The 118,552-nt window shown below is 44.2% G+C and overlaps 5 protein-coding genes across 7 annotated transcripts; 4 read left to right on the plus strand and 1 right to left on the minus strand.

Moving 5' to 3' along the window:
• The first annotated feature begins 16,480 nt into the window (after window positions 1-16,480).
• LOC120049106 (transcription factor Spi-C-like) lies at window positions 16,481-19,562 on the plus strand. Its single transcript, XM_038995348.1, has 5 exons — window positions 16,481-16,591; window positions 18,186-18,273; window positions 18,480-18,583; window positions 18,744-18,843; window positions 19,063-19,562. Exons 1-5 carry the CDS (start codon window positions 16,481-16,483, stop codon window positions 19,560-19,562), a joined length of 903 nt encoding a protein of 300 aa, XP_038851276.1.
• Window positions 19,563-33,890: 14,328 nt separating this feature from the next.
• Window positions 33,891-64,711, plus strand: LOC120049107 (myosin-binding protein C, slow-type-like). The gene is made up of 28 exons (XM_038995350.1): window positions 33,891-33,954; window positions 34,265-34,288; window positions 36,678-36,878; window positions 41,785-41,826; window positions 42,792-42,902; window positions 43,199-43,347; window positions 43,455-43,572; window positions 43,678-43,726; window positions 44,515-44,571; window positions 46,751-46,914; window positions 47,072-47,204; window positions 51,502-51,626; window positions 51,792-51,897; window positions 52,203-52,369; window positions 52,499-52,664; window positions 52,932-53,038; window positions 53,131-53,267; window positions 54,929-55,193; window positions 55,490-55,678; window positions 56,323-56,457; window positions 56,609-56,776; window positions 58,447-58,535; window positions 58,637-58,832; window positions 59,134-59,273; window positions 59,433-59,592; window positions 60,024-60,160; window positions 61,751-61,937; window positions 63,822-64,711. Exons 1-28 carry the CDS (start codon window positions 33,891-33,893, stop codon window positions 63,920-63,922), a joined length of 3,687 nt encoding a protein of 1,228 aa, XP_038851278.1. The 3' UTR covers window positions 63,923-64,711.
• Window positions 64,712-64,964: 253 nt separating this feature from the next.
• LOC120049942 (cholinephosphotransferase 1-like) lies at window positions 64,965-83,179 on the plus strand. The gene is made up of 8 exons (XM_038996459.1): window positions 64,965-65,418; window positions 76,517-76,664; window positions 76,915-77,056; window positions 77,200-77,284; window positions 77,857-77,988; window positions 80,618-80,776; window positions 81,072-81,197; window positions 81,420-83,179. The coding sequence occupies exons 1-8, from the start codon at window positions 65,179-65,181 to the stop codon at window positions 81,534-81,536; spliced, it is 1,149 nt and encodes a 382-aa protein (XP_038852387.1). The 5' UTR covers window positions 64,965-65,178; the 3' UTR covers window positions 81,537-83,179.
• Window positions 67,473-110,641, minus strand: LOC120049940 (N-acetylglucosamine-1-phosphotransferase subunits alpha/beta-like). 3 transcript variants are annotated; one of them, XR_005477150.1, is made up of 22 exons: window positions 110,352-110,641; window positions 110,004-110,089; window positions 109,737-109,856; window positions 109,314-109,364; window positions 108,635-108,837; window positions 108,304-108,368; window positions 107,960-108,094; window positions 103,191-103,352; window positions 102,708-102,887; window positions 102,408-102,578; window positions 102,072-102,195; window positions 101,749-101,946; window positions 100,059-101,224; window positions 99,666-99,865; window positions 99,097-99,316; window positions 98,782-98,895; window positions 98,597-98,682; window positions 98,241-98,339; window positions 97,692-97,859; window positions 85,742-85,832; window positions 84,700-84,981; window positions 83,176-84,583 (listed from the first exon to the last, which is right to left on the minus strand). XR_005477150.1 is itself a non-coding variant. In XM_038996457.1 (21 exons), the coding sequence occupies exons 1-21, from the start codon at window positions 110,481-110,483 to the stop codon at window positions 68,075-68,077; spliced, it is 3,906 nt and encodes a 1,301-aa protein (XP_038852385.1). In that variant the 5' UTR covers window positions 110,484-110,641; the 3' UTR covers window positions 67,473-68,074. The 3 variants fall into 3 exon arrangements, 2 of the variants coding, with proteins under 2 accessions (XP_038852385.1, XP_038852386.1); XM_038996457.1 differs by lacking the exons at window positions 83,176-84,583; window positions 84,700-84,981 and adding an exon at window positions 67,473-68,209; XM_038996458.1 differs by having other exon boundaries at window positions 83,176-84,981.
• Window positions 110,642-112,910: 2,269 nt separating this feature from the next.
• LOC120049364 (DNA damage-regulated autophagy modulator protein 1-like) lies at window positions 112,911-116,705 on the plus strand. The gene is made up of 7 exons (XM_038995629.1): window positions 112,911-113,270; window positions 114,017-114,084; window positions 114,873-115,015; window positions 115,421-115,598; window positions 115,699-115,757; window positions 116,000-116,092; window positions 116,189-116,705. Exons 1-7 carry the CDS (start codon window positions 113,140-113,142, stop codon window positions 116,231-116,233), a joined length of 717 nt encoding a protein of 238 aa, XP_038851557.1. The 5' UTR covers window positions 112,911-113,139; the 3' UTR covers window positions 116,234-116,705.
• Window positions 116,706-118,552: the final 1,847 nt, after the last annotated feature.

Below are 118,552 nucleotides of genomic sequence, written 5' to 3' on the forward strand. Positions count from 1 at the left end.
ATGAAATATTCAATCACTTTGCATGCTGTAATTCTATAGCAGCCTCTTACAAATGGAATATATTTATTGGCCATCCATAAAACATGCATGGCCACATTGTAGCCAACTGTTACGTCATAGTCTGGGCACTGGACAGGGGATGAAGAAAGAGAGAGAGTGGAAGAGTGAGATAGATGGAGAGAGAGAGAGAGAGAGAGGGGGGGACTCCTGTGTTCTGTGGAGCAGCTGGTAGTCCATTGCTAACTACAGCGTGTATGTCCCCCTCTCTGTCGCTGTGTCCTCAGCCCTGACTTTCTGTCCGAGTGCACGTCTCTTACTCTATTTCAACATCTGTCTCTCGCCTACGACTTTCAACACTTTATAGAGAGGAGCCAGGTAAGAAAGACACTTATTTTACTCTGCTCTTAAATAAATGGAATGCAAGGCCGCATCACAGGATATCTTGTTGTTGTTTTAGGGCGCTGGGCTCTCCAACCCTGTTCTTGGAAAGCTAACATCCTGTAGGTTTTTATTCCAACCCTAATCGAGCACACCTCACTCTAATAATTCGCTGGTTGATACGATGAATCAAGTTAGTTACAACTTGGGTTGGAGCGAAAAATCTACAGGAGGGTACCTCTCTTGGAACAGGGTTGGAGAGCCCAGTTTTAAGGGAATTGTGGTGTGTGAGTGTATAGTACTGTAGTTGTATTGGTAGTACATAATGGTACACACACGTAGCAGTAATATATGTAGTTGAGGGGAGAGGACCTTGTAAAAGCTTGCTTTGTTAAACCAATATAGAAGGCGTCTATATCAGCCATCATAGAGCTCTTTGATGTTATGAAGGGCACAACTCCAAGAGGTTTTAACCTTGTGTACCACCTGTCAACATAAACAAGTCTGTTTCTCTGGGTGTTGTTTGGTGGTTGTCATTAGTTACTAATTAAATCAACAGGGACAGGCTTATGTCCGAAGTCTTGTGTTCAGCTAACTTGTCATTGACATCGGAAAATACTAGCCTTATGTGCGGCCTTTCCTCGAGTGTGTGTGTCTGTGTCCGTACGTCCCTGTGTGTATGTTTGTGTGTGCACATGCGTGTGTGTATCTGTTGTCATGTGTCTGTTTCTAGAAATCCAATCGGATAAGATCATCAGATGGTTCACGAGGGGCTGAGAATGTGTGGTTTCCTCTGTCTGACATTCAGACTGACCTTTTATCTCTGGGGCTCTGATATCATGACCACGAGTCTCTGACATCACTACCATGGGTATCTGATACTATTGGGAAGAGAACAAACCTGGGTTCAAAATCATTTCAAATACTTTATCTGGGTTTGATTGAACATGCCTGGCACAATGGAACCAATAGAATAGTCGCAAAAGAAGTGCAAACCCCATCTATCTGGCACTCCAGACAGACTAGACCAAACACTAAATGTATCTGAAATATTTCAAATAGTAATTGAACCCAGGTCTGGAAAGGAGTGGGACTCCACATTATAGGGATTCGTTTTAATTAAACTCTGTGGGGGTTAAAAGCCATTGTCAGGGGGTGGCTCATTGGGAAACCTATAACTAAAAGAGGGTAATAAGTGAATGAGTCTTGTTGGACAGACTAAGCAATTAATATGCTTTAGAACAGGTACTGTACAGTACCATTCCACATAAACAAGTTTGTGGATATCTGCCTATAGGCCTGCTCTGTGCCTTGCAGGGAGAGCGTGATCACCATGTCACTGCTTCCCCTTGTGCCAAAATGCCTAGTAACATACACCTGGCAGGCCTCGATGTTAGAGGGAGGGCAGCTTTCTGGCATGCTGCACTGGTCACATGACAGCTGGTTAGTCACTGCATTTGTCACATGCTGAAGGTTATGTGACTTCTATTCCATGGCTCACTCTTCCAAGCTAAACAGTGTGGGAATGATGGGAAACAGGGTAGGGTTGTAAGAAATTAGTGGCTACTTAGAAACGTGACTTTGGACTGATGAGAATTTGTTTTGCCTGTAATGACAGTGACATGAGTTCCAGATGTGTGGGGGCTGGTGCCATCAGTGATGATTTGCATAAAATGACTCAACTATTACATAAGTGTGCTTCTTGTTGGGTGCACTGCAAACACTAGGTCCAATGTATAGATATTCTAGGTATTTTAATTGATTCCCCCACCCAAACAGCTTGCACTCAGCTTTAGCCGACAGATATTTAATCCACGGTCTCTGCTGATGTGCCTCTCAGAGACAGTCGATCTCAGGACAAACACACAATGCGTTCTGTAACTGTGCAGAGGAACACAAGTAGTACGGCACAAGTGCATGAGCTGTTTGATCATTCAATGCTGATCAAATCAGGAAATATTTATCGTTAACATGGATAAAGGTGACCGATATATAAATGTCCTCTGTCACTGTGGTTCTATGCTTTTTCATTATGAAATAAACGGCTCTGACTTGATCTCAGTGTTTTGACTCTGTGCCTGGGATGAGATTACATGCATGCAATATGATTAATCAGGGTCACTCAATGATGGACAGATGTATTCCATATCAATATACAAGGAATGAACAAATACATACAGTGACATTTCAATAGAAAGGATGGACTGAAAGACAAGGGTACAATGAGAGGATGAAAAGTGCTGCCACACAGTACTTTGTAGGGGAAGGGTTGTACAAATGTCCACTCTGAAATGGGGAGGGGGTGGTTGATAAGTATTTTCTGCATGCTGGCCTGAGACATGGTGCAAGGGGTTAGGGGCTCCACGCCGCAGGAAGCTTTTACTGTGGGATTTCTGGCAGACGTGAGTGTTGGGTGAATACAGTGCCTTCGGAAAATATTCAGAACCCTTGACCTTTTCCACATTTTGTTACATTACAGCCTTATTCTAAAATGTATTTAAAAACATTCTACACACAATACCCCATAATGACAAATACCTTATTTACATAAGTATTCAGACCCTTCGCTACGAGACTTGAATTTTGAGTTCAGGTGCATCCTGTTTCCATTGATCATCCTTGAGATGTTTCTACAACTTGTTTGGAGTCCACCTGTGGTAAATACAATTGATTGGACATGATTTGGAAATGCATACATCTGTCTATATAATGTCCCACAGTTGAAAGTGCATGTCAGAGCAAAAAACAAGCCATGAGGTCGAAGGAATTGTCCGTAGAGCTCCGAGACAGGATTGTGTCGAGGCACAGATCTGGGGAAGGGTACCAAAAAAATTCTGCAGCATTGAAGGTCACCAATAACACAGTGGCCTCCATCATTCTTAAATGGAAGAAGTTTGGAATCACCAAGACTCTTCCTAGAGCTGGCTGCCCGGCCAAACTGAGCAATCGGGGGAGAAGGGCCTTGGTCAGGGAGGTGACCCAGAACCCAATGGTCACTCTGACAGAGCTCTAGAGTTCCTCTGTAGAGATGGGAGAACCTTCCAGAAGGATAACCATCTCTGCAGCACTCCACCAATCAGGCCTTTATTGTAGAGTGGCCAGACGGAAGCCACTCCTCAGTAAAAGGCACATGATAGCCTGCTTGGATTTTGCCAAAAGGCACCTAAAGACTCTCAGACCACAAGATTCTCTGGTCTGATGAAACCAAGATTGAACTCTTTGGCCTGAATGCCAAGAGTCACGTCTGGAGGAAACCTGGCACCGTCCCTACGGTGAAGCATATTGGTGGCAGCATCATGCTGTGAACGGAGCAAAGAAAAAAATAAGAAAATATGTTTGGTGTTTGCCAAAAGTCATGTGGGAGACTCTCCAAACATATAAAAGAAGAAGGTACTCTGGTCAGATGTTGAGCTTTTTGGTCATCAAGGAAAATGTCTGGCGCAAACCCAACACCTCTCATCACCCCGAGAATACCATCCCCGCAGTGAAGCATGGTGGTGGCAGCATCATGCTGTGGGGATGTTTTTCATCGGCAGGGACTGGGAAACTGGTCAGAATTGAAGGAATGATGGATGGCGCTAAATACAGGGAAATTCTTGAGGGAAACCTGTTTCAGTCTTCCAGAGATTTGAGACTGGGGCGGAGCTTCACCTTCCAGCAAGACAATGACCCTAAGCATACTGCTAAAGCAACACTCAAGTGGTTTAAGGGGAAACATTTAAATGTCTTGGAATGGCCTAGTCAAAGCCAAGTCCTCAATCCAATTGAGAATCTGTGGTATGACTTAAAGATTGCTCTACACCAGCGGAACCCATACAACTTGAAGGAGCTGGAGCAGTTTTGCCTTGAAGAATGGGCAAAAATCCCAGATGTGCCAAGCTTATAGAGACATACCCCAAGAGACTTGCAGCTGTAATTGCTGCAAAAGGTGGCTCAACAAAGTATTGACTTTGGGGGGAGTGAATAGTTATGCACGCTCAAGTTTTCAGTTCTTTTGTATTATTTCTTGTTTGTTTCACAATAAAACATATTTTGTATCTTCAAAGTGGTAGGCATGTTGTGTAAATCAAATGATACAAACCCCCAAAATTCCATTTTAATTCCAGGTTGTAAGTTATCAAAATAGGAAAAATGCCAAGGGGGGTGGATACTTTTCGCAAGCCACTGTATGGGGCCGAGCTAAAGCATGGACTTAAACCCCATCAAACATCTCTGGAGAGACCTGAAAATAGCTGTCCAGCGACGCTCCCCATCCAACCTGACAGACCTTGAGAGGTTCTGCAGAGAAGAATGGGAGAAACTCCCTAAATACATGTGTGCCAAGCTTGTAGCGTCATACCCAAGAAGACTTGAGGCTGTAATAGCTGCCAAAGGTGTTTCAACAAAGTACTGAGTAAAGGGTCTGAATACTTATGTAAATGTGATATTTCATTTTTTAAATATAAATTAGCAAACATTTCTAAAAAGCTGTTTTTGCTTATTATGGGGTATTGTGTGTAGATTGAGGGGGGGGAAACAATTTAATACATTTTAGAAATAGATTGTAACATTACAAAATGTTGAAAAAGTCAAGGGGTCTGAATTATTTTTGAATGTACTGTATTTTTCTAATTGTAACGTTTTGCGCAAGTGCGATGCGTTGTGTCCTCTGTTTTACTGTGTGTGTGAAGTCTCCTGGCTGAAATGGAAATACATATATAGGGCCTATACATAGTCATGTGAGGGACAGGCTATACATAGAAAAGAATGCTGCAACACAGAACAGAGGGTGCTACTTTTTCCACACAGAACTTGATCAGTCCACGTCACTGAAGGACATCTTCTAATATAATGGTTAACCTTTTCCAGGGACCACAGCTATGAGATAGCCTAGTCCCAGATCGGTTTGTGCTCTTGCCAACTCTATTGCTGCCATTTTCAATCTAAACAATTCCATAAGCAGTTGGCAAGAGAGCAGAAACAGACCCTATGAGATTCTGTGTCATAAAAACACAGTCATTCTAGCAACTATTAAGTAGTTATAAAGGTTTTATATTCAACTCACTATAGTTGATTAATTTATTGTTGATTTTAGGAATTTACTTCTTTTTTTTTTACAATATTATCCTATATGTTTTCATGTTAATGGTTGGTTGTCTGTTGTGTCTCTCTAGTGGCCAGGTTTCAGACTGGAGGGCAAGGTCCCAGCAGTGTCCAGAGGGGAGGACAGTGGTGAGGTCAGTTCCCTGTCTGGAGAGCAGAAGCCTGATTGGCTGGGCCCCGCCATGTTACAGCTGAGCCAGGGAGACAGTGGCGGGTCTGGCCCCTGGCAGACAGAGAGCAGCCTGGCTGAGTCCTGGTCCACCGTGGGAGACATGATGGACCCCAAGGACACCAAGAGCCTGGACAGCAGCGACGGAGTGGTCCACCTAGCTGAGGAGCGCAGCGAGAACCACTCCTCCATCTCCGACATGGTCCACCTAGAGAGGGAGGAGGAGATACTTGTGGAGGAGGAGGAGGAGGACGGGAACCTGGGGGAAGAGGAGGAGCTGCACGCCAGTGTGATGAGTGTGCTTGGGGGAGGAGGAGACATGTCTGAGTTCAGGGAAGAGGAGCTGGATACCCAGGAATTATTACCTTCATCTGAGGTATCAGCTGACCACCAAGAGACTATGGATTTAATGATGTCTGTGGCTGAGGAGCTATTTGTCCAGGAGGAGCCTGTTGAAGTATCCTACGCCACCACTGCCTCTATGCCCATGCCAGTTTGGAAGCTAGAGCCCCCCTCTGCCTCCTCTACTCCTGTACCCTCAATACCTACGTTAGCTGAGTTACATTCAGAGCTCCAATACTCTATGCAGGAGCAGCTCCACCCTCCCCCGGTCCTAGGACCAGGAGCACCACAGCCACCAGACCAGAGCCAAACTAACAGCCAACCAGAGTCCTCGGTCTCGCTCCACACTGCCCAGGAGACACAGGAAATCCCACCAGTGACACAGGAGGTTCCGCCAGAAAAGACAGAGGCTGAGCTTGCTACATCGCTCCATGCCACTGAGCTACCTGTGCTGCTGTGTGGGGGCGCTGCAATGGTGGCTATTGTGGGAGTATTAGCTTATGGGGCTGTGGCTTACTGCAGAAAGTAGCAAACCCCTATCCTGTGAGCCCCAGCAGCCATATAACCCAGGTCTTTTCAAATCTACTCTAAACTATTCCACCAAGTACATACTGGATTTTACACAATGCGTTTCTTTGCATCTAAGTAGTATTATGAAGGTTGGTTACATTTTTTATCTATTTCCTGTGCTACCTCAGTTCACGTAAGAGCTCAGGAGATTTGTAAGAGCAAGAATATTTGTTTCTCTGTAAATTCACAGGAAATTACACTTTTAAAATATCTTAAAAATCAGATCTTTGTTTGTTGTTTATTTTTTGTCCCTGTTAATGCACTATAAAATAACACGCACGCACGCACGCCCACGCACACACACACACTAATTATGACTATAGTTGAGCCACTTCAAAGGGTATTGTATAATGGCTTGTTCTGTGTCACTGTGGGCAAACTCAGTGACTATGTTAGTTTTTGATCAAATGTATTAGTGGATATTAATCTGTATAGTGACTCAGCTGCAAATCAGCAAAGGGCCAAAGCTTATGTAGCAGGTGTGGATATCTGGGCTTACAGTAACGACTCTGCACTGCCCCCTGTTGCTCAGTTTTCTGTAATACAGAACAACAGCTACTATTTGTCTACAAACCCTAGAGATGGATTTCCTGTTCAACATGGCAAATAAATAGAGGTCTTCTGCAAGCCTTAAAGAATTGAATGCACTCAGATTGTGCTTTGTGCTCCAATATTTTCCTACATTGGCCGGTGTGGGGGAAATAGATTTGATAAGCAAATGTCCCTTTGCCATTTTTATTCCTTGTGAAACACACATTGGTTACTCAGCAAACATTCCCAACCTTAATTCTCGCTCTGTTATAAAAAATTATAAATGTTAATGTTACTTTCTATGAAGTACATACATATACCGTTTTTTTCTTTGAACTGAAGGATTGACTAAATTAGATGTATTATTATAATTTTCTGACATGGTGTGATGTCAGTCTTTACTACTTCCTAGTGGCCATGTGTGGAACAGTTTTTTCCTGTTGTGGATATTTTATTTTTTATTTAACCTTTATTTAACTAGGCAGGATAAGTCAGGATATAATTATAAGTGACTCATATTCACAAGTCCATGCCCATGAATTCACTGGCTAAAACTTCAAATGGAAAAAGTATAAATTAAGTTATAATTTCAAATTAAATAATACAGAATTAATATCAAAAACAATCTCAGAGATATACATCATATTTGTTTGTAAATAGTACTTGTGGTTAAATTTTCTCTTTGCGTATTGAACCACAAGCCAAAGGCTATCTAAACTGTTAACATTAACATGTATTCATACTCCGTTAATAGGAACCAGTGGCATCTACAGTTACTTTGATATATTGAGAAAAAGATACATTCTTGCAGAACAAAAATTAAACAAAATAACAAAAACAAAAGAAACTCAACATCCAACATCCACATCCATAACTCTGACCATAACATGATCTCACTGATATAGTTTTACAATGCTGTGGCCTCACAAACTTTATTCCACTGATCTAATCTGTGTCAGTGCCTTTGGTACTTCTTGATTTTCATTGAGTGGCAGTAAATAAAGAAGTTGAATAGGCGTCGACCGTGTTGCGGTTACACTGCCCTTCCCTCATTGGTGTTGATATAAACAGACTTTTTCAATAGAGCCTGCAGAGAAGGGGAAGAAAAGTGCTTCTTTGTTTGAAGAGATAAAGCAGCCCGCACGGCTGCTTTATGGTTAAATGTGAACACCTTGGCACAGACACGCACTCATACACACCCACGCACGCACAGAACACTCTCAGGTAATTATGTCAACCTCAATCTTCCTGCTATGGGTTAATTGTTATAACTATAGCTGTGATGTTGTAATCAAAACATGTACTTGATCACAATCTATACAAATACATTTAGTAAATAGAGAGAGTCAAGAGAGCCTATATTGGGTTGCCCCCCCCCCCCCTTGGGTTGTGCTGTGGCGGAGATCTTTGTGGGCTATACTCGTCCTTGTCTCAGAATGGTAAGTTGGTGGTTGAAGATATCCCTCTAGTGGTGTGGGGGCTGTGCTTTGGCAAAGTGGGTGGGGTTATATCCTGCCTGTTTGGCCCTGTCCGGGGGTATCATCGGATGGGGCCACAGTGTCTCCTGACCCCTCCTGTCTCAGCCTCCAGTATTTATGCTGCAGTAGTTTATGTGTCGGGGGGCTAGGGTCAGTCTGTTATATCTGGAGTATTTCTCCTGTCTTATCCGGTGTCCTGTGTGAATTTAAGTATGCTCTCTCTAATTCTCTCTTTCTCTCTTTCTTTCTCTCTCTCGGAGGACCTGAGCCCTAGGACCATGCCTCAGGACTACCTGGCATGATGACTCCTTGCTGTCCCCAGTCCACCTGGCCGTGCTGCTGCTCCAGTTTCAACTGTTCTGCCTGCGGCTATAGAACCCTGACCTGTTCACCGGACGTGCTACCTGTCCCAGACCTGCTGTTTTCAACTCTCTAGAGACAGCAGGAGCGGTAGAGATACTCTCAATGATTGGCTATGAAAAGCCAACTGACATTTACTCCTGAGGTGCTGACTTGTTGCACCCTCAACAACTACTGTGATTATTATTATTTGACCATGCTGGTCATTTATGAACATTTGAACATCTTGGTCATGTTCTGTTATAATCTCTACCCGGCACAGCCAGAAGAGGACTGGCCACCCCTCATAGCCTGGTTCCTCTCTAGGTTTCTTCCTAGGTTTTGGCCTTTCTAGGGAGTTTTTCCTAGCCACCGTGCTTCTACACCTGCATTGCTTGCTGTTTGGGGTTTTAGGCTGGCTTTCTGTACAGCAATTTGATATATCAGCTGATGTAAGAAGGGCTATATAAATACATTTGATTTGATTATTGGTTGCATGGTTGTTGTTTTTGATGTATAGTTTACTTTTGACAGAAGTTTGACCATGTTAATGTGTACAAAGGAAAGAAAGCTAGAGGGGGAGAACGTTTAGGTACTGTGGTTTCTAGCGTTCGAGCAATACGAGTCACCTAGAGGAAACCCCACACGCACACACGCACACCTATACACACGCACACACATGCACCCATCACACACACAGTATGCAGTAAGTTAAAATGTATTTTCAATTCCAAAACTGTCTAGTTATATAAATGTATGGTCTAGTTCAGTGAGTGTAGACAGCGGTTTTACAGTATATGCCATTGGGTAGGCTAGGGATACGGATACATATAATCTGTGCATCTTTATTGCACTGTGTCCATAATCTTTTAATCTACCCATCCAGGCAAGATATCCGCTGTATTCACACTCAGCGAAGCTGAAAGGGGAACTTCAGGAGTCAGTCCGTTGATATTTAAAACGTATGTCGGCAGCATCTAATAAATTAACTTCTCAAAAATCCCTTGTTTATTTGGAGAGGGAGGAGTTGGGATTTGCGGACAAGACAAATACTTACACTTGAACTATTAATCATTAACGATAGCTTTTATGACTCAGGTCAGAAGTCTGACCCATAATGCATAAATCAATGCAGTTCCACAGTTCCAGTCAAGCAACACATATCTATTTATTAAAATGTGTGATATCTGTACAACATATGGTTGCAACAGTGACTAGACGGTGTTGCCCGCATTGATTTACTGAAATATTTAATAATTACGTTAATCATCTCAAAAAGGTTCAATTTATTTAATCGACTCACAGCAAGTTATAGTTACGGTACTTATGTATTTAATTTTTTAAATCATCACCTAGTTTGTTTAATGCTTTGAAGTATCGAGTATGAAAATGAAATCAACAAATGCTGTTAAAAATATAGAAACTGTGATATGTACATTAGCAATCCCTAGTGGTTCAGAGGGTGCAATCACGTTACACAAGGTTTTAACAGGTGCAGATGATTCCATCATTAGAATTAGGGAAGTATGGTTTTTAATCATATACTTTTCAGTCTCCTGCTGAAATCAACACTCATCATGCACACCTTATTGTGTTTGTTTTAGGCATACAGTAATATCCATTACAAGTCAGGATAAATCAGCAACATTGTATCAATTCTAAAACCAACAGATTGCTAATCTACTGAAATACAGATCAACTATTTACCAGACATGATGCAACACTTTTCACTACTTTTGATAGATCAGGAGCATCCTCCAGTGTGTCCATAATAACTTACTATGTAAAAACGCTAAATGGGCTAAAGGCTACATGGAGCTTATACTCAGGCTTTAGAATGGAAAACGAATAGTGTTTTTATCACTTGATGTCAACGACTGCAGTTTGGTTACAGATACAGTGCCTATAGAAAATCTTCACCCCCTTGGATTTTCTTCACATTTTAATATATTACAAAGTGGGACAAAAATTAATTTAATTGTACTTTTTTTGTCAACGATCTACACAACACGAAAAAATGTAAAAGACGAATGAAAAATAAAAACACTAATATACCTTGATTAGATAAGTATTCACCCCCCTGAGTCAATACATGAAACACCTCTGGCAGCGATTACAGCTGTGACTCTTTCTGGGTAAGTCCCATAAGAGCTTTGCACATCTGGATTGTGCAATATTCACCTATTATTCTTTTCAAAATTCTTCAAGCTCTGTCAAGGTATTGGGGATCATGGCTAGACAGCAATTTTAAAGTCTTGCCATAGGTTTTCAAGCAGATTTAAGTCAAAACATTCACTGTCTTCTTGGTAAGCAACTCCAGTGTAGATTTGACTTTGTTTTGTAGGTTATTGTCCAGCTGAAAGGTGAATTCCTCTCCCAGTGTCTGGTGGAAAGCAGATGAAGCAGGTTTTCCTCTAGGATTTTGCCTGTGCTTAGCTTCATCCTGTTTATTTTCATCCTGAAAAACATCCCAGTCTTTGCCGATGTCAAGCATACTCATACCATGATGCAGCCACCACCATGCTTGAAAATAAGGAGGCAGTTACTCAGTGATGTGTTGTGTTGGATTTCCACCAAACATAAGGCTTTGCATTTATGCCAAAAGTGTATTCCTTTGCTGTTTTTTTTTTGCAGTATTACTTTAGTGCCTTGTTGAATACAGCATATTCTGTATATTTTTATTCTTCTTTTAACTCTGTTGTTTAGGTAATTATTGTGGAGTCACTACAATGTTTGTAAGGGTTGCGGAACTGGTGGCAGTGAAGTCAGACGCAGGAGAGCAGAAATAGGTAATAGCCGGAGCAGTTTAATTTCAAAACCAACGGCAATAAAAAAAGAACCTACATGGGTACAAAACCCGATGCGCACCAGTAACTTAGTGCACAAGCACTTACAAACAAACAATTCCACACAAGGACATGGGGGGAACAGAGGGTTAAATACACAACACTTAATGAGGGAAATGGAAACCAGGTGTGTAGGAAAACAAGACAAAACAAATGGAAAATGAAAAGTGGATCGACGATGGCTAGAAGACCGGTGACGCCGACCACCGAACACCGCCCGAACAAGGAGAGGAAACGACTTCGGTGGAAGTCGTGACAGTACCCCCACTTGACGCGCGGCTCCAGCAGCACGCCGACACCGGCCTCGGGGACGACCCGGAGGGCGAGGTGCAGGGCGATCCGGACGGAGACGGTGGAACTTACGCAGCATTGAAGGGTCCAACACGTCCTCCACCGGAACCCAGCATCTCTCCTCCGGACCCTACCCCTCCCAGTCCACGAGGTACTGAAGGCCCCTCGCCCGATGTCTCGAATCCAGTATGGATCGAACGGAGTACGCCGGAGCCCCCTAAATGTCCAGAGGGGGCGGAGGAACCTCCCGCACTTCAGACTCCTGGAGCGGGCCAACCACCACCGGCCTGAGGAGAGACACATGGAACGAGGGGTTATCGGGGTAATCGGAGGGAAGTTGTAACCTGTAACTCACCTCGTTCAGTCTCCTCAGGACTTTAAATGGCCCCACAAACCGCAGACCCAGCTTCCGGCAGGGCAGGCGGAGGGGCAGGTTTCGGGTCGAGAGCCAGACCCGGTCCTCCGGTGCGAACACCGGGGCCTCACTGCGGTGATGGTCTGCGCCGGCTTTCTGGCTCAGCACGGCGCGCTGAAGGTGAACATAGGCGGCGTCCCATGTTTCCTCCGCGCGCCGGAACCGGTCATCCACCGACTCTGATGCCAAGGAGCCAGAACTGGCTGATACCCCAGTACCCACTCGAAGGGGGAGAGGTTAGTGGAGGAGTGGCGGAGCGAGTTCTGGGCCATCTCTGCCCAGGGCACGAATGCTGCCCACTTCCCCGGCCGGTCCTGGCAATAAGACCTCAGAAACCTACCCACATCCTGGTTTACTCTCTCCACCTGCCCGTTACTCTCGGGGTGAAAACCCGAGGTAAGGCTGATCGAGACCCCCAGACGTTCCATGACCCTCCAGACCCTCAAAGTGAACTGGGGACCCCGATCAGACACTATGTCCTCAGGCACACCATACCACCCTGCATACCACTGCTGGCTTGCTTCTGAAGCTAAGCAGGGTTGGTCCTGGTCAGTCCCTGGATGGGAGACCAGATGCTGCTGGAAGTGGTGTTGGAGGGCCAGTAGGAGGCACTCTTTCCTCTGGTCTAAAAAATATCCCACTGCCCTGTGTAGGGTGCTGTCTTTCGGATGGGACGTTAAACGGGTGTCCTGACTCTCTGAGGTCATAAAAGATCCCATGGCACTTATCGTAAGAGTAGGGGTGTTAACCCTGGTGTCCTGGTTAAAATTCCCAATCTGGCCCTCAAATCATCACGGTCACCTAATAATCCCCAGTTTACGATTGGCTCATTCATTCCCCTCCTCTCCCCTGTAACTATTCCCCAGGTCGTTGCTGTAAATGAGAACGTGTTCTAAGTCAACTTACCTGGTAAAATAACGGATAAATAAAAAATAAAGTAGTGCCGGAAGACGTGTGTAAACAAGGCCTCCGCAGTCTGTAGGGCCGTAGGGAGACCGGGCAGCGGGAGGAGACGGCAGGACTTAGAGAAACGATCCACAACGACCAGGCTCATGGTGTTTCCCTGTGATGGGGGGAGATCGGTCAGGAAATCGATCGACAGGTGTGACCATGGCCGCTGTGGAACGGGTAAGGGGTGTAGCTTACCTCTGGGCAGGTGCCTAGGAGCCTTACACTGGGCGCACACAAAGCAGGAGGAAACATAAACCCTCACGTCCTTAGCCAAAGTGGGACACCAGTGCTTCCCACTCAGACAGCGCACCGTCCTAGAGCGATGCCTGGATAACCAAAGGAGGGTAACGTGTGGGCCCAATAGATCAGCCGGTCACGGACAGCAGACGGAGCGTACAGACGCCCAGCAGGACACTGGAGGGGAGCGGGCTCTGCACGCAACGCCTGCTCAATGTCCGCGTCCAGCTCCCACACTACCGGCGCCACCAGGCAGGAGGCCGGGAGTATGGGGGTGGGATCCATGGGCCGCTCCTCTGTGTCATACAGCCGGGACAGTGCGTCTGCCTTCGCGTTCTGGGAACCTGGTCTGTAAGAAAGGGTGAAAACAAAACGGGTGAAAAACATGGTCCACCTTGCCTGGTGAGGGTTCAGTCTCCTCGCCGCCCGGATTTACTCCAGATTGCGGTGGTCAGTCCAGATGAGAAAAGGGTGTTTAGCCCCCTCAAGCCAATGTCTCCACGCCTTCAAAGCCTTGACGACAGCTAACAGCTCCCGGTTCCCCACGTCATAGTTTCGCTCCGCCAGGCTGAGCTTCCTCGAGAAGAAGGCACAGGGGCGGAGCTTCGGTGGCGTACCTGAGCGCTGAGAGAGCACGGCTCCTATCCCAGCCTCGGACACGTCCACCTCCACTATGAATGCCAAAGGGGGATCCGGATGGGCTAGCACGGGAGCCGAGGTAAACAGAGCCCTCAGGTGACTAAAGGCCCTTTTCGCCTCAGCCGACCACTGAAAACATACCGGTCCCCCTTTCAGCAGTGAGGTAATGGGAGCCGCTACCTGACCAAAACCCTGGATAAACCTCCGGTAGTAATTGGCAAACCCTAGAAACTGCTGCACCTCCTTTACCGTGGTGGGAGTCGGCCAATTACGCACGGCTGAGATGCGGTCATCCATCTCCACCCCTGAGGTGGAAATGCGGTACCCTAGGAAGGAGACGGACTGTTGGAAGAACAGACATTTCTCAGCCTTGGCGTACAGGTCATGCTCCAACAGTCGACCAAGCACCTTGCGCACCAGGGACACATGCTCGGCGCGTGTAGCGGAGTATATCCGAATGTCATCAATATACACCACTACACCCTGCCCTTGCAGGTCCCTGAAAGTCTCGTCTACAAAGGCTTGGAAGACTGATGGAGCATTCATCAACCCGTACGGCATGACGAGGTACTCATAATGCCCTGAGGTCGTACTGAACGCCGTCTTCCTCTCGTCTCCCTCCCGGATACGCACCAGGTTGTAAGCACTCCTGAGATCAAGTTTGGTGAAGAAGCGCGCCCCGTGCATTGACTCAATCGCTGTGGCGATAAGAGGTAGTGGGTAACTGTACCTCACAGTTATCTGATTAAGGCCTCAATAGTCAATACACGGGCGCAGACCTCCCTCCTTCTTCTTCACAAAAAAATAAACTCGAGGAGGCGGGGGAAGTGGAGGACCGAATGTACCCCTGATGCAGGGATTCGGAGACATATGTTTCCATAGCCACCGTCTCCGCCTGTGACAGAGGATACACGTGACTCCTGGGAAATGCAGCGTCTACCAGGAGATTTATCGCACAATCCCCCCGTTGATGGGGTGGTAATTGAGTCGTCTTCTTTTTGGAGAAGGCGAGAGCCAAATCGGCATATTCGGGGGGAATGCGCACGGTGGAGACCTGGTCTGGACTTTCCACCGTAGTAGCACCTACGGAAACCCCTAAACACCTTCCCGAGCACTCTCGCGACCACCCCGTGAGAGCCCTCCGTTGCCATGAAACAGTGGGGTCATGACAAGCTAACCAGGGTAGGCCTAGCACCACGGGAATCGCAGGAGAGTCAATGAGAAAGAGACTGATTCTCTCCGTGTGACCCCCCTGCGTCACCATGCCCAGAGGAGCGGTGGCCTCCCTAATCAACCCTGACCCTGACCCTAATTGTCGACTATCTAAGGCGTGAACTGGGAAGGGCATAGCCACAGGAACGATAGGGATCCCTAAACTATGGGCAAATGATCTGTCAATAAAATTCCCAGCCGCGCCTGAATCGACGAGCGCCTTATGCTGGGAATGCGGGGAAAACTCAGGAAAAGTAACAAACAAAAACATGTGTGCAACAGAGGGCTCTGGGTGAGAATGGTGCCTTCTCACCTGGGGTGATGCCAGAGTGCCCTGCCTGCTGCCTCGACCCCCAGAGGAACCAACCCGGCACTGAGCGGCAGTGTGACCTCTGCGGCCACAGATGGTGCACCCTGAGCGCAGCACCGCCCAACTCCATGGGCATCGGAGCGGTGGTGCTGGGGGATGGAACCAACAGACTCCGATCTGGACGTCCGCGGGTGGCCAGCAGGTTATCCAGCCGAATGTCGTTCCATCCCGCTCCGGAGGCCAGGGTCCAAAAGTCCAAAGCGAACTCCTGTGCGCTCCTCGTCCCCTGCCGTAGGCAGAAAAGACGTTCACCCGCCGCTGGTCGGGCAGGTGGTCGAAGACTGCCCGGAAACGACGGGTGAACTCCTCAAAGTGGTCCAGCACCGCATCTCCTTCCACCCAAACGGCGTTGGCCCACTCCAGGGCTTTCCCCGAGAGACAGGAGACGAGGGCGGACACCCTCTCACGTCCCGAAGGAGCCGGGTGGACGGTTGCCAGGTATAACTCCAACTGCAGCAGGAAACCCTGGCAGCGGGCAGCCGTCCCATCGTACTCCCGGGGAGGGTGAGGCGAATCCCACTGGAACCGGGTGCAGGGGGAGTGAGTAGTGGAGGCCCCTGTTGTGCTGGGGGAGGCGCTGGAGGAACTCCCTGTCTCTCCCAGAAGTCCATGGTTTGGACAACGCGGTACATGGCGGCGCCGAGATGGTGGATCATCGCCTCTTGCTCCAGGACGCGCTCCTCGACCCCTATACCAGGGGCACCTGCTCCTGCTGACTCCATATGGGTGGTGTGGAATTCTGTAAGGGTTGCGGAACTGGTGGCAGTGAAGTCAGACGCAGGAGAGCAGAAATAGGTAATAGCCGGAGCAGTTTAATTTAAAAAACCAACGGCAATAAAAAAATAACCTACATGGGTACAAAACCCGACGCGCACCAGTAACTTAGTACACAAGCACTTACAAACAAACAATTCCACACAAGGACATGGGGGGAACAGAGTGTTAAATACACAACACTTAATGAGGCAAATGGAAACCAGGTGTGTAGGAAAACAAGACAAAACAAATGGAAAATGAAAAGTGGATCAACGATGGCAAGAAGACCGGTGACGCCGACTGCCGAACACCGCCCGAACAAGGAGAAGAAACGACTTCGGTGGAAGTCGTGACAATGTTGTTCATCCTGTTTTCTCCCATCACAGCCATTGAAATCTGTAGCTGTTTTAAAAATCATCAATGGCCTCATGGTGACATCCCTAAGCAGTTTCCTTCCTGTCCTGCAGCTCAGTTCAGAAGGACGACTGCATCTTTGATGTGTCTGTGTGATTTAATACATCATCCACAACATAATTATTAACTTGACCATGCTTAAAGATATATTCAATGTTTGATTTGTTATTGTTACCCAAAAATCAACCCCTATTATTTCCCATAGAGTGAGCCCATGTAACTTATTTTGTGATTTGTTAAGCCAAATTTGACATCTGAATTAATTTAGGCTTGCCTAAACAAAGGAAGTGAAAACTTAAGTAATGACTATATTTTAGTTATTACATTTTATTAATTTGTAAAAATGTGTAGAATTTTCTTTTCACTTTGACATTGTGGAGTATTTTGCCTAGATCAATGACAAAAAAGTACAATTAAATCTATTTCAACCCCACTTTGTAACGCATCAAAATGTGAAAAAAAAGCTTAAGGGGGTGTAGACATTCTATAGGCTCTGTAAGTGTTAGCCATGTCAGACAATACACTTAAAACACTGAAGATACAATGGAAATTATATAGACATTTCCCTCAGCAGTTCAAGGGTCTCAGATTTCAATTTACAGTAAAGTCTATATTTACTGAAGAGCATTTATGGTAAGATAATATGCATGTTTATAAATATCTACCCAGAAATGCTAATTAGAATGCTATTGAAGGATATTCCTGGATAAATGAAGTCATAAGAGAGGTTATTGTTATTCATGTGATCTGATCTAGTAACAGTGTGAAAGAGTGATTGTGGGAGGTGTATCTGATCTGCTCTTCCAAAAAGAGAAGTATTGCCAACCACGAATTGACGTTGACACATTTAAATCGACCAATCTCTTTATCTGACACTTCGTTTTAGCCGAAAGGTGAATATTGGGGGCTTACACCACTATATATACACCTGCACAAGTACATCCATCTCACACAGACAGTGGTCAGACACTGCTTGCCTTGTCTGAAGTTCACGTTCAAACATACAAAATGGTGAGTCATGACAGATTGAAGATCAATTTAGTTTTATTTTAAATACATTTCATGTTGTTTTAGAATAAGGCATTTATTCCTATTCATTCTGTAGCTTAACTTTTCTCCTAATTACGACATTGTAGTTGATTGCACGTAATTGATGTTTTCCTAGATCTCCCTGGATAATGACATCAACCAGCACTTCCAGGATGCAATTGATGTGATTCAACGGCACTCTGACGATCCGTATTGTGATACAGGTAAACTTACACTTCAACACTCATGCCAGAAAACCAGATTTAAATCTGAACGCTAACAATCACCATCATTATATTACGCACATACATTATTGTTTATACTTTCTTTGTATTGAGCATGTCTGAAAAATTATTCAATACATTTTAGTCTCATTGGTTCTGGTAGTGAAGACTGTATTCAATGACTATATTTTTCTCCCTCTACTTAGAATATAAGTACTTTGAGCCTCCAACGCGATCGAGCATAATGTGCTGCTACCCCATCACCCCCCCTTCTGATGTGCCAGGTCCATATGACTGGAATGAGCAGACGGTGAGCGTATAGAACAAGTGGTTGTATTTTACCAGTATAGTACTATTGACTGACTTCTCCAAGTTTGCACAACTGTGATGTATGGTTACAGTACATGTATGTGTCATGTCTCATGTGGATGTGACTGACCTGACCAGTTTTTCTCTCCTCGTCCTGCCAGTCATGGCCTCATGTTGTTCCTTACGACTCACTGGGTCCATCTGTAACTGTGGAGTACCCTCAGTTCTACTCCATCGCACCGCCACCGAGGAACGGCAAAGGTGAGCAGTGTTTGGCCACCAGTGATGAGTGATGACAATGTCTGTAAGAGATGTGAGAGAGTATCACTACACACGCTAGAATTGAACATGTTTCTAATACTTTAGTATTCTATTGCTTCAGACTTTTGATTGCCAAGTATCAAATTGACATCATTACAACTGAATCTCTGCCTGTTTATGATTTTATTATAACTAAAGTCAACCTTTTAATCTCATCAGGTCGCAAGAAGCTGCGTCTTTATGAGTACCTGCATGAGGCTCTGGGCGATCCCAACATGGCTGATTCCATCCAGTGGACGGACCGTGGCAGCAGCACCTTCCACTTCATCTCCAAGAACAAAGAGAAGTTGGCCGAGTGCTGGGGCAAGCGCAAGGGCAACCGCAAGACCATGACCTATCAGAAGATGGCACGAGCGCTGCGCAACTACAGCCGAACGGGCGAGATCGTAAAGGTGCGCCGCAAACTCACCTACCAGTTCAACCCGTCGATCATCCAGAGGCTTGGGGGCATCAGTCACGTCATTCCCCCCGCCGGGCACCCCGAGGCTGGCCACCCTGGGCGGGAGGTGCTCCTCCACCAGCAGCATGCCCCAGTAGAACAGGCTTACTATGGCTCTGCCACTGCACCTGACTGGCACAGCTGGTATGGACATTACTCCCTCCAGGGAGACTGTGATCTTGCCACAAGCTTCACTTCATCCACAGTCACCAAGGTATGAACTCAGGTAATGTCACTGTGGAAAATAACAGAGGTTAAAAGCTGCTTTAGCTAGCCGTCAATTCATACTGCTACTCCTGCATACTTTTGCGGGGGCCTACAACTGGGGCTTGTTATGCAGCCATTGTGTTATGGGTGTCAGGAAACGTAACAGTCATGGTAAAGAAAATGTAAAAATGTTTACTCTCCGTTAGTCAGCACCTTATGCCGTTTAAAAGAAAATGTAATGACCATTGATCAGGTATTGTGGATCATTGAATATGTAAATAATGAAAATATATTCACTTTTTTACCTATGAGAACTGTGAACCAGTTATAAGCATTCGGTGTGGGTACTGTACATGTAAAGGGAAAGAATTACAATGTTGGTTTCAAATACGAACATGTATTACTAAATATCATTTTGTAAATAATGAATTGAAATCCTTTGTATCTCACACACATTGATGTATTTTAATAAATCACTTTTGTATAATTTGTATTTGTACTGTGTATACGGTTTTATTTTAGGCAATGAATTATTCAACACTGCGTCAACACTAACTTCAACACTGACTTCATAACTGACTTCATAACCGTGCCATTCTTGCTTACCTAACAATGGTGAAAATGTCACAAGTTCCAACAAGTGTCCCATCCTTGTTGTGTCCTAGGAAAAAAAGAGGCAAAAAAAAAGAGAAAACCATGAACTTTGTTGAATGAGCCAAATATGTCTGCTTGTGCAACGGCAATAACAACACTGTCTACCCCTCACTCACAATTCCCCATCAATCCACACTCTGTAAGACATGAACACAAGGTGTATCGCTATCCCAAAAGGCAAACCATTGTGATAAGTGCTGTTTTCCTGTCAAGAGAGCCCATGGCTGCTCTTATCTTGCCCAGCGGTGAGGATGTGGTCTGTCCTGGGAGACAGTGCTTCTCTGGTGGTGGGCTTTGTGGGGTGGTGGTCATTGTTCCTGTGGTGAAAGTTTATTATGGTAGCCTAGTTGTGGTGAGTAGTGCAGGCCAGGCGATAAGCAAGGCAGCCCCAACTGGCTGTCATGTTGCAGAGGCATAATAAAAGCCTGGGTGTCACACAGTTCCTTCATGCATTTCATCTAACACACAACTCTGTGAAAAACCTGAGATCAGGACCTGTGACTGCAGCAATCTACGTGCATCCGACAATGATGGTAAATATGAGACCATTATAAGCTTAAGGATAACTGCACAGTGATGTATATTGACATCACACTTTCAAACTGAACTGTATGTGTGAGTCTGCTGTACACTTTGAATCGGTTATCTTTGTCAGAATTCTTCCGAAGATAACCAGACAGATCTGGAGGTGATTTTGGACTTTCTGGAGGAACACTACAGACAGGGCACTGGAGATGGCGGAGAAAAAGGTTATTCTCTATTAGCGTTATGAATCACACAAATAAATGGATTATTGTATATTTTTAATGCCACCTCTTTTTCTACACTATTGCAGTGGGAGGTGTCTGTGCTTTACCTACACCAGTGACAATGGAAGGAAACTTTGGTGAAACTTGTTGTGATCACTGGTGCCATGAGGAAAAGGTACTCATTCAATGATATTTATTTATTTTAAATATGTTTTTTACCTTTATTTAACTAGGCAAGTCAGTTAAGGACAAATTCTTGTTTTCAATGACGGCCTAGGTACAGTGGGTTAACTGCCTTGTTCAGGACCAGAACGACAGATATAAGCCTCCCCATGATCCTTAGGTCAGCCTGTCATAGACAGCACTTTGATCTGTGAAAGATACACAGTATAGGGCTATAGTTTATTGGGTGATGTTCTGCTTGTCTCAGTCATACAACTCAGTTGGTTAAAAAAAAACGTGTTTTTCAGGCTATGCAATCACACGGTGGCTACACAACAACACTACTGGACCAAAACACCACTACATCGTCTGAGAAAGGGACAGACCACACATTGCCACATACTATGCCAGCAAGACCAGCACCCACACACCACACTGGACCTGGTGAAAGAGGCAAGTTCCCTTTTTGTGGTTAGTAGATACTGCCACTGGAACTCATGCTGCCCTGACGGACCAATGCCTAAAGAGACCTGCCTTTAACTGTAAAGGACAATGGTCCCATACACCGCTTATCTCTGTATGTTTTACATACATATCAAATGCTAAATGTTTACAACTTTTTACCACTGAACACCATCACAGCTGGTCATCTCACAAAGGGATTTTTATTATCAAATATGACGGGATATTGTTAACCGCTCCACTCTATCTTATCATTGTTACTGTGGTTACAGGTAGAAAGGTGCGTCTGTTTCACTTCTTGTTTGAGATGCTGGAGAACCTTGGCATGGTCCACTGCGTTTCCTGGGTGCCAGCGGCAGCAGACGGAGTGTTCCGCTTCTCTTCCCGGAACAAGGAACAGGTAGCAGCACTCTGGGGGCAGAGGAAAGGCAACAGGAGGCCCATGACCTACCAGAAGATGTCCAGGGCGCTGAGGAACTACGCCCGGTCTGGAGAGATCTTCAAGGTGAAGAAGAAACTGACCTATCAGTTCAGCAGAGCGACCTTGAGTGCCTTGAGGAAGTGCCATCAGGGAAAACTGTAAAGGACACATTTTCACATGAAAAACTGTAATCTATTGTAAATATCAATCATCAATTCGATCATCATCAATTCAATCATCAATCATTTGAAGACTGACTTGATTTAGTCTGTAGATTTTTATCAGTAGCTAGGCCTGCTGTGTGAGATTTTACACAGACAGAGGTATATGACTGACATGTAGTGTAGGCTTTTGCTATAGGATACTAAACTGACTGTACAAAGCATTAAGGACACCTGCTCTATCCATGACAGACTGACCAGTTGAATCCAGGTGAAAGCTATGATCCCTTATTGGTGTCACTTGTTAAATCCACTTCAACCAGTGTAGATGAAGGGGAGGAGACAGGTTAAATAATATTTTAAGCCTTGTGACAATTGAGACATGGATTGTGTGTGTGTGCCATTCAGATGGTGAATGGGTAAGACAAAAGATTTAAGTGCCTTTGAACAGGGTATGGTAGTAGGTGCCAGGCGCACTGGTTTGTGTTAAGAACTGCAACTCTGCTGGGTTTTTCACGCGCAACAGTTTCCTGTGTGTATCAAGAATGGTCCACCCCCCAAAGGACATCCAGCCAACTTGACACAACCGTGGGAAGCATTGGAGTCAACATGGCCAGCACCCCTGTAAAACGCCTTCGACACCTTGAAGGGTGCAACGCAATATTAGGAAGGTGTTCCTAATGTTTGGTATAGTCAGTGTATATGTGCATAATATATGTATAAGTATGTATAATGGCACACATACACAATCCATGTCTCAATTGTCTCAAGGCTGAAAAGTATTATTTAACCTGTCTCCTCCTCTTCATCTACACTGATTGAAGTGGATTTAACAAGTGACACCAATAAGGGATCATAGCTTTCACCTGGATTCAACTGGTCAGTCTGTCATGGATAGAGCAGGTGTCCTTAATGTTTTGTAAATTCAGTGTAGTATCCTATAGCAAAAGCCTACACTACATGCCAGTCATATACAGTTGAAGTCGGAAGTTTACATACACCTTAGCCAAATAGATTTAAACTTGGTTTTTCACAATTCCCGACATTCAATCCTAGTAAAAGTTCCCTGTCTTAGGTCAGATAGGATCACCACTTTATTTTAAAAATGTGAAATGTCAGAATAATAGTAGATAGAATGATTTATTTCAGCTTTTATTTCTTTCATCACATTCCCAGTGGGTCAGAAGTTTACATACACTCAATTAGTATTTGGTAGCATTGCCTTTAAATTGTTTAACTTGGGTCAAATGTTTCGGGTAGCCTTCCACAAGCTTCCCACAATAAGTGGGTGAATTTTGGCCCAGTCCTCCTGACAGAGCTGGTGTAACTGACTCAGGTTTGTAGGCCTCCTTGCTCGCACACGCTTTTTCAGTTCTGCCCACAAATGTTCTATAGGATTTAAGTCAGGGCTTTGTGATGGCCACTCCAATACCTTGACTTTGTTGTCCTTAAGCCATTTTGCCACAACTTTGGAAGTATGCTTGGGGTCATTGTCCATTTGGAAGACCCATTTGCAACCAAGCTTTAACTTCCTGACTGATGTCTTGAGATGTTGCTTCAATATATCCACATAATTTTCCTCCCTCATGATGCCATCTATTTTCTGCAGTGCACCAGTCTCTCCTGCAGCAAAGCACCCCCACAACATGATGCTGCCACCCCCGTGCTTCACGGTTGGGATGGTGTTCTTCGGCTTGCAAGCTTCCCCTTTTTTCCTCCAAACATAACGATGGTCATTATGGCCAAAAAGTTTTATTTTTGTTTCATCAGACCTGAGGACATTTCTCCAAAAAGTACGTTCTTTGTCCCCATGTGCAGTTGCAAACCGTAGTCTGGCTTTTTTATGGCGGTTTTGGAGCAGTGGCTTCTTCCTTGCTGAGCGGCCTACAGATTATGTCGATATAGGACTCGTTTTACTGTGGATACACATACTTTGGTTCCTGTTTCCTCCAGCATCTTCACAAGGTCCTTTGCTGTTGTTTTGGGATTGATTTGCACTTCTCGCACCAAAGTACGTTCATCTCTAGGAGACAGAACGCATCTCATTCCTGAGCAGTATGACGGCTGCGTGGTCCCATGGTGTTTATACTTGCGTACTATTGTTTGTACAGATGAACGTGGTACCTTCAGGCGTTTGGAAATTGCTCCCAAGGATGAACAAGTCTTGTGGAGGTCTACAATATTTTTTCTGAGGTCTTGGCTGATTTCTTTAGATTTTCCCATGATGTCAAGCAAAGAGGCACTGAGATTGAAGGTAGGCCTTGAAATGCATCCACAGGTACACCTCCAATTGACTCAAAAACTGTCCAATAGTCTATCAGAAGCGTATAAAGCCATGACATAATTTTCTGGAATTTTCCAAGCTGTTTAAAGGCACAGTGAACTTAGTTTACGTAAACTTCTGACCCACTGAAATTGTGATACAGTGAATTATAAGTGAAATAATCTGTCTGTAAACAATTGTTGGAAAAATGACTTGTGTCATGCACAAAGTAGTGTCCTAACCGACTTGCCAAAACTATAGTTTGTTAACAAGACATTTGTGGAGAGGTTGAAAAACGAGTTTTACTGACTCCAACCTAAGTGTGTTAACTTCCGACTGTATCTGTAAAATCTCAAACAGCAGGCCTAGCTACTGTTAAAAATACCACGGCTAAGGACTGTTCTTAGGCAAGACGCAACCCTGGATACAGCCCTTAGCCGTGGTATATTGGCCATATACCACAAATCCCCCGAGATGCCTTATTGCTATTATAAACTGGTTACCAATGTAATTAGAAGAGTACAAATAAATATTTTGTCATACCCTTGGTATAAGGTTTGTTATAAACTGGGTGGTTCGAGTCCTGAATGCTGACTGGCTGAAAGGCTTGGTATTTCAGACCGTATACCACGGGTATGACAAAACATTTATTTTTACTGCTCCAATTACGTTGGTAGCCAGTTTATAATAGCAATAAGGCACCTCGGGGGTTTGTGATATATGGCCAATATACCACGGCTAAGAGCAGTGTCCTAGCACTCCACGTTGCGTCGCCTAAGAACAGCCCTTAGCCTGGTTTATTGGCCATATACAGTACCACACCCACTAGGCATTATTGCATAAAAATATACCAGGGCTTTGAGCCAATCAGCATTAAGTGGCTCGAACCACCCCAGTTTATAATATATATTTTATCATATTTATGTTTCATAATGTTTACTTATGTTTCTTTCTTGTTAAATGTTAATAAAGTCTAATAAAAATAATGAAAAATAATGTAATTGAAACAAATACCCAGACCACGTGACCATGTCAGGGGACTAGTCTGGTATTGATGCATTTTCAATTCATGTAATTACATAATCCATTCAGTTTTTCAACTAAATGTATTTATGTCTCGACATTTGCATGATGGGAACTAAATACACCACAGGAAAAATCTGAGGCCGCTGTGGAGCGCGTGCATAATTATTAATCTCACTTGCCCAGCTGTTGACACTACTGAGGTGTAATAAGAACGGTTGACACAATCGAGAGATGCCATGTTTCCACCTTATAAACACCATGTAAACGTTTCTTTGAAAAAGTATGTAGGCCTATTTCTTATACATAAAAACCAGTTGCGACAACGCTGCAGAGTGCCGAGGTGAGTTCGGGCTACTGCATTTTCTTTCACAGACCTATATTTTGTTCAGGGGAATTTTCCGTTTTAGTTGATCGTGAAGAGTAGGCAAGGGTCGGTGTATTCATTCCGCCAGTTGCAAAACGAAACGAGTTTCTATTGGACAAATTCAGGTATGTCCCTCCCGGTTTCGTTCCGTTTGCTTCCGTTTAAGAAACGTTTTGAAAGAGAATCGCCGGAATTAATGTGCCCCTACAGGAAGCGTATAAAGTTATAGAGCCAACTGACTGTTAGCCTTATTGCTACAGATGTGTTCGATTAGGCCTACCACGGTTGGCTGTTCCTAGGTGTCATTTTACTATACTACCTATACAATAGCCCTAAACAGTGCCAAATACTTTTGGTTAGAGGGGCCCATATCGCAGGAAAATATTTCAAGGCTATACATAAATATTAGGATATAATTTAGGCAATAGACCTATTATGTTACTACAGTAGGCCTAGTAAAGCATTTTTTTGTCATTCAAGCTCCATATTTTTTGGCACATGGACTGGAGAGCTGGAGGGTTCTGGAAATTTTCGTCAACCAGTCCAGTGAGGTTCATATGCCTCTGCTCCCAGGAATGTCTCTTCGGCCCAGTTTTTCCAAAGTTATCCATCTGTATTTCGCCTATCGGATAGGATTAAATGCATAAAAATAGAATGGATGAATCATTGACTTGAATGGGGACCCCTGTTCTATTCATTCAATTTCTTTGCATTTAATCCTATCCGATAGCCAAAATCCAGAGAGATAACCTTTAAAAAACTGGACCCTGAAGTCAGAGAGACATTTGATCAGAGCATGGGGAGTTCAATCACCATAAGGAGGTAGGAGTTAGTCTATTTACAGTCTACTTTCCATGCTACCCTCAACGTTTAAAATGGGCCATTCTCCTCTGGGAACAGAATTATGCAGTAATGGGCATCACTATAATAGCAGTCTCTTGGCTGAGTGTGATACTTTGCCTGGTCTGTGGGATCTCTCCTTTTGTGTGAGGTTAACAATTTCATGTAATCATTGACTAGAGTATGTCTACATACTGCATGTGTACATGCCAGGAAGCATGTCATGTGTATGTGTTGGTGTTAGTTTCATCATGTGTTTAATGGGTAGAAAGGTAAGAGCTGTTATGTCCTTGTGTGACCAGCAGGGGTCAGTGTAGCTCCTCTGAGGGGCGCTGTTTACCCCTGGTTGTCCCTATCAGCACTCAAGGGTGACCTCATGGCTAAATCTCCCCCTGGATGCCAACTCCTGCCCAGACCAGGCAATTCCAAATGGTTTTGTGTGCTCTTTGTAGCAGACCCACATGATACTGCCCTAAGCCTTGCATTTACAACTGGAGCCCACTCTGAGTTATAAATGGGGTACAGAGCCTGTGTGTGTCTGTTACCAAGAAAGGCCACATACTTCAAAACTATCTGTGAAGGCAGTCACCTAACACTAGGCCTAAGTAAGGACATGTTTTTTCTTCATGAAATCTGTCTGGTGTGAATCATTAAAGTCTTCCACGTCATTAGGAGACAATGTGCATAGTAGGTGTGCAGTATCATATGTAGAGATTCAACAAATTAGTTGCAGGGTTTCTTTATGAAGGGCTTTACTGTCCCATTTCAATAGGATAGCCTGAAAGGCTGCAGGCAGAGATGTTGTTTCAGATACAGTAAACAGTCTTCAGTATTCTTTTGTGTTCAATGGACAGGGGCAGCACTGCGCTGATATTGGCCACATCTTGGTATGTTGTTGATACAGTGAATGATAGCACAAGATGCAGTGGAACAGTTTTCAGGAACAACTGAAGTGTTGGGGAAATGGGATCCTGGTGTTGAGTGGTTATGTTATGTTAAGTCTCAACAGGAGCATGGGACTGCTCACAATAAGAAGCCCTAATTGTGTGTTTTATAAAAGCACCAAGATGACCTCTCCTTTTAAGCCCCTACAGCTTTAAGCCTTGTTGACCGAATCGTCACAGCCTCACTAGAGACCACTGCCTGATTTATCACTCCCCCGACGTGCTAAAAGGTTAATTAGCCTCCTAGCAACCGCACCAATCTGAAAATTCTCTATCAAACCCCTTTTCCATGTCGGATATGTCAAATGTCAAGGTTCATGACAGCTTTCTAAGTATAGGCCATATAACCACCGCCCAGGCAGCTCTCCAGTATTTATTGGCCCCGCAGGCAGGCCTACTTACTTGGACAGCATCCCTCGAGGATTACACAGATCTCTGACACTTGGCATAAAGTCTATATAAGCTAGTCTTCTCAATCTTTTTATGTGCAGCGAACCCACAAAGTCACTCAAATAGCTCTTGGTATAGGCCTAACGAATGTGACTGAATCATCAGGAACTATCAGATTAATCTCACGCCCGAAATGTCTCATTGGCTTTTCTGCCCTATTTACCACTCTTTATAACTGACCAGTCTCCTCCCTCATTGCCTTATTTTGGGTTGCAAAATTCCTGGAACGTTCAATAAATTCCCAGTTTTTCCAGAAATCCTGGTTGGAGGGTTCCAGATGTCCTGCTTATTACCGCCTGACTATGGGAATCCTCCAACCCCGGGATTCCGGGAAAACCAGGGAATTTATAGAAATTTCCAGGAATTTTGCAACCCTACGATGTTTTTCACCCACCCAATGTCCATCTCATTCAGGGTTGATAGCCTCTGCAATGGTGGCATCCAGTTCACGGAACACTAAATAAATCCACAAAGTGTTGTACTCCCAAAGTGCTGTTTATTTTGATACTGTATAGGCAACGGATGGTCCAAGACCCTCTGTCTGCCTTCTATATATTACAATAATTAATTAAGCCACAGTTGAAATGTTCTGTCCCAATTCTGTTTTTTGAACGTGCATACATGTATTACTCCTAAAAGTGCATCTATTTCAAAAACAGTGTGTTATCTGTACTGGTTTTGATATGGTATTTTAGAGTTCCAGTATAGTAGTGTATGTACCCCTATCAGATTACATCACACCTGTACAGCAAGACATTTGATGCCACACAGCCCTGAGGGGCCAGTGTGAAATTCAAAGTATACTGGCGGCTGGCCAGTTATGTACGTCATAGTGCTAACCTCAGCATCCTTTCATCTGACAACCTTCAGGAAGTCATCAGAAACCAATCATTTGGATCCACCACTGTTTGGACGAGGAATCAGAACCTTTAGAATAAGAACCACACCTCTGCCAGAGTCTCCCCACCCAGCATCACACCGAATCCCTGGGAGACCAGCCTATAGAGCTGGCATAGAGGCCAGTGAGGACAGTGATGCTGGGGGCAGGATGGAGCTGTACTGTCAGCTAGAGAGAGGAGGGGCCTGCTGCCCTGCTATATAAAGACAGGAAGCCAGTCTCCTAGATGTGTCACAGTGCCGCTTCTCCCCCATTGAGATTCCCATACTGTCCCACACTGTGCCCTCCTCATCTCTTCCCATCACTCTGGTCTGTGGGTCCCAGAGAATTTCCCTGGTGGTCACCCATCTTTATCTCTCTCCCTCTGGACTGAGGGCTCCCACGCCCCACTTGGCCTCCCATACAATCACGCTGATCTGAAGGCACCTACCGACCTGCAGCTTTTCATTCGTTGACGCTTTTCTTGGGACCCGGCTCAAGATGCCAGAGCCCACAAAAAAAGGTAGGAGCGCCCCTGTTCTCCTCACTGAGTGTACAGAAAGGGTTTCAGAAAACTGTACTGTACAACCTGTCATGAAGCAACGCTTTGTTAGAATTTCAGACTGCATCTAGGATCCTGCTTGTTTAATGTATTAACAATAGCTGATAATTGTAATGCATATGTTCTTTTACTTTCATGTTGTAATTATTAGTTGATTTTCTCTACTGACATATAATATGAGGAAAAGTTCAATTAACCCTTAATTCCTTTTTCTTGTTGTGTAAATATTAGGCTAACAGCCTAATATTGTTTGTTGTGTTTGTTTTGTTCGTTTGTTGGAATTATTGAGTAGTCATTTAGCATTAGACAAAATAAGTTCTCTAAACTATACTTTGAGAGTTCCCAGGAATTGCTCACGGTAATTGAGAAAGTGACTTTGGCAACAACAGTATTGTATTTCTGCTTGGATGTTTCTACCTCATCTGTGGAGATGGAGATTCAGGAGGTTTATAAAAAAACTGTTGTTGTTGCTGCTGTTGGCATAATGGACAGTGGTCTCATGGTGATTAGGAGCCCACTGGAGGGAGACGTGATGAGCCCTGGTGGAGGAATGTTAATGATCCCTGGTGCTTTGCGCTGAGCTGGACACCAGCGAAGAAGACCCCTGAAGGGTGATGCAATCTGGATGGACTCTTGGGATCGTGTTGGAATGAAGATGCCTTCCGGATGATGGATACATTCTGTCCTCGGTCTTGCTGATGACTGATGAATCGATGGCAGGGTGGATGACATGTTATTGTGCAGCAGAAGCCAAACAAGATTCCTCAAACCCATCCCCCATTTTCAACTCCATATTAATCTCCCAGAGCCCTCAATAGCATATCGCTGCTAGTCTGCATAGACTTAATCACTCTGTGTCCGTCTTGTTTGTAATTCCACTATTCTAGTACTTCCTCCCTCTCCATTAGTTCAGGTTTTTGGGGACTTTGCTCAATAGTAAGACATTCCCATGTACAGGAACAAGGAACAGACCAGTATATTCATCACTTGGACACCACCACAACGGAATGAATAACAAGTTTTCTTCTAAACCGTTTATCTTCTGGTGGACCATAGCTTTATCTGCAGCAGTACTCGCACATCAGGAATGGCACACACTCTCTTCTCTCCACACATACATCCAGGCCACTCTGCCGGTGTATTCTCTCCCCTGCAGGACCATGGGGCTTATATGCTAGAGTGGGAGGGCTTTGCAAGATTGCTTTCATGGGAATGATTCAATAAATATGGTGGCAATACATTTTGGGACTAGACCAGGTATGCAGCAACCGGTCCAATCCACCTTTTGGCATCTTTAAAAAGTCAGCTGTGAGCACAAAAACATACCATTCACTTTACTGGCCTTATTCGGGTTTCAGTACCAATTTATTGTTTGCCCGTGTTGCTTTGATAGGGCTCTCAATAAATGTCAGCATCTCAATGTAGTGTAGCAGAGGCTGGGTGAGCTAGAAGTTTAATATCTACAACGTCGCTTTGGGGTGAGGCACCATTTCACTGTTGGACAGCTTAGCTTCCTCTTGTACACATATAACACACAGTACTACTATAAAGTGGGTTTTATTAGTACAGGAGAGATGCCTCCAGAAAGTTCATCCAGCATAATAAACAATCATCATCCCGTTGGAGACAAACACACAGGGGAAGGGGAGGCAGTTGCATGCCAGTCCACACACAACCCCCTTCCATAAATAGCTGCTCTGTTGCAGAAGACTAGATAAATGACTGTGAAAAAAGTATTGTTGTTATAAATGACTGAACAGCTGAAGAGGAGGAGGCTGCTGGATATGGTGTTGGTTTAGACTGCAGACCCAAGTCTTTAAAAAGCAGGATGAGAGATGACAGACTGACTGGCTGGCTGGCTGAGTGGCCCTTGGAGCTCTTGGGACCTGGATTCCTTGGTCCCTGAAATAGTTCATAATGAGCAGACTTTTAATCCTCTCTCGGTCACTGTCTCTCGCTCTCTCACTTTCTCCCTCACCACCCGCCATTGTCACACCATCATTTTAGATGATGATTCACTCAGGGCACTAAGGGGTCAGACGTACGGTCATTAAAACTCCCACCCAGAGTCAAAAGACCAGCATCATCCACTACACCCACTGTGCCTGCTCTCAGCAAAAGTATTGGGTTTCAATGGGAAGAAAGCCCACATCCTCACCTCGGTATATTTACAACCGCTCAGCCCCCATCACTCTCCCTGCTCCGTTACCTCAGACAGCATGGTCGTCGCTTTCCGAATTCCACTCCACATAAATCAAGCCCTTAGGTAAACAACACAGGAAGACCCTGTTGGCTGCTAATCACCAAACCACAGCCCCACATCCACACTGAGGTCGTCAGCAGTTCCTTTCTGTGGCCTTTTCAATTCTAGCAGCACTCATTCTCAGCGCTTCTAGGAATCAAGAGTTTGTCATTCTGCAACGAACGGACACTATCCCTTATGTGGACCGCCGGTCCGACTGACACACAATAGTCACAAAGAAGGGGTGTTGATAAAAGGTGTGCATTCAAAAGTTCTGGGGTCTATATTAAGAAGAGACGGCAGCTTGGCTCTCGTTGGGATCAACATGAGCCCATCTGTCTGCACAGCAGCAAGGGCGACAGCTGAACATACCTGCAGCGTGTTCAGCTGCACTGGGGAGTTCACTGAGGTGAAACAAAACCTTTCTCTGCGCTCATGATCTCCACAAGAAGACAAAGAATGCCTCCCTGTAGTACACATTGATGTGTGTGTTTGTGAGACCCTATAGGATTCTGATGTGATGAGCCAACATCAAGTTTTTGGTGAGGTGTGACAATGTCTAAATCTGAACTGGAGTGTCCGGTGGGAATCACAAAGGAGTAGCTGGACAACAGGGTTTTGGCTGTGTTGCAGACTGAAGTCATTATGGATCTAATAGTGTATGGACTTTGGATTACAGTATGTACAGTATTACTGTAATTAGGCACACAGGGATTTAGGAATGAGAGATGGATGGGAGTTACTGTATATTAAAAAGACAGAGGAAATTGGCAAAGGCAATAGATGTGAAGAGAGAGGGGAGATGACAGAGAAGTCACAATGGGGCATAGCAGACTGTCTTACAGAGAGAGAGAGAGAGAGAGACAGGAATGGCACACTATTTCTCCAGATCATTAACAAAGGACCCGTCGTGCCTGGCACAGTGCAGCGTGGCAATGCTGCAGAATTCACAGGCTGTTGTGCCAGGCCTAGTGCTCATCGCTGAGTGCCACTCTCTGTGGAAATGGACAGGCTAGCAACAGAGCTGTGGGAGTACACTGTCATCACCTTCCAAAAATTCCCCCTACACCCCCTCTCTTTTTCCTCTCCTTCCCTTACTCAGTCAGTCTGTGTCCGTGTCCGAAATCTGGCTTGCCTACTACTTACTTAAACTGCATACAGTGTACTAATCGTACTACATACTATTTAGCACGCACTGTTTAGTAAAAAGTATGCAGTATGCAACGGCCGAAATGTACTACTTTTGGTCCGTTCAAGACAATTGGGAATACGGAAACAAAACAAGCTCGGACTGGGAAAAATCAGAACGTCGGTGATCTTCAGATCAGAGAAGTCAAAAACTCTGGCATCAACTTTGAGCTTCATTGTTTTTTACTTTTGATGCACTTTGAGATTATGAAAGCGCTATTGAAATGTAAACAATTATTATACAAAAGATGGTTTATTTAGTTTAGTAGAGCAAAAAGCTCTGACGAAGGCCGAGAGGCCGACACGTAAGCTTCAATAAAAAAGTGCTACTAGCGAGAGCAGTGTGCAGGTTTCTTTTTTCATCATAAACAACAGTAATACTAGCGAGAGCAGTGTGCGGGTTTCCCTTTTCTTTCAACTTATCAAATTGTTACCGTGCACCTGGAACTTTTAACTCCTGAAAAAGGTTATCAGGCTCAACATATACATCTGTTATTATTGATGCCAAAGTCCCTGTGGGTTGATATCAGTCTTGGTGTAAGTGCTCTTCTTGTAGCCTCTATCTGTCACTGTCTGCTGGGGTCTCCATGTCTGTGTTTGCCTGTTACTGTGTAATCCATCCTCAGTCTACCAGGCTAATGTGACGATTGGGTGGAATCCCCTTTCCTCCAGTCTGCATATTGACACATGACATCAGAATGGAACTTTGTGAAACTTGTATTGACTTTCAATGGGAAGAGGAAAGAGGAAGATCCACTGTGTTGCGCAAAAGTGGAGATTTTCAATCTAATCTTCTGGTAAGGACCAGACGAGAACACACGTGACTCTGTTTCACTAGCCCATTAATAACACACAAGGTAAACGTTCAAACCCGATAGGCTAGGGCATACCAAGGGATGTATAGAGACATTGATCCACTGAGGCCTAGCTTTAGGTCCCTTTAATAGGTTTAGATTGTAGTGTCCAAATAGGTGCCATGACCCGCTGTGCGGGCTTGATCAGTCCAGACAGTGAAGAGTTCAAACAACATGTGTCAATTGGTACCTTTATAATCAGTTACTACTATATAGTGTCCAGACACAAGGTGCTGTGCACCACAGGGATAATGTGGCTCACTGGGTACAATAGACATAGGCTTATAGCAGTAGCATCCTAGTCATGATACTATACATTAAACTGTGTAACATGTATACATCTGACCTTCTCAATACTTTTAGAAAAACGGTCACATGCTGCTTTGATGTGTCCACTTACAGTATCAATATTTTGATAGTTGCTGTGGCGCACAACAAATTGACTAGATCAAAAATGCCCCCTTTTGAATTGTTCTCTTTTGTCTCTGTTTTGCAGATGAGATGCCCAATGGTGAAAAAGGTCAGTAAAGGGTGATGCCGAACAATGTTCTTTCACCTCACACAGCACTGGCTTTGAGCAGAGAAGTTGGTATGAGAGAATTATTATGGGAAACATTGGTTATGTCAAGCGGGAGAGAATGTATCCCATATTAGGTTGGCAGTTTTGGTCTATTGGATGGTGGAAACCATGTTTGTGCAAATGTGAAATCACATTAAGGTACTACTGAGGCTGTATGTGATGTGACTACTCCACTTCCGACTTCAGTGTGAATGTGGAAACACGGTCGCTGGTTTAAACACTGTAATAGTGTAAATGTGGAGGGTCTACATGTCCTTGGCAATATAACTGTTGTACTACTGTGGCTCAGTGGTGACGACTGAGTGGTCAGAATCTACACATTCCCCCGGCGGACCAGCTGATCCAGGCCTGTTGATTCAGCTGACGCTCCTGCCCCCCCATGTGACCAGGGCGCTGGCATGTTATTGGCCGCCTGCCGGCACCAGGCTTTGACCTTGGGGTAGCGGCAGCGTCTTGGGCCTGTGGCTTCGTACAGTGGGGGGAATAGCTCGGCTCACAGACAGGTTTAGGCTAAATGTATCCCTGGCCGGGCACTGATTTGATTTTACGTACTTCTCTGAAAGTATTAAATTGTAATTGTGCCATAAATATCGCAATTGTGCTTCAGAATGAGAATTGTCTCAGATTTGATAGTGTAGTTTAAAGTCAAAAGTAAGAATACTCCAGAAAAAGTTGGACAAAATGAATTCTGAATAAACCTGTCATACAGTAAGTGAAGGACACATTTGAACCCTGTGATGTATTTCATCCATCAACTTTGGGGCGGCAGGTAGCCTAGAGCGTTGGGCCAGTAACCGAAAGGTTTCTGAATCGAATCCCAGAGCTGACAAGGTAAAAATCTGTCGTTCTGCCCCTGAACAAGGCAGTTAACCCACTGTTCCTAGACTGTCATTGTAAATAAGAATTTGTTCTTAACTGACTTGCCTAGTTAAATAAAGGTTACATTTAAAATTAAATTAAAATACATTCCCTCAAGCACCAAAACAATGAATCTGGTTCAGCCAAATGGCTGTAAAAAAAAAAAAAAAAATCTTGAAGGGAAAATTTGTTAATCTACACTCTTTGTCTACAATCTACAATCTACACCCACTTGATTTTGTGCATGCATATGTACGAACGAATACAGTGGATTTACTGTATGTGTCCCAATCTTTGTGTGACTGAGTGGAAAATGGCGAGTGAGGTCGGGCATATAGTGAGTTAGTATGCTCATTGGTGTGAGAGTGAGTATGTTAAAGGCTAGATGTGGAGGCTTTGCGCTATTAAATGCAGCTCTTCCATCCCTGCTATATTTGTCACATACTCAGAGAGTGTTGCCACAGACAGTAGTGAGGCGCCAATGCCCACACCTGAAATATCCCTCGAGGTCTCACCTCCACCCGCAGGTGGGTAACCATGCACTGGTGTCATGCCCCTCTTTTCTCCCCTTCCCCACTCTTCCCAGGTGATTAATTTGCACACCACACTGACAACACGCGTGTTTGTTGTTGTGTGTCCACCGTTCTTGTTTTTCTTGTTTTGTAATGGGATTTCTCAACTGTTCCTCGACGACACACACGTTCACATGCAAACATAACGCATATGTCAAAATAGTCTACGTGCGATCCGAATAAATCAACTTCCTGATAAACAGCACATATGATGCACATAATTCCATAGTTGCACTGCTGCTACTGTAACACACTCCCGTGCTCGCGTTGCTGTGATGCTTTGTCCCCAATACTGACTTGTGCTTGTTCTACCAAGTATGTCAACGTTGTGTGTGTGTCTGTATGAGGTACTGAAGTATTGTATTGGAATATGAAATCATCCACAGGAAGTACATTCAGTGTGAATGAGGAAGTATAGGTTTAATTGTTACATTCAGCAGGTAGCCGTCATTAGACTTATAATAGATTCTGTTGACAATGTCACGTTCAAATTTCTGGGAACTGTTATGATTTGCCATGTGAAATAATGAAAATCGTTTTTTTAGAGCTTGTGGTACATTGCAATTAAGTCTTGTACAAGCTTGCTGAATAAGTAAAACTATACTTCCTTGAAGCCTCCAGGACTAGCTATAAATGTGCAATGACCAGATTGGTAACATCCCTTAATTTTTACTTGGTAGTTGGCAAAGATAACTTTTTATGATTTGTATAAATTTTGATCGCCTGTCATGCATTCAGACATGACTGTCAATGGAAAGACCCATTCTGGTTGCTGGCTATCTATGCTTATTCATGCCCAGCCAGCACCTCATATATATATACTGCAGTGTTTTGAGAGGCTGCCAGTGCTTTTGCTCAAGGCATGTTGCTCCAGCCTGGCACTGTTATCTGCTGTACAGAACAACCGGTAGAGACTGAGGGGAAGGATCCACAGCCCATAGAGTTGATTAAGCCTGTACAGCCAGAACCAGTAGAGAATGGGTCTAAAGAACCAGAACCAGAGGCGGTTGCGGTCGGGGCTAAAGAGCAAGTCGAGTCTGTGAACTCTGAAGTAAAGGAGGAGGCCCCGGCCCCGTCCCTTTGCTCACCCCCACCGCCTGGTAAGTCAAATTCACTCAGTCTCAAGCCATTCACCGTAAAAGCGCATGCTGTTTACTATAACTGAAGGCCCAGAGTTTTTCCTTATCAGATCATGTGGTTAGGAAAAACTCCAGGCCCTACTCATAAATAGTAACAAGCGTGTCCGTTCAATTGTCCCACTCTCAAACCATTGATTGAAGCAGTTTGACTCTAGTCTGTAATAGAGTCAGATCCATAGTGCTGGTCTTTGCTAAGGCCCTTTATCTTCTCCCAATATATCATATGGGCCAAAGTTCCATTCAAATCAGGCAATGGGCTGATAGAATCTGTATGAATCAGGGTTTTATTTGGATTGAAGCGCTGTTTGTAATGACAGACAGAGACACCTTTTGCCTCAATGGCTGCTATGACCCAATGTGATGAACTTCATTGGCATTTACACTACAACAGCTATAAATTGGTTCATGCTTTGCTTTCTGCAGATTGTCGACTAGTGCATTTTTATATACAGTAAGTTCTAATTCTTCTGAGGCGAAAGTGCCCCCAAAGTCGTGTCTGATAGCTTTGTCACGGTCAAACAGCACATATAGGCCACGTGTAAATGCAGCGTGTCTGCTGTGTGCACAGTTCAGTATGACAACTTTACGGCACATACAGTTCGAGTTAGCAGTTTATTTGTATTAGAAATTGATGACTGAAAAACTTAGTGCTGTGTGAGTGGAGGAGATGGACGGTAACTTTAATCTGTGAGAGCCTTGTCCCAATTCAGCAACCGTGAAGGAGGAAGCAGAGCCAGTTGTTACGGAGGTTAACCAACCGCCAGAGCCTGTTGTTACAGTGGTTACCCCACCACCACCACCACCCCCACCTCCAGAACCAGTTGTTACGGAGGTTACCCAACGTCCAGAGCCAGAGCCTGTTGTTACAGTGGTTACCCAACCACCACCCCCACCTCCAGAACCAGTTGTTACGGAGGTTACCCAACGTCCAGAGCCAGAGCCTGTTGTTACAGTGGTTACCCCACCACCACCACCCCCACCTCCAGAGCCTGTTGTTACAGTGGTTACCCCACCACCACCACCACCACCCCCACCTCCAGAACCAGTTGTTACGGTGCAGGTTACCCCACCCCCACCTCCAGCAGGTCTGGAAGAGTGTGTGTGTCTGTGAAAATGCACGAACATGTGTATGTGCATATGCAATAACGTGTGTGTGTATATAGGTAGGCTACGTTTATGTGCGTATGCACAAACATGTGTTGATGTGTGTATGTTTGTGTGTGTATTATTGTGTGCGTGGTGTGTGTGTTTTCTCTGTCTATTCCTCTCAGTACAGTTTACAGACTGTTTATAGCTGAGGGTCTAGGTTTCATAGTGAGGCTATACTGTAGCAACAAGCACAGTGCTGTTGACAGCCGCAGCAGTAGCAGCTGATCTAGATGTATGGAAGGTTATATATCTCCGCAGTTGTCACTCATCACTCAGCATTGCTCCAGTGCCTTTTTACCACAACAAAGGTCAGTTTCATATGTCGCTTCTGTTTTACTCAATCCTCACCCCCCCTTGAACGCTCTCTCTATAACACCCTTATTTTTAAGAAATAGCACCCCTTGTGTGGACTTCCGGTAATACCGTATACCCCGGTGTGGTACAGAAACGGGATGAAAATCTGGATACCGCCCAACACTACTCTCTATAACGTCTCTGGAGGTGGAGCTGAGCTCAGTTACTCTTTTGATCAATGACAAGTTTCTCAAGTAACAGGGCTTATCTTGGATAGTTAGGTCTTTAATCTTTCATATCCCTTGTGGACATTCGTGTGTTCTTCTGGCCACTGCTTGTCATCTTCAATCTCTCTCTTCCTCTCACAGTGCTTCTCACTTGTGCTTCCAGCTTTCCGAAACCAAGCCTGTGGTGTTACGCATAATTCCTTTATCTTATGTACACGTGTGATTTCTCACATCACCGTCCACTCCCATCTCATAGGCACTGGTGTGATCTCTCACAGGACACGCTTCGATCTCACGATCAACACGTTTGTGGTCTCGTACACTTCATCTATCCATTTCAAAGACATGCATATGTGGTGGTGTTGTGTCGTGTCGGTCCCATGTTCTCTCTTGTCTTGCATGCTTTGTCTTGTGGCTTGTCTTGTTGGCCTGCCTTGCCGGTGATGGACTTGGAGCTTTTTGATAGGTGGGTCTGTGTCAATCACACCTTTATTGCAGATAAAGATGATGACGCTACAACCAACACCCCATCACCACCGCCCCCACCAGGTTGGTAACCATGACAAACCATCCTCATTTCCCCCCCTTTCCCATCTTGTCAAGTCGGTTACCATGGAGACTCCACTATAGGACAGGGCTCCCATCAACACCCCAAAAGTACATTTTGCAGGAGACAGTTACTGTGGGGAAGAATTTAACTATAGAGAACACTATGGATAGATGGTGAATGGGTCTTTTACCTGTCTTTTAGACACCAGGTTTTTCTCAGACCTGATATATTTATATTCCTGATATACATTTAATACTGGCACATGGCATTTTGCTGGTTAGAATATTCAGGATCAGCTCCTGAACTATTGCAATATATGTTTGTGCATATCACATACATATGTTGTTTACATGCATGCTAATTCAAAAATGCCAAAGCATAATTCCTACAAGCACACAAACCTTTATTTATTATAATTCTCAAATAAAGGTATGGATGTGAAGATCACATCTGACATGTATACTGTATATATACACACACAATGCCTTCAGAAAGTATTCACACACCTTGACTTTTTCTACATTTTGTTGTCTTACCGCCTGAATTTAAAATGGATTAATTTGAGATTGTGTGTCACTGGCCTATACACAATGATGTCAAAGTTGAATTATGTTTTTTGAAATGTTTACAAATTACTTAAAAATGAAAAGCTGAAATATCTTGAGTCAATAAGTATTCAACCTCTTTGTTATGGCAAGCCCAAATAAGTTCAGGAGTAAAAATGTGCCTACAAGTCACATAAGAAGTTGTAGGGAGTCACTCTGTGTGTAATGATGATTTTTGAATGACTACCTCATCTCTGTACCCCACGCATACAATTATCTTTAAGGTCCCTCAGTCAAGCAGTGAATTTCAAACACAGATTCAACTACAAAGACCAGAAGGGCACCTATATTTAGATGGGTAAAAAAAAAAGACATTGAATATACTTTTGAGCATGGTGAAGTTACGAATTACACTTTGGATGGTGTATCAATAGTGCACTGTCGCTACAAAGATACAGGCGTCCTTCCTAACTCAGTTGCCCGGTGAGGAAGGAAACCACTCAGGGATTTCACCATGAGGCCAATGGTAACTTTAAAACAGTTACAGAGTTGAATGGCTGTGATAGGAAAAAACGGAGGATGATCAACAACATTGTAGTTACTCCACAATACTAACATAAATGACAGAATGAAAAGAAGGTAGCCTGTACATAATAAAAAATATTCCAAAACATGCATCCTGTTTGCAATAAGGGAATAAGTAAAACTGCTAAAAATGTGGCAAAGACTAGGGAGTTTTTTTTAGGATAAAAAGAAACAGAATAGAGCTAAACACAGGCAAAATCCTAGAGGAAATCCTGGTTCAGTCTGCTTTCCGACAGATACTGGGAGACAAATGCACCTTTCAGCAGGACAATAACGTAAAACACAAGGACAAACATACACTGGAGTTGCTTACCAAGATGACATTAAATGTTTTCACTCTGTCATTATGAGGTATTGTGTTAAGATGGGTGAGAGGGGAAAAAAACGATTTAATCCATTTTGAATTCAGGCTGTAACACAACAAAATGTGGAATAAGTCAAGGGGTGTGAATACTTTCTGAAGGCTTGGAATATACACACATAAGTACCATTCATGCCACGTATGCTCATCATGTATACTGTATGTATATTATATGTTATGTATATATATGATGATATTATACATGTTTTGGTTTGTCGTAGACATCAATTATGTTGATACCATACCGGTTCTCTTGTTTTGAATTGTGTTATATGTATTCATATTTAATTCATTGAAAATTGTTGGTAAAAGTAATTGGAGGTTTCATATCATATTTTTTCTGATTACAAGGCCATAAGGACAATTTGTCATACTTTTTTTGTCAATCATCACAAAGGGTCAATCGAAATATTCCTCACCAGAGTCAAATCAATTGACTAGTTAAAAACACAAATTAATACCAGTAATACTGTGCTTTCTTTCACAGAGGATGCCAATACAGCCAAGAAACTGTCTATTGAGCTGCCTAGTAAGATCTTTCTGTTAATCCTACAACTATAGCTCTGACCAAACTGGTCATTTTGATCAGAATGTTACAACTGCCTGGATGTAGGAAACATGTTCGGAGACATGTTTATTTCTAGAAGGTGTTTTGTGTGATTTTTGAAGTTAGTTCTTTTTCCAACCTTAAGAGATAAGATTGTCAACAGTGAAACATATTGCAAAAACACCATAATAGATTTTTATGAAAAAGAAATGATAAGAATTTAAGGATTTTAAGGGTCTCCTTTTCTGCAATTTTCTGTCTGGCACATGAATGTTAAACATATTTATGTCAACACATTTGGAATTCTGATCGTAATGCAACGATACAGTTTGTATAAAACTTTATTTTAAGAAATACAAAGGCATGAAAGAAGATTCAAAACTGATTCTCCTCACTGGTGAAACCTAACAATATACAACAATGTACATAGTTACAGCTTTTGATTGGCAGCTTGCATCATTATGTCAGAATTCGTCAGGGCTCAGCTTGCTTACTGTTAGATGTCTTGTATTGCTTGCTGGTCCTGAATGTTTGTGTGTGCTTGCTTCTGTGGACTTTACAGTACTATTTCTTATAATATGCTGTAAATTTCTCTCTGTCTTTGTTCAGATGATAGCGTCCATGTGTCAGCCATGGGGAGAAAAGACTCAGGTAATACTATGTAACAAAAGCCGTAATAACCATCCTATTAGAAGGGACGTTTTCAATAGCAGAGCAGCAGAATAGCAGTATCCTCTCTGGAGCAAGCCCACTCACAAACAGTGTTAGTCTCTTAGCTCTTTTTTTTCTCTGGCTCTTTTCATTTTTCCCGCTTAGCTGGTCCAATGGGACCTGGCTTGGCATTCTTTAAAAGCTCAGGTTCATTTGGACTATGTTCTGCTCCATGAAAAATACTGGTTTCCTAAAATGTCATAGTTCAACTCCCACGTTCCTCTCCAATGCTTGTAGGAAGCTATGGGGCTTTTCGACATCTTTATCTTTTTCAAACATCATGGTATAATGAATGACATTTCACATAAGTAAGAAGTAAATTAAATGATTAAGTGACCTAGTTGAATGTTAGTCTTTGAGTCAGAGATTAAGTAAACTGGGTGAGGGTAGCTGGGTCTTTGCAGTAGGTAGCGAGGGGTGGGGCTGAAGGGACTCCCTGTGTAGGTCTGTCTATAGCAGTTTCATCACGTTGGGCATGGCGACTGCTGACATCAGTCCTAGTCCACTGAGATCTCAAAGAAGACCGGAGCATCTAAAAACGGAGGAACGTATCAATCGATACACTTTTGCACACAGCAAAGGTGTCCCCTCCGATATGGTATTCATTCAAAACCCGTAACGCTTTTCCCAGTACAGGTATTTGTTCTATGTTCCATGTTCTTATGCTTTCCATGTTGCAAAATGTTTTGCTTTCCATGTTGCAGCTGCCATGAACAGCTGAGGAACCGTGTGAATGTATTTCTGTCTGTCTATCTACCTTGGGAAGTATATCACTTTCAGATGAATACAGAGAAGTGTGCTGACGGATTGTTGAATCCCTTGAGTACAGTATACGAGGAGTGTGTTGGTCTGTTGGTGTTGAGTCTTTGTGTGATGGTGTGTGTCCGTCTCTCCTGATTGACCAGTGTGGTCTCTGGGAGAGGGACAGGCTCCAGAGGACCTTGACAAGCCCGTAGACACCCCACCGCTGTCCAGCCTGCTCATAGAAAGACCCCAGGGCGGATCCATCACTGTGGGTGAGTGCCTGCTGAGTGAGCTCTCCTCTCACAGCTGCTGTAGACCAGAGATGATATACTCGTAGAGACATTTTAAAACCCTTACATGTATTATATTTGTACTGGTCAAGGTCTTTTAGATTTGACTCTCTCCCTTGTTATGATGAAAGATAGCCTCTCTCTCTCTTTCTCTGCCTCTCTCTCACTATTGTATTTATTCTCCAAGAGAAGGGACCTCTGGCAACCATGTGTAGGACATCTATCCACCTCAAAGGCTATTCCCACCATGGACATGCTGTGTTTTACATGTTCAAAAGGTGGAGACATCTCCTTTGTTGCCAAGGTGGAGGCCCAAGACCTGCTCCGTAAACCCACCATCAAGTGGTTCAAAGGGAAATGGATGGACCTGGCCAGCAAGACCGGAAAGCACTTACAACTGAAAGAAACCTTTGACCGACGCACCAAGGTAGACACCCTCCCATGTATAGCTCTATGTACTGTATGTTAACACACACACACGCACACACATTGGTCCCCTAGCTGTCCTTCCAATACCTATGTATCGTCCTGCAGATTCACACATTTGAGATGCATATCATCAAGGCCAAAGACAACTATGCTGGAAACTACAGGTGTGAGGTCACCTACAAGGACAAATTTGACAGCTGTTCCTTTGACCTGGAAGTGAAAGGTTTGTTGCGCTGTTCGAGTCTCAGTCATACAGCAAAGAACACACACTGAAACACGAGCAATAATACAATATACTGTGTTATTGTTTTGCATTATTGTCTTTCAGAACTGGAACAGTCACAGAGTGTTGATATTCGATCAGCTTTCAAAAGAAGGTAATGAGAGCAACACAATCTGACCACGTTATTTAGATCTTTTTTAAACAGACAGTTAGTAGACTAGTTTTCAGAGTCTACAACAGAGTGATATTTTTACAGTTAGTGGTTAGATTGAGCATTTGACTAATGAGTATCCTTTTTTCTCATAATGATAAATATGACAATAGTAACATTAAACACAAACTTCACTGGTTTCGAGCAAGACTCAATACACATGGCAAATAAACCTGAAAATACACATTTGAACATCAGATACGTGGGACATTGTGGCTCAGTAGGAAAACCATGGCTCTTATCTCAAACCAACATGAGAACATAGTGTCTGAAACATAATGACCATGAAATCGTTGTGATTAACCTTTATTAAGGTAATTACCAATCAACGTGTTGAACAGCACAAAGGCCAAGGCTTGCATTTGAAACTCCCGCCCAACAATGTGTCAGAAAGCAACGCAAAACATCCCAGCCCCATAGCATTATCCCAACGTAGCTGCTCAGTGATGCTCCTGCAACACAGCAGAAACATTGTGGAAATGTTGTTAAATGCTGGCTGGGATCGCTCTCGATAGTCCTTACACAAACCAGTTCGTTAGAAGCATTTAATTGGAAATGAACCGAAAGGGTTTTTGTGTAAGCCACCAATCATGTGTTAGTCTGGACCTAATGCATTTGATTGAAGTCAGTAGCCGCTGCTTTGCGTTGTTCTTTTAGCATTGTTTATCTAGTTGCCTGTCACTGTTTCTACTCTGATTAAATCTCCATTAATCTCTTCTTGTTAACAACAGCAGTGAAGGACACGAGGATGCAGGGGATCTTGACTTTAGTGGTCTTCTTAAACATAGGTGAGAGTCACTGTCCGTCCTCAAGGGGACAGTCTTATTTTTTTTTTATTTTTTTTACTATGCCCTTGTTTTGGGTGTTTACCTCTTTTCTCTTTATTTTTTCTTTTCTTTTGCCCCAGCGACCATCATTGAATCTTTTACTCTCTTTTTACTCTTATTTTATCACATGGTATATATGTGCATTACAATAGAGTATAATATATTAAAGAGTGCAGTATATTATTTAGAACATAGGTGAAGTACCATGTACTGTAAGAGTACATAATTTCATTAATATCAGGAGTTACAGTGAATCACATATAAAGTTACTATCTAGTACACTATCTACTCTCACATATTGATAACTGTATTTTTGAGTTTCTTTTTTCATTTGTAAATACAAATCTACATTTTTTTCTTGGTTCAGACAACAGCATGTTTTTTCAATGTACTGCAATGAGTACAATAGACCTAGACAGACCGTGACACTTCACTGAGGTAAAATTACACATTTATTTGGGCTTGTCTCTTCTTCTTCCCTACACATTCAGAAACCAAAGGTTAGTAGAGAGAATAACCTAGGTAATTAAACGATTAGACCTTACTGCGGGGTAAGTACTATAATCCTGTAGCGTCCCCAGCATGGAATGTAGCTCTAGGATCTGGAACAAGCAAGAGTGTTGGCCTACTGTAGTACGGTAACACTTCATTTACAGCCGACATTCTCAAATGCTCCATTAACAATCAGTAAGGATGGAAATTGACTTTGCATCATAAAGTCTCTCTACTGTTGGGGATGACCACTTTTTTGATCAACAGTAGAGTTCAGTAATACTGTGTTTATGAGGCCAAAGGACTCCCATTTCGGATTATTAGTGATCTGCTAGTGGATAATTTATGAATGATGCTGTGAAATAGTGTTATCGCTACAATGTCATTTTATTTCAACTTAGAAATACAAGGCACATATCACAATGTTTATTTCAGTATACACAGTAATTGCCTGAAAATAAACAAGAAGAGATGCATAAGAATGAAATAATAATTTCATGCTTTTTTACCTCCAAAGCTTTCCGACATTTGGGAAAATGTCCATGAAAGAACGGACTGATTGAATGATCTTTATTTAGCTGCCTAATGGATCTACTCATGCCCAGGGCAACATGCTTATTAACCTGGATCTCACAGATCTAACATCCCCTATGGACGCCTAGCCTTCCATCTCTAACACGGTCAGAGCGTCTCTGAAGTGGTGATGAGTGAACATACTGAGACACAAGGCAAAGGGATGGGCAATGTGAATAGAAAGAGAAGGAATGTAGACTTTATCAGCAGCACATCTTGGAGTAAGATCTCCCTATATTCCTGCATGCAGCACCTAGATCAGTAGTTTTTTCCCAAATTGTTTCATTCTGTTGAGGTGTCATGTTTATCCTGCCCCCCCCCCCCCCCCCCCCCCCTCCCCCAAGGAACAAAAGTAGCCTAATAGCATTTATCAGTTTATGACCTTTTTTTGTTATTCATTAATACAGCACTGGTTAAAATGTAGTTTCTCCTGCAAAATCTCACCCTAAAGGCAAGTAACAATGTCCAGACTAAAAGAACTCGACCCTGGTGAAAACCCCTACCTGAAACATATTCAACTCCCGGGTAATAATCTGATCCCTCTACTTGCCTCAGCAGTAAAGCCCTTCCTATAGGATATAATACATATAATAGACTAGCCACCCCCTCTCCTCCTGTAACGCCGCATCCTCTCCCCCTGTAACGCCTCATACAGAGATGATGTCAGAGGACAGGTACAGGGCTTCAGACCACGCCCATCCCTTTGTGTGACATGTCCTGAGGAACTCTGTAGGGAGAGAGAGAGAAGGGAGGGAGAGAACGTGTGCCTGATATAAGGAGAGAGAGAGGGAGAGAGAAGAAGAGAAATTACTATAGAAACACAGCAGATCAGTAGAACACCGGAGGGAAAACACTCTTGAAAACTAATTTAGTAGGTAGTCCCTATCTACAGTAGATACAACAGAGAGTAGTCTTCCTTCAGCGCAGTCACTGCCCCTTTTCTAGTACCCTCTCCCCTTTCCAGAACCTCCTTCACCACCCAATACCCCCCATAGGGATCAGTTCCTCAGGACACGTCGCGATAGCCCAGAGCGTGGCCCCAGCCCTCACACCCTCCCCTCGTGTCCTGCCCCAGGGAGCCCAAGCAGGATGAGACCCCCGAAGTGGACGTGTGGGAGATCCTGAAGTCGGCCAGGCCAGACCAGTACGAGAAGATTGCCTTTGAGTACGGCATAACAGACCTGCGGGGTCTGCTCAAGAGGCTGAAGAAGACCAAGAAAGAGGAGAAGAAGAGTGAAGGTGCTGAATCACTGTTGGGATTATGATGCACTATGGATTTAGATTGTTTAGCTCATAATCAGCTAATCTGTGATTATTCAGGAGAAAGGCACACATTTCACTGGTTTTCTATAGGATGCATAACCATTGTCATGGGATATTGTCTTTTTTGACAAAGCTTTTGCCAAGAAGTTGGATCCAGCGTACCAGGTGGACAAAGGAGGGAAGATCCGCTTAGTGGTGGATCTTGCAGACCCCACAGTAGAGCTGAAATGGTACAAGAACGGCCAGGAGATCCGTCCAACTCCAAAGTACGTCAAGCTTTTTCTTCTTTCTCCATGTGTTAGTCTTCTATATGTTTTTCTCTATTTCGTCTTCTCACGAATGAAAGGCATTTTTGGGAGTTCCTCATAAAATGTGTTTCATTCGTGGTTTGGTCCTCATTGCCAGTCCCCTGGCACTTGTAGTTTTTATCTGTTCCTTGTCACGTCTCTCAGCATTGAAAAGCAATGGTTCACATGCTAGTGTTTCTGATGGTCTCACGGTGTACACAAGCAAGCAAGGACGCATACACCCACACGTGCGCATCAAAACACACATTGTTTTACACCAATAATTGCTTTCACATAATGACACACACACATACAGCCCTGTGTGACCCTGTTATGAACAGGGGTTTTCCTCTACTGTCTCAGCCCTTGTAAACCAGGCACAAGTCTGACCCTACATGCCCTTCACACCCATACAGAGCTCCCATTGTGCCCAGACACACACAGCAACATGACCAGCCCAGATCTCTGCACTGTAAACCATTGCCAGCTGATGCCCAGTGAACAAATAACGTTCTATCAACACTAATGTGGTGTTGATAAGATGCCACATGCATCTCACCAAAGCATCAAGAACATTATTTGTTTGCTGGGCAGTGTGTGGCGCTGAGCTACATTTGAGTGGAAATGCACTGTTTGATGTTTTGAATAATGGTCCTTTGCTATTAACTACAGGTCCTTCTCTGTACAGGGATATGGCGGTACCTTTTCCACAGGTCTTTAACTGACTCTGGCTTTGTAACAATCAATGGATGATCTATTATTTTGATAGATGTGTACCCCACCAATGTTAGTGTACCATAAATATAATATGGCGTAGTTTAAGTGTACTGATCTTACCACATCGTTTTATCAACCTGTCAATAATGGGAATGTATAACGAAAAGTGACTATTTTCTTAGCTCTCTCTGGAAATCATTTGTATAATTAGGTGATAATGCCCAAGAAGCCAGTGTATCGAGGATATATTAGCACGGGTGTTGTGCAAACCATGCCAATATATCCTCCAAACACCGGCTTCGAGGGCATTATCACTTTTATACAATGGATTACCAACCTATTCAAATAATGATTGACATAATTTCATTTTAAACGTTATTTTGATGAATTTATTTATACTATTTCATCCTTCCACAATATATAATCCCAACACAAATCTAGGGTTGCTACCCAAGCCGGCTGGTCGTTCGCGTGACCCAGTCGTTCAGTCTTTTTGTTCTGTTTCTATGGACGTGACCCAGTTGTTCGTTCTAAATGTTCCATTGCCATACTGGCTGGCAACGTTCTTATCCCTTGCTTGCTAGCTAGCCAACTACGGCTAATTTACAGTCACGTCAAACAGTGCTGCCAGAATAACAACAAAGTAGCTGCATTTGCAATTGTTTAAGTTGTTTTCTAGTGACATTTATTTGGATACATCCATAACACTAAGCTAATGAGGCGCGATTTCGCCTGGTATTGAAAATGTGCTCTCTCGTCAGGACACTTGTTCAGAGGAGCTAGCCAACAACAGACTGCAAACTAGCTGCACTTCGTTGACATTTCTTTGTATATATCCATAAAAATTATGCCAGCTAATTCATGATTTCGACTGGCTAAGAAACACTGCCTGCCTGTCTGACTCGTCCCGACTTGTTCATTACTATGCGACAGCTGGAGATTGTTTCAATATTCAAATTCAATGTTGCAAATGTCGGAGAGACAGACAGGTTTATACAAATCTCTGCTGTTAAAAACTAAATGTTAGTCTAAAAGAAATGTGAGATAATGTCTAGATGTGTTTTATAGTGGAGATCAAGTTTATAAAGTGCCTGGCTGGGCTGATGAGACAGTGGATTGCCGCAGTCAGATGTAACAGAGTAAATAGGCATTTTAACATCATAGATTTAGCCGTTGGTAATTTGTGGAATAGACACCGGCTGGAATTAGACCCACCCGTGTGTATTAACAGTAGTTATACAATAGTTTTGAAAGTTAATCTCATCACTCAATCTAACATCTGTATTACTCGATGTTACAAGACCTCTATGTACCCTCAAAAAGTGTGTACTTAGATTCTAAAAAGTGAAGGGTCAATCTCAGGCTACTTTCAGTAGAGGTTGTTCAAAGCCAAGCCGAGTTAAAGCCATCTGGGAGGTTATTGCAGTTTTCTGTTCCCTGGTCTCCGGTGGTATATTTCCCAGGATTCCCTGTTATGAAGATCTCTCTCTCTCCCTCTCATTTTGGTGTAACACTATTGGCTGTTACAGCCCCCTCCTCTATCTATCTGTCCTGTCTGTCCTGTCTGTCCTGTCTGTCATGCCATGGTGCTCATCCCTTTTTCTCTGCTATAACCACTTCCTCCTCTGGCTCCATTCCGGCTCCACTGCTGACCTTAAGTCAAAGGAAGTAAGTCCACCCGTCCTACATCCCTGACCTCTGGTGTGACCCCAACCCTCTGTCTACTCTATTCCTCTGGGTGTGCACTGACAACCCACGCTGATGCATGTTGGGATGTGTTTGTTTGTGAATGGGGGCGGGTCTCTGTATATGAATTTGGCTGTATATCTTCACATTACTATGACTTCAATGACAAAGGTTTTTGATTAATAAACTAGCACAACTTTTTATTCTTAAAAAAATAATACATCTATTTCTGCTTTTGGAAGACACAAGTAAGCAAAGGCAACTGTCTGTAGCTCAGTGGATGATATGAAGTCTTGAAATATTTGCCATTCACAAGCATATATGGTATACTATAACTTTCTCTCCAAGCGCATATACAGTGGGGAGAACAAGTATTTGATACACTGCCGATTTTGCAGGTTTTCCTACTTACAAAGCATGTAGAGGTCTGTAATTTTTTATCATAGGTACACTTCAACTGTGAGAGAAGGAATCTAAAACAAAAATCCAGAAAATCACATTGTATGATTTTTAAGTAATTAATTTGCATTTTATTGCATGACAAGTATTTGATACATCAGAAAAGCAGAACTTAATATTTGGTACAGAAACCTTTGTTTGCAATTACAGAGATCATACGTTTCCTGTAGTTCTTGACCAGGTTTGCACACACTGCAGCAGGGATTTTGGCCCACTCCTCCATACAGACCTTCTCCAGATCCTTCAGGTTTCGGGGCTGTCGCTGGGCAATACGGACTTTCAGCTCCCTCCAAAGATTTTCTATTGGGTTCAGGTCTGGAGACTGGCTAGGCCACTCCAGGACCTTGAGATGTTTCTTACGGAGCCACTCCTTAGTTGCCCTAGCTGTGTGTTACGGGTCGTTGTCATGCTGGAAGACCCAGCCACGACCCATCTTCAATGCTCTTACTGAGGGAAGGAGGTTGTTGGCCAAGATCTCGCGATACATGGCCCCATTCATCCTCCCCTCAATACGGTGCAGTCGTCCTGTCCCCTTTGCAGAAAAGCATCCCCAAAGAATGATGTTTCCACCTCCATGCTTCACGGTTGGGATGGTGTTCTTGGGGTTGTACTCATCCTTCTTCTTCCTCCAAACACGGCGAGTGGAGTTTAGACCAAAAAGCTCTATTTTTGTCTCATCAGACCACATGACCTTCTCCCATTCCTCCTCTGGATCATCCAGATGGTCATTGGCAAACTTCAGACGGACCTGGACATGCGCTGGCTTGAGCAGGGGGACCTTGCGTGCGCTGCAGGATTTTAATCCATGACGGCGTAGTGTGTTACTAATGGTTTTCTTTGAGACTGTGGTCCCAGCTCTCTTCAGGTCATTGACCAGGTCCTGCCGTGTAGTTCTGGGCTGATCCCTCACCTTCCTCATGATCATTGATGCCCCACGAGGTGAGATCTTGCATGGAGCCCCAGACCGAGGGTGATTGACCGTCATCTTGAACTTCTTCCATTTTCTAATAATTGCGCCAACAGTTGTTGCCTTCTCACCAAGCTGCTTGCCTATTGTCCTGTAGCCCATCCCAGCCTTGTGCAGGTCTACAATTCTATCCCTGATGTCCTTACACAGCTCTCTGGTCTCTGGTCTTGGAATTCTTACTGGTTGGTAGGTGATCAAATACTTATGTCATGCAATAAAATGCAAATTAATTACTTAAAAATCATACAATGTGATTTTCTGAATTTTTGTTTTAGATTCCGTCTCTCACAGTTGAAGTGTACCTATGATAAAATTTACAGACCTCTACATGCTTTGTAAGTAGGAAAACCTGCAAAATCGGCAGTTTATCAAATACTTGTTCTCCCCACTGTAGTCACAGTATGTGGATATCCAGTGATTTGATTGATTGATGCACTTGCTGCATAGGTTTATCTTTGAGCAAAAGGGCACGCAGCGGATCCTGGTCATTAACAACTGCGGCCTAAATGATGATGCTGCTTATTCCGTAGCCGCGGGAGAAGAGAAGTGTACCACCGAGCTGTTTGTCAAAGGTACCCCTCTCCATTCCATCATCCTTCTCTCTTCATTTTAATGTCTCTTTGGGGAATTAGTGGGACCAGAATGTGGTCTCTCCACAATTTCACACTCCACTGTTTCTAATTATATTGATGCCTGCCCCTCTATGATTTTATGATTTGTATCTTACCTTTCTGCAGAGTTACCAGTGAAGATTACTAAAGAGATTGAGGCGGTGAAAACGACAGTGAACGAGAGGATTGAGTTGGAGTGTGAAGTGTCTGAAGAAGGAGCTCAAGTAAAATGGTAGGGCCATGTCCACTTAGTGTGTGTGTGTGTGTGTGTGTGTGTGTGTGTGTGTGTGTGTGTGTGTGTGTGTGTGTGTGTGTGTGTGTGTGTGTGTGTGTGTGTGTGTGTGTGTGTGTGTGTGTGTGTGTGTGTGTGTGTTTTTCCCCCCCTTGTGACACTGTGTGTGTGTTGTGACACTGTGTGTGTGTTCCCTTTGTGTGTGTGCGTGTGTATTTTTCCCGTGTGTGTGTGTGTGTTTTCCCTTGTGTCCTAGTGTGTGTGTGAGTGCCTCTGTGCCTCTAACCTTTTGTCTTCCCCCTCAGGTGTAAGAATGGCGTGGAGGTACCGACCGGGCCCCGGTCACGCTACCGTGTCAAGTCTGAGGGGCTGAAACACTGGCTAATCATTGACGATGCCTCAAAGGAGGACACTGGAACCTTCTCCCTTATGGCCTCTGGGGGCACCTCTGAAGCCAAAGTCCAGGTTGAATGTGTGTATTTTACTTCCCTCTCTTTTCCTCACACTTTCTCTCTTACTGAGAAACTGTAGATCAACTATATTGATGACTATTTTTACTTTTTTCTATCCTCTTATTTCTTTCCGTTCTTCCCTTCATCAGTGAAGCCACTGAAGATTATTCAGGATTTGCAGGACATGACAGTGCTTTTGGGCCAGCCACTGAAGATGCACTGTGAGATCTTCCCTGGGAATGTTCCAGGTCGCTGGTACAGGAACGGACAGTTGATCCAGTCCAACGACCGCATCAACATCCTGCAAAGAGCCAAGTACGTCACCTCCCTCCCACTCGCCCATCTCATCAGCCCCATAATCTGTGTTCATGGGTGTTTCATACCTGGTCAAGTCGCAGAGGCAAAAATTCTGGGCCCAAATCATGATTCATCATTAGGCCCATGTAACCTGAGCAAGAAAAACTCAGGGTCTTAGCCCTTCCCTCTGTCCTCCTGCTTGTCTCTAGTGTCTTTTTTCATATTGGTTAAGCTGTCTTCTCAGGAGCAAGCCTACAGTATTCACTTGTTTTCTTGTTTTGACAGGAACCACCGATTAGAAATTGTGAACAGCACCATTCACGATGCCGGGGATTATACCTTTGTGCCAGAGGGATACTCTCAGAGCCTCTGTGCCAAAGTTCATATCGTTGGTACAGTCATTTTAATGATACAAAACCATCCGTGGGTAGATAACGAATATTATAGAGCACTTACTTGTTTTCTTCCTTGTCCCTTTCCTCAGATCCTCCCAGGGTGTACCTGGAGAGCTTGAACTTCCCTGACAACACAGTGACCATTGTGGCAGGAAATAAACTCCGTGTGGAGATCCCCATCAGTGGAGAACCAGCACCCAGAGTGGTGTGGATGAAGGGAGAGAGGGTGAGTGACCTGGGTCAAAATAGGCTTCATTGTGCTTAATTGTTGTCGGAAGTATAGTATACAGTCGTGGCCAAAGGTTTTGAGAATGACACAAATATTCATTTTCACAAAGTCTGCTGCCTCAGTGTCTTTAGATCTTTTTGTCAGGTGTTACTATGGAATACTGAAGTATAATTACAAGCATTTCATAAGTGTCAAAGGCTTTTATTGACAATTACATGAAGTTGATGCAGTCCATATTTGCAGTGTTGACCCTTCTTTTTCAAGACCTCTGCAATCCGCCCTGGCATGCTGTCAATTAACTTCTGGGCCACATCCTGACTGATGGCAGCCCATTCTTGCATAATCAATGCTTGGATTTTGTTAGCATTTGTGGGGTTTTGTTTGTCCACCCGCCTCTTGAGGATTGACCACAAGTTCTCAATGGGATTAAGGTCTGGGGAGTTTCCTGGCCATGGACCCAAAATATCGATGTTTTGTTCACCGAGCCACTTAGTTATCACTTTTGTCTTATGGCAAGGTGCTCCATCATGCTGGAAAAGGCATTGTTCGTCACCAAACTGTTCCTGGATGGTTGGGAGAAGTTGCTCTCGGAGGATGTGTTGGTACCATTCTTTATTCATGGCTGTGTTCTTAGGCAAAATTGTGAGGGAGCCCACTCCCTTGGCTGAGAAGCAACCCCACACATGAATGGTCTCAGGATGCTTTACTGTTGGCATGACACAGGACTGATGGTAGCGCTCACCTTGTATTCTCTGGACAAGCTTTTTTCCGGATGCCCCAAACAATCGGAAAGGGGATTGATTCATCAGAGAAAATGACTTTACCCCAGTCCTCAGCAGTCCAATACCTGTACCTTTTGCAGAATATCAGTCTGTCCCTGATGTTTTTCCTGGAGAGAAGTGGCTTCTTTGCTGCCCTTCTTGACACCAGGCCATCCTCCAAAAGTCTTCGCCTCACTGTGCGTGCAGATGCACTCACACCTGCCTGCTGCCATTCCTGAGCAAGCTCTGTACTGGTGGTGCCCCGATCCCGCAGCTGAATCAACTTTAGGAGACGGTCCTGGACTTTCTTGGGCGCCCTGAAGCCGCCTTCACAACAATTGAACCGCTCTCCTTGAAGTTCTTGATGATCCGATAAATGGTTGATTTAGGTGCAATCTTACCGGCAGCAATATCCTTGCCTGTGAAGCCCTTTTTGAGCAAAGCAATGATGATGGCACGTGTTTCCTTGCAGGTAACCATGGTTGACAGAGGAAGAACAATGATTCCAAGCACCACCACAAGCTTCCAGTCTGTTATTCAAACTCAATCAGCATGACAGAGTGATCTCCAGCCTTGTCCTCGTCAACACTCACACCTGTATTAACGAGAGAATCACTGACATGATGTCGGCTGGTCCTTTTGTGGCAGGGCTGAAATGCAGTGGAAATGTTTTTGGGGGGATTCAGTTCATTTGCATGGCAAAGAGGGACTTTGCAATTAATTGCAATTCATCTGATTACTCTTCATAACATTTTGGAGTATATGCAAATTGCCATCATACAAACTGAGGCAGCAGACTTTGTGAAAATTAATATTTGTGTCATTCTCAAAACTTTTGGCCACGACTGTACATACTGAATGTATGGGTACAGTACAATCTACTATTTGCCATTGTAGGTAATCCTTGACTCGGGCCACCGTGTGCGAGCTGAAACCTTTCCGGACCACACCAGCCTCACCATTGACATCGCAGAGAAGGAAGACACAGGAAACTACAAGATAGTCCTGCAGAACGAGGCTGGTGAAGCAGGGGCTAGCATCAAAGTCAAGGTGGTGGATATCCCAGACCCTCCTGAAGTTCCCCTAGTCACGGAGGTGGGAGGAGACTGGTGCTCTATGACATGGGAACCCCCGATCTATGACGGAGGCTCACCCATCTTAGGTAGGTGTGTGTGGGTGGTTTTATGCTAACAAGTTGGATATTCTGGTGTGTGTATGTGATATAGAACTATGCTTTTCCCCAAAGGCTACTTCATCGTGGTGTGTGTATGTGATATAGAACTATGCTTTTCCCCAAAGGCTACTTCATCGTGGTGTGTGTATGTGATATAGAACTATGCTTTTCCCCAAAGGCTACTTCATCGTGGTGTGTGTATGTGATATAGAACTATGCTTTTCCCCAAAGGCTACTTCATCGTGGTGTGTGTATGTGATATAGAACTATGCTTACCCCCAAAGGCTACTTCATCGAAAGGAAGAAGAAGCAGAGTTCCAGATGGATGAGGCTGAACTTTGACCTGAACAAAGAGACCACATTTGAGCCAAAAAAGATGATTGAGGGTGTCCCGTACGAGGTGCGCGTCTTTGCTGTGAATGCCATCGGCGTGTCCAAACCCAGCGAGCCATCCAAAGCCTTTGTACCCCTGGGTGAGTTCTGAGTACGCGATGTTCGCTTGGCAATGTAAATCTTTGTGACAAAGCCAGTGAGGTGACACTTACAGTACAAAGGCGTTATCCTCTTATGTAAGCCAATACAGTTTATCCTGTGGTTATATCATATCACGATAGTGGGAGAAAAATTAAAGAGCCAGTGCTGTGATACTGTGTGATAGTGCAGGCCATTGCGTGGGCTGCCCTTCCCCTTTGCAGCTGTTCCTCTGATACCTCACCATTCCAAGCATTCCGCATTCTGACTGTGACCTCCACTGGACGTGGCCGGGGCTTTAGGAGATATTAAATATGTCTTTATAATGGCTGCCAAATCATCTAGGGCTTATAGGTTTAGGAGATCAGCCTCCCACAGGGTTCAATAGGAGTTAAACTTGATGCAGAATGTAAGAATAGACGTTAAGAGCCGCCCCTAATGAGATCTGATGAACAGATTGATGGCATACCAGCGCCAGCTACATGGGCATGGAGGTGTTTCTTAGGTATACTACATTGTATGCGTCATACTGTTCTTATGGCAATTGGAGATCCACTTTTGACAAGGCATGAAACATACTATACATGCAAGGAAATGTTTGTGTGAAGTTCAACCTTTGTAACACTCTCACACTGATTGCTCTCAGCGGTGACCAGCGAGCCCACCATGCTGGTGGTGGATGATGTCACAGACACCACGGTGACCATGAAGTGGCGTCCCCCAGACACCATCGGAGCTGCAGGCTTAGACGGCTACCTGGTGGAGTATTGCATCGAAGGAAGTAAGAAGCATTCGATTGACATGCCTCCGTCAACGAATAGACTTTGTCTTTTATAACTAGAACCCACTTGACTTTTCATGATCAGGAGAAACTCCTGGCCTGTTAATAAGTATTACCTGCTGTGTTAAGTCTATGGACATGTTCTCCACAGCTGATGACTGGAGAGTAACCAATAAGGAGCTGACAGAGAAGACTAAGTACACCATCACTGGCCTCCCTCCAGAGGCTAAGATCCTGGTAAGGGTAAGGGCCATCAATGCTGCCGGCGCCAGCACTCCCAGAACACTTCAGCACTCTATCCTGGTCAAAGAGGTCATCGGTGAGTCCTAGCCACTCTCCACTTCTCTTTTTGATGTCTGTATTTATTATTTATTAGCAAGGCTTAAGCAACAGGGCTAGGAACATGACATTTGAAACACAAGTCCAAAGGACAAGTGTTCATGAAAGATTTACAGTGCCTTCGGAAAGTATTCAGACCCCTTGACGTTTTCCACATTTTGTTACGTTACAGCCTTATTCTAAAATGGATAAAAAATATGAAAAATCAGCAATGTATACAGAATACCCCATAATGACAAAGCGAAAACAGGTTTTTAGAAAAATGTGCGAATGTATTAATATAAAAAATAGAAATACCTTATTTGCATAAGTATTCAGACACTGAATTGAGCTCAGGTGCATCCTGTTTCCATTGATCATCCTTGAGATGTTTCTACAACTAGATTGGAGTCCACCTGTGGTAAGTTCAATTGATTGGACATGATTTGGAAAGGCACACACCTGTCTATATAAGGTCCCACAGTGCATGTCAGAGCAAAAACCAAGCCATGAGGTCGAGGAATTGTCAGTAGAGCTCCGAGACAGGATTGTGTCGAGGCACAGATCTGGGAAGGGTACCAAAAAATGTCTGCAGCATTGAAGGTCCCCAAGAACACAGTAGCCTCCATCATTCTTAAATGGAAGAAGTTTGGAACCACCAAGAATTTTCCTAGAGCTGGCTGCCCGGCCAAACTGAGCAATTGGGGGAGAAGGGCCTTGGTCAGGGAGGTTACCAAGAACTCGATGGTCAGTCTGACAGAGCTTTAGAGTTCCTCTGTGGAGATGGGAGAACATTCCAGAAGGACAACCATCTCTGCAGCACTCCACAAATCAGGCCTTTATGGTAAAGTGGCCAGACAGAAGCCACTACTCAGTAGAAGGCACATAACAGCCTGCTCGGAGTTTGCCAAAAGGCACCTAAAGACTCTCAGACCACGAGAAACAAGATTCTCTGGTCTGATGAAACCAAGATGGAACTCTTTTGCCTGAATGCCAAGTGTCACGTCTGGAGGTAACCTGGCACCATCCCTACGGTGAAGCATGGTTGTGGCAGCATCATGCTGTGGGGATGTTTTTCAGCAGCAGGGACTGGGAGACTAGTCAGGATTGAGGGTAAGATGAACGGAGCAAAGTACAGAGAGATCCTTGATGAAAACCTGCTCCAGAGCGCAGAGGACCTCAGACTGTGGCGAAATTTCACCTTCCAACAGGACAACGACCTGAAAATAGCTGTACAGCAACGTTTCCCATCCAACCTGACAGAGCTTGAGAGGATTTGCAGAGAAGAATGGGCGAAACTCCCCAACTACAAATGTTCCAAGCTTGTAGTGTCATACCCAAAAGGACTCAATGCTGTAATCGCTGCAAACAAAGTACAGAGTAAAGGGTCTGAATACTTATGTAAATGTAATATTTCAGTTATTTATTTTTATAAATTAGCAACAAATTCTAAAAACCAGTTTTTGCTTTGTCATTATGGGGTATTGTGTGTACTGTAGATTGATGAGGATGTAATAAGGCTGTAACGTAACAAAATGTGGAAAGTCAATGGGTCTGGATAATTTCCAAAGGCACTGTAGATAAAAATAAAAATTCCCCCATAGATTAAGTATATATTTTTTTTAACGGAAATCACGTTCCATCCACTTATCTGAGCTGTCCTCTTCCCAGAACCACCTAAGATCCGCATCCCCCGTCACTTGAAGCAGACGTACACTCGTAAAGTCGGAGAAGCCGTCAATCTCGTTATTCCATTCATGGTAAGGCAATAACAGAAAATGGCTCAACTACCTTCTGTGAAAGCCCTTTAGTAAATCATATTTAGTTAGATTCATGCTCCTATGCGATATGTGACATGTAGGGCAAGCCCAGGCCAAAGGTGAGCTGGCTGAAGGAGGGTCAGACGGTGGACCCCACGCAGGTCACTATCCGCAACACAGACTGTGACAGCATCATCTTCATCCGCAAAGCAGAGAGGAAGCACTCTGGGAAGTACGATATGAAGGTGGAGGTGGAGAACCACGTGGACACGGCCATCGTAGACATCCAGATAGTAGGTGGGTCAAAGGACACTGACAGGAAGGATATCCTGATCTCACTTACAGTTAAAGTTGTGTAGGCATAGATCAATTAAGCACTTGTATCGGTCATTTTTACAGATTTAATCGAACAGGAAGTAGAAAAGAAATACTATAAGAAGGAAAGATCTCATAGTAAAGAGTTGATCAAGTTGAATGTTTTTAGTGTTGTTCTGCCCTTTATTCCCTACCAAATTTTTCACAGCAGCTAATGTCTAGAACATTCCAATAAGACCCATACTGATGTTAATGATGTTAACGGATTCATCTCTCCACTCAGACCTCCCAGGGCCTCCACAGTGTGTGAAGATAGATGAGGTCTGGGGGGGAAACGTGGCTCTGGACTGGACCCCTCCAAAGGACAATGGCAATGCCGCCATTACAGGCTACACCATCCAGAAAGCAGACAAGAAGACCATGGTATGAGTCTGCTGAATGCATCACTTAGTACTGTACTGTATGGAATCAGTATGAGGGAGAGATTTACGTCTGTATGTACTATGCATATGGAATCCAGGTGTTTGTGCTAATCAATGTGATCCCCTGCATGTTTAAACTAATCTGCTTTCTGTGTGACAGGAGTGGTACACGTGTATTGAGCACTACCACCGCACCTGCATCACCATCACCGAGCTGGTGGTGGGGAACGAGTACTACTTCAGAATCTACTCTGAGAACATGGTGGGTCTGAGCGAGGGTGCCACCCAGACCAAGGACAGCGCCCTAATCGTTAAAGAAGGTATGTGTGCGCTCCTCTGTGGGGGGAATACCGTATGGAGAGCAATGAAAAATATGACCAGTATGTCATCCCCCTCTACTTTCTAATATTATGGACCAACTCGTTCGAAAAGCAGATGGACATGAACCTCAGTCACTTCTTTTTTCATTTTCTTCTTTGTCTTTTGTCACAAAAGGTAACGATACATAGTGATAAAATATACATTTTTACAGAATTGGACCAGTTGCTTTCATTCAGAGATGGCATATACACTACATATCATGTTTCATTGTACTGTACTGTTAATGTGGATGTTGCTGTTTATGACCACAGATGATGAATTAAAATACTGTCTCTCCTTCAATCATGATCACAAGGGAAATTCCCCCATGATACAGCTCAGCGCCTGTATCATGTACAACCCCATTCTTCCTCCCTTCCTCCCTCTGCAGGCATGCAACTGAAGAACCCAGAGTACATCGACCACGACTTCAAAGAGCCTCCCAAGTTCACCCAGCCCCTCATCAACACCTTCGCCATCGCTGGCTACAATGCCACCCTCAACTGCAGCGTCCGCGCCAACCCACGGGTAGGTGTAGCCCGGGTCCCAGATCTGTTTGTGCTGTCTTGCCAACTACATTTCAGCAATTGGAGTTGGCAAGACGGCACAAACAGATCTGGGACTCAGGCTAGGGTAGGTGTGTAGGACTGTACTTAGACAGTGCCTACACCAACCCTCTGGGAATGTTCTGTCCAACTAAACTCCTAGACATGGTTGTGGTATCATTGCTGCTGACGTTCAGTCCTGCCTATTAATTAGTGATTGATTTAGACATGGGAAACCAAGTATGTCTTCTCTATTGACTCTGGCCAATCAATGACATGAATTGATGAATTAGGAGCCAAACCCAAAGACTGTGCAGCCTTGAAGCCCTGAGGCTGGGACTTCCAATGCCCTGGCCTAGTGGGTCATCTTAGGCCTTTAGTCAGCCTGTTCCCCATACCCCTCTGGCCTGTTCCCCATACCCCTCCGGCCTGTTCCCCATACCCCTCCGGCCTGTTCCCCATACCCCTCCGGCCTGTTCCCCATACCCCTCCGGCCTGTTCCCCATACCCTTCCAGCCTGTTCCCCATACCCCTCCAGCCTGTTCCCCATACCCTTCCAGCCTTTTCCCCATACCCTTCCAGCCTTTTCCCCATACCCCTCCAGCCTGTTCCCCATACCCTTCCGGCCTGTTCCCCATACCCTTCCGGCCTGTTCCCCATACCCCTCCGGCCTGTTCCCCATACCCCTCCGGCCTGTTCCCCATACCCTTCCGGCCTGTTCCCCATACCCCTCCAGCCTGTTCCCCATACCCTTCCGGCCTGTTCCCCATACCCCTCCAGCCTGTTCCCCATACCCTTCCGGCCTGTTCCCCATACCCCTCCAGCCTGTTCCCCATACCCCTCCAGCCTGTTCCCCATACCCCTCCGGCCTGTTCCCCATACCCCTCCGGCCTGTTCCCCATACCCCTCCGGCCTGTTCCCCATACCCTTCCGGCCTGTTCCCCATACCCTTCCAGCCTGTTCCCCATACCCCTCCAGGATGGACCAGGTCCAAATGGTCCAGCCCTCCAGCTGTATGCTGAAAGCTTTACACCTGCAGCCTGCTCTTTCTGACCGCCTCTCAATCACGGCAGCCTTTACACCTGACAGCTATCCTCTCTCTAACAACACATCTCTAGTCAGCTGCCGGAAGTTTTTTGTTCAGAGGTTAAAAAACGTATTAAATAAACAGACAGAGGACAACATTTGTTTAACACGTGTGCCTTAGTGCCCATGGTAATATGTAAATATAAGGGTTTATCTGATTAATGCACTCTTGGTTATAAGATATGACTGTTCATACACTGTTTTGATTAGGTTATCTCTAACTTGAACAGTGTATTGGCCCTCTCACTAAGAAAATAGTACAAATCCACAGACCAGTAAAACATTGCAATGTATTGAATGCTTTTGAAATAATGTACTACAACATATTGAGTTGGCAAATGTTTTAATGATACAGTAGCGATGCCTTTTATACTACTTGATAAACATTATGGGTAGTAACTTGCGAAACATCCCTGACTTAATTGAGTATTGATATTTTAGAGGCTTCTCTAGGAAACGGGCTAACCTTCTCTGTTTTTGACTTCAGCCCAAAGTGATTTGGATGAAGAATAAGATAGCCATCATTGACGATCCGCGCTACCGCATGTTTAGCAACCAAGGGGTCTGCACCCTGGAGATCCGGAAACCCAGCCCCTACGACGGGGGCATGTACTCCTGCAAGGCCATTAATGACCTGGGTGATGCACTAGTGGAGTGTAAGCTGGAGGTTAAAGGTCAGTTTTGGCTGTAGGGGTACCTGGTAACCTGCGGTGTATGTTATCCACCTGTGTACAGTATTAGGTGTCGAGACTCTATGGTGACGTAGATCAGTACATAGTTTGTTTCAGTGACTACACCACCAAGGTCCCGTCCATATCAGCTGTGGTCCTGTAAGTATCCGTCGTACATATATCGTAGAGGATATATGCTTATATTGTCATATACAATATCCAGGGGGTTGTCATTACATCAGCCCTGCTACTCCAATGAGGAACAACGTATTACATCATGTGGCTGAACTCAATCTATGCATTTCCTTCTCATTTTAGACAATTTTGAACATGTTCATCCAGTCACAGGTGTTCATACAAGACTTCAGTAATGTCACTTGTGTTCAGCCGAATCCTGTACATCCCACTACCATTGTTGAATTTCCTACCACAACTTCAAAGTCACAACGTCAAATGTAGCATGCTTCACCAATACAGCATGGTCCAGTTCTTCCTAAGGCGTCATCACACATCAACACCTCATAACTCAAACACACGCCAATACGTATTGTTCTAGATGTAGTTCCCTTGTTAGATGAATACTATCTTGTGGCTCCATGTTTTAATGTTTCCCCTCAACAGATGGTGATGTTCCTTCAATTATGTGTTTAACTCCTCATATAAAATGAGTTCAATAACTGACCAGTATTCCCTGGAGAACACATAACTCCCCCATGTAAACATTTGGATAACCCCTCTTCTCTTCTCTCCCCCCAGTCCCCACTCAGGAATAGTGAATGTATGTTCTCACCCAAGGTAAGCTTTCATATGGTTTTGGCATATGAAGCTTATGTCATTCATTCTGCATCTGTCAAATGCCAATAATCCAGCTTTTCTCAGCAGTACTAGGTAGTCTATTTAAGTTCACACCCACCCGTCTGAAAGAGTACCAAGGGAAGGAATGCAAGAGTTCAGGGCTTGCCTGCTTTAGTCAAAATGGATGTGTGATATGTACAGTAACATAATAGATTATTGTGTATTTGGCTCTAGACACTTTATGGGCAGTGTTCATTGGAGCCAGTTACTTTCCAGTAACACTCTAGGGTTGCTGTCTAGGGTGGCTGTCTAAAGTCAAGCGTACCCCTAACATTTCAGAAGTCTATTTTAACGGTTGGTGTGACTTGACTGCTTGTATGACCTGTGTTTCCCTGGTAACTGTGTCTGTTCCTCATCTAACATATGCCACACACAAAAGGTGAGTATCCTTTAAAGTAGTGCATTATTTTCCAGAAGTCGTTACTCCAGGGTGGTGTCCTGTACATACGTGTTATGATATTTACTGGGGTGATAAGATACAATTCATACATAGATCACTTTCTGCTGATTAAAACATCGATTATATATCTATAGTAGGCCTATATTTGACACGTTAGGGTTATTATCGTTTGTGTCAATGCACCATCTATTATGTACTAGAGAAGGCAAAATCCAGTAAATGTTCCTGAGCTTCTTGGGCGCATTTTGGGCCTACTTAGTGAATGGCCATGTCATGGCTCCTATAGCTCTGCCTCTGTAAGCCTAGGCAGATATAGATTTACTTACAGACGCAAAAGTGACGTCTTGCACCTTCCCTTTACTGACACTCTATTTTCTCTCCTCTCACTGCTATCCACTTTGGTATCTCTTCTTTTTTGTACTGTATGGTGTCTCTCTTCTGTTTCTTTGTTGCAGACTCACCCTCTTTTCGCTGTTTCAGTGTCTGTTTCGATGTTGCACACTGACCCTCCGCTATTGCCGTTGGACTCTTATGATCTTCTCTCTCTTAAAGATTGATAGTCTTCTCTCTCTCTTTCACTTTCTCTCTATAGCTCCTAACAACAAACTGAGTGTCTCTCCTTTCTCCCCTAGGGGGCTTTACCTTCTCTGAGCTCATGCAGCGTGGAGTGCCTTTACACCTGATCGATAAGTACATGAGCGAGACCAAGGCCATGGAGCAGCCAGAGAAGTAGTCGGACTGAGCAACCGCTGATACGCCTAGGATGCCCGGAAACCTGACATCACACCACTAGTGATCTGCCTCTAACCAGCAGTCGAGGGAGGAGCTGGAGGGGGAGGGAGGGATGTACTGGACTTTGGCATGGCATGCTGTGTATGGAGCTAGTTACCATAGAAGAAGCCAATTCATCACCAGCTTTGTGTCATCTCCTAGTATTCAAAAGGCTCTGTTTAAGCTCAGTTGCATGTTGGCAGTGTTTTGGCTGTAGCTTTTTATTTTAGATGAGTAGTGCGGGAAATGTATAGTAGGACGAACTGTAATTTCCACCTATGTGGACATGTTTTGTCTCTGTTGGGATTGGGAACTGTGTTTAGGGGAGGGGGCGAATGTTGAAATGTATAAACAATATGGCTTGGTGTCTGTAATGCAATGTCTTGTGATTAAAGATTTAACTTCAGAAGATACAAATATTAAAACATTTCTGATCAGGTGATTTGCAATGAGAATTTACAGTATTTCATCAGTCCCTTTAAAATGCTTCACATTAGGATTTTCTGATTTCATTTTCTGGTCTTGGAGTATGAAAAGTATAGTTGTCTGACTAATGTTGAGATTTGGGCTTTCAAACAGACAGTTATCCATCTTTTTGTTTAAGCCTTACACTGCATGACACATTGTGCTTTCTGTGCTCATACTGTACTTCAGGCTTGATTATATTCTTAGCCGTCAGGCCATCTGCGCATGTTTTAATCTTCAATTTGTAATGTATGACTCCTGGAATAAAATAAAAACATGTAACATATCATCCTTTTATTTATGTGTGAATACTTTCAAAAAAAGGTTAATACAGTACATAATAGGAAAAAAAGACTGTATTAAGATGCTTAAAGAACACGCTATATTCACTTCAGAGCGCACTCAGAAATGTTGCAACTACAGAATAAAATGTCACAATGTTACGTTCAATGAAGCTGTAGTAACCTACTGCAGTTGTAGTTCACTGCTCCTAGCAGCCAATGGACTACATTTAATTTGAAATTCCCGGCCTCAATTCCCTTCCGGAGACTTGCTTCCTGCTGAAACGCAATTGTCAATCGCAAACGGAAAAAATATCGACATTCATGGTTCGCTCTAGAAAAATGACTGTTCACACGTAACTGCCAAATGAGCAAGTATTTTCTGGTTGGTCGCGTGAAGATATCAGTGCCTGAAACCCACAAGAACGTCAAGAGTATCGCTGGGTGATAGGCTACGCCGAAGCTGAAAACAATGCCACATTTCTTGTGGCCGGAGCCGCTGTCAGCCGCACAACTCAAGCGGCTAGAGGAGCACAAATATAGCGCTTCGGGTCGATCCCTTTTCGAACCTCCTTGTCAGATATATTGGAATTGGCTGGTCCAACAAATTCCAACTTGGGTAGCGCCTAATACTCTGACTATAATTGGACTGGTAATAAATATAGTCACAACTGTAGTGTTGGTGTTTTACTGTCCAACGGCAACAGAGGAGGTAGGTGCTTTGCGACCTTGGGGTGGGGGGGAGAAACTTTCGAGTAGCCATGTAGCAACATCCCATGACAGCATTGTAACTCTGAGATCATGTGTAACTTTGTTGCAACTCGAATACATTTACAGCGCTATTGTTACTTTACAACCGAGAACTTGTTCTCAACTGGCCTACCTGGTTAAATAAAGGTAAAATAATAATTAAAACTGCTCAAAGCATCAGCATATTGGGTGGAAAATGTGCACAGTCCACTAATGTTTTGTTCCTCGATAGTTTGTCTAATAGTCTATTGTTGTTGACTTAATGCATTTGCTTGATTAAAATGCCAAATAAGAGTTCGTGTCAAATTTTGCCACCATGTTTGCTCAGCCACTCGTAAATCAAGCGAATAGTAATTTGAGGTAACTGGGAGTAAGTGTGGCTGAATGTTTATTCAAGAATGTTAAAGTTAATATTACTTTATCGCAAGTTTGATTGGATCATGTAAATTAAGCAAATACAGTTGAAGTCGGAAGTTTACATACACTTAGGTTGGAGTCATTAAAACTCGTTTTTCAACCACTCCACAAATTTCTTGTTAACCAGCTATAGTTTTGGCAAGTCGGTTAGGACATCTACTTTGTCATTTTTCCAACAATTGTTTACAGACAGATTATTTCACTTATAATTAACTGTATCACAATTCCAGTGGGTCAGAAGTTTACATACACTAAGTTGACTGTGGCTTGGAAAATGACGTCATGGCTTCTGATTGGCTAATTGACATAATTTGAGTTAATTGGAGGTGTACCTGTGGATGTATTTCAAGGCCTACAGTCAAACTCATTTCCTCTTTGCTTGACTTCATGGGAAAATCAAAAGAAATCAGCCAAGACCTCAGGAAAAAAAAGGTAGACCTCCACAAGTCTGGTTCATCCTTGGGAGCAATTTTCAAACGCCTGAAGGTACCACGTTCATCTGTACAAACAATAGTACGCAAGTATAAACACCATGGGACCAATCAGCCGTCATACTGCTCAGGAAGGAGACGCGTTCTGTCTCCTAGAGATGAACGTACTTTGGTGCGAGAAATGCACATCTATCCCAGAACAACAGCAAAGGACCTGGACCTTGTGAAGATGCTGGAGGAAACAGGTACAAAAGTATCTATATCCACAGTAAAACGAGTCCTATATCGACATAACCTGAAAGGCCGCTCGGCAAGGAAGAAGCCACTGCTCCAAAACTGCCATTAAAAAAAAGCCAGACTACGGTTTACAACTGCACATGGGGACAAAGATTGTACTTATTAGAGAAATTTAATCTGGTCTGATGAAACAAAAATAGAACTGTTTGGCCATAATGACCATTGTTATGTTTGGAGGAAAAAGGGGGAGGCTTGCAAGCCTAAGAACACCATCCCAACCGTGAAGCACGGGGGTGGCAGCATCATGTTGTGGGGGTGCTTTGCTGCAGGAGGGACTGGTGCGCTTCACAAAATAGGTGGCATCATGAGGAAGAAAAATGATGTGGATATATTGAAGCAACATCTCAAGACATCAGTCAGGAAGCTAAAGCTTGGTCGCAAATGGGTCTTCCAAATGGACAATGACCCCAAGCATACTTCCAAAGTTGTGGCAAAATGGCTTAAGGACAACAAAGTCAAGGTATTGGAGTGGCCATCACAAAGCCCTGACCTCAATCCCATAGAAAATTTGTGGGCAGAACTGAAAAAGTGTGAGCGAGCAAGGAGGTTTACAAACCTGAGTCAGTTACACCAGCTCTGTCAGGAGGAATGGGCCAAAATTCACCCAACTTATTGTGGGAAGCTTGTGAAAGGCTACCTGAAACATTTGACCCAAGTTAAACAATTTAAAGGCAATGCTACCAAATACTAATTGAGTGTATGTAAACTTCTGACCCACTGGGAATGTGATGAAATAAATAAAAGCTGAAATAGATAACTCTCTCTACTATTATTCTGACATTTCACATTCTTAAAATAAAGTGGTGATCCTAACTGACCTACGACAGGGCATTTTTACTAGGATTAAATGTTGAATTTTGAAAAACGGAGTTTAAATGTATTTGGCTAAGGTGTATGTAAACTTCCGACTTCAACTGTAGATAACAATAGGCATACAACTTCAACCATAGTCAGCAAATCATTAACAGGTCGAATACCTAGGTTTTAACCATGCCACGTGTTCATACTATGACATGTCATCTGCTTAGGTTGATTCTCTGAAGAGAGAGGGTGTGTGTGAACCTACCCCTTTGGCTGTTTGGCTTCTTTTCCTTCCTTTGTATAGTTTGCGTTCAGGCACGTGCCTGTCGGGTATTCAGAGATGTTACAGTATGTTTATTAGTTCTACACCTTTGTCCACCCATCCCACAGTACAGATTGGAATCTCACCACTGACACAAAGTCCAGATTCCATCAAGCTCCAGGCAGGTTTGTGCAGCAGACAATTCAACAAGGGCATTTTATATGCAGCACAAGCTGTTGTCAATGCAGCCATGGACTCACATGTAACCCGTCTCTATCTGCAATCTGTATATACAGTACAGCTTTGAATAACTAGATAAAAGGGCTACCTGGCCTTGACATAAGCTGCAGCATACACTACTGTCACTGACCAACTGAAAATATGTCAAGGGTGACCCTGTATGCCTATACTCAATACAGAACTTGCCTGAGAGCCATGTAACTAAGATGACTACCTGTATACAGAAAGGGCTTTTTTTTAGGGCAGGGGTTACTGAAGAGCAGTTTGTTGTTGGTAGAGGAAGGGACTGGAAAACAGCAGGATATCTAGAAAGAGAGAAAAAAAACTACTGTCAAAATAGTTGTGGTGGACAAACCAATGGGACACAAACACAGTTAGGCCAATACAGTAGTGTTGTGTTGAGAGAACACAGTTGGGCAAGTACAGTGCAGAGAGAACACAGTTGTGCAGAGAGAAGTTAGTATAGTACATTGCAACCGGTGGGCCCGGACCCACCTACTGGAAAGCCAGGCCCATCGAATCAGATTGGGGAACAACATTTTTTAATAATTATGCTCTCTACATGTCAGTGTTCCAAACGGGACATTATTTGTCTTTTTACCTAAACATGCAAACACCATCAGATAGAATTCATAGCAAGCAGTGCACTGGAATGGCATTTAGATTAAGTGGAATGACCTTCTCTCATGGGATGGGTGGTCAAAAATCACTAACTGAAAGCCACACCACCAATAAGCCATGAATATGACTGCATTGAGGCCTATGTCACTGTGCTTATATGGCTATACAGTGCATTCGTAAAGTATTCAGACCCCTTGACTTTTCCACATTTTCTAAAATGTATTAAATACATTTTTCCTCATCAATCTACACACAATACCCCATAATGACCAAGCAAAAACAGGTTTTTAGAAATGCTTGCACATTTCAAAAAAAACAACAAAAAAAAACAGATTGTCTTATTTACATAAGTATTCAGACCCTTTGTGTGTCGATTGAGCTCCGGTGCGTCCTGTTTCCATTGATCATCCTTGAGATATTTCTTCAACTTGTTGGACTTGATTCTTCAACTTGATTGGAGTCCACCTGTGGTAAATTCAATTGATTGGACATGATTTGGAAAGGCACACACCTGTCTATGTAAGTGCATGTCAGAGCAAAAACCAAGCCATGAGGTCGAAGGAATTGTCCGTAGAGCTCCGCGACAGGATTGTGTCTAGGCACAGATCTGGGGAAGAGTACCAAAACATTTCTGCAGCATTGAAGGTCCCCTAGAACACAGTGGCCTCCATCATTCTTAAATGGAAGAAGTTTGGAACCACCAAGACTCTTCCTAGAGCTCCAGAGTTCCTCTGTGGAGATGGGAGAACCTTCCAGAAGGACAACCATCTCTGCAGCACTCCACCAATCAGGCCTTTATGGTAGAGTGGCCAGACGGAAGCCACTTCCTCAGTAAAAGGCACATGACAGCACGCTTGGAGATTGTCAAAAGGCACCAATAGGACACTCAGTCCATGAGAAACAAGATTCTCTGGTCTGATGAAACCAAGATTGAACTCTGGCCTGAATGCCAAGCGTCACGTCTGGAGGAAACCCTGGCACCATCCCTACAGTGAAGCATGGTGGTGGCAGCATCATGCTGTGGGGATGTTTTTTATTGGCAGGGACTAGGAGACTAGTCAGGATCGAGGCAAAGATGAGCGGAGCAAAGTACAGATAAATCCTTGATGAAAACCTGCTCCAGAGTGCTCCGGACCGCAGACTGGGGCGAAGGTTCACCTTCCAACAGGACAACGACCCTAAGCACACAGTTAAGACGACACAGGAGTGGCTTCGGGACAAGTCTCAATGTCCTTGAGTGGCCCAGCCAGAGCCCGAACTTTACCCGATCTAACATCTCTGGAGAGACCTGAAAATAGCTGTGCAGCAACGCTCCCCATCCAACCTGAGCGCTTGAGAGGATCTTCAGAGAAGAATGGGAGAAACTCCCCAAATACACCATGCCACTGCCGCCTTTATTTGTTCATTTAACCGACCCGTGCTTCTACACCTGCATTGCTTGGTGTTTGGGGTTTTAGGCTGGGTTTCTGTACAGCACTTTGATATATCAGCTGATGTAAGAAGGGCTATATAAATACATTTGATTTTGATTTAGCAAACAAGACAGCTCACAGTCCAGTGCCTTTTATTACAGTCAACACACCTATATTTTGGCTTTAATTAACTTAACAAATACTAAATTCTCTGAGCCTCATGGCAAAATGTGTAGAATAACATGGAGCTTCAAAACAGCACATTTTCCTCTGCCCCATGGAAAAATGTGTAGAATTGCAGGAAATGTGCTTTAAAACAGCAGTTTTCTCTTTGCCCCATGGTAACATTTTGTAGAATTTCAGAAAGTTAACTTTATTTTTGATTTATTTAGGAAAACAGCTGTCTTTATTTAAAGAAAAACAATTGTCCCACCCAAATTTCTTGAGGCCCACTCACCAACAAATGTCTGGCTCCACTACTCGTACATTGTTGTATAGAGAGATAATTAACACTGATTGTTGGCTCACCCCTAATGTCCAGATGGCTGGGAATACTTCAAGTCCCAGTGGTAGAAACTCACCCAGTCAGGTCATCTACTTTCCTTTACCATACTTTCACATTTTTTTTCTTACACACTCACACGTGTGTGTGTGTGTGTGTGTGTGTGTGTGGTGGGGGTTGGGAGGAACATTCAAATGAATGTCATTGAAATATTTCTTTATTGCGGTATCAGTGAAAGCTGTGTGCAAAGAGAGCATCGCTGTCTTGAAAGACTGCAACCTGTCCTGATACTTCCAGACGAAGCATGCAGAGAAATATAGAAATGTGTTCTGAGCAGAGGGCAAGTGCATTGAAACAGTTGCTTTCTCAGTTGCAAAAGCAGCAAGGACTTTTCACAAAGCTGTATTCAGCAAATGACGGAATTGCGAGAGCTAGCTATGTACTGTCCCACAAAATTGCTAAACATAGCAAGCCATTCGATGAGGGCAAATTTATTAAAGAATGTTAATTGACTCTGCAGCAATACTTATCCCCGACAAGAAAGAGCTGTTTTGAAAATGTTTCCCTGTCAAGACGAACAGTGACACGGCTAGGGTTGCACATTTTGGGGAATATTCAGAGGTGGAAACTTTCCGTGGGAATATATGGGAAATAATATTAATACCATTTTAAATATAGCTGTTTTTTGCATTGGATATATTTACCATGTCACATGGAGACAGAAACATAAACCTTGTACCTTATCATAAGTAGACATAATTGCAAATGATTAAATCCTTCCCAGAAAAAAAATCTATTTGGTTACGAATTTAAATTTAATTGAGTTGACTCTTCACATGGGATGATTTCATTGAACAACAAAAGAAAGGGATATTGAATGATCCATCGCATCTCCCAAAAACATTTTCAACATCTGTAAAATGATAGTTTAGACACTAAAGCTTTGGTTGTCTTCCTCTCAGGCTTCCGTGTCTTCTCCCTGGACCTCCTCAATGTCCACCTCTTGAACATCAGACTCTGAGGCCTCATCTTCACTGTCACTTTCCAACCTTGTTGAGGATGGCTCATTGTCAGGCTCAAAAAGCCTCAAATTTGCCCGGAAGGCCACCAATTTTTCAACCCTTGTATTGGTCAGCTTGTTGCGTGCTTTAGTGTGTGTGTGTTCCCAAACAAGGACCAGTTGCGCTCTGAGACGACTGATGTTGGTGGGATTTGGAGGATGATGGAGGCAACAGGGGAAAGAGTCTCAGATCCACAAAGTCCCTTCCACCAGGTGGCTGATGAGATATGTTGTCACGACTGCCATATTGCATCTCCATCCCAAAGCCCTTGCTTGGAAGTGTACTTCGCCAGACTGCCAAGAACTTTGTCCTCATCCAGGCCAAGGTGGCAAGACATGGTAGTGATGACACTGTATGCCTTGTTGATCTCTGCACAGGACAGGATACTCTTGCCAGCATACTTGGGGTCCAACATGTATGCTGCGGCTTGTATGGGCTTCAGGCAGAAGTCTTCAAGCTTTTCGATGTATTTCAGAACTACAGTTTCCTCGGCTTGGAGCAACAGTGAAGTGGGCATTGCAGTACGGATTTAATCTCTTACATCTGCAAGCAGAGTCTGAACATCAGACAGGATGGCATTGTCTCCCTCAATCTGTGCAATGGCTACTGCTATAGGTTTCAGGCTCCTTACCACTCTCTCCCAAAATACATCCTTCAGGAGGATCCTCTTGATGGGGCTGGCCATATCTGCAGACTGTGATATGGCCATTTCTTGGAGAGACTCCTTCCCCTCCAGGAGACTGTCAAACATGATGACAACACCACCCCCAACGGGTGCTGCTGGGCAGCTCTTATTCTTCTCACTTTGCTTGGTGAAGTAGATTGCTGCTATAACATGACCTTTCACATACCTAACCATTTCCTCGGCTCTCTTGTAGAGTGTATCCATTGTTCTCAGTGCCATGATGTCCTTGAGGATTCAATGCATGAGCAGCACAGCCAATGGGTGTGATGTGAGGGTAGGACTCCTCCACTTTAGACCAAGTAGCCTTCATGTTCGCAGCATTGTCTGTCACCAGTGCAAATACCTTCTGTGGTCCAAGGTCATTGATGACTGTCTACAGCTCATCTGCAAGGTGGAGATCGGTGTGTCTGTTGTCCCTTGTGTCTGTGCACTTGTAGAATACTGGTTGAGGGGTGGAGATTATGCAGTTAATTATTCCTTGTCCACGAACATTCAACCACTGATTGCAATAGTCTGCTTTCTCTATGATTTGCTTGACCTTCACTTGAACTCTGTTGAACTCTGCATCCAGCAAATGAATAGATAAAGCATGTCTGGTTGGAGAAATCTCTTTCGATACACATTGCCTGTGAGCATCAGAGGTGAACCAGTTGCACACACAGCTCGAGCAAGACATTCATCAGCATTTCTCTGACTACGTTCCTCCATTGAGTCACAAATACTTCTGATTCCAGGAGGCCCATGAGCTGTTGCTATCGATAAGGTGTCTGATTAATTATTTTCACCTCGAAAAGAAGTAGAGGGACTTTTGTCAGAGGTTGTGAGCACTGAGGGAACTTTATGCACTTGGCCAGATGATTCTGCATCTTTGTTGCATTCTTCACATGTGATTTGGCACAGTATTTGCAAATGTACACAGCTTTTCCTTCTACATTAGCTGCAGTGAAATGTCTCCACACCAGATAGTGCCTGTGGCATTTTCCTGTAAAAATGAGGGGGAAAACACATACAATTCCATGTACAGATAATTAGTTAAGCTGTTAGATTAAACATCTCATTTTGTAAGATAAATGTTTTAAAATGGAACATGTATGGAAACAGGTGAATTAACACTCCTCAGTTAGCAGGCTCAAGCAAGCTAAAACCCACATGGTAGCAAAAACTAACTAGCAGAAATTGTTAACCAGTTAGAAATGATTTAAACACACTTTGCTGTAGGTTACTATTTAATAGTTAACAAAATATCATGTATGTCATATAAAATATATTCACCCCACCCAGTATTGTAATCAAAACTTACCAGAAAGCATGTAGTCCTTGGCTCAGACAGTGTAGTAGTGTGGGCTCAATAGCATCTCATTAGTGTGCAAGATCTTGAGAATCAGCTGTACATGTGATGGAAGAATGCACTCTGCATGTGGAGATTTGCAATTCCATTGAATTGGGGATAGTTTAACCAAAATATGCCACAATACCTAGAATTGCCTTGTGTATCTCTCAAAAAAGGTTCACTGTTTTAAGCTAACTTTTTTTTATTAATTTAAGCAAAATTCCCCAAATTCCAGGGCTTAACTTCCATGGAAAATTCCGGAAATTTACCAGAAAGTTTCCGACCCTTTGCAACCCTAGACACAGCGTGTTGAAGACATTGCAGAGAATATGGAACAGCAGTTGAAAAACAAGGTAAAGGATTTCACCTATTTCTCCTTGGACCTGGATCAGAGCAGTAATGCACGTGACACGGCGCAGTTGTTGATATTGTGATGAGGCATAACTCCAGACTTTGAAATTACAGTCAATGAAGGGCAAAACCACAGGGAAATATTTATTGGAGGTTAATAAATGTGTGGCAAAGCTGGGACTGAGTTTTGAAAAGTTATCCAGTGTGACCACTGATGGGTGCCCAAACTTGACAGGAAAACACATTGGCCCTTTGAAAAGGATACAAGATCAAGTAGCTGAGCTGAACCCAGATCAGAAAATAATTTTCCTGCATTGCATTATTCATCAGGAGGTGCTCTGTAAATGTGTTCTGAAAATGAGCCATGTTGTGGATACAGTCACTAAAGTGGTAAACTTCATAAGCACAAAATCTTTCAGCCACAGGCAGTTTGTCGGGTCATGCAGATCACCCTACCACGCAAATGTAAGATGGCTGAGTTTGGGGAAGGTGCTTAAAAGGGTGTGGGGACCTGAAGTCGGTGATTGCTGCGTTTTTGCAAATGAAAGGAAAATATGTGGATTTCCCTCAACTGCAAGATAAAGAATGGTTGGCTGATTTTGCCTTCACCGTGGACATCATGGCTGTCATGAATTAACTGAATTCCAAACTACAAGGGAAGGGCCTTTTTGCACATCAGATGTACAGCCTTGTCAAAGCCTTCAAGTGAAAATTACTCCTCCTGACCCTCCAAGTAGAAGCCAACAATCTCACCCACCTTCTGACCCAAGTATACGTCGCTGCTGTGTGCTTTGAACGGTGAGTTTTCTCGTCGTTTTGAGGATTTCAAAGTGTTGGAAAATGACATGCTGTTGGTTTTCTCTCCTTTCACCTTCAATGTGGATAACGCTCCCACTGACCTGCAACTTGAGCTTATCAATCTTCAGTCTGATGCAGTGATTGGAGAACTATTCAAAACAATGTCACTGACGAGGTTCTATGCATCTTTCGATGAACAACACTTTCCAAACATTAGGAGTCATGCTCAGAAGATGTTTGTACTTTTAGGTTGACCCAATGTATGTCAACAGACATTTTCAGTGATGAAAATATAACAAGTCAAGGCACAGATCATCTATGACCGACTCTTAGCAATCCTGCGCATAGCGACGTCAAACTATACCTGACTTCACTGCTCTAGTCAATGCCCATCAGAGACTTCACTCCTCACACTGAGTATTTTAAATGTAATTTTGAGCTCTCTGGTGTTTTTTGTGCATACCCGCTAACAAGAGTTCTGTCCGTGGTGCTGAATGCACAGTACTTTTCCCTCCGTGTAATTCATTGCAATTTTAATAATGAAAATACCTACCAAAAGGAGAACATGGATGTGGTTTATTTCTGTGCATGTTAAAAAAGTTAAGTAAGTAGCATATCTGGACGTGATTTACAGTAGATACATCTACTGTCAACATAGTCATTCCCATGATGTACAATCCTGTAATATGCTTCTGGCCGGCGATGGCAAAAATATATTCTAATGTGGCCCTCCGTGGCAAAAATATATTTTAATGTGGCCCTCCGTGGAAAATAATTGCCCAGGCCTGCATTACGCTGTTTTGCCTTTCAAATAATTTTTTACAAAACAGCTGTAGTAAGCATACATTTTAGGAAATGTTAGACAATGTATTATAAGATGTCTGTTAGAGAGAACAAACCCATGTTGAGGTAAATAGTCAAACATCTCAACTTGTCAAACACAAGCAACTCTCTGTTTTGCAAGAAGTGACTCAAAATAAGATACCGTAATTTCCGGACTATAAGCCGCTACTTTTTTCCCACGCTATGAACCTCGCGGTTTATACAATGACGCGGCTAATTTAAAAAAAAAAAAATTCCCACAAGATTCATGCCGCCAAAAAACTGAGCACCGTCACATAATGTGACGTAAATCGAGCGCGCTCAAACTTGCCATCATTCTGATTACGGTAGTCATTTTGTCACCCTCATCATGGCAAAGACACGGAGAAATGCATATGATGCAGCTTTCAAGTTGAAGGCGATCGATCTGGCTGTTGGAAAAGGAAATAGAGCTGCTGCACGGGAGCTTGGCCTTAATGAGTCGATGATAAGACGTTGGAACTGTGCAGATCCGACTGAAAGCCATAACAATCGCCACCGCAATGAAGTTTGACTTTCTTGGTAGGCTACTGTTTACTACTATTTATTTTTTATTTTTGTTACAAGCCGTGTTTCGTTTAAAGGCTGTGTAAAGTTCATTTGTTTCAATGTACCGGTAGGCACTTGCGGCTTATAGACATGTGCGGTTTATTTATGTACAAAATACATATTTGTAAAACATTCAGTGGGTACGGCTTATATTCAGGTGCGCTTAATAGTCCAGCAATTACGGTAAACAACTTTCCCCAATGTGTGTCATGGCTTTCTTCAATCTTCACTGATTTGGTAATACACCCTGCATCTCATGTAAACAAGTCTGTTTACGCAGAAGACAAAGACCTAGACCTTTCCCTTCAAGGGGGAGGGTGGAGGAAAAGTTTGTCCTAGTTGAAATAGAAACCAGGTCATTCCATCCCCTTGTTTAATCAAATTTCTCTCCCTCCCTTTCTCGCTCTCCCTCCTTTCTCCTCCCCTCCCTTCCTCTTTCCAGGCTCCAGCATGGGCCTTCATCCTGAGTGCGTTGGGCCTGTTCATCTATCAGTCGCTGGATGCCATTGATGGGAAGCAGGCACGAAGGACAAACAGCAGCTCTGCGCTGGGGGAGCTCTTTGACCACGGCTGTGATGCTGTCTCCACAGGTGCGGGCCCCAAAAATGTTTTTTGCCTGTTAATTTGTGGTGCTTTGCAGTACCTGACCAAGTGTGTATTTCAAGCAGTGAGGCTTCCCTGTACTTTTGTCTGGACTAGACTGCATTTAGTGTTTAGAGTCATAGCAACCAGTGTGTCATATTGACTGACAACATACATTGTTCTATGCCTCAGAAGTATAACACATTGTTACTCATTAGTTCTCATCTCGTCTCTCTCTGTTTGTCTCTCTGTCTGCAGTGTTTGTTTCTGTGGGAACATGTATATCCTGTGGGGTAGGAAGCTACCCTGATTGGATGTTCTTCTGTGGCTTTGTGGGGATGTTCATGTTCTTCTGTGCACACTGGCAAACCTATGTTTCCGGAACGCTACGCTTTGGCCTGTAAGTAGGAATGATGCCCAATTATATTATTTGTTTACCTGTTGCTGGGCAGATAACGACTGTTTGTTTTTGACGTAGTACTTAAGTCTAGTCCATCATGTTTCATAAAATATACAGTCTGGTTCTGATCTCTCTCCACCCAGGGTTGATGTGACAGAGGTCCAGATTGCCATCGTTGTCATGTATGTGATGTCAGCTTTTGGTGGAGTGGCCCTTTGGGACTACAGGGTATGGCTTCAATACATTTATCCATCCATGCACACAAACCTAACACACACTCCCATACCCACTCATACACTCTCTCTCTCTTTCCTTTTCTGTCAACTAAGCTGTAGGATTTGGAAACTTGAGACGTTTTACACCAACATTTGTCACTGTGACAACACAAATTTTACACCAACATTTGGCACCATAAGACATCACAACCAATCCTTAACATGTACTGTATAACCAACCAATCAACCAACCAACCCCACAACAACAATCTACTAGTTATTAAATAGTCCTTTTGTTTCACTTTCACTCTGTGCAGCCTGTGGAGGCTTAACGACTAAACGCCACAATCAGAAGTGAGAAGGTAATTATGGGTAGCTAATCCACCGTGGCGTAACCATGATCACATGATCTGGCTAGAGAAAAGCTGATGTCTCCACGCAATATTATTGGCTTCTCCTCCCATCATGGCCTCAGCAGCATGCCCCGCCCACCCACAGCTTATTGGTGTAAACAACGCTAGCTGTTGCGACAGAAGTTGATTAGTTCTGTTAACTGAAACTCTTGGTTGTTTTACCCTCCTGTAGTTGCCCGTCCTTGGGGTGAAGCTGTATGCCTTCCCCATCTTGGGCATCATTGGGGGAGCTGTGTTCTCCTGCTATAACTACTTCCGCGTCATCCTCAACGGGGGCGTCGGCAAGAACGGCTCCACTGTGGCTGTAAGTATTATGTAATTACGTGTTTAGTGAAATTTTTGGGTTGCTTAGTGTTTTTGATTACACTTAAGCCTAAACAGCTGATGTGGTAGTAAGATGTTGCATATACAGTGTCTTCAGAAAGTATTCATGCCCCTTGACTTATTTCACATTTTGTGGTAATGTATTGAAAATGAATTGCAGAAATATCTCATTTACATAAGTATTCACGCCCCTGAGTCATTACTTTGTAGAAGCACCTTTGGCAGCGATTACAACAAGTCTCTTAAGAGCTTTCCACACCTGGATTGGCAACATCTGCCCATTTTTTTATTTTATTTTTTATTCTTCAAGCTCTACCAAATTGGTTGTTTATCATTGCTAGACAACCATTTTCAGGTCTTGCTATAGATTTTCATGTAGATATAAGTCAAAACTGTAACTCAGCCACTCAGGAACATTCACAATCTTCTCAGTAAGCACCTCCAGTGTAGAGGTCGACCGATTATGATTTTTCAACGGCGATACCGATTATTGGAGGACCAAAAAAAGCCAATACCAATTAATCTGCCAATTTTTTATTATTATAATTTTTATTTATTTGTAATAATGAGAATTACAACAATACTGAATGAACACTTTTTTAATTTTTACTTAATATAATACAGAAATAAAATCTATGTAGTGTCAAATAAATAATGAAATGTGCTCAATTTGGTTTAAATAATGCAAAAACACAGTGTTGGAGAAGAAAGTAAAATTGCAATATGTGCCATGTAAAAAAGCTAACATTTAAGTTCCTTGCTCAGAACATATGAAAGCTGGTGGTTCAATATTCCCAGTTAAGAAGTTTTAGGTTGTAGTTATTATAGGAATTATGACGCATAGAATATTTCTCTCTATACCATTTGTATTTCATATACCTTTGACTATTGGATGTTCTAATAGGCACTTTAGTATTGCCAGCCTAATCTCAGGAGTTGATAGGCTTCAAGTCATAAACAGCGCTGTGATTCAAGCATTGCTAAGAGCTGCCGGCCAACGCAGTAAAGCTTGAATGAATGCTTACGAGCCTGCTGCTGCCTACCACCGCTCAGTCAGACTGCTCTATCAAATCATAGACTTAATTATAATATAATAAACACAGAAATACAAGCCTTTGGTCATTAATATGGTCAAATCTGGAAACTATCATTTCAAAAACAAAACGTTTATTCTTTCAGTGAAATAAGGAACCGTTCCGTATTTTATCAAACGGGTGGCAACCCTAAGTCTAAATATTGCTGTTACGTTGCACAACCTTCAATGTTATGTCATAATTATGGAAAATTTGTTCTCAACGAGCCAGGTGGCCCAAACTGTTGCATATACCCTAACTCTGCGTGCAATGAACGCAAGAGAAGTGACACAATTTCCCTAGTTAATATTGCCTGCTAACATGAATTTCTTTTAACTAAATATGCATGTTTTAAAAAATATTTACTTCTGTGTATTGATTTTAAGAAAGGCATTGATGTTTATGGTTAGGTACATTCGTGCAACGATTGTGCTTTTGTTAAATCATCACCTGTTTGGTGACGTAGGCTGTGATTCAATGATAAAACTAACAGGCACCGCATTGATTATATGCAACGCATGACAAGCTATTTAACCTAGTAATATCATCAACCATGTGTAGTTAACTAGTGATTATGTGAAGATTGATTGTTTTTTATAAGATAAGTTTAATGCTAGCTTGCAACTTACCTTGGCTCCTTGCTGCACTCGCGTAACAGGCGGTCAGCCTGCAACACAGTTTCCTCTTGGAATGCAATGTAATCGGCGTCCAAAAATTACCGATTTGTTATGAACTTGAAATCTGCCCTAATTAATCGTCCGACCTCTACTCCAGTTTATTATGTTATTCTGAAATGGACTCCATTTTCTTCATATCATGTTTCTTTAGACCTGTCTAAAATAAATAATGGATTTATTGTGAAGGTGTAGGCTATACTACATGGATTTATTAGACTATTTAAAATGTAGATGTTCCAAAGGTCTGTATCAGTGGCTTGTGTGGAAGCCAGGAGATACTAAATGTGTTTGTTAATTAGCAGTCAATTACCGTGAAACCTGCAGTTATTTGCTTGACAATCACCGGCTGATGAAATTTCGTAGTGACTAAATGTGGAAAAACTCAATGGGTGTCAATGTTTTCTGAGTGCTTTCAAGTTATGTATCCAGTAGGTCCCTCAGGTCCTCTGGCACTGGCCTTTTAACTATCCCAAAGCCTAGGACCAAGAGGCATGGAGAGGCAGCCTTTAGTTATATGCCCCCAGCCTCTGGAATAGCCTGTCTGAGGGGGCTGAAACAGTGGACATATTTAAGAGGTCTGAAAACACATCTTTTTAGCTTTGCTTTTTCTTATGGTGCTTTTTAGTTGTTCAGTTTGTTGTGTAGTAAATATTTCAGCTTTTATTTTCATTGTTTTTTATTCGTTTTTTTTTTACTGTAATTTACATTGCGTTGCATTCGATGTCTGAAATGTGCTGTATAAATAAAGTTTGATTTCATTTGAAGGCACTGTACATTTTAGGACAATCAACAGTTTTTGGGGCTTCTATTCTAGGTTAACAATTCAAAGTTATTTATTATTTTGCTGTGTGTCCCTTAGGACACGAGTGTGCTGGCACCAGGTATGCACATCGGCCTCATCTTCACACTGGCCTTCATCATCTTCAAGAAGTCATCCAACAAGCTTTTTGAACTGCACCCCTGTCTCTACATCCTAACTTTCGGCATGGTCGTCGCCAAGATCGCCAACAAGCTAGTTGTGAGCGCTCCATTTAATATAATAGTCTTCACTTTCTTACTTTGCTGTCATCTCTCAATCTATTAATATCTCTAGTCTACTGACTCTACTGCCTGAAGGGAAATTCATTAAAAAAATATTTGTCTGTCTGGAGTGTATTATCAAGCAAGCAATGAATACTTTTCCTCTCATAAATGGGACCTCCATATGTAACAGTGAAAGCCATACCAGTATTTACCTTAGCTCATTCATTAGCCCTGCTCCTCCTCCTCCAATATCTGTATGTTCCTTTTGTGTTCCTCTGTCCTTGTGTCAGGTGGCCCACATGACTAAGAGTGAGCTTTATCTCCCAGACACGGCTTTCATCGGGCCTGGCCTCCTCTTCCTCAACCAGTACTTCAACAGCTTCATCGACGAGCACATAGTCCTCTATATCGCAATGGTGAGTTCTCACCCCAGATTTGTCTTTACGATTCTCTAGTTCTGTCATCAAAACAATGTTTTAGTACAGGTCTGGTGTCATTTTCAACCCACTAACCCATTTCAGTTGTCTCCCATATAGGACCAGGAGTTTCCCCTAACCACATAAACTGACCGGGAACAACTCTAGGCCCTATGTGCATCAAGTACATTTCTCATGCCGGTCCTTCTATTTCCTCCCCAGGTCCTGTCGTTGATTGACTTGACGCGCTACTGCACAGGCGTGTGCATCCAGATTGCCTCTCACCTGCGCATTCACGTGTTCAGCATCACGGCGCAAGCTGCCCCCAAACACGACTGACGTTTTGCCCGGAGGAAGGAGGCGGGGGATGCCGCCCCGCTCTTGAAAGCAGACGATGATGAAGAGGTCCCCTCCACCCCAAACCTCAGCAGCCTTGACACTGTGACCACCTCTGACTAGAGGTTGTCTGTAATAACGCTAGAGTAATGACAGGAATGACATAACCACCCGATTAGAGCCATCGTCAAGGGTAACACACTGGTCTGTATCTCACTGGATGAGTGCAGAGTAGCTGGCATGGAAATAAGTTGGTTGGTTTTTCTTTGTCTCCATATAGGAAGTAATCACTACCTGAGGTAATCTGAGACTCAGATTTGATAAATATCATCAGACAGGTTTTAACATCCAAAGCGCACCATTTGCCATTTTTTCCAGCTCATTCAAATCATACACTATGGGTAAACTACAATACATTTTTTGGCAAAGATCAAATAATGTTGCTTTGTATTTTTCCTTGAATTTGGTTTCTCAATTGTTTTGACTGACAATTATACATATTCCTAACTAATTGACCTATATTCAATGCTGTAAAGTTAGAGGCTACAGAAAACTAGACTCATCTGTCTTCACAGCCTCTTGTTAAAAACAATGTGATAACTCAACCCAATGAACATGTTTGATCATTGCCCAAATTGATATTGTTGCTCTTGAAATCATTCATTAGTCATGTTTATTTAATGAATGAGACCCAATCTGACATGAAATTAACTCAATCAGGGCTAGGAAATACAAAATAAATCAACCTTTCAACCTCATAACTTGTGAAATGAAGTTTGTAAAGTAGAATGAGATATGGTAAGCTAATTGTCAAGGACTGCAGGGTAAGGGTCTGGGTTAATGCTGAAAACAGTGACATTTCTTCTACAAGGGCTTCCATCTGACTGAATCCCCCACCCTCTGTAACCTCAACTCTACTCCAGTTGAAGTCCTTGTAGTCATGTTGGTGATGCGTTAACACCAGAGTCCTGTCTACTTTCAACGTTCTTCTCCCTAAAGGGCTAATTCTTTGAATCCTTTTGTTTAATTAAAAAGTCTGAATATTTGAAGCATTTTAAGAAGTACTAAAATGTTTCTTTTCTGCATCAATGAAACCAGTATTTATGGTTGAAGTATCAGACAATATGTAACTGAGAATGTTTTACAGAAATTTATTTTACTATAATTCTGTACTGGAAGCCATCTTTTTTTATCACATGTATAGGTGAATGAATGCATTTGGTACATTAAACTCAATGATTTGTGATTGTTGAATGGTATGATTCTGAAATGTTTTGGGGCATAGCTGAATGGTCATTGCTCAACAACTTTAGGATAGACAAAGGGATGCAACTATTGGAACAAAGATAAGAAAATCAAGAACCCCTACTCTAGGAATATGACCACCATAAAGAAAATGGCCCTAAAAAGGACATTTTGACTTATTGGTGGGTAGAATTCCAATGAGAGCCTTCAGATTGTGACATTTCAATGACTGTCTGGAAATGTTAGCGACCTGTTTTTGTTCAATCAGGGTAAACTATGCATTGAAAAGGCCACATGCTCAATTTTAACATGGTATTGTACTGTTCAATACAAGTAAAACATCTTTATACTAACAAGTTAAATGATTGTAATAAAGAAATATTTTCCATTCAAGAAATTCAGTTGCATGACTAAGCGAGTCAGGTTTATTTTTGATTTTGGGATGAGCCAAAGTGATGACTAAACTAAGAATGTGAACTTGACACTTCAAATATGCATACCACCCATTGTTGTAATTCAACCTGGTCTCAGAGCATGTTGTATTCTGTACATAAATCCGTGGCACTCCATTTAGTATGGTATGTATTCATTTGTAGCTAACACTAGCTGGGGTTAGCAAATGAGTTAAAATGCTGAAGTTGTCGATGAGATCCAAACACGCAACCTTTGGGTTGCTAGATGTTCGCATTATACGCTCACCTTCCTAATATTTACCTTAAGTAATCTTGCTACGGTTGGTTACATATACTAATGAGTGTCCCAGATTTTCATTTTCTATGTTACATCGAGTCAGACCAGGCTGTGTAATCTGGCACACTGCGTACCACAGTACACCAACACTACAAATATTCAGCAATAGTAAGGCAGCAAAACATTATCATGGTTCTACTGCTGCTGGCAATCATTCACGTTTTATCATAATTAAGATCACAATGCACCGCTTGTAAACGGAGAGGAGAGCTACCAAATTCAGGCACGGAAGGCTCAACAGAGAGACCATAGAATCAGAAAAGAATTGAGGGTCAGTAGTAGAACACTTGTGGAGCTAAATTAACATTCCGTGGCATTCATAAGGAACGCATTCACTGAACAATACAATCAGATGTTACAGAGCATGCTGAAGAGATCTGAATTTCAGACACTAGCAGAGCTATACGTACAGTATCCCACAGGGACACATTCTGTGCGGATGGCTGATCGCTGTGTGGTCTACTGTGTGAAACATTCATGATTTTAAAAAACAACCAGTGTGGCATTTTTCACCCAGAACCCCATGCCCTTGAAAGAAATCACTTATGACATGTAAATACCAAATCCAACCAAGACATTTAAAAAGGCAAGCAAGGACAATGGGTAAACAAGGTCATACAGTCTAACTGAAATACTTCAGGCAGCACTCTTTTTAAAATAAGGCACTTGTGTTGAATGTAGACATTGATCAGGAGTGACATGGTGAAACAGGTCAAATGGCATAATTCCTATTATTCTGATTAACCCCTTCCCTCCCCAATCCCTTTTTCCTTCTGTGGAATAAAGGTTAAATTTAAAAAAAATTAAAATAGTGTCCAACCTAACCTCTGGAATGCGTCGCAAGGTTACAGCTCTCATGGTTAAGGTGCTGTAAACCCACACCACAGATGGTGTCTCCCGTCAATCGCTTCCAGATCATGGTTTTAACAGTACATCAATCACACTGCCCACACTGACTGGACTGGAGCAGTTTAGCACATAGTTGGCTCAGTCAGTGTCCTTCTCCACAGCCTGGTGTGTTGGTGGCGTGTGGGCGATAAGTCCCTCTGGCGCCCCTGGTGGAAGAGAAGAGAAGTGTCTGGCTTCACAGGCTTCTTCCACTGGCACCGCATCACATGACATCACTCCAGCATCTCCCAGCCAGGTGATGCCTGTCAATCATCTTACCCACCACACATGATTGACGTTGTTTACAAGAGTCCCTCTCTCCTTGAGCTATGCTGATGCAATCCCAGATGAGGACGTTCTGAGATATAGCCCTCCTCGCTCACCACCTACCCCTGCATGGCCCTCAATTTGAACTCAAGGAGAGAGGTTGAGGGAGGGGATAGGTAGGAGGGTGAATGCAAAGAGGAGGATTAGGACGTTTTTCCCTCGTTCTTCAAACGCGCTCTGGGTTGACATCGTTGCTGACCCTGCGTCTGGGAAACAACTTGCGCTTCAGTAGAATCAGCTGAGGGAAGAAGAAAATACCACAAAGGACTGCGTCACAAAACACGCAAATATTGAAAGACGAGTGAAAAAGAGGGAATTCGACATTACTCTGTCAGCATGTGGCTAGCTCTGAGCGGGAGCTTTTTGCTGTATTTTTCTTGACTTTGAACAGATCAGGGCAACAGCATTTCGGGAGAGTCAACTTAAATCCTGTAAAGTCACCAAAAGGTGGTTTATTGGTCCAAGCCTGAGCCAATAAACCACAGAGATGTAAACAGCTCTCCAACATCAAGAGGCAATTTACAAACAAAGCACCTGATGCCTATGAAAAGGAAGGAGGAGTGGAGTCTTAGGCCTGAGGAGAGGGATGATTCTTAGGACAAAAACAAGACGGCTCCCTCAGATTCCTCCATGTCCCAATGGCCCAGTGCACAGTGTGGATTGCCCATTCCTCCACGGTCGCTCTGGCGATTAACCTTTATTAGGAGAAACTTTACCCCGACCCCCTCAGATCTGACAGGTGCCATGATCAACAAAAAAAACCTTCAGCCACCATCCACTGCTCACGGTCCAACATGGACAGGTTTCAGTCTCATTTCAGTGACGCCATTTCAGTCATTCCAAAACTCAACCGATAGTGAGGGATACGTGCCCCTGTAGAGCTCCCTTTATGGAGCCCTGGGGCTAACTAAGTGCTAAATCGCAGATCATCAAGCTACAAGTGTGCTGTTTATATTAGCGAGGCGGAAATATACATGACAGTGTAAAGTCCTACTGACCTGCTCTGCAAAGAAGGAGACGACAGTAAAGATCACCAGAGTCACCAATACACAGTGGGTCCAGAACTTCAGCTTGTCCCGATATACTCGCCTGTAAGAGACACAGTAAGACAGCAAAAATAAACAAACAATTTTTGGGCCATCAATGAACGCATGACAAAGCAGATAACTCTCTGAAAGTCATCACTCTCATATTCTGATCCCAGTCTCCAACATGACATTTGATTGGGTGATTGACAGGGTGAAATGTTTTTGGGGAGTATCAATGAATACAAAACAGAAACTCGACGAAGGTCACGACTACCATATTCAGAGTCCAGTCTCAATTATGAAATATTTTAGGCTTGGGTGACAGGGTTAAAGGTCATGATGAAATGCCTGTGGTTCCAGGGGAGAGGACGAGAGGGCGACAATGTGACATCAACAGGCATCAGGGGACCTCTGCTACCACCCGCCTGTCACTTCACTAACACCCTTGTGACTCTTGGAGTGGCATGTGTGTGGCTCATACGGGTCTAATTTTAAAGTCTCGGTATCTGGATAGATTCCTCCAGCTCAGACCTGGCGCTATAAGAGCAGGATCCCACTATAACCCCCTTGGATTCCCAGCGATCATTTATGGCAATGCTGAGCACTCGGAGGGGCTGACAGCTAGGATCCTTCATTCTTCTCTTGGAGAATTGGGGAGAGACCTCTGTCTCACATGGCCCTGACACAGTAAGATAACGTATCTGTCCATCGATCAGTTAGGACAGATACTACGATTGACAAAGTATCTGTACAGGCATCTTGTATTGTGTGCACATTGTGCTTCAGCACTCCTACCAATTAATGGTATAATGAAAAAAGAATGTAACTAAATGCAGATCACATATTCAACTGATACACTCCAATATATCCTTTCAACTCTAGTATAAACCACCCCAGTCCTACCATTCCCCTCTCTCTCTAGTATAAACCACCCCAGTCCTACCATTCCCCTCTCTCTCTAGTATAAACCACCCCAGTCCTACCATTCCCCTCTCTCTCTAGTATAAACCACCCCAGTCCTACCATTCCCCTCTCTCTCTAGTATAAACCACCCCAGTCCTACCATTCCCCTCTCTCTCTAGTATAAACCACCCCAGTCCTACCATTCCCCTCTCTCGCTCTAGTATTAACCACCCTAGTCCTACAATTCCCCTCTCTCTCTCTCTCTCTCTAGTATAAACCACCCCAGTCCTACCATTCCCATCTCTCTCTCTCTAGTATTAACCACCCCAGTCCTACCATTCCCCTCTCTCTCTCTAGTATAAACCACCCCAGTCCTACCATTCCCCTCCCTCTCTCTAGTATAAACCACCCCAGTCCTACCATTCCCCTCTCTCTCTAGTATAAACCACCCCAGTCCTACCATTCCCCTCTCTCTCTAGTATAAACCACCCCAGTCCTACCATTCCCCTCTCTCTCTAGTATAAACCACCCCAGTCCAACCATTCCCCTCTCTCTCTCTAGTATTAACCACCCTAGTCCTACCATTCCCCTCTCTCTCTCTCTCTAGTATAAACCACCCCAGTCCTACCATTCCCCTCTCTCTCTCTCTCTAGTATTAACCACCCCAGTCCTACCATGCCCCTCTCTCTCTCTAGTATAAACCACCCCAGTCCTACCATTCCCCTCTCTCTCTCTCTCTCTAGTATAAACCACCCAGTCCTACCATTCCCCTCTCTCTCTAGTATAAACCACCCCAGTCCTACCATTCCCCTCTCTCTCTAGTATAAACCACCCCAGTCCTACCATTCCCCTCTCTCTCTAGTATAAACCACCCCAGTCCTACCATTCCTCTCTCTCTCTAGTATAAACCACCCCAGTCCTACCATCCCCCTCTCTAGTATAAACCACCCCGGTCCTACCATTCCCCTCTCTCTCTAGTATAAACCACCCCAGTCCTACCATTCCCCTCTCTCTCTAGTATAAATCACCCCAGTCCTACCATTCCCCTCTCTCTCTGGTATAAACCACCCCAGTCCTACCATTCCCCTTCTCTCTCTCTCTAGTATTAACCACCCCAGTCCTACCATTCCCCTCTCTCTCTCTCTAGTATTAACCACCCAGTCCTACCATTCCCCTCTCTCTCTCTCTAGTATTAACCACCCAGTCCTACCATTCCCCTCTCTCTCTAGTATAAACCACCCCAGTCCTACCATTCCCCTCTCTCTCTAGTATAAACCACCCCAGTCCTACCATTCCCCTCTCTCTCTAGTATAAACCACCCCAGTCCTACCATTCCCCTCTCTCTCTAGTATTAACCACCCCAGTCCTACCATTCCCCTCTCTCTCTAGTATGAACCACCCCAGTCCTACCATTCCCCTCTCTCTCTAGTATTAACCACCCCAGTCCTACCATTCCCCTCTCTCTCTCTAGTATAAACCACCCCAGTCCTACCATTCCCCTCTCTCTCTCTTAGTATAAACCACCCAGTCCTACCATTCCCCTCTCTCTCTAGTATAAACCACCCCAGTCCTACCATTCCCCTCTCTCTCTAGTATAAACCACCCCAGTCCTACCATTCCCATCTCTCTCTAGTATAAACCACCCCAGTCCTACCATTCCTCTCTCTCTCTAGTATAAACCACCCCAGTCCTACCATCCCCCTCTCTAGTATAAACCACCCCGGTCCTACCATTCCCCTCTCTCTCTAGTATAAACCACCCCAATCCTACCATTCCCCTCTCTCTAGTATAAACCACCCCAGTCCTACCATTCCCCTCTCTCTCTAGTATAAACCACCCCAGTCCTACCATTCCCCTTCTCTCTCTCTCTAGTATTAACCACCCCAGTCCTACCATTCCCCTCTCTCTCTCTCTAGTATTAACCACCCAGTCCTACCATTCCCCTCTCTCTCTCTCTAGTATAAACCACCCCAGTCCTACCATTCCCCCCTCTCTCTAGTATAAACCACCCCAGTCCTACCATTCCCCTCTCTCTCTAGTATAAACCACCCCAGTCCTACCATTCCCCTTCTCTCTCTCTCTAGTATTAACCACCCCAGTCCTACCATTCCCCTCTCTCTCTCTCTAGTATTAACCACCCAGTCCTACCATTCCCCTCTCTCTCTCTCTAGTATAAACCACCCCAGTCCTACCATTCCCCTCTCTCTCTAGTATAAACCACCCCAGTCCTACCATTCCCCTCTCTCTCTAGTATAAACCACCCCAGTCCTACCATTCCCCTCTCTCTCTAGTATTAACCACCCCAGTCCTACCATTCCCCTCTCTCTCTAGTATGAACCACCCCAGTCCTACCATTCCCCTCTCTCTCTAGTATGAACCACCCCAGTCCTACCATTCCCCTCTCTCTCTAGTATAAACCACCCCAGTCCTACCATTCCCCTCTCTCTCTAGTATAAACCACCCCAGTCCTACCATTCCCCTCTCTCTCTAGTATAAACCACCCCAGTCCTACCATTCCCCTCCCTCTCTCGTATAAACCACCCCAGTCCTACCATTCCCCTCTCTCTCTAGTATAAACCACCCCAGTCCTACAATTCCCCTCTCTCTCTCTAGTATTAACCACCCCAGTCCTACCATTCCCCTCTCTCTCTCTAGTATTAACCACCCCAGTCCTACCATTCCCCTCTCTCTCTAGTATAAACCACCCCAGTTCTACCATTCCCCTCTCTCTCTCGTATAAACCACCCCAGTCCTACCATTCCCCTCTCTCTCTAGTATTAACCACCCCAGTCCTACCATTCCCCTCTCTCTCTAGTATAAACCACCCCAGTCCTACCATTCCCCTCTCTCTCTAGTATAAACCACCCCAGTCCTACCATTCCCCTCTCTCTCTAGTATAAACCACCCCAGTCCTACCATTCCCCTCTCTCTCTAGTATAAACCACCCCAGTCCTACCATTCCCCTCTCTCTAGTATAAACCACCCCAGTCCTACCATTCCCCTCTCTCTCTAGTATAAACCACCCCAGTCCTACCATTCCCCTCTCTCTCTCTCTCTAGTATAAACCACCCCAGTCCTACCATTCCCCTCTCTCTCTCTCTCTCTAGTATAAACCCCCCCAGTCCTACCATTCCCCTCTCTCTCTCTCTAGTATAAACCACGCCAGTCCTACCATTCCCCTCTCTCTCTAGTATAAACCACCCCAGTCCTACCATTCCCCTCTCTCTCTCTCTCTAGTATAAACCACCCCAGTCCTACCATTCCCCTCTCTCTCTAGTATAAACCACCCCAGTCCTACCATTCCCCTCTCTCTCTAGTATAAACCACCCCAGTCCTACCATTCCCCTCTCTCGCTCTAGTATTAACCACCCTAGTCCTACAATTCCCCTCTCTCTCTCTCTCTCTCTAGTATAAACCACCCCAGTCCTACCATTCCCATCTCTCTCTCTCTAGTATTAACCACCCCAGTCCTACCATTCCCCTCTCTCTCTCTAGTATAAACCACCCCAGTCCTACCATTCCCCTCTCTCTCTCTAGTATAAACCACCCCAGTCCTACCATTCCCCTCTCTCTCTCTCTAGTATAAACCACCCCAGTCCTACCATTCCCCTCTCTCTCTAGTATAAACCACCCCAGTCCTACCATTCCCCTCTCTCTCTAGTATAAACCACCCCAGTCCAACCATTCCCCTCTCTCTCTCTAGTATTAACCACCCTAGTCCTACCATTCCCCTCTCTCTCTCTCTCTAGTATAAACCACCCCAGTCCTACCATTCCCCTCTCTCTCTCTCTCTAGTATTAACCACCCCAGTCCTACCATTCCCCTCTCTCTCTCTAGTATAAACCACCCCAGTCCTACCATTCCCCTCTCTCTCTCTCTCTCTCTAGTATAAACCACCCAGTCCTACCATTCCCCTCTCTCTCTAGTATAAACCACCCCAGTCCTACCATTCCCCTCTCTCTCTAGTATAAACCACCCCAGTCCTACCATTCCCCTCTCTCTCTAGTATAAACCACCCCAGTCCTACCATTCCTCTCTCTCTCTAGTATAAACCACCCCAGTCCTACCATCCCCCTCTCTAGTATAAACCACCCCGGTCCTACCATTCCCCTCTCTCTCTAGTATAAACCACCCCGGTCCTACCATTCCCCTCTCTCTCTAGTATAAACCACCCCAGTCCTACCATTCCCCTCTCTCTCTGGTATAAACCACCCCAGTCCTACCATTCCCCTTCTCTCTCTCTCTAGTATTAACCACCCCAGTCCTACCATTCCCCTCTCTCTCTCTCTAGTATTAACCACCCAGTCCTACCATTCCCCTCTCTCTCTAGTATAAACCACCCCAGTCCTACCATTCCCCTCTCTCTCTAGTATAAACCACCCCAGTCCTACCATTCCCCTCTCTCTCTAGTATAAACCACCCCAGTCCTACCATTCCCCTCTCTCTCTAGTATTAACCACCCCAGTCCTACCATTCCCCTCTCTCTCTAGTATGAACCACCCCAGTCCTACCATTCCCCTCTCTCTCTAGTATTAACCACCCCAGTCCTACCATTCCCCTCTCTCTCTCTAGTATAAACCACCCCAGTCCTACCATTCCCCTCTCTCTCTCTTAGTATAAACCACCCAGTCCTACCATTCCCCTCTCTCTCTAGTATAAACCACCCCAGTCCTACCATTCCCCTCTCTCTCTAGTGTAAACCACCCCAGTCCTACCATTCCCATCTCTCTCTAGTATAAACCACCCCAGTCCTACCATTCCTCTCTCTCTCTAGTATAAACCACCCCAGTCCTACCATCCCCCTCTCTAGTATAAACCACCCCGGTCCTACCATTCCCCTCTCTCTCTAGTATAAACCACCCCAATCCTACCATTCCCCTCTCTCTAGTATAAACCACCCCAGTCCTACCATTCCCCTCTCTCTCTAGTATAAACCACCCCAGTCCTACCATTCCCCTTCTCTCTCTCTCTAGTATTAACCACCCCAGTCCTACCATTCCCCTCTCTCTCTCTCTAGTATTAACCACCCAGTCCTACCATTCCCCTCTCTCTCTCTCTAGTATAAACCACCCCAGTCCTACCATTCCCCCCTCTCTCTAGTATAAACCACCCCAGTCCTACCATTCCCCTCTCTCTCTAGTATAAACCACCCCAGTCCTACCATTCCCCTTCTCTCTCTCTCTAGTATTAACCACCCCAGTCCTACCATTCCCCTCTCTCTCTCTCTAGTATTAACCACCCAGTCCTACCATTCCCCTCTCTCTCTCTCTAGTATAAACCACCCCAGTCCTACCATTCCCCTCTCTCTCTAGTATAAACCACCCCAGTCCTACCATTCCCCTCTCTCTCTAGTATAAACCACCCCAGTCCTACCATTCCCCTCTCTCTCTAGTATAAACCACCCCAGTCCTACCATTCCCCTCTCTCTCTAGTATTAACCACCCCAGTCCTACCATTCCCCTCTCTCTCTAGTATGAACCACCCCAGTCCTACCATTCCCCTCTCTCTCTAGTATGAACCACCCCAGTCCTACCATTCCCCTCTCTCTCTAGTATAAACCACCCCAGTCCTACCATTCCCCTCTCTCTCTAGTATAAACCACCCCAGTCCTACCATTCCCCTCTCTCTCTAGTATAAACCACCCCAGTCCTACCATTCCCCTCCCTCTCTCGTATAAACCACCCCAGTCCTACCATTCCCCTCTCTCTCTAGTATAAACCACCCCAGTCCTACAATTCCCCTCTCTCTCTCTAGTATTAACCACCCCAGTCCTACCATTCCCCTCTCTCTCTCTAGTATTAACCACCCCAGTCCTACCATTCCCCTCTCTCTCTAGTATAAACCACCCCAGTTCTACCATTCCCCTCTCTCTCTCGTATAAACCACCCCAGTCCTACCATTCCCCTCTCTCTCTAGTATTAACCACCCCAGTCCTACCATTCCCCTCTCTCTCTAGTATAAACCACCCCAGTCCTACCATTCCCCTCTCTCTAGTATAAACCACCCCAGTCCTACCATTCCCCTCTCTCTCTAGTATAAACCACCCCAGTCCTACCATTCCCCTCTCTCTCTAGTATAAACCACCCCAGTCCTACCATTCCCCTCTCTCTAGTATAAACCACCCCAGTCCTACCATTCCCCTCTCTCTCTAGTATAAACCACCCCAGTCCTACCATTCCCCTCTCTCTCTCTCTCTAGTATAAACCACCCCAGTCCTACCATTCCCCTCTCTCTCTCTCTCTCTAGTATAAACCACCCCAGTCCTACCATTCCCCTCTCTCTCTCTCTAGTATAAACCACGCCAGTCCTACCATTCCCCTCTCTCTCTAGTATAAACCACCCCAGTCCTACCATTCCCCTCTCTCTCTCTCTCTAGTATAAACCACCCCAGTCCTACCATTCCCCTCTCTCTCTCTCTAGTATAAACCACCCCAGTCCTACCATTCCCCTCTCTCTCTCTCTCTCTCTCTAGTATAAACCACCCCAGTCCTACCATTCCCCTCTCTCTCTCTCGTATAAACCACCCCAGTCCTACCATTCCTCTCTCTCTCTCTCTAGTATAAACCACCCCAGTCCTACCATTCCCCTCTCTCTCTCTCTAGTATAAACCACCCCAGTCCTACCATTCCCCTCTCTAGTATAAACCACCCCAGTCCTACCATTCCTCTCTCTCTCTCTAGTATAAACCACCCCAGGCCTACCATTCCCCTCTCTAGTATAAACCACCCCAGTCCTACCATTCCCCTCTCGTATAGACCACCCCGGTCCTACCATTCCCCTCTCTCTCTCTCTCTCTAGTATTAACCACCCAGTCCTACCATTCCCCTCTCTCTCTAGTATAAACCACCCAGTCCTACCATTCCCCTCTCTCTCTAGTATAAACCACCCCAGTCCTACCATTCCCCTCTCTCTCTAGTATAAACCACCCCAGTCCTACCATTCCCCTCTCTCTCTAGTATAAACCACCCCAGTCCTACCATTCCCCTCTCTCTCTCTCTCTCTCTCTAGTATTAACCACCCCAGTCCTACCATTCCCCTCTCTCTCTCTCTAGTATTAACCACCCCAGTCCTACCATTCCCCTCTCTCTCTAGTATTAACCACCCCAGTCCTACCATTCCCCTCTCTCTCTAGTATTAACCACCCCGGTCCTACCATTCCCCTCTCTCTCTAGTATTAACCACCCCGGTCCTACCATTCCCCTCTCTCTCTAGTATTAACCACCCCGGTCCTACCATTCCCCTCTCTCTCTAGTATTAACCACCCCGGTCCTACCATTCCCCTCTCTCTCTCTAGTATTAACCACCCAGTCCTACCATTCCCCTCTCTCTCTAGTATAAACCACCCAGTCCTACCATTCCCCTCTCTCTCTAGTATAAACCACCCCAGTCCTACCATTCCCCGCTCTCTCTAGTATAAACCACCCCAGTCCTACCATTCCCCTCTCTCTCTAGTATTAACCACCCCAGTCCTACCATTCCCCTCTCTCTCTAGTATTAACCACCCCAGTCCTACCATTCCCCTCTCTCTCTAGTATAAACCACCCCAGTCCTACCATTCCCCTCTCTCTCTCTCTAGTATAAACCAACCCAGTCCTACCATTCCCCTCTCTCTCTCTAGTATAAACCACCCCAGTACTACCATTCCCCTCTCTCTCTCTCTAGTATAAACCACCCCAGTCCTACCATTCCCCTCTCTCTCTCTCTAGTATAAACCACCCCAGTCCTACCATTCCCCTCTCTCTCTCTCTAGTATAAACCACCCCAGTCCTACCTTTCCCCTCTCTCTCTCTCTCTAGTATAAACCACCCCAGTCCGACCATTCCCCTCTCTCTCTCTCTAGTATAAACCACCCCAGTCCTACCATTCCCCTCTCTCTCTAGTATAAACCACCCCAGTCCTACCATTCCTATCTCTCTCTCTAGTATAAACCACCCCAGTCCTACCATTCCCCTCTCTAGTATAAACCACCCCAGTCCTACCATTCCCCTCTCGTATAGACCACCCCGGTCCTACCATTCCCCTCTCTCTCTCTCTCTAGTATTAACCACCCAGTCCTACCATTCCCCTCTCTCTCTAGTATAAACCACCCAGTCCTACCATTCCCCTCTCTCTCTAGTATAAACCACCCCAGTCCTACCATTCCCCTCTCTCTCTAGTATAAACCACCCCAGTCCTACCATTCCCCTCTCTCTCTAGTATAAACCACCCCAGTCCTACCATTCCCCTCTCTCTCTAGTATAAACCACCCCAGTCCTACCATTCCCCTCTCTCTCTAGTATTAACCACCCCGGTCCTACCATTCCCCTCTCTCTCTCTCTCTCTAGTATTAACCACCCAGTCCTACCATTCCCCTCTCTCTCTAGTATAAACCACCCAGTCCTACCATTCCCCTCTCTCTCTAGTATAAACCACCCCAGTCCTACCATTCCCCTCTCTCTCTAGTATAAACCACCCCAGTCCTACCATTCCCCTCTCTCTCTAGTATTAACCACCCCAGTCCTACCATTCCCCTCTCTCTCTCTCTAGTATAAACCACCCCAGTCCTACCATTCCCCTCTCTCTCTCTCTAGTATAAACCACCCCAGTCCTACCATTCCCCTCTCTCTCTAGTATAAACCACCCCAGTCCTACCATTCCCCTCTCTCTCTCTCTAGTATTAACCACCCAGTCCTACCATTCCCCTCTCTCTCTAGTATAAACCACCCCAGTCCTACCATTCCCCTCTCTCTCTAGTATAAACCACCCCAGTCCTACCATTCCCCTCTCTCTCTAGTATAAACCACCCCGGTCCTACCATTCCCCTCTCTCTCTAGTATTAACCACCCCGGTCCTACCATTCCCCTCTCTCTCTAGTATTAACCACCCCGGTCCTACCATTCCCCTCTCTCTCTCTCTCTCTCTCTAGTATTAACCACCCAGTCCTACCATTCCCCTCTCTCTCTAGTATAAACCACCCAGTCCTACCATTCCCCTCTCTCTCTAGTATAAACCACCCCAGTCCTACCATTCCCCTCTCGCTCTCTCTAGTATTAACCACCCCAGTCCTACCATTCCCCTCTCTCTCTCTCTAGTATTAACCACCCCAGTCCTACCATTCCCCTCTCTCTCTAGTATTAACCACCCCAGTCCTACCATTCCCCTCTCTCTCTCTAGTATAAACCACCCCAGTCCTACCATTCCCCTCTCTCTCTCTAGTATAAACCACCCCAGTCCTACCATTCCCCTCTCTCTCTCTCTAGTATAAACCACCCCAGTCCTACCATTCCCCTCTCTCTCTCTCTCTCTAGTATAAACCACCCCAGTCCTACCATTCCCCTCTCTCTCTCTAGTATAAACCACCCCAGTCCTACCATTCCCCTCTCTCTCTCTCTAGTATAAACCACCCAGTCCTACCATTCCCCTCTCTCTCTAGTATAAACCACCCCAGTCCTACCATTCCCCTCTCTAGTATAAACCACCCCAGTCCTACCATTCCCCTCTCTAGTATAAACCACCCCAGTCCTACCATTCCCCTCTCTCTCTAGTATAAACCACCCCAGTCCTACCATTCCTCTCTCTCTCTCTAGTATAAACCACCCCAGTCCTACCATTCCCCTCTCGTATAGACCACCCCGGTCCTACCATTCCCCCCTCTCTCTCTCTCTCTCTAGTATTAACCACCCAGTCCTACCATTCCCCTCTCTCTTTAGTATAAACCACCCAGTCCTACCATTCCCCTCTCTCTCTAGTATAAACCACCCCAGTCCTACCATTCCCCTCTCTCTCTAGTATAAACCACCCCAGTCCTACCATTCCCCTCTCTCTCTAGTATTAACCACCCCAGTCCTACCATTCCCCTCTCTCTCTAGTATTAACTACCCCAGTCCTACCATTCCCCTCTCTCTCTAGTATAAACCACCCCAGTCCTACCATTCCTCTCTCTCTCTCTAGTATAAACCACCCCAGTCCTACCATTCCCCTCTCTAGTATAAACCACCCCAGTCCTACCATTCCCCTCTCTCTCTAGTATAAACCACCCCAGTCCTACCATTCCTCTCTCTCTCTCTCTAGTATAAACCACCCCAGTCCTACCATTCCCCTCTCGTATAGACCACCTCGGTCCTACCATTCCCCTCTCTCTCTCTCTCTAGTATTAACCACCCAGTCCTACCATTCCCCTCTCTCTCTAGTATAAACCACCCAGTCCTACCATTCCCCTCTCTCTCTAGTATAAACCACCCCAGTCCTACCATTCCCCTCTCTCTCTAGTATAAACCACCCCAGTCCTACCATTCCCCTCTCTCTCTAGTATAAACCACCCCAGTCCTACCATTCCCCTCTCTCTCTAGTATTAACTACCCCAGTCCTACCATTCCCCTCTCTCTCTCTCTAGTATTAACTACCCCAGTCCTACCATTCCCCTCTCTCTCTCTAGTATAAACCACCCCAGTCCTACCATTCCCCTCTCTCTCTAGTATTAACCACCCCAGTCCTACCATTCCCCTCTCTCTCTCTCTCTCTAGTATAAACCACCCAGTCCTACCATTCCCCTCTCTCTCTAGTATAAACCACCCCAGTCCTACCATTCCCCTCTCTCTCTCTAGTATAAACCACCCCAGTCCTACCATTCCCCTCTCTAGTATAAACCACCCCAGTCCTACCATTCCCCTCTCTAGTATAAACCACCCCAGTCCTACCATTCCCCTCTCGTATAGACCACCCCGGTCCTACCATTCCCCTCTCTCTCTCTCTCTAGTATTAACCACCCAGTCCTACCATTCCCCTCTCTCTCTAGTATAAACCACCCCAGTCCTACCATTCCCCTCTCTAGAATAAACCACCCCAGTCCTACCATTCCCCTCTAGTATAAACCACCCCAGTCCTACCATTCCTCTCTCTCTCTAGTATAAACCACCCCGGTCCTACCATTCCCCTCTCTAGAATAAACCACCCCAGTCCTACCATTCCTCTCTCTCTCTAGTATAAACCACCCCGGTCCTACCATTCCCCTCTCTAGTATAAACCACCCCAGTCCTACCATTCCTGGAGCTCTCCCATGTGGAGGAAGCGGTTGCGGTATTCTCTGGGCAACTCGAACTGGGAGGTCAGGGGGAACATGGACTCATAGAAGTCCCTCAGTACCGCCTTAACAGTCCCTGCGTCTTTATGGCTGTGGTCAATGTTGTCGTTTAGACATATGAACTTCCTGTGAGGAAACACAGTGATGTGGTCAAATCATAATCAACAACATCATGGTCAAATGGTCATATGAAAAGGTAGTATAACAATAGAACAGGAAGAAGTAGTATATATTAATTATGCAGGCACTAGGCTGGACACCTACAGAAAGTACAGAGATAATGATAATTTTAAAAAATTGGGGGGGGGGTGCTCATCTTTGTTCTGTTACACACAAGTGTGTAATGGAAATGTGTCTTTCATATCCCAACTCCCGAGACACCGGTAGGGAGTGGTGTCAAGGCCAGGGTCACGATTGTACAGCGCCCCTGGACAGATCTTTCACCTCAGCCGCTCCGGTATTCGAACCAGTGATCTTTCAGTTACTGGCCCAACGCTCGAACCTCACCTGGGGTTCTTCCTGATGTCATCCAGCTGGCCAACCACATGGGACACGTTGGTCCGCACCATCTTAAAGGCTATCTCCTCCTCGCCCATTATCTCAAACCTGTCAAAGGAGAGGTTTCCATGTTTACTGTGATCTTAAAAAGGATCAGGATATCCGGAGAAAATGTAGGATGGGTGATATATATAGATTAAGTACAGTGGATGATGGTAGAGAACAGGACTTGATTATATTTTTATAGACCCAACCACCCCCTCTTCATAGGACAAAAATAAATGTTTCTACAGCATTTTCATTTGCTGTTACACAGATTTGACATACATAGATTTTTTTTTTAAACTTTTTAGAACAGGACTTACTTGTACTTGTTCTGGTCTTTGAAGGCCTTGTGGATGCGCTCTGTGACGGCTTTACAGTGGACCACCAGACCTTTAGTGACGGGAGGCTGTGGAGTCAAACACATGAATCAGTCTCTGCACCTCAAGTCTACTACAGCTTATAAATGTTGTTTGGCCACAGCACAGAGGCCGTGTAGAGTAGTCACCATGCTGGCTTCGTAGTATGCCTCCTGTGTAGGGCTAACGATATGTAGCTGGGTCAGGTTGGTTGGCAGCGTCTTAGAACAGTTGATCAGCAGCTGCTCCAGACCTGTCAGATCCTGCAACAAGCCACACACTAACACATTAACCTCACGGTACCACTGGTTTGAGATCAGCTTTTAAAAAGAGGAGTAACCAGGGTCGGTATTCATAAAGTGTCTCAGAGTAGACGTGCCGATCTATTAACCCTTTGGCCTTAGATGATAGACAACATGGACACACGGGGACCTGATCTTCTACACCCAGACTTCTCTACTGACCTGTAGGTTGAGGGGGAGCTCATGGATGCGAGTGGCCAGCGTTCGGATCTCGCGGTCAGAGAGAACGCCGGAGTGGTCCGTGTCGATCTCGTCGAACACCTGCGAGACGTTTAGCGGCTGCAGGGCCGACATCAGGAAGTAGAAGTAGGAGAATGAAAACTGCATGTCCTCTGGGTGACGCACGCGGTGGGACGACGTCAGGTCAAACGCCTGTGGGAATCTGAAAGATGGAGACATTCACATATCAGTTTGTTCAGCAACGGCAGGTAGCCCAGTGGTTAGAGTGTTGGACTAGTAACCAAAAGGTTGCAAGATCGAATCCCCGAGCTGACAAGGTAAAAATCTGTCGTTCTGCCCCTGAACAAGGCAGTTAACCCACTGTTCCTAGACCGTCATTGAAAATAAGAATTTGTTCTTAACTGACTTGCCTAGTAAAATAAAAAAAATAATTCACTTTAACGAGGTAAACAAATGAGTGCTCCTGTTAGACAAGCACTCACAACAGATACTTCGGTCTTCTATATTACTAACCCAGTATTTCCCATATGACATAATTTCCTGCTACTCACATGTCCTGGAGCTCCTGCATGATGAGCCTGTCGATCATGTGGGGCATGTGGGCAGGGACCTTGCGGGAGGTGAAGCCAAACTGGCCGTTGAGTAGCTTGTTGACGTAGCGGAGGGAGTCGGCGAAGGTGTCCTGCAGCTTCCGGCCAGCAGCGGCGCTGTCTGCCTGGTACGCCAGCTCTCCCTCCAGACGCTCCTCCTCCTATAGGAGCCATAGAAAGAGCCAGAAAGCAATAAGCGAATACACAATTAACATTCTGATCAAATTCAGATAACATTCAGATTCCCATTTGGAATATTAAAAGTTTAACCGTTTCTGAGTAAAGTGTTTGCGATTCAATCCAATGCACGGTTGTTCTCGATTCTGACATTATTACAACCCAAGCCCAGCTCACCTCCAGCAGGTCCTGGAAGTAATTCCGTCTCTCCCAGGGCAGGAAGCCTCTGTCTGAGGAGGTGTAGTGCTGCAGCTTCCTGCCCACAGGAACCCCCCGGGAGCCCTCTGCTCCTTCCTTCGGCCCCTTCTCGGCCCCTGCCTGCTGCGATTGACCCTCTGAGCCCTTGGCTTTGGACATGCTGCCCACCAGGGTGCTCAGCAGCTTGGAGGACGGTGGAGGTTTCTCTGTGGGGGTGGTGTCCTGGGCTTTAGCGGCTTTCGGAAACTCACCATCCACTAGAACTGGGATGGGGGTTGCTGGAGTCTTTTGTGCTTTCTGTTTCTCACCAACGATGCTCGACTTGGGCACCTCTGGTGCCTCGGTTCCCTCTGGCTCTTTGGTCTTCTCTGCTCCGTTTCTTTCTGGACTGTGTTGTGCTACTGAGTTAGCCTTCACTAGCTGTGGTGCGTCTGCCTCTCTCCTCACCACATGTCCTACTAGGTTTTTAAAAGGGTTGTCCTGGGGTTTGATCTGGTCAGCTGGTGTTAACCTGGGGCCCCGATTGGCCAGAGCCTTGTACGGCCCCAGCAGTATAGCCTTGGTGAGGTTATAACCTTTCATAGTGATGTCACCCACCAGGAGCTTTCCTTGCAGCCTCTGAAGCTCACTCTGCAAGGCCGCCGGTAGCAGGGACACGTTCAGCGCAGGCACCTCCACGATCACCTCATTTTCCCCAGGTGGCATCTTCAGGACTCGGGGACCTTGTTTCTCCAGAGGGACATCCTCAAAAGGGACCTCAGGCTCTGCGGTGGCGGTGGTGGGCTTGGCCTCTTTGGATCCATCTTTGTGGAGTGGGTCGGACACGGACACATTGGGCTGGGGGAGCTGGCGGGTGTCCACAGCCACGCTGAAGGTCAGGAAGAACTCCTTGTCGTCATCCCCTCGGACAGTGAGGTTGTAGTGGATCAGTGAGGCATTGTGGCCCGCGTGGAGGAGCAGGTGGACCGTCTTCCATTTATTGGCCACCGAGGTATGGCGCACGGCCGGGTTGTCGCTGACCTGGGCCTCGGTCACCCGGCGAGCCACGCCTGCAAAGCTGAAGTATGGCCTGGTCTCACCCACCGGCAGGGTGTACAGGGTCCTGTTCTTCAGCAGGGTGACACTGTAGAGCTGGTTAAAGTGATCTACAACACACACACGATGCAGGATTATCACTGCTCTTCCACCTCACTGGATGAGCTAACGTGACCAGTCCAGGAAAAACACTTGGCCGACATTCTGCACATTTTCTCATCAATGAAACATTAGATCTTAGAGTCTTCTCTTCACAAAAGTAGAATCTGTTACGAACAAATTGCAATACGTTTTGTAGACTTGACACTGTGCCAAAGTTTTTTTATTTATTACGTTGTTTAAAAGGAGTGCAAGGGCGAATTGAGTTATTGTACATGCACACTTCACAGAGTAGGCGTTCCATCATGGAAAATATGTAAATACATGTTAAAACGCGCAAATAGGATCTGGCTAGCTCGTGCTTGGCACTGCCCATCTCTTTGCTTGTTCTGCCCACTGTGCTCATTTTCTCCCATTGTAAACGGCACATAACGTATCTTGGGTTAGTTATCAATATCTTTGCTATAAATAAAGCACAGAGTTTGAGGTCAGGTGATTAAGAAAAACTCCTGGCCCTACTTCAGATCACACTCACCTTGTCCACAGTCGCCCACGTCGAAGCCACAGGAGAGCACGTTGCAGGCCTGGTCGCAGAACTTGTCTGCCAGCCAGGAGTTGGCACAGCCTTGGTTACAGCTGGACACGCCCCCGATGCCACCTAGACCTCCTGCAAACTGCCAGGGCTGATTACCCACTCCACCCACACCGGTCCCAAACCGGCTGCCCCCAGCTCCTGTGTGGTGGGATGGAGAGGAGGAAGAATATCAAGCTCAGTGAACGACGAGTTGTGACGGAGGAGAGAAGGGGAGAAGGAGAAGAGGCAGACTGGTACAGGGAGAGATAAGGAGTGATTGTCACCCAGGCAGTCGCCACCATCCCAGTCACAGGCGGAGTTGTTGCAGGCCTTGTCACAGTAGCCATCTTTAATCCAGGAGCCTGGACAACCTTCAGCACAGTTAGGGACCGGCCAGGTGAGGTACACCTGTAGGGAGAGAGGACAGGTGAGCTACAGTAGGGATGTTAAGACAATATTACAATATACAAAATAGCAGAACTATTCACCAAAACATAACTCAATCTCATGCTAGCGAGATATTTATATGAAATGATTAAGAGTCTACATTAGCACAAACTTGAGCTAGTGAGCTAAATACAAGACCGTGCATCTAGTAACACTTGAAGTTAGACCCGGACCTTCTGTCCATTGGAGTGACTGAAGAAGTCATCAGGCCACACGTCCTTCCCGAACATGACATCGTCATTGAGGTAGATGAACTTCTGAGACAGGCCTGGGATTCGGTGGATGTGGGTCTCAATGGCAGGGGAACTGAAGGTGGGCAGGTGGGTGTGGTTCTGGAAGACATCCTACACAGGAGAGACAATCATATTTCCTAACTAAAGGCCCAGAATTCTTCCTGTTCCGGTCACAACATCCCTTATTTTCTGTTATTGTCAACAATCATGTGAGAGTAGTACTGTAGGTCTCAGGTGTACCTGGTGTGTTACCACAGTGACGCGGGGGTTGTCCAGGTTCAGCCAGGAGGGGATCTGCCCATTGGTCACGATGAAGATGTGCCGCACCCAGGGTGCGTGTCTCTCCACCGAGCGCAACGAATAGCGCAGCTCCTCGTTGTCCTCGAAGCGACTGGCCGAGACGTCCTCGTCCTGCTTGGACTAGGGGGGGCAGAGAGCAGAGCAGAGTGGTCTGAGACATGCTTTTACTATGCTCTGAAAAGAGACCAATCCAAAATGTTAGCACTACATGTCATTGTATTTTATCCTCACGGTCGAATAGGTAGAAAACAATGGAAGTTCTCCGTCCAGCAGTTTAGTTTCACTCAGTGATACCTACTACACCATGAATGGACAGTGGAACTGCATTAAACAAGAGTTAGAGCTCCTCTTTACCTTGACATACACTGTTGATCTTCCCTGATAGATAGTGAGTGACGGGACAGAGGCAGAGTGAGGTTTTACCTGTGTGATGGCAGTCAGGTCCCAGAAAAGATAAGCAGCGCTGATGGTCAGCTCTTTCCCATCCAGGGTCAGGTTCTTTTTGGCCTGCTGGGTCAGGTCAGTAAAGTCCTGAGGGCTGTTCAGATGGAGCAGGGCGATACTGGCCTCCGTATACAGCTGGAACTATGGGAGAGAGAGAGAGAGACAGAAACACAAACATGTCAGTGTGGCACCAGAGACAGCAGATGCTACTCAGCATAGCAGCGCCATGAGAAAACAATTCAAATATCACAGCCTTTATCTGGAGCCAAGGACACAACCTCCACAACAAGACAAACAGACATCAAGCCAGATATATTTTTATGAACCACTTTGGACATAGTGGCCATGTCAAAGGTTATATGACGCGGGGCCTAAAATCTATTATTGTGACTTTGGTTACCGCTCCTGTCCCTGGGAAGAATTCCGTGTGACAGGTATGACAAAGCCACCACACGACAGGTGCATACACAGACTACTAGGCTGAACGTGAGCTGGGTTCAAAGCAATTTGATTTTGATGTTGACCTATAACCTCTGACCCGTGGCCAGTTTAAAGGATGGACCACATCAAAGCAGAGGACTCGTCAACACCAACCACTGTACCCTTCAAGAGAGAATACCCCACTGTCATGCCTGTGTGGATAATACCCCACAGCCATAACTGTGTGGATATGGGAACGAGAGTGTGTGAGCGAGTGTGCGTGTGTGGCAGGAGGGAGGGAGGGTTCGAAGGAAGGAAAGAGTGGGGGGGGGGGGGTCTTGGAAAGTTCTGTGGTGTCATTTCTGTGTGGGGGAGCTGGTATTGATCTCAGGGTTGGAATGGAAGGCATGGCTCGGTATCCTTGCATGTGCATGTGTCATCTCAGTCGTTGTGTACGTGTGTCATCTCAGTCGTTGTGTACGCGTGTCATCTCAGTCGTTGCCTCATGACCATCGATCCCGACTCCCTCATCTCCTTAGTCCCTAGCCTTCCAGACAACCCACAAACCACTGAGCCAGAACCCAAACACCTTACTACTGCAAGTCTCCCTCTCAGCCATTGACATGCTTTTTCTCTGCTCCTGTTGTTATATAAATCCCTAAGATGAGGCAGGGACAGCCAACTGGAGATCACATTTCCATTTTTATTAGCCCCTTTTATAGGAGCTGTTAACACACAGCGCCATGTGTCTGTACAAGTGCACGCACACACCTCCATGTCACGGTAACACAAAAACAATAGTAAACATGGCTTTATATAGCTTTACTAGGAAAGGCATTGGCTATTGGCGGTAACATCAACATTCTCGTCCACATCTGCCTGTCAGCAGCCCATCAAAAGACGCAGGCGTTTAGTTGAAGTATTTAAGGTCATGTCATACCCGTTATCATGAGCCAATGTCAATAGTGACCAGAGGATCCAAACATCAGCTGTTCTTCCTACTCCTGACATTTTAAACTATTTTATTACCATTTAAAAACGTCATTAGTCAGTTGAGACAAAGGTGTATACGTACAAACCACAAATACACTAAAACCTTGAACCACATGCTCTGGAAGCAAAAAGCTGAAGCCTAAATATACCTAATCTGGGTAGCCCAAACCAAATATTGTGTGTATCACAAGAGTCTAACACACACCAGAGCCTAGTAAATATTTTACCATGTGCGTGAACACATGGTAAAATATTTCCACACAACTAAAAAGAGTCCGAGCAAGACGTCACAGTAGTGTTGAGTGAGGGGGGAGGCTTCATAATGTCATAGGATCATCGATCCATCACCCCCCAGGTCTCAGACTCTACAGCAGGGATCATCAACTACATTCAGCTGATTTTGTTCTTGGGAGGATGGCTGGCGGGCCAAAACATAATTACAAATTATTTGTAGACTGCAAATTGACCGTAAGAAGCCCAAACAGATGTAATATTTGACTAAAACATCATTATAAACCTTGCTTGCGTTTGTATACGATCACGTGTCTCTATTAAGCGTGGGAATACTTGGGAACAAGTTTCCCCAAATTAAAAACACTTGGAGTTCATTTCCTGGTGTTTTAACAGTATTTTCTGTCCAACAAATTCTTTAAAAATATATAATATTTTGGAGGCCGTCAGTTGGGAAGCACTGGTCTACAATATAACCAGGGGTCCTTCCAGTCATATGATGGAGGCCAGTGAGGTGAACAGGGAAATGATGCGTCTACGGATTCCTCGTGGCCTGGCTCGTCTAGCGATAATGCCGCAGCTCCTGGCACACGTCTTCAATATCAGCATGGGTTTGAATCCAGTCTACTGCCCTTTGATACAATCTCTCTCCATCTTTCCCCACGGTCATTATCTTGCACTATCTGTTCAATACAAATCTGAAATACCTAAAAAGGATATACATAAACAAAAAATGTAAGGATTTCCCACCAAAATAGTACTACTGTGTGACTATCATGGCTTTGAATGTAGCTATACTTTACTGCTTCTATTTATTTACTATTTTAGTCTATTCCCTACAGACACACTAGCTGCACATTCTAACCTCGAGTACATAAACAATAGGCTATCCTATACAAGTTAGCTATAAATGAATAACACACAACACGTGTGAATGACAACATGCCAGTTAGAGGAACACACAAACGGAGGGCAGTATTTTCTAGGTGACAGTGTGAGCAGATGGGGGTCGTGGGGCAGCTTTCATCACCATTGCACTCAGTTTAACACTGTCTATAAATACTGTCCGTCTCTCAGCACCACCACCCTGCCCATCCCTCTCTCCCCCTCAGTCTCTCTGCATTCTGCCCATCCCTCTCCCTCCATCTCTGCATTCTACCCATCCCCCTCTCTCTCTCTCTGCATTCTGCTCATCCCTCTTCACAGAATCGGCCCGACAGCACCAGCAAGACCTCTGAAACTGGATCCCTGCATTGTGCTACTGACAGACGGATGACCCCCCCCCACCCAGCCTTCCGGAACCTCCTGTCCCCATACACTCTGCTTATAAAGGCTACCTCACCTGTGAGGGCTGTAGAAAGGTCTATGTGAGACAGAGGGAGTGAGTGGGTGGAATATAAAGAGACAACAGAGGGGGATAGAGAAGGGAAGGTCAGTAAAATCCTGGTGACCTTTCAGTATGCTGCCTGCCACCACGCCACCCAAAACAGTTGTTCTAATGTTAACCCCCTTGGCCGCTCCCCAAGATAGGGTTTCACCCTAATACCCTTCTGTTGTCACATGACCCCCGACGAGACAGAGAGAGACAGAGAGAGAGAAAGAGAAAAGAGAAGGAGAGAGGCAGTACGAGGTGGATAAGGAGAGCTCACTGTAGTCATGAGGAGTCTGCAGATCACAGACACTTTCTGTTGTAGTGTAGGTTGACCAAGACCTTTTGTATTCATACTGTTTATTATTGTCCCAGCAGCACCAGAGTGACCATTTCTGATGTGCATTAGGCTGTTCAATTCCATACAGACAAAAGTACTTTTATGGATAGAATGTGACGTGTGGGCCCAGTGTTATTAGAAAAGGCTAATATACACTGAGGGTACAAAAACATTAGGAACATCTGCTCTTTCCATGAGAGACTGACCAGGTGAATCCAGGTGAAATCTATGATCCCTTATTGATGTCACTTGTTAAATCCACTTCAATCAGTGTAGATGAAGGGGAGAAGACAGGTTAAAGAAGGATTTTTAAGCCTCGAGACAATTGAGACATTGAATTGTCTCAACAAAAGATTTAAGTGCCTTTGAACAGGGTATGGTAGTAGGTGCCATGCGCACCAGTTTGAGAGTGTCAAGAACTGCAATGCTGCTAGGTGTTTCACGCTCAACAGTTTCCCATGTGTATCAACAATAGTTCACCACCCAAAGAACATCCAGCCAACTTGACAACTGTGGGAAGCACTGATGAGTCCATGTCCCAACTGATAGGCTGTTCTGAGTGCAAAGGGAGGTGCAACTCAACATTTGGAAGGTGTTCCTAATGTTTTGTACACTCAGTGTAGCTTTGTATGGATATAGTCTAACAATGCCTGTAGTGAGACAGAACTACAGTACAGTCTTTTTTTACAGTACAGTTAACCATCACTGCATTGTTTTATTTTATTATCTCAGAGTAATCTGGCTTGTTACTGGCATTCCTCTTCCCGAAATATCTCAGAGTTCTGATTAGAGAAAATGATTAGATAGACAATCCGTGGCCAAACTAAACCAGGGCTCTTTACTACCATAATATCGGTTTAAAATAGATGGAGACCTCTTCTGCTTAAGTGTTATTACTTATTTAATTCGGTATAATTATATTGTTTAAGGTCTGTGGTTATGGCAGACAGACAGTGTCCATGTTCAGTTTGAACACAATAGATTCTGTCTGGATCCTGTCTGATATACAAACGTTTGGAGCACGGCAATGACTAGCCTATCTTTCAAGTCATGATTCTGAGGTACAGCAAGGGTGACATCTTGTGGCTATATGAATATAGTTACATATTATATCTTATATTAATATATCCTGGAATTGTATACTCTTTTTTACTAAAATCTGCATTTCTCATTAAATGTAAATAAAATATGTTGTGGCATATCTGTGCCTGGTTAAGAAAACAACAAATGTGTTCATATGATAAAATGCCATACTGTATTTTGTGAAACACTGCCCTCTAGTGAAATAACAGATACAGCTCCCTGTCTAAAATAAATACAGTATTTGACTTAGCACTGTGTTTTCTTGATAGATTATGCCATTTGTTTTCCTTTTTCCATCCAGGTTAGTCTTACCTGTTTGATCTTGCCAGTGACAACAGATGGCAGTTTGACTCTGAGCTGCTCTGTCTCCTTGAAGGATGCTGGGAAGCCACTGAGGTAGGCCAGGCTCTGCATGCGGACCAGACCTGGTGCTTCCTTATCTGTGGTCTACAGGAGGAACAACAGCACAGTAGCTTATCGTTACCATATGACTGTGTGTCCATTTGCTTATTCATCCTTAAGTAAGGACCAGTGCATCCAAGTGGGGTAAATGCTCAATCATATAACTGTGCTGGAATCAGAACGGTCTTAGAAGTGTTAATTGCGTCTGGTGCAATAGAACTTCTAATAGCAGACTACAGAGTCAGGTAACTCACCAGGTAACATCTAGAGACAGAGCGCTTCAGAGCCTCACGGGGTGCGTCTGTGTAGGCCTTGTCCGCTATGGGAGGGAGGGAGGGGGAGAACAGAGAGCCATACAGAGAGAGCCATACAGAGAGAGCCATACAGAGAGGGCCATACAGAGAGGGCCATACAGAGAGGGCCATACAGAGAGGGCCATACAGAGAGGGCCATACAGAGAGAGCGAGAGATTTTGCTGTGATGACATGATTGGTGTTCTCGTACTGAGTGGGTAGCAGAATTGTGAAGTGAAATAGCATGTGTGTAGAGTGCCAGTTGGGAGTGTTTGTTTCAATGACTCTTTACCATCAGCCTGAGAGTGAAAGATGACCACAGACACTGTGGTGGAGGGGTGGAGGGGCTTGGCCACTTGCAGCAGCAGCTTGGCGGCGGAAAAGGAGGGCGAGAGCGATGGCAGCTCCTTCAGAGTGACGTTGGCTGGCAGAGCCGGGTCCAGGGCTAGCATGGGCGCTATGATACAATGGGACAGCAGACATTCTGGCTTCACACTGCAAACAGAAACACAGACATAGAAAGAGAAAGACAAAAGGTCACAAAACATCAAGATGGTGTCCACAACTCCAATCCAACATCACTACTTCTATCAAACCACTATGGCTAGTGCAAAACCCTCCTCTGTCTTGATGCAGTTTGTACCACTTGCACAAGGCTTCCTTTGTGCTGTGGTTGCATCTCACGCCTTAATGTCTGTGGTCATAAGCCACCTGTTGTTGCAGATTGGTCGACAACACTGAGACCCATTCTCACAAACACTCAGTTGAGAGACAAACAGGAAATACCAGCAATGATGTCAAAACCCTTGATCTAAGACAACCGTAGTTTGTGTCTCAATAAGATGGTTCATCATCAACTCCCTGCCCTTAGAGTTTGGAAGCATCCATATTGAGCTAGATATGTAAAGAACCTGTGTGAAAACCACAGTAAATCTACAGTAATGTACAGGTGTTTCTATCTTATCACTCACCTGTCCTTCGGCAATTCAGTCGGATCACTTGCATTCTTCCCCAGCCGTTCCCTATGGTGAGAAACAGTCCAGAAAGTCAATGCACTGATCCATTAACGCATGGAATGTTTTGTTGGGGAATGTTCTAGTACTGTGATTGGAAATCGACCTTTGAGCTAACAGAATCTCCCTCTGGCAATATTAGTAAACTACATATTTGGTCCCCTAGTCTACACAACAGGACAAATGGGAACGATTAAATCATGTAATGTGAATAAGTACCCGCTTCCTTTACGTGCTAATGACATTCAGCGGACCACAGTAACCCTCTCTCCGTCATCCATTTACCAAAACAAATATGTTCAGCTTGCATTCACGTAATACTATTTCTGTAGCCGAACATGTGTGACGTGTAACTGAAGTCCCAGTGACCATGTGCAGTACCTCAGTGTTCTCTGCTCTTCCTCCAGCTGCTCTCTCACACCACGTAGCTGCTTCATCAGGTCGGTGTCCGTGCCATTCACCCAGGTGTACACCACATCTATGGGCATGGGCTGGCACAGCCTACAGCGGCACAACACCATAGAGAAGGTACACATCCATTTCAAATCAGTAAACAGACAAAAGGAAGGATATGGAGTAGTGAATTGAGACAGTGAAACACTGGTTATCCCTGTAGTGGATAGAACTTGGGCAGGGAGGGTTACTCACCGAGTCTGGAATGATTTCCCAGCTACATTGTCTCTATACGAGTCAAACAGTACATGGTACTGATCCCTACTCCACTCTACCACCACCTACACACAGAGAATGTATTGTATACTTCAACATAACCAGCCAGAACAGGCCGTGCCTTACTTAACTTAGTGTAACGTCTCACACACACACACACACACACACACACACACACACACACACACACACACACACACACACACACACACACACACACACACACACACACACACACACACACACACACACACACACACACACACGTTAACTGCTGCATCATTGCGTTTGACAAGGGTTAGCTTGTTAGCTAGCTAAGCTACTTACTTCTCCAAACTGGAAGGCAGAGACCATCATGAGGACTATCCCTCCAAAGCAGAGGTACAGTCCATAGCGATGGGACAGACAGGTGTAGGTCTGTCTCTGCAAGAGTTTCAGTACTGAATTGATTATCACCATGGTTCTCCTTTGCAATCCATATCTCTTCAGTCATTCACCGAAGACGCAGGAGCATATCGGAGTTAATATAAAATAAACAATACAAAACGAAAGATGTCTTCTTTGTCACATGACACCTAGCAAAAACTGTCAAAGCACATAACCAAACATTGCACTTCCTTTATGGTGATGATGCGCCTTGACTCAAATGTTCCGGGTGCTGCTTTAAAAAAAAACTCTATAGCGCCCTCTATCGACTAGGAGGAGTTGTGCTATACATTGTCCTATGCATAGAAATACACTGAATATACCAAACATTAGGAACACCTTCCTAATATTGAGTTTCTTTCCCCATTTGCCCTCAGAACAACCTCAATTAATCAGGGCATAGACTATTTTATTTATTGTTATTTATTTTATCAGTTTAAGTTGACTGAGAACACATTCTCATTCACAGCAACAACCTGGGGTATGTAACAGGGGAGAGGAGTGGGGATGAATGAGCCAATTGAAAGCTGCGATGATTAGGTGGCCATGATGGTACGAGGGCTAGAGAGGGGAATTTAGCAACCACAGAGAGTCAGGACACCCGTTTAATGTCCGAACCCGAAAGACGGCACCCTACACAGGGCAATGTCCCCAATCACTGCCATGGGGCATTGGGATATTATCTTAGACAAAGGAAAGAGTGTATCCTACTGGTCCTCCAACACCACTTCAAGCAGCATCTGGTCTCCCATCCAGGACCAACCCTGCTTAGCTTCTACAACATCAACAACACAAAGGAGCTGATCATGGACTTCAGCAGACAGCAGAAGGAGCACGCCCCCATCCACATCAATGGGACCGCATTGGAGAAGGTGAAAAGCTTCAAGTTCCTCGGCGTACACATCACTGACAATCTGCACCGCCCGCAACCGCAGGGCTCTCCAGAGGGTGGTGCTGTCAGCCCAACGCATCACCGGGAGTACACTGCCTGACTATCAGGACATCTACAGCACCCGGTGTAACAGGAAGGCCAAGAAGATCATCAAGGACCTCAGCCACCCGAGCCACGGCCTGTTCACCCCGCTATCATCCAGCGAGTTCAGTACAGGTGCATCAAAGCTGGGACCGAGAGAATGAAAAACAGCTTCTATCTCAAGGCCATCAGACTGTTAAATAGCCATCACAAGCCGGCCTCCACCCAGTACCCTGACCTGAACTTAGTCACTGTCACTAGTATGCTACCACCCAGTTACTCAACCCTACACCTTAGAGGTTGCTGCCCTATGTACATAGACATGGAATACTGCTCCCTTTAATAATGTTTACATACTGTTTTACACATTTCATATGTACTGTATATACTGTGTTCTAGTCAAGGCCATCCTATTCAACTAGTGCTGTACATATACTATTCTATCCACATATTCTTCAGATATACTACATATTCTCTCCACATACTGTCCATAATGTCTATACTCCGGACTCCGACATTGCTCATCCTAATATTTCTATATTTCTTAATTCCAATCTTTTACTTGTAGATGTGTGTGTATTGTTGTGTATAGTTAGATATTACTGCACTGTTGGAGCAAGGAACACAAGCATTTTGCTACACCCATAATAACATCTGCTAAATATGTGTATGCAACCAATACGATTTGATTTGATTTGACAAGGAGATGAAAGCATTCTGCAGGAATGTTGGCCCATTTTGACTCGATTGCCTCCCACAGTTGTGTCAAGTTGGCCGGATGTCCTTTGGGTGGTGGACCATTCTTGATACACACAGAACACTGTTGAGCGTGAAACACCCAGCAGCGTTGCAGGTCTTGACTCAAACCGGTGTGCCTGGCACCTACTACCATATCCCGTTCAAAGGCACAATCTTTTGTCTTGCCCATTCACCCTCTGAATGGCACCCAAACACAATTGATGCATCAATTGTCTGAATGCTAAAACATCCTTCTTTAACCTGTCTCCTCCCCTTCATATACACTGATTGGAGTGGATTTAACAAGTGACATCAGTAAGGGATCATAGCTTTCACCTGGATTCACCTGGTCAGTCTATGTCATGGAAAGAGCAGGTGTCCTTAATGTTTGTATACTCAGTGTAGAACGTATGCATCCCTCTGCAGGCCTACCCACTCAGATTAGAATGAATAATGAACAAAGAAAGAAAGAAAGAAAGAAAGAAAGAAAGAAAGAAAGAAAGAAAGAAAGAAAGAAAGAAAGAAAGAAAGAAAGAAAGAAAGAAAGAAAGAAAGAAAGAAAGAAAGAAAGAAAGAAAGAAAGAAAGAAATCCATTTTGGTTCAGAAGAGGATGACAAAAAAAATGGTGTTCGTGTGTGTGTAGCCATTTTATGTAAAGCTGTGCGTCTTATTTTCTGTTACATGCGGAAATGATCTGAAGAGGTACCGAAGTCAGCCCACACTCAACATGACTGAAATTCAATACTGTCTAGACCACGTGATTGCAAAATAGCAGTTTACAGTATAGTTTACAGTAAGAGATGTCACTTTTTAGGTGGCCGATTAGACAAATTCTAATATTACTTCAAATCTAAACTCTGAGAAATATTGACAGAGGGATTTTACCTGTCAGTATTCTGCATCGTATTTAGTCTTTATAACTTACTTGCACCAAGGTCGGTCTGTCTGCATGGTAACTTTTCCTTATTGCTGACAAAATGTTTTGGTTCATGGAGGGAATATGCTTTTTACCAACTTTTTTGGTAATCTGGTCATCTAGCACGTTTATTGTTTCCTACCTAATTGCATTGTTCGAGCATGATGTGGATGTTATCTTCCCGTATATAAGGTAAGATTATGAATATTTATCAGCAGCCTGAGCATTATTATTTTCCACGAACTTGCCGTTCTTCATTAAACCGTAATAATAGCGTTTACTTATTATTATTTAAATCAGTGGGGGTATTGAAAATAATGTTTCTTTATTTCCACTCATAGAAACCGGCGATATTAACGGAAATCATATCGCATTTTATTTTGCAACAAAAATAAATCAGTTTCGTTTTCCCCACCACAATTGAACGCTGTACTTGGCTGGTTCCCAGTTCACAGCTGTGTAGTCTACAGCGTAGGGGCCTGTAATGTCTGGTGTGTGTCCTCACTTGACATTTAAACAGCTTTGTTTATTGAGCAGATAGACATTTAACACATATGCAAACTAAACATTACTAGGCATAGATAAAGAATAATGGTTTTACTAATTAGCGCTCTATTCAAACGATTAAAGCCCTCTATTCAGTAATATTCTCTGTAGATATACCTGAATTATTTGTTTGTCATCAAATGGTATGGTTTCACAATTGAAATGCAATTTTCTGTTTGGTTAATAGATTATGCCAATGGTATGATTTTGCTTTGATTACATTTTTTGATTTAATTTAATAACAAATTATATCACTTTCTGTTCAGTTATAATTTTATGTGTATAATGATTTTTTTATATAATGTATTGTTTAAATTAAATCCAGATTATTTAAAAGGACTTCCAGACATGGCATTAATACACACATTAACCCTAAACTATTCTTTCTTTAGTGACACTGGGGCTGAACCCCCAGAGAGCTGTGTCTTTGGCTTGATGACGGTCATCACTGCATTTGCAAGTGAGCACAGAAAGACACTAAAACCATGAAAGGGCTTTTTGTCTTAGTGTAACGGGATAGTTCAGCCAAATTACATATTTGGTTTCCTTACCCTGTAAGCAGTCTATGAACCATATATGACAGCAATCCATGCTTTGGTTTAGTTTCCTTGGTACTGTTTCCACATGCTAATGTCATGGGACAATATTAGCATTTTTTCATGTATCATGTTCAAATCATCTATAAGTGAATTTGTTGAGCTTCACACTTAACTTTAGATACTTCTGGATGATTTGGACATGACACCCGAAAAATACTAATATTGGTCCCATGATTTAAATGGGATTTGTGCCACAAATGCTAAAACATTAGCATGTGGAAACGGTGCTAGAGAAACTAAACCAAAGCATGATTTGCTGTCACACCTTGTCCATAGACTGCTTACAGGGTAAGGAAACCAATGTGTTATTTTGTCATTTGGGTGAACAATCCCTGTGAGAAACCCCATGGGTTTTTCCAGGTCAGACACAGTGCCAAGAGCTTTATTCACACTTCCCATTTTTTGAAAATGAAAGCAGAAATTCATGGTTAGACGGGGCTGGGATAAATGGTATGATATTGTATTATTACGTTTCACTTCAATATGTTTGTTTTTCTTTGTTACCTCTTTTTTAAGTTGCAAATAAATAAATAAATATTACAGCAGGTTTCACATATGCTACAATAGTCTACTGTGAGCGTATACTGTCTAAATGTGAAAAGTGCTAATAAAAACGTTCACTCCATGTGCCATGACAATTCCTCTACAGGTACGGCCACCATGTATGCCAGATACAAGTTTGTGGAGAAGCTCAATGAGACAGCAGGTGGTGTGCCCCCAGTGCTGAACCAGGCTGCTTTATGGATTGGAATGCTCTCTTGTTTGGGGATGTGTTTTGTCGCTACTTTCCAGGTAGGTTGCCACGGAGCACAAACATCAGTTCAACAACTAGTTTTGATTCACATTTGGCTGAGTTGTAAACTAACTTGAATTCAACAAAAAAATTCACCATCCCATTGGGCACAGAAGTCAATTCAATTTGCCTATTCAACTTTGATTCAACCAGTGTGTGCCCAGTAGGATGTAATTGGATTTAAGATAAAAGTTGGGTGAAATCCAATCAGTTTTCCATGTTTATTCAATATCATCACATTGAATTTCTTTCTTTGAAATGATATGGAAACAACATTGATTAAACCAGTTTTTGCCCAGTGGGTTGTCACCCCTTTAGTTTGAAGATGGAGGGGTTTTGTACCATTACCAAGTGACAGTGTGATATTCCATACATGATCTCTCTGGCGTGTTCTTTTTCCCCAGGAGACAACGATTACGGCAGTTCATGATGCAGGTGCATTACTCTTCTTTGTTTCTGGTGTTCTGTACACCATCCTCCAGTCCATCATATCCTATAAGGCCTTCCCCTATGGGTGTTCCTTGGCCTTGTGTCGTATGCGCACAGGAATTGCAACCATTGCCTTCCTGGCAGTTTTCCCCAGTATCCTTGAAAACAATAGTAACCCCTGGTGTCTAAATGATTTTAATCATGAATGATCATTGTTTTATCAAAGAAAATATCTCCTTCATTTTCCATCCAGCTGTTGTCTGTGCTGTCTTTGTGACACAAACCACAATGCATAGAGAAACAAAAGACGAGGTACAGTATGAGCACATCCTTACCAAGAACACCACTCACGTAACATTTTTTTACATTTTACATTTTAGTCATTTAGCAGACGCTCTTATCCAGAGCGACTTACAGTAGAGTGCATACATTTTATTACATTTTACATACTAACAACAAAGATGGACGATATTCTGGATCCATATAGGCTTTATAGGCCAGAGAAGCTATACGTGCCAATATCAGTCTCTATCCGACTCTTCCTGTCATTACAGGACTATGTGTTCCATCTGGTGAGTGCTGTGAGTGAGTGGATCGTGGCCTTCAGCTTCATCTTCTTCTTCTTCACCTACATCCACGACTTTAAAGTGAGTTTTCAGTCACCGCTCTGTCATTGTGGTGGGAATGATTTTTCTTTTCCTTTATTTGAGTGTTTTTATTTCTCTTTATCCTGTTTCTTACAGAATTTCACTCTGAAGCTGAGAACAGAGTTTGTGGACTATTCCTGATGAAGCATTGATTTGAACCTTTTAATCTGAATATTTACTAAATCAAATGTATTTTTTCTACTTTTATAAAGCAAATGTATATGAGATTATCTGAATGGTATGATTTATTTCTTTATACTGTATCCATTGCAACATAACCTCAGTCTTAACGGTTAACCACAAAACAAACACATCCTGTGACATCCTGTGACATCCTGTGACATCCTAGATTAATGAAAGCGTTAACCCATTGTTCATCATCTGGTGGTACAAAGGTCAGTATTATGCAAGAAAATCACAAGATCAAGTTAATATAGAAACTTAATTTAACCCATCACCAGTTTATGGATAGAGGCTGTATGTACTCTTACCTACTCCAAGGTTAATCGTTTGATACTACTATGTAAATATTTTTCTAGTTAGGTATTTTGCTCAAGGGTATTGAGGAGGCATATCTATGGTATACCTTTGTAATAAAGTAACTCAAAATACATACAGGGCTATGTGTGACGTATTTCTATGTTCCAAACACAGTGTTTGAATGATAAGGCGGCCACATATCTTTAGCCAAAATGTGTTATTTATTTTTCAGGCTAAACTGCATAAACACTACAGGCCATACTTGTGAACATTAGAAAAAGTTTAAGTTCAAGGTTAAGTTTAAGCATCAGCCAATTAAAATCGTTGACATAGTGGCAAGTGATCAAAGTCTACATATTAGCTGTTCCCATTACATACAGTTTGTTTGCACATTTTGCACTATCCTAACCTCACCAGGTGGCAGTGATAATTTCCTGTAGGAAATTCCCTATCAGCCAATTCAAATCGTTGATGTAGTTGGACGTGTTCCAACACTTGTTCATGGAAGCGTACTTAACTGTAGTACAACAGCGCTTACTGATAATCAAAGAACCTACATCACAAGTGTTTGACTGACTGGTCAAATTGCTCTCTGTGTAGATTTGTGGCAAGGGTTCAAATCTCACTCAAGTTTTTGTCCGCCTTTGAAATGTAGCATTACATTTACTGTGTTAGTGTGTTGAGAATGGACATAGCCTACAGCCAACAGCTTGAAAAGGAAGATTAATAACAATAATTAATAATTCATGATTGTAGTTTGCAGTCTCGTTATCATCCTACAGGTGGCTGTATTGCAGTTATTTTAAAGAAGTTTGTCATGAGTCCGGACTCGAGCCCACGCTACAGTCTTTAATTAATGGAGGAAGACACTTGACTGTATCAGTATCAGATTGTGAATTATTTATATTTGAAAAGGTCATCTAACTCTCTGGTTAGCATTTTATGTACTATAGGAACTCAATAATATAGCTATAGCCTACATTCATTCACATCAGATAGTGTCCGCCTTTTGCTATATAAACTATTAATGCACATGTAACTTTGTATGGTATACTTCAATTCGACAATGTTTGCGATAGGCTATTTGTGAAATCAATGAATTCAATGTAAAAATGCAGACCGACACATAGGCTACTGGCACTGCTACATACATAATCATCACTACTATAGTATAGGCCAGTGGCGCAACCTTCACTGGCGACGGGGGGACGGACATGTATCCCCCACATTCTGAAATTTCATTTTTGTCCCCCTCAGTTTTATAGTTGGAATGTGATACAAAACAAGGCAACGGTGTGCTTTAGGACCATGCAGACGCCGCCGAGCGGTCGGCTAAGCTGTTTGGAGTCTTTATGGATAATAAAATATATATTGTGGCAGACCAGGGGGTTTGGTCAAGACGTTTACACAGATCAGACACGGACAGAGTAGGATTAGCTCGGTTTCAAGGGTGTTTATTAATATAATAATTCAAAAAGAAAAGGATAGAGACCCTCTCCGGGATACCATCTTCTGGGCTCCGGGTCTTGGTGTATCCTGTCGGGATCAAAACTGTACTCACTCCTGTTACCTCTGTAACCATCCCCAACTATACGGGAGTCCTTTCTTCCCCCACTCTCTCCCTGTGTGCTACCCTTCTGGCAGCTTTATGGGCCTTGTTATAATTTAGTTATAAAAGTTATAATTTTTAGATAAAACTACTAAATATAATCACATCACCAAATAATTGATTAAAACACACTATTTTGCAAAGGTCTACAGTAGCCTTAACAGCACTCTGTAGGGTGGCATCATGGTGTAGCCGGAGGACAGCTAGCTTCCGTTCTCCTCTGGGTACATTGACTTCAATACAAAACCTAAGAGGTTCATGGTTCTCACCCCCTTCCATAGACTTACACAGTAATTATGACAACTAATTTGACAACAAATTATAACAAAGGTAAGCATTGCGCAAAAAAATCACAAGATCAAGTTCATCTA

The sequence above is a fragment of the Salvelinus namaycush genome, chromosome 6 (assembly GCF_016432855.1).
Source record: "Salvelinus namaycush isolate Seneca chromosome 6, SaNama_1.0, whole genome shotgun sequence".
NCBI classification, from domain to species: domain Eukaryota; kingdom Metazoa; phylum Chordata; class Actinopteri; order Salmoniformes; family Salmonidae; genus Salvelinus; species Salvelinus namaycush.

Excerpts from the sequence above, each read along its gene's own strand:
- LOC120049106 (XM_038995348.1), top strand. The coding sequence starts at position 16,481 with ATGGCGGCGCCGAGATGGTGGATCATCGCCTCTTGCTCCAGGACGCGC. Across the intron at positions 18,584-18,743 it reads ATGACTGGAATGAGCAGACG|TCATGGCCTCATGTTGTTCC; the intron begins GTGAGCGTATAG and ends TCGTCCTGCCAG. Across the intron at positions 18,844-19,062 it reads GCCACCGAGGAACGGCAAAG|GTCGCAAGAAGCTGCGTCTT; the intron begins GTGAGCAGTGTT and ends TAATCTCATCAG.
- LOC120049107 (XM_038995350.1), top strand. The coding sequence starts at position 33,891 with ATGACCCGCTGTGCGGGCTTGATCAGTCCAGACAGTGAAGAGTTCAAA. Across the intron at positions 34,289-36,677 it reads GATGCCCAATGGTGAAAAAG|AACAACCGGTAGAGACTGAG; the intron begins GTCAGTAAAGGG and ends TCTGCTGTACAG. Across the intron at positions 43,348-43,454 it reads CCTTTGACCGACGCACCAAG|ATTCACACATTTGAGATGCA; the intron begins GTAGACACCCTC and ends ATCGTCCTGCAG.
- LOC120049942 (XM_038996459.1), top strand. The coding sequence starts at position 65,179 with ATGCCACATTTCTTGTGGCCGGAGCCGCTGTCAGCCGCACAACTCAAG. Across the intron at positions 77,285-77,856 it reads TGGCCCTTTGGGACTACAGG|TTGCCCGTCCTTGGGGTGAA; the intron begins GTATGGCTTCAA and ends ACCCTCCTGTAG. Across the intron at positions 80,777-81,071 it reads AGATCGCCAACAAGCTAGTT|GTGGCCCACATGACTAAGAG; the intron begins GTGAGCGCTCCA and ends TCCTTGTGTCAG.
- LOC120049940 (XM_038996457.1), bottom strand. The coding sequence starts at position 110,483 with ATGGTGATAATCAATTCAGTACTGAAACTCTTGCAGAGACAGACCTAC. Across the intron at positions 97,860-98,240 it reads GACATCAGGAAGAACCCCAG|GAAGTTCATATGTCTAAACG; the intron begins GTGAGGTTCGAG and ends GTTTCCTCACAG. Across the intron at positions 85,833-97,691 it reads ATGGGAGAGCTCCAGGAATG|GCGAGTATATCGGGACAAGC; the intron begins GTAGGACTGGGG and ends TGTCTCTTACAG.
- LOC120049364 (XM_038995629.1), top strand. The coding sequence starts at position 113,140 with ATGTTTTGGTTCATGGAGGGAATATGCTTTTTACCAACTTTTTTGGTA. Across the intron at positions 114,085-114,872 it reads GGTCATCACTGCATTTGCAA|GTACGGCCACCATGTATGCC; the intron begins GTGAGCACAGAA and ends ATTCCTCTACAG. Across the intron at positions 115,016-115,420 it reads GTTTTGTCGCTACTTTCCAG|GAGACAACGATTACGGCAGT; the intron begins GTAGGTTGCCAC and ends CTTTTTCCCCAG.